The sequence below is a fragment of the Lactuca sativa genome, chromosome 3 (genome assembly GCF_002870075.4).
Source record: "Lactuca sativa cultivar Salinas chromosome 3, Lsat_Salinas_v11, whole genome shotgun sequence".
NCBI classification, from domain to species: Eukaryota; Viridiplantae; Streptophyta; class Magnoliopsida; order Asterales; family Asteraceae; genus Lactuca; species Lactuca sativa.
In genome coordinates this window covers 198,331,330-198,475,508 of record NC_056625.2, presented here as the reverse complement: position 1 = coordinate 198,475,508, position 144,179 = coordinate 198,331,330, and positions in this window count along the sequence as shown.

Sequence of the window (144,179 nt, the reverse complement as noted above, 5' to 3'; positions counted from 1 at the left end):
CACCTTTCCTATTCTTTCTTCTCTTTACTCTCTCTCTCTCTCTAGAACCTCTCTCTAGCCCCGAAATCCCCCGAAAAGCCTAGGGAACCTCCCTAGCACGAGGCGGAAGCCCCAGAGTGCTCGAAGGCTCTGAGAAGAAGAGCTTTTCGGCTTGGGAACGCTGCTCCAAGCAAAGCCCGGTTTTCTATAAAACCCGTTGTAAGTGAGCTACGCCTACGCTATTTTTAATATAACTTTTATTTAATTATAGTAACGTTATTAGGAACTTATAATAAATACTTGGGCTATTATTATGGGTTATATAAGTATTTTTTTGACGCTTATATAATAATAATAATAATAGCTAGACTATTAATTAGTCTCGACGAATAATAAACTAAACTCTAGTGGTAATAATACTAGGTTTCGTCGAAGAAAAAAAATTCTTTTTAAGAAGCGAAGCGCTGTCTGAGTTCGGAATCACCACCTTTTCCGATGAGTGCATAGTTACTTTCAGCTTACACATAGATATGAAGTATTTTATATAAATTACGTGCTATGTGTGCATATTATCTGAATACTTGCTATCTACGTTAGATGAACGTTGTTATACATGTTTTTAATGATTTAAACTGTATATGTATTTTATATCTACGAAAATGTTGGGGTAAAACATGGGTAGATGTAATAGGTGATGTGTGATAAAATGATGAGAGGCCTCGATGTTGTTGTTGTTGATCCAGTCATCTAGCAGAGTATAGATGACGACCACGGACTCTTCTAGACAGTCCAGTGGAACACTAGCAGGCTCGCAACCTGTAGGTGTTGTGAATGATGTGTTCACCGGTGTACTCCATCCCCCACATGGTTGCCTATTAGGACATTTATTGCTGAGGAATCCCCTTAGCAGTAGTGTTCGTCCCGATGATGATCCTTAGGCTAGGTCCCTTATGATAGGTGTTTAGGGACGTAAAGTGAGGATAACGGGAACGGGTAATCGGGTTATTGTTGATTGATGAAATTAATAAACTTATTTATTGTGGGTTGAAAACCCTATGTGCTCACCAGGCTCCCAAACCTGACCCACTCAGTTTTATGCATTACAGGTAGTGGCGCATGAGCATAGGTGTGATGTTTTGGACGAGGGATTACGGATACAGGCCTGTAGATATGAAATAATGTAGTAAGGCTTATATTGTACTGTCTATACTTTTGATTTGTACGAACATGACATCCCGAGTCTTTTAATGAAATACATTTCTATGGAAATGCTTTTGATAAATCTTTATCATATTATTGTTTTGGGACAAATTCCGCAACCCTTTTATTAAAAGATAACTCTGATTTTGAAATAAAGTATAAACAAAACCGGTCTTTTTTGGCCGTGATTTTGGGGATGTCACGTACAATCACACATGATTGATCAAAAGGGAGTGTGCGGCCAGAATAATGGGTGTACAGCCACACCTTGAGTGTATGGCCAGGAGTGTACGGCCCACAAAGAGTGTACGGACGTACACACTCCAAAATGGTGCATAAGTGGGTCTTGGTGCATGGGGATTGAAGGTTTCTAGGGCCCTAATGGATAGCAAGCATCTAAGAGTGTTTGAGGCTAAAAATTAGGAGTTTGACAAGGGTGTACGGCCACACATAGAGTGTACGGTTTTACACTCTCCAAGTTCATAAGTTTGATGGTGAATAAGGTGAACCATGGCTAGAGTCAAAAGTTTAACATGCCCAAGAATGAAAATAGGGAAGAAACTCTCACTTTGGAGGGTTTTTAAGGTGTGTACATCCAACCTATGAAGGTGTACGTCCGTACTCCTTCAAAATATGAAGAACGTGATGAATCAAGGATTAGATTAAGGGGTCTTTCAAGTGAAACAAGTTAAAGGATGAAATACATACATTTTTGAAGCCTTTGGAGGGTTCATGGGTGAAGAACTCTAGAGAGAGAAAGTAGTGTGCAGCCAAGTGAAGAAAAGAAGTGAATAAATGAGGTCTACCTATATATAGGGGTGGGTGACCGAACACTTGGAGTGTACAACTGTACACCCATGTGTGCGGCCGTACACACCACTTGATGGCGTGTTTGGCTGGAATGTAATGCTATATGCGGAAATTAACTCACCCCTAGACCCATTCCTTAGAACACTCAAACAGACTTTAAATAACTAAAAGATAGTAAAGATGAGTCTGACATTGATTTAATCGAATGGTTGAACAAGATAGAAATTTCAGGTTGTCACGGTAACAACCCGATATTTCAAGTAATTATAATATATCTCCAGTCAAATTTAGTTCAAAATTTAACTTTTTAAAAATCTTATTTGGAATGAAGAAAGTACTAGAAATCATGCCAAGTTTTTTGAAAAAATAAAGAACACTAAAATCCCAATTATAATGAAGAAGTTATGACCAATCTATGATTCGCGGCAAACCCGGTAAAACATTGTTAAACGAAAAATGCGAAGTTTCAATAAAATACTTTTTACCCTTAGGTATCTAAATGAAAATCGTAGATTACTTTGAACTGTGAACATGTATAAAAAAACGTCCAAATAGAATTCGTTTGAGGAAGTTATAATTTTTCTAAGTTTCAGAATAGCAGTAGACAACTAAAAACTCGAAATAAAGATCGATAGCTTTTTGCCGATGAAACCTAAATGAGAGTTGAAGGTCTCGACAATAGTAGTACAATAGTGAAAAATCAAACGAAAAAGGGCGTCTGATGGAGAAGTTATGAATTTTTAACAGACTTTCCGTCTCCCAGCCTATTAAAAATATATAATTAAAAATAAAGTCAAAATTGGCCAAGGAAGTTTAAACGATAGTTGTAGAATATATTCTCACCTATGTGTGAATATAAAGAACATCAAAAAACGGAGCTCGTATGCAAAAGTTATGCATTTTAGAAGTTTGTGGCACACCAACTGAGGGCTCGTATACCCGACGTAACCTCGTACGCCCAACGTAAGCGATACAAGGCCTCAGATTAGCCACGTCTCCCCTAATCCTCTACCCCCTGTCGCATCCGAATACCGGAGTCTGATGAATGTTTCATGCATGACATACGCCCAGTGTATGTGAGTACGCCCAACGTATGAGTTGCAGAGGAGGTACGCCTAGCGTACGAAGCCTGGCAACCCTCCTATAAATAGCATGTGAGGCTTCCAATTTTAGGTTCCTAATTCAAATTCTTATCTCTTGTTTTCTCACTTTTGAGCCTCTCGAGACTACCCCAACATCCTGGTTACGTATCTAAGCTCCGAAGAAGATTCGATGCCCCGAGATTTTTGAGAAATCGACTTCTTCCCGGTCGAAGTGCTGCCCGAGAAAAGCCTCATTTTCATCAAATCGTCACTTCTACCATGAGTTCATACCCCTATCACTCTAATTTTAAATGCTTTTTAAACTCTTTTAAGGGGGGATACAAGTAAACAAAAGACTAAAATCGAGTGAAAACATCAATCTTTTGTTTTACTTTTCATGTTGTTGTTGTAACTTTCATACGAAAATGGTAGCATGCGAAACATCTACGATACCAATTTACCCCCTCGGGATAAAATATGTTTATATATATCAAAATATGTTTTATTTATATGTTTGTATAACATATCATATAAGGGTAACCATTTTACTGTAACGTTGTTCATTTCAAAAATACGTGACTTAGTTCAGAATATGTGAGACATTCGTCTTCCCATACCTATCAAGGTATACATGAAAGCTCTGTTTTATAACCAGAATCTCCTACCGGAGAACGTGATAAGCGTGTATAGATCTATATGGGACTGATGATCCCGCACCTTGATTCTTAGCTACAGTCCAAGAGGTGACAATTATCATATCATTTCGACGCCTGAAGAACGTCGCGACAGGCAAATTTATCTTAGTATGGTTATGAAAACTCACAGGATAGACAATTATTACGGTATTATGTTTTTATGAGAAAAGTAATATTTCAGTTACTTTTACGTACAATTTCAAGGTTTCTATAGTTTTATTTTCTAATAAAACTATGCATTCTCAGTTTAAGTATGACATATTTACTTACATTTTCAGTCTTGGTTCCTTTAAGACTACTTCTCACTTTTAGGAAAATATAGGATTTTCCTTGTTCAAATACATCCATTTTATACAAACAACGATTCGTAACATCTTTCATAATAAAATACTATAATTGAATTTTTGAAACATGTAATACTACAATCATGTAAACTTTTCAATTATGTATATGATGGTTGTGTGCACTTTCTTTACTATTCAATTGTTACGATACCGTACATGACATCCTCCGCCCCCGAATGTTTCTGCGGTTCTGGTTTAGGGGTGTGACAGATTTGTATCAAAGCATTGCTTATATTGAACTAAGTATCACAAACCATTTATGACATACAACTATAAATACAAATGGGCAGAAACACTCTGATTTAGAGTTATACTTTTTCAATAAATTTTTATAAAAGTATTCAAGCATACAATATAGAGCAGTGTCATAATAAAACAATATAGAAGTATTGTAAATGAGTTGTGCATTGAAAGTATGCCTTGGGAAATGTAATCGGGGCTGGGACGAATATAGTCTGATCAATTTGTTAGATATAGTGTCTAAGTCCATAATTGTATTTGGTATGTACTTGACCCGACCCGGCATGGTCCATTTGGGTTGCATGGCATCATGCACTTGGATAGACTAATTGAGAGAAATAAGATACTTATGGTTTATTAATATATTATAAGCTCTAACATATTAATAATAATATTTAGTTAGTATTGATCAGGAATTAATTTAGAATTAATTATGTGATCAAAAGAAGACTAATTAAATGTATGGGTTAATTGTGTAAATCATCCATAACTTATATAGTGGGCCAAAGCTCCATGGATTATCAAGTTGGGATGAACCCATAGGCTGCTCCATGGATGCTCCATGGAGGTTACATAACCCATGGGTCTGTGAAATGAAAGGTCATGACAATTAGGGTTTACATGTTGTAACCCTAATTGTAACACACTATATAAAGAGGCTATTATTCACCAAATCAGCCAACTAGTGAAACAAGAGGGCATAACCAATTTTGCAAGTGTTCTAAATTCTCTCTAAGTCATTCCAAGTGTACTTGGTGTTGTGTGAAGCATTTGAGGCATCACACTTGAGGAGCTAGGTTCACAAGGTTTCAAAGTAATCCATGCAACCAAAAGGTATGTATTTCTTACTCACTTTTAGGATTAAAAGTTCCCCATGTATGCTAGATAGGTTTATGAACCTTGGAAAATCAATTTTGAATGTATCTTATGTTGGGTTTTAGTATAATACAACATCCTATGGTGCACATACAACCCTAAATACCTTGGATCTATGTTTTCTCTATTATACATGCAAATACGAAGTTTCCAAGATATTACCCTATACTAGCATACAAATATCATATACTTGGGTAATAAAATAAACAAGATACATTCCTTGTTGTTGTTTCTTGACTCCATGAAGCTTGAAAGCCTAGTGCCCCAAGTGTGACACCTCAAATGGTTCACACAACATCATGAACACTTGTAATAACCATGAGAAGAAGACACTCCAAGCTCAAATTGACTAGCCCTCATATGTGTATTAATTGTGTCAATTTCTTTAGCTAAATGGGTCCTTATATGGTGTGCACATTAGGGTTACACCATGTAACCCATGACTTTACCCATTCCTTTTGCTTCATGGGTTTTAACCTCCATGGAGTATCCATGGACCACCACATGGGTTAAACCCAACATAAGGAATCTTGGATCATAAGCCCACATATATAAGAATGAATGATTTCCACAATCAATCCCCATATATTTAATTAGTCTCTTTTGATCAATAAATTAAGTCTAAATTTATTGTTGATCAATACTAATTAAATAACATAATTTTATATTAATATATTAGAACTTATAATATATTAATATGTCACAAATGTCTTCTTCTCACAAACGGTCTATCCAAATGTCCCGATGCCATGCAACCCAAATGGACCATGCCAAGTCGGGTCAAGTCTTACCAATTATAGTTATGGACTTAGACACTAATCCAACAGTCTCCCACTTGGATAAGTGTAAAACTATTATTGCGTATGACTTCAAACCTAACTGGCAATGGTAGCTCTCAAAAGCTGTTGTCGAACTCTGACGTTGTCGATGAACTCTGACCTTTGTTAATGACTTGTCCATTAGATAAGGGATCATATATTCCTCCATTCTAGATATCATATGGACTAAGACATGGATTATTAATCATTCGCTCTGTCCATTTGTTGTTTCCCGATTTCCGATTTATGACGACTGACAGATTGAACAGATCAAATTAGTCCTGGCTTGGCCAAGCACTCACATGTGTCATCATTAAATCATCGAGGGGCCCATAGATATCACTTTCATCCTGAAGGTAAAAGGAATGGATTAACTTCGACTCAGATGGCTTGTTCTACTACTTGTTGAATCATACACAAAGACACGTTTTATAACATCGAGTTACCGAATGTGTTTTCGTGCAATCAATGTACAACTAACTCATAGTAACAACTCATATCTCTAAGTTTGAAGAATACAAGAGATTATCATCTCATGATCACTCATGATAAAATCCATGAAGTGATTCCAGTGAGCGCAGATTGAATCCAATACTCAGAACTTATGAGCACTCATGAGTGTTGTAGCACAACTTTGCCCAATATCTTAGACCTCTACAAGCCCAACCCATGACAGTCTTGATTCATATCTACTTCCAACATATGATCGACTGTGGATGGTTTGAATAATTTAGTCATTCAGGAAGAACAACCTAGTTATTCTGGAAGTTAAAACATGCAAAATGAAACACAAGAATAATTGAATCCAATATGGTCTCAGAACTTGTGATTATAAATAAAACACCTTTTATTTATCACCATATGATTACAAATTATTCATAGCATACTGCTTCAGCTATCAAATTTATTCTTGAATTAAAACAATAGTTGTCCCATGCTCCAAGCATGTACACCTTGTTTTCTAAACACTATTTATGCCTTACACCAAGTATGCACACTATGTTTGTCTATGATCTTTACATTGTGAAATAAACCAATTGAACCATGATTCTAATTTCACACTCCCAAATTCTTATGGCAAATGTAGGAATTCCAAATTCATGCCATTTTACCGAAATCTATTAGATTCTAAACTTATATCTAATGGTTCTCTTGTAATGATTATGCACAAAGTGACAAAGACTTGACAACAAACACTACAGAGCATTCCAAAGGATATCAACTCCTTGGAAACATCCTTCTTGCATTAAGTTTCCTAATCTTACACATATTTATTGAATAACTTCCACCAATGGGATCATTTCCACAATCCCCTTTTGACTATCACTTCTGAACAAGAGTTTCCACTTTTCAGAATATGTCAATATGGTCCTTCCAATAATTAACACTATACTTCAAACTGTCCCTGAGCAACCAATCTTTGGTAAACCTTAGATTGTCGTCGACAATTGCTTAATCCTTTTAGTCATACCCAGTTCTAGATTTTTTCCCTTCTTAACGCCCTGAGCATTTGGAAGAATTTAGAAAGGATAAATATTATAGCACATGCAATCAATCCTGTACCGAAAGCAAATGGGACACGATTCATGATGTTTCACATAAAGACTTGATTCTAGATCAGTCTTTTGGTACAATATTTTTTATTTGCCATGTTCTCAAAATTTTGACTATGAAGAGGGATGCCGTAATCATAATTGAATTTTGAGAATGCAATATATATGAATTTTCTTAAGTTGAACCAAACCAACATAAAATTCATACATATTTTTGATTAAAGATGATTAAAATCTCAATCTAATCCTTTTAGAATTGAAAATGAAGTATAATTTCCTCTCCCTTAATTATAGCAAAACAACTTTTTCAACCCCTGCAACCTCAAGAATTGAAATTTTTGTTTTCTATAATTAACATTGCTGTCTTGAAATACTTATCATAATTATCATGATCCCACTAACATGAAGATTATTAGCATAAAACTTATGCTCCCACTAGCCTTGACATATATCTAGAAATTACTGGACTTCCAGAAATCAATACTTTATTGACTTTCTTACCAAAGTTCAGATTTCTGATACTAGATTGCTTTGATAATACTTTATCAAAATCATACACCTCCCGTTAGATAGCTCACAAGTGTGTCTAAACAATTTCAAAACTATGAAAAGGGATGTCGTAATCATAGTCTCAATTGTTTAGACCTTTGCTTCATAAGTCCATGTTAGTGTGCTGGTTAACCACACAGGCTCCACTAACGACTTTGAGAATGCAAAGATTGCTATCTACTTAAAATCTACTTGGTGGAAGTGTTTCCTCACCATCATTTTCATGAATCGGAGAGAAACCTTATGACCCTTAGATTTGATGGCATATGGGTTCTTATCCACGTGAATTTTTCAAAACCATAATCACAAGACTAGGTTAGTGACAAATCCAAACTCATATGGATTGAACTTGTGCAATCTAAACTTCTTGCCACCTGGCAGCACAAGGGTCTGCCACTGTCTCCTTGAAATACAGGTTTTTCTTCTTGATTACTTCTTGAAACCCTTTCATGATCCTTTTAGACTCCAACTGTCTCCTAGACCTATAAGACTTTCTTTCCAAATATTCAAGAGATAGTGTGGATTCTAATCAAGACAAACACTTAACACAATTGGCCTTAGTTGGTCTTTGTTTTATCCAAAACAACACAACTTACCAATTTCAAATGTACAAGAGCAGAAAACTTTTACTATTACATTTGACAAGTGTTTTAAACCTTCTTTAAGACTTGTCAGTCAAGTTACAATCTTGAATTGTTGTTTTTTTTTTTGGAACGAAGTATGAATCATCTTCTTGATTTAATCACTTCAACAATTCATAACTCCTCTTCTTAACTATCAGAATGCACTTAGAGGATGAATTGTGATAAGGTCTCAAAATCATTAAGATAGTCATAAAACATGATACTAAAGTACTCTCCCATCTTTTCAGATTTGAGAAACTTTTATCCTTCTGCCTAATTTGATTCTTCTTATTCGCCATGCCATACATTGGAACCTTTTCTAATGTCTCAGAATTACACTTAAGCTTGTAAGTATAACCATATTTACTGAGCTTTAGTAAATTATGACGAATAGTCTTATCGATCCTTTGTGGTGGACTTGACCAGTGAACAAGAATGTGTACTCGATCCCCTAGTCCTTCACTTGACTCACATATACATGTGAAAAAGGAACTAGTCTTAATTTTCCAAAGATGAAAATTCTCATTCATCATGCTATACAATCTTGCATGATTCCAAGTTTCAATCCAATTGAAACTTGGGTGATGAGGATATTTCCTTATTTGGTAAATTTAGACATTACCACAAATGAAAGAATCAATTTCATATTTCCACCCATGCTATTAATGGAATCATATAAGCAACAATTTTTTCCTCAAATGCCATTGTAAGGATATTTTAAAATAAATAAAATCATCATTTTCCCTTTTATTTTAAAAACTTTGCGGATAAACTATCCTTACAATGCAAAAGAGCATGAAAATTTTGTTGTTATCTATTCCTAAGCAATATATCATAACTCCTAAGAAGTAGCTCAAGAATCCGATCTTCAACCAAGCGATAGAAATCGATCTTCGCAATCAGATTCAACATACTCTTATTTTAAGTTTCTCCACATTTCTTTGATTCTTAAAACATCAACATGTGACCCAGTCACATCATGTAACAAGAATCTCAGAATAGAAACTTAACAGAGTCAGATAGTGGACTTTACCTGAAGTAGAGTCAAACTTATTGACTTTAACATCCTCAGGTAAATAGGCTGCTTCGCAATCAATGTCCTTTACTTTGGCAATATAACCATATGGACCCTTTGGTAATGATACATGGGACTATCTCAGACTTAGCCTTTCTCTTTACCATTTGGTCAACTGAATTGACTATGGTCGATCCCTTTCCATTGTGAAGAGAATGCTTTGTTTTTGGATTTCCAGTGTCATCATTGTCAATGTCCATAAAGTTTTAGGAAGTTGATCTTAGCAAATAGATAAGATCATTAACGTTCTTGTCATAGTTTGTTTCATAGGAGTCCCAAAAGAACTCACTATGTGACTTAGAAAGTGATTGGACATCCAACCTTCTCAAGAATTTGACACCCAACTCTCCCGGCTTGTCAATATGTGACATTATCTCCAGGATGAAATCACACATAGAATTTGCTTTCCAATAGGGCTAGAGTGACCTTGAACTTGTGGGATGGGGATAATCATTAAAGGAAGTGGAGGAAGTGAAGTTCCAAGACATTTGGGAGGATCATAGGTGTCTGAACTAGACATCTTTTGGGAGATATTCAAGATAGTTGATCTAAAGTCCTTAATATGACACCCAATATGAAATATTAAGGTTAGGACCCTACAAACTATTTTATAACTTGGAAGAGGGATGTCGTAATCCAAGCTATAAAATATTTGAAGGTAGGTGAATGACGATTCACCAATTTCCACCAAGATAAACGAAATGTATTATTAGGTTTTAATTGGTTTTGAAACTCCTAGGTTCTTTTGAGATTCATTGAAGTTTTCAACGGCATGTTTTAATCTCGAGTGTGCCCTTCAGGTTTTGTGATTGGGATGCCGAGAATCACAAAACAAGGTGTGAATAACCATGCAAATATACTTGTTACCCTTAATATTTACCCCTCAATCGATGTGCCGGTTAACCACACACGCTCCACCAATGCTATGATAAACATTAAGTTACCCTTTACCTACCTTGTTAAATCAAGCTAGTGTGCCGGTTAACCACACACGCTCCACTAACTGACTTAAGAAAGTGCAAAGTGTAATTTCATGGGTTAGCACCAAATTCACATTTTCCTAAGTAACTACGATTGGGAATTTATAAATGTTTAGTTACTTAGTATTTATCATTAATACTTTTAATGAAGGGAGAATTATAATTCGTGTCCTACCCGTTTGGCTAACGACCCTCCACCGGTCAAGGAAGCGGTGGGTGAGAGTGGACACCCATTAAATTGCCATTTTATTGGCAGTAACCTTATACCTCCCTTATAGACCGGCTTCGTGAATGAGGCCTACTAATGACAAGACGACTTGCTCTTATACATATATATAAATATTATTAACTTATAATATTATACAGTATAAGGGTTGAATTTTCTCTTTTAAAATTCTAAGTGCTTAACTTGGAATTAAAGTATTCATTAGAGAAAACTTTTTAAATTCCAAAACTTGAGGGAAAGTTTTGAAACTATTCAAAACTCTTGGATTTTCATAACTTATGAGTTTTAATTAAAGCTTTAAAACTTTTAATGAAGAGACTCTTGGACATCCATAACTTGAGGACAAGTTATGGAGCCATAAAAACTATTTATAAGGAAAGAATCTTCATCATTTTTCATTTTTTTTTGTAACCTAAGGCATTCTTATGAGTTTTTAAGATTCATAAATGTAACTTTTTATATAACTTGAGGACAAGTTACAAAAACACATTTTATGAACAACTTTTAGATTAATTTGGATTGAAAACTACTAACACATATTTTTCATTAATCTAAAAAATAACTCATAAAACAAGGTAACACAAAAAAACTTTTGGATTCCATAACTTATGGAGTTTGATGTTTCTTTTATGATGAAACTTTTCATGTTCCATAACTTAAGAACAAGTTATGGAATTCTTTAAAACATTAAGACCAAGTTTTGTAACTCAACAAAAAACTTTGAATCAACTTTTTTTTAAAACCTTTTCATATCCATAACTTATGGAGGTTTCAAAAAACTCTTTATATCAAACTTTTAAAAAACTAATAAAATAATCATATCATTTTATCTTTTACTAAATTTGACCTAATTCAACTCATATAGCAAATTATTCAAATTTTACAAATAATTAGTTTTTCACAAAAACAAGTAATTATCTTAAAATTTGACAAACATCATGTTTTTTTTTCTTTTTTTTTCCAACTTTGAAAATAAAACATTTGCATCAATATAACAGAAAACAACTCATGGCTCTGATACCAATGTTGGGTTTTAGTATACTACAACATCCTATGGTGCACATACAACCTTAAATACCTTGGATCTATGTTTTCTCTATTATACATGCAAATATGAAGTTTCCAAGATATTACCCTATACTAGCATACAAATATCATATACTTGGGTACTAAAATAAATAGAATACATACCTTGTTGTTGTTGCTTGACTCCATGAAGCTTAAGAGCCTAGTGCCCCAAGTGTGACACCTCAAATGGTTCACACAACATCATGAACACTTGTAATAACCATGAGAAGAAGACGCTCCAAGCTCAGATTGACTAGCCCTCATATGTGTATTACGTGTGTCAATTTCTTGAGCTAAATGGGTCCTTATATGGTGTGCACATTAGGGTTACACCATGTAACCCATGACTTTACCCATTTCTTATGCTCCATGGGTTTTAACCTCCATGGAGTATCCATGGACCACCACATGGGTTAAACCCAACATAAGGAATCTTGGATCATAAGCCCACATATATAAGAATGAATGATTTACACAATCAATCCCCGTATATTTAATTAGTCTCTTTTGATCAATAAATTAAGTCCAAATTTATTCTTGATCAATACTAATTAAATAACATAATTTTATTTTAATATATTAGAACTTATAATATATTAATATGTCACAAATGTCTTCTTCTCACAAACGGTCTATCCAAATGTCCCGATGCCATACAACCCAAATGGACCATGCCGAGTCGGGTCAAGTCTTACCAATTATAGTTATGGAATTAGACACTAATCCAACATCTTAGTCAAACATAGATCCAAGATTTCTAGGGTTGCATGTACACCATAGGAGTGTTAGAATGCACAAAACCCATCACAACTATATTTATCCGAGAGCCGACTAACGTATGCCGGGGAATAGTTGTTGTGGACAACAAGTCTAAAACTTACCAAACTTATAAACTTTAGAATCAAACATAACATCTAGAATACTAGATGACTATTTTGTAAATGCAATAGTTTAACCTACATGTTTAGATTTACATGTTTTAAGTTTTAGACAATTCTCATATCCCTATTCTTGCATAGACGCAATGGCCGGATACCATCTACTAGGGGAACCCTACTACCCGAACCAAGGAAATGGAGGATGGATAGAAGGTGATCCGGAAGAGGATCCCAAGGAAATTGTGGAACGATTCGAGGAAGAAATACAAGAAGACTTCGACACCGACCGCGAAGCCAATAACCTATCCTTAATGGCTTCGATCCTAAATCCTAATACTTGATCTGTATTTCAGTGCCCAACACCTCTGTGGGTAGTGAACCTGAATAAGTGGAGCCATGAACAAGTTAAAATCCCTCCACACAATGGAGACCGGAGCTTCTACAATCTGAGCAATGGAGGGTCAGCAGACAGAGTCCTTCCTATATTGATTCGCCGAATTTCTCTCAATGATGAGGAAGGAAGGGCAACTATCCAACAAACTGAGTAGAATGATGTGAGCACTGCGGTCAATACAATTTGCATCCGGCAGTTAGGATTAGCTCATGGAAGAACCGTAAATCAAAATGAAGCTTGTCAGAGAAAGATAACTGCAACTCAAACTGGAGTTAGGGAACTTAGAGCACGCCAGGCAAGGTATGAAGTGCGTATGCTCGAGATGGAGCGCCAGTTGACAGAACCAAAGGCTCAACTGAATAGTTCCCGTCGCAAGTAGAGGACACTCTACTCTCCCTTTCTTTTGGTTTGTGGAATAAACTTTGTACGTACTCTAAGTAGTACTCTTTTCATGTAAACCTCCCCATCTAGCAATTTATGTTTCACTAGATCTCTATGCTGTCAAGTTTACCATGTGTGGTATGTTGTAGACCTACTCCAAGGTCAAATAGTCCGAATTCTATGTAACTTCTATACCAACTATTATGACAGACTTCTTGTTTCATTTAAAGATCATCATTATCAATCCATACTTTGGGCTATGTAAACAGTTCGTGTCATAAACTGTTTTAGCAACTCACTACACTATCATTGTTGACCTAATCTATGAAAGTTCAATTTTATTCAACTTGGAAACATTGTCGAAGTTTTACCACTTTTTCATTCTTTAACCCTATAGCTGAAAAATGCTGCCTCACGAATCAGACAGACTTAATTCCCTAATAAATCCAACACCTCTATCACCTACACCCTTTAGAGAAAGAGAAAGTTACCATAGGATAACAAATCTATACAACTTCACCTAGGGAAATCAAAACAATAATGGAGATTCAACATACCTGAGAAAAATCAAGGACACGCTATATAGATACCAAGAGATAACAAATTCATTACCCCCAAAAATAGGACAGAGAATAGAGGAAGCCACTCGTGAAGCATGCGAGGTGGTAGAGAACCTAATGCGTCAAACGAATAATTAATAATTAATTTTACCTAGCGATTTGGTAATTATATTACTCATGCTATGATATAGGTATATCACATCCTCCTTCATAACTAGAAATATTAAGAGAGATACCCTCTTCCAAAACCCATGAAACTAGATCGACCTAAGATTTCAACATCTATACCCTAATTTGCTAAAACTTAATTTAAATACGATACCTATTTCAACCCTTATTCATTAATACATCATGAGGATGTAAGTCGAAACATTAGAAACCGAATGACAGGATGGGGATGTTATACCTATAGAATCAAACTAATAACGATCATAGTTACCTAACCAACTCGTTTCACATCATGTAACAGAATCATGTCATCACATGGAAATAACCGACCAACCAATGAAACACCACTCCTTCTTATAGACTCAACTACTTTTCAAGTTGCGATCACAGCCGCCGTGACAATCATCATGGCACATCTTCACGCAAGTAACACTAGTAAAAATGGGAACGATGTCGACAATTCAAATTTTTGTGACAATCAAGGAAACCAATGAGTGCCTACGTGGAAGGATACTCTAAACCACATACCTAGTAACACGAAACGAAAGTTCTAGAATGAAAAAGGGGGCAGTTCGAATCAAGGGTCTACCAAAAGACAACAAGATGCAACGATCCTTACCCCCACTCCTAAGCCAGCAAAATGGGACAACTATAAGTGAAAGTCTTGGAGTAAGAAAGAGAGACATACGACACAAGAGACCTCGAAAGAGCAACATAAATTTGTTGTTCATACTGCCATAACACCTACCACTCCAGCACATACTAGTTGGTACACTGGAAACCTTATGAAATGTATTAAGTGTAACTTTCATCAGACGGGAGCTTATCGGAAGATGCGTTGCAGGAACTGCAATAGGAAAGGACATACTACTCGTTTTCGTAGAGCACCAGCACAAACAACCTCTCAGATCCCTGGCTGTGACAAATGTGGTGAAACTGGACATTTCCAGAGGGATTGCCCAATAACAAGAAACTCTGGCGAAGATGGAAGAATACTGATGATCACCGCAGGAGAGACTATTCTGGAACCCCTGTGAATAATGGTAGGTTATACGAAGGTTAACGTTTTACTGTAGGGATTTTCATCATTTTCAATTATCAAAAGAACCTTTTGCTAGTAATTGCTAAACAAAGTACAAGGTCCGCAGTAGTAATAGCAAGGATAAACTAAAAGCACTGAAAACATACACATAGAATGCACCATCGCGCTATCGAACACTTTTTTTTCTAATCAACTTAACACAAACTATGATGGGAAGTTCTAACATCGTCATTCGACATGGATTGGCTTGGTCCTTACTATACCAACTCCATGTGCTACAGAAAGACCCTTCGCGCTAACCGCTAACTAATGAAACCTTTCCAATCTATAATTATAAACCCGATACAAACTTCCAAATCGTATATTTTTTCAAATTTCGAAGTACTCATTTGAGGAGTACTATATCTTTTACAACCTACCAGAAGTATTCCCGACAGACCACTTAGGAATAAGAACGCATACAATGAGTCAAGTTCAAACGTAGAGGCTAGGAATGAATACGGTTAACCTATCACTATAAAGTTTGTATGCGACTGGTATAAACAAAGCGATGATAGATGAACCAGGTATGAATTCCACCATGAAGTTCAAGACAAAGCTGACCTATATTACGAGTGATCAATACTAACATTTAGATGAACATACACAAATAAACCCAAATCCACACGACCTCTACCAATCAAAACAACCGACGGAATAATAAAGGCCTGCTGGAACAGTCACGCTAGAATCTAGATTCACTAGAGAACAAGAAGATCAAATGGAACAGAGGTACACACATCTTTCCTCAACCACATGTGTCCCAGTCAAAATATAAATTTTGGGACGAAATTCCCTCTAACGGGGGGATGATATAACAACCCGATACTTCAAGTCAATATAATGTAACACCAGTCAAATTTAGGTCAAAATTTAACTTTTCAAAAATCTTATTTGGAATGAATAAAGTAGTAGAATTTGTGCCAATGTTTTTGAAAACATAAAGAACACTAAAATCTGAGTTATAACGAAGAAGTTATGACCAATCTAGGATTCGCGACAAACCCGGTAAAACACTGTTAAACGAAAAACATGAAGTTTCAATAAAATACTTTTTTAGCCTTAGGTATCTAAATGAAAGTAGTAGATTATGTTGAACCGTGAACGCGTATAAAAAGAACGTCCAAATCTGACTTCGTAAAAGGAAGTTATGATTTTTCTAAGTTTCGGAATAACAACAAACAACAAAAAACTCGAAATAAAGATCGAGAGGTTTTTAGCTGGCGTAACCTAAACGAGAATCAAAGGTCTCGAAAATAGTAGTACAACGGTGAAAATTATGACGAAAACAGGCGTCTGATTGATAAGTTATGGATTTTTAACAGACTTTCCGTGTCCCGGCCTATTAAAAATATATAATTAAAATAAAACAAAAATTGGCCAACGAAGTCTAAACGATAGTTGTAGATTATATTCTCACCTACGAGTGGATATAAAGAACGTGAAAAACTGAGCTCGTATGCGAATGTTACACATTTTAGAACTTTGAGGCACACCAACTGAGGGCTCGTACGCCCAGCGTACCCTCTTCCGCGATACAAGGCCTCAGATCGGCCATGTCTCCCCTACGCGTCTACCCCATCTCCCGTCCGAAGACCGGTGTCTGATGAATGCATCATGCATGACGCACGCCCCGCATACGCGGGTACTCCTAGTGTACGAGCTGCGGACGAGATACGCCCACCGTACGAGCCTGACAGCCCTCCTATAAATAGCATGCGAGGCTTCCGATTTTAGGTTGCTAATTCACCTCTTTCTCTCCCTTTTTCTCATTTTTGAGTCTCTCGAGACTACCCCGACATCCCGGTTACGTATCCAAGCTCCGACGATGGTTCGAAGCCCTGAGATTTCTGAGAAATCGTCTTCTTCCCGACCGAAGTGCTGCCCGAGAAAAGCCTTGTTTTCATCAAATTGTCACTTCTACCAATTGAGTTCATACACCTATAACTCTACTTTTAAATGCTTTTTTAAACACTTTTAGGGGGAATACAAGTAAACACATGACTAAAATTAGGTGAAAACATCAATCTTTTGTTTTACTGTTCATGTTGTTATTGTAACTTTCATACGAAAATGGTAGCATGCAAAACATCTACGATATCACCTTACCCTCTCGGGATAAAATATGTTTATATATATGAAAATATGTTTTATTTATATGTTTTTATAACGTATCATAATAAGGCTAACCATTTTACTGTAACCTTGTTCGTTTCAAAAATACGTGACTTAGTTGAGCATATATGAGACATTCGTCTTCCCGTACCTATCAAGGTATACATGAAAGCCCTGTTTTATAACCAAAGTCTCCTCCCAAAGAACGTGATAAGCGTGTATAGATCTATACGGGACTGATGATCCTGCGCCTTGATTGTTAGCTACAGTCCAAGAGGTGACAATTATCATATCATTTCGACGCCTGAAGAACATCGCGACAGGCAAATTTATCTTAGTATGGTTATGAAAACTCACAGGATAGACAACTATTATGGTATTTTGTTTTTATGGGAAAATTAATATTTCAGTTACTTTTACGTATAATTTCAAGCTTTCTATAGTTTTATTTGCTAATAAAACTATGCATTTTTAGTTTAAGTATGACATATTTACTTCCATTTTCGGTCTTGGTTCCTTTAAGACTACTTCTCACTTTTAGGAAAATATAGGATTTTCCTGGTTCAAATACATCCATTTTATACAAACAACGATTCGTAACATCTTTCATAAGAAAATATCAGATTTTCTGAAAATAAAGCGGACTTCCAAATGGCATTGATTTACTTAAATAACAACTTATGAACTCACCAACTTAAATGTTGACACTTTTTCTTTGAAATAACTTGTATTCTCATGGAATCGCTAAACAAGGTTAGCAACTGCTTTTGAAGACTTACGCTCAGGCGTTAGTTTAATCTTTTGAACATCATACTGTAATTGACTTTTGCAAACATGTAATACTACAATCATGTAAACTTTTAAATTATGTATATGATGGTTGTGTGCACTTTCTTTACCATTCAATTATTACAATATTGTACATGACGTCCTCCGCCCTTGAATGTTTTTGTCGTTTTGGTTTTGGGGGTGTGAGAAACACTCCATGGACTATCCATGAACGCTTAGCCCAACTTAAGTGAACTTGGCTCACCATATATATAAAAGAGTCCATTCCTAATTAGTTCCTTTCGATTACCAAATTAATTCTAAATTAATTCTGGATCAATACTAATTAAATAATATGATTTCATATTAATATATTAGAACTTATAATATATTAATATAAATCGTAAATAACCTTTTTCTCACAAAAAGTCTGTCACACCCCCAAACCAGAATGGCGGAAACGTTCGGGGGCGGAGGACGTCATATTCAGTATCATAACAATTATATAGTAAGGAAAATACACACCACCATATATAAGTATTTGAAACTGTTTACATAATTGTAGTTGTTACATATTTAAAAAGAATAATACATAAACATGATTCAAAAGAAGTTGTTAATGCCAAAGCTTTAATCCCTAAAAGTTGGCTTCCAACCTGCTTATCGGTTCCCTGAGAATACAAGTTATTTCAAAAGAGAAAGTCTCAACACTTAAGTTGGTGAGTTCATAAGCTGTTTTTTAGAAAATTTATGCCATTCGAAAGTTCGTGTGTGTTTTCCAAGAAAATCCCTTATTTTCTTATAAAAGTATGCAATGCATATGAATGCTCGTTTTGTGAATTGTAAATAGTTGTGCCAGGAAAATCCCTTATTTCCCTATTAGTTGTTTGTTTTGAATATAGGAAAATCCCTTATTTTCCTAATGCTAAAATGCATTCTCAATGTCCAAGACCAAAATATCGTAAGCAACTAAAACATGCACAAAAGATTGATGTATAGTTTTATATAATAAAGCTATAGGAAGATCGTTTTTGTTAGAGAATACCATAATAATTGTCTATCCGGTGAGTTTTATAACCATACTAAACATAATATGCGTGTACCGGTGGTCTTCAGGCGTCGAAACGTTATGACAAAGTGTCACCCAAAGGACTGTAGCTAACAATCAGGGCGCGGAATCATGACTTCCCGTATAGATCTATACAAATTTGACACGCTCTCCAGATGGGAGACTCTGGTTATAATAGACATGACTTTGGTAGTACCTTTAAAAAAAGGTTGATTTGAAGATGTAATCATCTCATAGATTCTCAACTAAGTCTCGTATTAAAACGTTGGTTTTGTATGCAATGTTTATTCTTTTTAATGTTTTGACAAAGCATAAATCATAAGTTCTTGAATGCATAAAAATGGTTTAACAAGAATAACTACACTTGATATGATGCATTTTGTATAAACAAGGTCATAATAATATAGTTTTGTTTCATTTCATAAGATCAAGACCAAGTAAGAAGGGTTCTGCACGTTTAACAATTCCATTTCATAAATAAGGTGATCACATGCAAGTGTAGCAAAATAGTTGATGTTTTACTCGGAATAAACCGAGTTTTACTTGTACTCTCCCCTAATATGTTTTAAAAGTAGTAATAAAGAATTTAAAAGTGTTTAAAAGTGGGTATGAACTCACTTAATTGAAGTGGCGGTTCAACAACGAAAAGACGATAATCGAGCAGAACTTCCGCAGGAGAGAGCGGAAATTTCGGGATTCTCGGGAATCTCGGGAGTGTAAAACTTTCTTCTGATCTCGAGTATAACAACCAGGGCTTCCGGAAGGTTTCTAGAGGTGTTAACACAGAGTAACGGCACTTAGTACGGAAGAATGGAGCAAATAATCTGGAGCCTTGGCATCCCTTTTATAGGGGATGGGAACTGCCTACGAACACGGTGTGACAACTGTCAATTTCCAATCAAGTCAAAGTCAACTAAAGTCAACAAGTCAAACCGGTCAACTCATCTAACCCTTGTATACTAGGGTATTCATTTTGTTTCTTATCAAACAACTCGCACTCTTAATGCAAAGTATCACTTAGAGTTTTCATGTGTTCGGAAACTCTAAACCCTAATCAGGGCAAGTGATGAAACTACTCGATAAAACATTATTCCTTAACCCTCGGGGGCATATGACAGTCATAAGAAGACTTAACGAGGTTTACGAACCTTGAATTACAGAGCCAAACACACAAAAAGGTCTCAAAAGAAGTCTCTCTCAACCTCTTTCACTCAATCTCTCCCAAAATCTCTCTCCGTATGTGAAATCTCTCCAAGAATGTGGAATCTCTCCCAAATCCCTCTCCATATGAGAAATCTCTCCATGTATGTCAAATCTCTCCTAAATCTCTCCAAGAATGTGAAATCTCTCCCAAATCTCTCCAATAATGTGAAATCTCTCCCAAATCTCTCTTTGTATGAGAAATCTCTCCAAGAATGTGAAATCTCTCTCAAAACCTCTTTTGATTTATTTTAATCATTTGGGGCATCCTGACACTTGTCTTGGCGAAAAACCACTCGAAAAGGGGTGAAAGCTCGGAAAATAGCCCCATAGGGCCGAAGCCACTCTATAGGAGCCAAGTCCTACTAGAGCCGAGGCCACAAGATCCGAGGTCCCTTGAGTAGCCGCAGCCATCCGACCGCAGCCACCGAGCCGAAGCCTCAGAGCCGCAGTCGTCAAGCCCGCAGCCACCAAGCATGGAGCCACCGAACACGGAACCAAGCCCCTGCATCGGATCTCGCCTTTGAACCGCAGTCCTCTTCTCCCCGGACCGCATTCATGCGACCAATGCCACTCCGGATTTAGGCTGCTAATGAACCAACCCTCGCCAGACTTCAGAATGTCCTCTTTTCTACCCGGTTTTCGACCCCGACTCTGTTTTAAGCCCATTTTTAATTATTTTAACCAGGGATTTTCACCCAAACTTATATTTTTACATATAAGGTCCCAAATATTCATAAATTCAGCATATGTTTAAGGAAATCCGTATTCAAGAATAAAATCACTAAATAAGATTTTGTGGTGAAGTGTTGACTTTGCCATAGTGTTAGACACAAGCAACCACCCCCATACCCACTCCATGACCAACCATTGTCCTCCCCACCATCCCTAGTCACTTCATAGTCCTTTCCCACTCATTTTTCAGCCATAATCATGTTCAAAGAGCTGAAATACTCTCTCTCTATATATATCTATCTTCATTTCACTCACTTCACTCATTTCCACCAAAAATCAAACACCACTTTCTCTCAAATTCTCTCACACAAATTTAAGATTTCCAAGGCATTTTCCCAGCTTTCCTCCTTCATTTGGTAAGTATCATCACCCTCCCTATGGTTATTACATTACCTTTTACTCAAATCATTGATTCCTTACACAAACTCCATCATTATTGTGTTAGATTCTCGAATCTTCAAGTAATCCTTCATGTGTTCTTGAGTTAAACACTTCTCTCCTTCAACATCCATCCACTGAAATCACACAAGGTGAGTTCATACCCCTATATTTTCATGTTTTCTTAAGTTTTAAGGGGGCAGGGGAATACAAGTTAAAATACCAAGAACACAACTAAACATTTCCAACAGCTTTCATCAAGAAAGTTTAACTCCATTCACGAACTGTTTTGGTCAACTTTAACATTTTAGTTTTCAAAACTGTATTAGATGCAAATAGTTCAGGTTTATACGTTTAAAATGACTACTTGAACATCTCCATACGATGTTTCTACGATTTATGGTGATTTTTACCAAACATCCTATCATTTCAAGAACAAATCCGGACCAGTCTGTGAATATTGACATTTTAACCCATGTTAAAGACTTCCAAAAATCATAATAAAGGTTAAAAACAGTGCAGAAAGGTTAAAAAAAACTAATTAACAACTTATAACTTTCATAACACTTTGTATTATGTTGAGCAAAGTGTATAACAATAAGTACTAAACATTGAATGTATTTACTTGTTAGTTTATCGTTATAAACTGAAATTTAGTCATTCATGATAGGGATTCTTCATTCATTTAAAACACATTAATAAGATATAATCAACATAGTATATAGATTTTTACTACATGAGAAAGGTTTTACTCTCAAAACGAATGCGTTTTTCGTATACTACCTAATAGTAATAGTTTATGGACTCGTAGCATTAATGTATTTTCATAAAAGGGGTTCTTTACATTACAAACGTTTTGGATAAACTATAATAGGTATAGTTTATGTATCATTATTTTTAAACTTATTTACCAAAGGTTTTCGGCTTAGTTCACGTAAATTTTGTTAATGAATAAATTTGTGAGACATTTCCTTCGTGTTACCTTCATGGTAAAGAAGTCAAAAGTCCTGTAAATTATAACCAGAGTCTCTTGTAGGGAGAGCGTGATAGTTGTGTATAGACCTATATTGGGTCTGACAAACCCGCACCTGAGCTGCTTACAACAGCTAGACTGGCAGGTCTGAGGTGACAAGTGTCATTTAACGTGCGACGCCTGAAGAACGTCGTATTACGAGGCCATCTGAGTCTAGCATGGTTATAATACCTCACATGTGGTATTAACAAATCATAAGATTTACGGGTTCTACTTTTATATTAGTGAGTTATGTCGATTTAACTCATAGGAATTACCTTAAGTATGGAAAAATACTTGTACACTTTCATATCAAAAAGGGTTTTATGCCGATTTAAAATCACTTTCATATCTTTAAGTATGGGAAATAATTGTTTACTTTCGGTCCTGGTATTTAGGACTACCTAACTCTTGTAAGGAAAATATTGGATTTTCTTTGGAAACATATTTCTGTTAAAACTACATTCATCTAGAATTGTTAGGCTTCGGCTATAATTGCTAAGTATATATGCTAGAGTTATATAAGAATCTATTCATAATCGACTTAGAATTGGTGGGCCCGCCTTTTTTCCTGTTCCTTGTTTGGTTGTGGATCTAGGACAGACCCATTATATTCGATGTTTTATTTAATTTAAATCTTATATAACTTATATACACAGAGTGATTGTAGAAGGAATCTACGGGTCTTTCTAGGGTTCATTATCGCATAACATAGACGCATTTATTTAACACTTGATAAAGAAAATATTGGATTTTCTGGAAACATACTTTGTCGTTTTTACAAAGGAAACAGTTTCTTCCTCAAACAAAACTCTTATGAACTCACCAACTTAACTGTTGACAGTTTTTCAAAACTACTTGTATTCTCAGGAAATCAGTGAAACAGGAAAACCAACAGCGTTTTGAGGATGGGATGTTAAATCGTCAAACAGTTCATTTTTTCATCATATTGTCATTGATTTGAAACATGTAAACATATACTTTGGTGTAACTTTTTCAATTATATTCATGATGGTTGTATTAACTTTAAGTACTATTATACTTGTTGTTGTGATACTATACATGAAGTCCTCCGCCCCCGAACGTTTCCGCCATCCTTGGTTTGGGGGTGTGACACACGGGGTGTTCCCTGTGAGGTCAGCGCTTACGTAATCTTGACTTGATGGATGGATGGGACGGGCTCTGGTCGAAGAACTCAGGGCGTTCCTCTAGGGAACGCAGGGCGTTCCCTACTTAACAACCTCGAGAGTTGAGCCCCGAACTTGTACAATCCATAACTTCTGCGTACGAGCTCCGATTCCGACATTCTTTATATGCACGCGTAACTAGAAAAAGGCTCTACAACTCTCGTTTAGACTTCGTCGGTTAATTCTGAATTTATTTTTAATAATATATTTTTAACAGGCCGGGACTGGAAAAGTCCATTTAAAATCAATATATTCTTCATCCAATGTCTGTTTTCGCCCATCTTTTTACCGTTGCGCTAGTATTGATGAGACCTTTGATTCTCGTTTAGGTTGTGTTGACTAAAAAATCGTTCGATCTCTATTTCGAGTTTTTAGTTGTCTACTGCTATTCCGAAACTTCTAAAAAAATTGAAACCTCCTCATACGAAGTCAGATTTGGGCGTTCTTTTTATTAATGTTCACGGTTTAATAATATCTACGACTTTCATTTAGATGCCTAAGGCTAAAAAGTAATTTATGGAAGTTTCTCGTTTTAAGCTTAACAGTGTTTTACCAGTATAGTTACGTATCTTCGATTGGTCATAACCTCCTCGTTATAACTCGGATTTTAGTGTTCTTTATATTTTTGGAAACCTTGTTATGATATGTACCACATAGAATACTCAAAATGAGCTTTTTGAACATTTCATTTTTTATGATATTTTTATTACTTTACAAGGAGGTTACAAGATTCGAATTTCAGTCATTACAATGAACTAAAATAACGGGTTGTTACAAAGTCTAACCAAATGTTTCGCTGCGATGCAACCCAAATGGACCATGCCAAGTCGGGTCAAGTACATACCAGTTACAGTTATGGACTTAGACACTAATCCAACAGTCTCCCACTTGGATAAGTCTAAAACTATTATTGTGTATGACTTCAAAACCTGACTGGCAATCGTAGCTCTTGAAAGTTGTTGTCGAACTATGAACAAATCAATGACGCGTCCATTAGATAAGGGATCATATATTCCTCCATTCTAGATATCATATGGACTGAGACATGGATAATAATCATTCTCTCTGTCCATCTGTTTTTTCCTGATTTTCGATTTATGACGACTGACTAATTAAACAAATCAAATCAGTCCAGGCCTGGCCCAACACTTAGGGTTGTCATCACTAAATCATCATGAGTCCCACAGATATCGCTTTTATCCCATCAAGGGTAAAAGGAATGGATAAACTTCGAATCATATGCTTGTTTCTACTACTTTTTGAATCATACAAAAAGGCACGTTTATAACATCGAGTTACCAATGCGTTTTCATACAATCAATGTATGACCAGCTCATAGGCAAAAAATCATATCTCTAGGTTTGAAGAATATAAGATATTATCATCTCATGATCACTCATGATAAAATCCATGAAGTGATTCAAATGAGCGTAGGTTGAATCCAATACTCAGAACTTATGACAATCTTGCCTTAATACCTACTTCCAATGTATTATCGACTATGGATGGTTTGAATAACTTAGTCATTCAGAAAGAACGACCTAGTTATTCTGGAAGTCAAAACATGCAAAGTGAAACACAATAATAATCGAATCCAATATGGTCTCCGAACTTATGAATATAAATAGAACACCTTTTATTTATCACCATATTGATTACACATTCTTCATTGCATATTGTTTCAAATTATCAACTTTATTCTTGAAATAAAACAATGGTCGTCCCATACTCCAAGCATGTAAACTATGTTTTCTAAACACTAGTCATGCCATACACCAAGTATGCATAATAAGTTTGTCTATGATCTTTACTTTGTAAAATATATCGATTGAACATAATTCCAATGATTCTCATTTCACAGTCCCAAAACGTTATCGTAAATGTAAGAATTCCAAATTCCTACCATTTACTGGAATCCGTTAGATTCTAAACTTATATGCATTAATCCTCTTCTAATGATTATGCACAAAGTCACAAAGACTTGTCAACAGTCATTATAGAGTATTCCAATGGAGATCAAATCTATGGAAACGAAGTCTCATATTCAAAGTACATTGGTTTCAACATCATTCTTGCATTAAGTTTTTCTAATCATACACAGATTGAATAACTTCCACCGATGAAACATTTCCATATTCCATTTTGACTATTACTTCTGAACAAGATTTACCTCTTTTCAGAATATATATATATATATATATATATATATATATATATATATATATATATATATATATATATATATATATATTAATCAAGTTGGTCCTTCCAAAATTAAACACTATACTTCCAAGTATCCCTGAGCAACCAATCTTTGGTAAACCTTAGATTGTCCTTGATAATTGCTTTATCATTTTAGACATATCCAATTTTAGACTTATCCCCTCTTAATGCCCTGAGCATTTGGAAACTTTAGAAAGGATGAATATTATAGCACATGTAATCAATCCTATATCCGAAGCGTATGGGACACGATTCTTGATGTTTCACATAAATACATGATACTAGACCCGTCTTTTTCTACAATATTTTTATTTCTATTTGCTAAGTTGTTATAATTCAAATTATGAAAAAGGGATGTCATAATCATAATCGAATTTTAGAACGCAAATAATGGACCCATATATAGAATTTCCTTACGTGAAGCCATTCCAACATAAAATTCATATATATATATATATATATATATATATATATATATATATATATATATATATATATATATATATCCATGACTAAAGATGTTTAAAACCTCGATATAAGCTTTTAGAATTGAAATGAAGTCTAATTTCCTCTCCCTTAATTATAGCAAAAACAACTTTTCAACCCCTGCTACTTCACGAATTGAAACTTTTGTTTTCTATAATTAACATTGCTAACTTGCAATCCTTATCATAATTATCATGCTCCCACTAACATGATGATTATTAGCATAACATGTACGCTCCCACTAGCTTTTACATGTACTCAGAAATTACTGGACTTCTAGAAATCAATACTTTATTGACTTTCTTACCAAAGTTTAGATTTCTGATACTAGATTGCTTTGATAATACTTTATCAAAATCATACACCTCCCCTTAGATAGCTCACAAGTGTGTCTAAACAATTTCAAAACTATGAAAAGGGATGTCGTAATCATAGTCTCAATTGTTTATACCTTTGCTTCATAAGTCCATGTTAGTGTGTCGGTTAACCACACACACTCCACTAACGACTTTGAGAATGCAAATATCACAATTGCTATCTACATCAAATCTACTTAGTGAAAGCATTTCCTAACCATCATTTTCATGAATCGGAGAGAAACCTTATGACATTCACATTTTATGGTGTATGTGTACCTATCTAGATGAATTTGTCAACATGATAACAACAAGAAAAGGTTAGTGACAAATCCAGACTCATATGGATTGAACTTGTGCACTCTTAACTTCCTGCCACCTGGTAGCACAAGGGTCTGTCATTGCTTCCAAGTTGTTATGCAAAGCCAATTGAGAATTGTGGCAACCCGAAAATTTCTAGCTTACATTCTTCATTTCTTATCAAAGTTAAACTCATTTTTGCTATTTTCTAGCACTGTTTGGAGTCAAATAGAGTGTTTAAAGCATAGTATAAGCAAGGTAGGAGTCGTGGGATAAGTATCATGGGTGTATCGCCTTGCATTTGAGCCAATCACACCAACACAAGGTGTGTGCAGCCGCACACAAGAGTGGGCGGCCACACACCCATCCCAACCGCACACTCCCTCATATATATTCAACACTTAGCCATTTGGTACACTTTCTACACTTCCAAAAAGCTAGGACCCGAAATCATCTCAAGTATCATCCAAATCTCCTTGAGGATCTTCATAAAAGGTAGCATCTTTATCCAAGAAAACGAAGAACATCAAGAACACTAGGTGTACGGCCGCACACACCATGTATGGCCGCACACGCCATGTAGGGCCGCACACCCACATATAGTGTGTATTTTGGCCATACACTCCTTTGTGAAGCCAATTCAATAATTAGTTGTTTTAAACACTAATGATGTTCATATATGTATTATGGTTGTAACACTTCAATATAAGTGTTTAATAGTCCCTAAGGTGGTCCCAATTCAATAATTAGTTGTTTTAAACACTAATGATGTTCATATATGTATTATTATATGTTAAATAGGATCCGCGTGTGTGTTCAAGTCTCAACTTGACACTTAGCAGCCTATCCGACACTTTCATCCAAACCACTCACTACAGGTGAGTTCATACCCCTTAATCAATGGTTTAAATGTTTTTAAATGCTTTTATGGGGGGCATACAAGTTAAATACTTATAGTTATTTCATCAATCGCATGTGATTAATAACTACAACACCAGTGGTTTTTCTTACTGTCCAAACTGTTTACCAAACTACTATACTTCAAACTATTTTACTGTGACAACCCGATATTTCCACTCTTTGTAATGGCCTAATAGGTCAAGTATTGTAAACATTTTTGAGTTAATCAAAATTGACTTTCATAATAAAATGTCCAAAAAGTTTCTATTTAAATTCTTCTATGTTTAAATGTCATTAAACCATGATCGTACGTAAAAAGAACGCCCAAATCCGACTTCGTATATTGAAGTTATGATTTTTCCAAGTTCGGCTTAGCAACAGACAACTAAAAACTCGAATCGGAGATCGAGCGACTTTTGGCCGGAATGACCTAAACGAGAATCGAAGGTCTCGACAATGGTATTTCAGCGGTAAAAAGTCTGGCAAAAACCGACGTCAGATAAAGAAGTTATGAATTTTTAAAGAAATTCCTTAATCATGTCATTTTAATAAATAAATAATAAAAATAATTTCGGAATTTGCCAACGGAATCTAAATGAAAGTTGTAGATCGTAGTCTCACCTTCGCGGGGATATAAAGAACGTCGAAAATGGAGTTTGTATGAAGGAGATATGAATATTTGAAGTTTGATAATTAGTTTATATATCATTTTTATTAAAAATGCTTGGTAATATCCGAAGAGGGAGTCAGCCTAGGGCCGAAGTACGCGCCGCGTACCCTCGTACGCCCCGCGTACTCAAGGCCAAGGCCTCGGATCATCCACGTCGCCCCATCCGACCCGCCATCCCATCCGACCCGCCCCGTCCGAAATACATAAGCGATGACGTACGGGTACGCGCTGCGTACGCCCGTACGCCCCGCGTACTGTGACAACCCCAAATTTAATTCCGTTAAAAATCCCATTTTCACTAACGGAAAGCGTCACTATACGTTATTTTACGCAATATTTGGAATCGTCAATATCCGAATAACTCGTATGTGTTAACCCCAAATTTAATTCCGTTAAGCATGGTCTGATATTATTATAAGAAATATAACTCGTATGTGTTAACCCCGTTTAACCTAATAGAGTTGTATTACCTTTTCAACCACTTCACCCGGGTAAAAAGTTTTAACCCAGTTAACTTTAAACATCGGGTAGCCGTGTATCGGGTACGTTTCCTAAGGCATATGCAATGGGTGTGCACAACATTTGAACACTCATTTACTACACACCCACTCTCTCTCTCTACTTTCTCTCTCTAGACTCAAAAACGACCCCGATTCCGCTAATTTCCGACTTCCAAACGTAAGTATTCACCCTCTATCTTATTCTAGTCATACTTCATTGAATTTTAAGGCCAAAATCATGGGAATCAAGGTCCAAAGAGGAGTTTACGGCCTAAGAAGCTCCTTAGGCCGTAAACCCCCAAATTCATGCCCAAGACCATGTTTTTCCTTCCTTTAAGCTAGTACACTAATTAAGGCTTATGACTATAAGGGTTTGGACATTAAAACACAAGAAAATGGTGCTTAAAAAGGAGTTTACGGCCCAAGCATGTGCTTAGGCCGTAAACACCACAAACACCCCGCAAATCCATGTTTAAGGCTTCAAAAACTCTTCTAGGGTGTTTAGTAAATTAGACTTGACTCCAAGGAAGGCTTGAGTGCATTAAACATCATCATTTGAGGCCAAAAAGAGGAGTTTACGGCCTAGCTTAAGCTTGGGCCGTAAACACCCAAGAAATTGTGTCAAACAAGTCCCTAAACTACCCTAGTGCATGAAAGGAATTTATCTAAGGCCTATGGAAGTGTGTTGTACAATTAAACTTCACATTTGGATACCAAATGAAGAGTTTACGGCCAAGGATCTCCTTGGGCCGTAAACTCCCCAAAAATGTATGCCAAATTGTTCCAAACTCACTATAGGGCCTTCTAGGATTTTTCTAAGCCATTTGGGACCATGTTGTACAAGTAAAACCTTCATCTTGAAGGGTCTATAGGAGTTTACGGCCCAAGAACAAGTCTTGGCCGTAAACTCCCTAAAAATGACACAAATTAGGATGTTTAATCCTTCCCTCTTGGTCCATAACACACACCACTAAATCAAGGAAGTGAGATAAGGCCCTAAACACACATTTTGGAGTGTCACAAGAGTTTACGGCCAAGCCTAGGGGGCTTACGGCCGTAACCTCCCAATGGATGGCTTTTAGGCCATAAACTCTAAGAGAGTGAACTCAAGGACCCTCCCGTAAATCATTCATGGCCTTATACCACTCCCGGGAACCCTTTCTAGGCCTTAAAACCCCGAAAACGACACTAGAATGTCCAAATACTATAATGAGAAGCATAAGATGATTAACCTCTTGTAAAATACATATTTCATATGACATTAGGGTCCTAAAAGGTGCTCAAGTGGTTATTTGGTACCAAACGCTCAATCGACACTATTACCCGATTTACCCGATTCACCCGATTTCCGCAATTTCAGGTGAGTTCATACCCCTTTAATGAACCTTTCAAGTGTTTTACATGTTTTAGGGGGGAGATACAAGTTGCTTATAAATGTTTATACAAAGTTTTACAGAACGATTTCCGAGTTTCAAGGATTAATCACATGTGATTCACTACTCTTAGTTCAAATCACATGTGATTTGTCCCTATGCCTTAAAAATGGGTTTCACCCTTTTCAAACTATTTTTAAACAGCGAGTCAGATAATAAATGATCTTTTGGAAAAATAATTTTATTAAACCAATTTACTTATAAAATGTAACCACACTGATATATTTATATAAATAAGACTTGGAGGACTTAGGACCGGTATCTCGCCTTATTTCCTGTTCTTGTTTGATTGTGGGCCTAGGGTAGTAGTTATCCGTCCGACTGTCGTTGATTTCTTACTTATATAATCTGTATATCAGTGTGGGATACGAATATTACTGCTTTCACTTAATGCTAAAGTCACTAACGTGCTAAGAAACATCCCCACTAAGATAACCATAATAGGTATGGTTAGGGTCGCTACCGCTACTACTCGCTAAAGTTATTACTAACTACACTATAATACTCACTATCACTAGACGATACACTAGTAAGAGAATACACTATGATCAATACTAAAAGATTACTACACTATAACAACAGAGAAAACACTAAACAAACAATAATACACTAACCACTACGAGATACTCTACCCGCTATCCACTACGCCCGGAGTTTTCCAGTAGGGAGACGACTCTACATGTATAGATCTATACGGGGCAGACGCTATTACATCCTGACTGTTAACTCAGTCCGCGCCGTACAGGCCCAGGGATGCCACTACTTCACTATACTGTGCATGACCGGGAAGGTCATGGGATTCTCTATTATCCTCACTATTGGTAATGTACAAAGAATACCCTACAACTACTCTAAAATACTACACTAAATGTTAAACCTCATCCCGAAGTAAGTAAGTATCTATCACTAAAGGAAGCTCGCACCTCTATCATTGATCACGGGCTTAACTTATCTTATCACATTTGTTATTTGGAGATTTGCCAAAGTATTTTTTTACAATAAATTGTTTTCAAAGAGACAACAAATGCATACTTTTCACAGATTGCCACTTACAATGTATTTCCTGGAAAATATGGGGTTTTCTAAGTTTTCTACTACTTATGAACATAAACGATACATTTTTAAACACTAATGCTTTGTATACAAAAACTCACACTAAACTCTTATGAACTCACCAGCTTTATGCTGATAATTGTTTTCAAAATAACTTGTATCTTCAGGTCAATGATAGACAGGTTCTGACGCAGCATTTTTGGAGAAGGTGGAGCACACAAGACCCATCTCTTATTTTTGAATTACTTTTGAGTGATTGTTAAACATTACAAAACACGCATGTAATTAAATTTCAATATGTAATGCTATGGTTGTTTAATTCTTGTTTCTACTATTATGCAATTGTGATGATACTGTTCACTACGTCATCCACCCCGAAACGTATTCCGCCGTTATTGGTTTTGGGGTGTGACACGTACGGAGGCGGTTCAGCACCCCTATAAAAGGGATGCGAGGGCTTCCAAAAAATTTGCTCATTTTCTCTCTTTCTCTCACGATCTTGCTTCGATTTTCGTGCTCGTTTAAACTCGAAGCTCTGGTCTTTTTCTCAAGTCCCTAGGGTCGATTTTACTCCCGAGATTCCTGAGAATCCTGAGAAAATTCCGTTTCCCGAGACGAAACTCTGCCCGGTTTTCCATCTCGCTATCTTCAAACTTCCAAGTGAGTTCATACCCCCTTAAATCAACCTTTGAAATAATTTTAAATGTTTAAATACTTTATGGGGGGGGGGGGGAATTCAAGTTAAATACTTATAGTTATTGCGTCAATCACATGTGATTGCATATTAATTATATATCAAATATACATATATAGACATAAAAGTACTTCCATATTCATACGTACTAGATCCACCATTAGTAAGTTACCATCGGGGTAACACAAAATCATACTATTACAACTACTAGATCAATGAGTCAGTTCATTCATGAGTCTATACTAGAAAGAGAACTTATACAACTATACTAGAGAAAGAACATATACAACTATACGAGAACGAGAAACATTTCATTACATATACAAGAAAACGATAACGATTGTGATCCACTGTATCGGAGCATGCCTTAAATGTCATGACCCGAGTTGTAGCCAGAATTCTCTTGGAGGGAGAGCGTTGAGTTTGCGTATAGATCTATACTGGATTGACTATCCTACACCTTGCTGCTAGCTACAGCCGGACCTGCAGGTCTGCAGGTGCCAAACGTCATTCCGTTATTACGACCGTTCTTTATGTCGTTGTCGTCAGTCGATAGTATGGTGCAATTATTACATTATGCCTTAATATAAATCTGGTTTAAGGTAGTTAGTACAGCAGTAGTTCCTATAAAACAAAACTACAGTACTACAATGATTTACCCATTACATTTTTAGTGATAACCTCACTTAAACTTTAATGTACAAACTATATTTTGTTAAAAGATAGTTACACTTGGGAAATTACACACTTTTACATCAAACGAGCATGCAAAACAGTTAAGCCTTGGTAGAAGGCTACTTTAATAGAAAATATAGGTTTTTCTGAGAGATTCAAACTTTTACAAACACTTACATACATGTTACAACTCATACTTGCGACAGGTTCAAACGTTTTAATAACAAACACCGACACTAAAACACTTATGAATTCACCAGCTTAATGCTGATAAACTCTTTCAAAATAACTTGTATTCTCAGGTCATCAGTAGACAGGTACCGATGCCAACTTTTGAGAAGATGGAGCGCATTCAAGACTCATCATATTATTTTCATTCACATTATATGTTTGGTGTCTAAAACTGTATAGAACCCGCTTGTATTAAAATTTTATATTTAATGCAATGGATGATGTTGTTTGCTTATTTACATTTACTGTGTTGTGATACTTTACATGACGTCCTCCGCCCCAGAACGTTTCCGCCATTCTTGGTTTTGGGGTGTGACAGATTGGTATCAGAGCATTGTTTATAGTGAAGCAAGTATATCAACCCATAAAAGATATACTAAACTATAAACCAATTTGGGATTAAAACACTCTGAACAAGAGTCTATACTTTAAATACTAAAATAGTTAATTAAGTATACTAGTCTGCATTCATACTAAAACCAGTGTCACGACAACAAGAACAAAAGTATTACGATTGTTAAATATCACAGGTAAGCTAGGGGATGTATAGTCAGTCCTGGGAATGGCATAGCCTGATCAACTATGCTGGTCCGAGGAGTGATTAGCATATGCCCTAGAATGGTTGTGATGTGCTAACAAATCTAAAAACTTACCAACAATGCCACAAAAAGATCAGTAGAACATAAAATTTAAAATACTATAGGTGTATTTTGTACTACTAGTTACACGTATACTATATTCTTATACCTCTCTTCTCACGTAGATCTAAATGGCTGGAGTCCATCACGACGACCCGTACTTTCCAAATAAAGGCAACGCAGGATAGCTCGAAGCAGAGTCTGATGATGAGCACCAAATTCCGTTGGATGATCTTCAAGCTGAAGGCTTCTCGGATGGATCAGACTCTGAGCCCGAAGTCAACAACCTACCTCCAGTAGGTCAAGCCCCGAACAACAACCCTCGGCCAGCTTTTCCAAGTCCTACTCCCTTATGGGCAACCAACTTGAATCGTTGGAGTGAGGAACAGGGTCAACCCTTACCATACTTTGGGGACCGAAGCTTTTACAAAGTCAGCGATGGTGGCCCTGCTGACCGAGCTCTGCCTGTCATTATCCGCAGAATAGCTCGTAATGTCGAGCAAGGTCGAGCAGCCATCGACCGGGTCATGGAGATTGACGCCAACTCAGGTGTCAACACAGTCCGCATCCGCCGTCTTGAAGAAGACATGGAACGGACCCGGAGAACCAATGAAACCCTACAGCAACATCTGGTTGCCTCTCAAGCAGAAGTCATTGAACTCCGAGCTCGTCAAAGGGCTCATGAGCGACACCTTCAAGAGGTGGTTCGTCAAATGAGAGACCTTAGGGTTCTCCCGAGGAATACTCATCGCCGTTAGATTATGTCTAGTACATCATTATCTTTTGGGTTAAGGATTAGCCTTTAACATCTGTGCTCTAAGTAGCACTTATCTGTAAAATATTCCTAACTTTCAGTACTCTAATTAGGAATCAAAGAACTGCCAAGCTTTCCGTATGGTATGATATAAGACCTACTGTTAGGTCAATTTTCCCTGAACTTATTACATCAGTAATACCAGTATTATTGAAATATATCTACTCTGTGGGAAAAATCTATACACTTGTGCTTTCCTACTAATATTTCTTATTGTGATTTCAAACACTCATTCAATTGTTGGGCTATGGTTAGTTAGTCCATGTGTCACTCTCATGTTGCTTACAAATTGATTGTTACCATTTTTCTTATCTTTATAAACTTATAGCTGAAAGATGCCTCCTCGCAAATCTCCCAGGAATAATCCTGCACCACCACCTCCTCCACCTCCGGTCATCGATTTTGTAGCCCTGAATGCTGCCGTAGCTGCAGCAGTGGCAACTGCCATGGCTCAGTATCACTATTCTGATGCCAGCAGAGGTGGAACCCCTGCGGAATCAACCCCGGTTGAAACCCCTGTGCGCTCGAGAGAGTGCTCATACAAGGATTTCACAAATTGCAAAACGAAGCCTTTTTACGGCACCGGCGGAGTCATTGCCCTCTCGCAATGGCTCGAAAAGACTGAATCAGTCTTCAAAATCTATTCATGCCCTGCGGCGAGTAAAGTCAAGTACGCCGCATGCACCTTTGAAGGAAAGGCCCTGACATGGTGGAACGGCCATGTTAAGGCACTAACTCTCGTTGTAGCCAACAACATAGGCTGGGAAACAATGAAAGACCTCATGACTGAGGAATACTGCCCGAGGGGCGAGATCCAGAAACTAGATTAGGAACTTTGGAACCTGACGATGAAGGGCACCAACGTGGTTGCTTATACTGCCCGATTCAGCGAGCTGGTGGCCCTCTGCCCCAATATGGTTCCCACCGAGGGGAAGAAGATCGAGAGGTACATATGGGGGCTAGTGCCTCCGTATCAGGGGACTGTTCTAGCATCAAACCCTGCTATCTTCGACAGTGCCAAACGATTGGCACAATGACTCATTGACCATGGAGTCAAAACCCCTGCAACCACAACCACCCTAGCCATCCCGGAACCCTCCAAACCCACTGATACTAAGCGGAAATTCTGGGATGAAAAGAAGAAGCAACAGGCTGCCAAAAAGCAGCAAATTGTGGCAACACATGCTGCAATAACCCCTACTGCTGCTACTACTACTCTGCTAGGTGGGTATGCTGGAAGTTCGCCCAAGTGCAACAAATGCAACTACCACCACAACGGCCCCTTCCGTGAAATTCAGTGCTCTAACTGCAACAGGAAAGGACACACCGTCTATTTCTGTAAGTCCCCGGCACGACCTATCAACCAAGTCCCTGGCTCTGGCGCGAGCCCGACCTGCTATGGATGTGGCGAAGCAGGCCACTATAAGAGGGACTGCCCCAAAGCAAAGAATGCTGGTGGAGCGGGAAGGGTACTAGCTATAGACCACGGGGAAGCAGTTGTTGACCTGACAGTGGTGACTGGTACGTTCCTCCTCGATAATTCCTATGCATGCATTCTATTCGATAGTGGAGCGAAGCGAAGCTTTGTAAACCATAAATTTGCTCCCATGCTTAATCAACCATCGCACGCACTCAAAGAACTATCCACAGTAGAAATGGCTAATGGAAAAACTGAAAGTACGAGTAGCATATACTTAGGTTGTACCCTAACTCTAGATAACCATTCATTCGCAATCGACCTCATGTCAGTCTCAATAAAAAGTTTCGACGTTATCATTGGCATGGATTGTTTAAGCCTTCATCGCGCCGACATCATGTGCTACGAGAAAGCAGTCTGTCTAAACCTTCCGTCTAACGAAACTCTTATAGTCTACGGCAACAAACCCGGTGCAAGTCTTCGCATCATATCAAGTATTCAAGCACAGAAGTATCTGCGTAAGGAATACCATGCATTCCTTGCTCACATCGTCGACACGAGCCTCGAAACGAAAGAACTAAAGAACATCCCTGTAGTGAGCGACTTCCCCGACATTTTCCTAGAAGAATTACCCGGGTTACCTCCGCAACAACAGGTCGAGTTTAGAATCGACTTAGTCCCAGGAGCTACCCCAGTAGCCAAGTCGCCCTACCGCTTAGCACCAGCTGAGTTGCAGGAACTCTCTGGTCAACTTAACGAACTGCTCAGCAAGGGCTTCATAAGACCAAGCTTCCCACCTTGGGGAGCACCGGTCTTGTTCGTTAAGAAGAAAGACGGATCATTCCATATGTGTATTGACTACAGAGAACTCAACAAACTGACAGTCAAGAATCGTTACCCTCTGCCGCGCATAGATGATTTATTCGACCAACTGCAAGGGGCGAACTATTTTTCCAAAATTGATCTAAGATCTGGATATCACCAGTTACGGGTAGTAGAGGAGGATGTTCCAAAGATAGCCTTCCGAACTCGTTACGGAAACTACTAGTTCGTGGTGATGCCATTCGAATTGACCAATGCGCCAACGGTTTTCATGGACCTAATGAACAAAGTATGCCGACCTTACTTGGATCATTTCGTCATCGTTTTCATTGACGACATCCTGATCTACTCCCGAAGTAACGAAGAGCATGGTGATCACCTACGACAAGTTTTAGGAACTTTACGAACGGAGAAACTTTATGCGAAGTTCTCGAAATGTGAATTTTAGATCCGAAGAGTCGAGTTCTTAGGACACATGGTAAGCGAAGAGGGAATCCACGTGGACCCATCCAAAATTAAAGCAATTGAGAACTGGTCAGCACCCAAGATGCCGACAGAAATTCGTCAATTTCTAGGTCTTGCTGGCTAGTACCGCAGATTCATTCAGAACTTCTCCCGAATAGCGAAACCTCTTACAACCCTGACCCAGAAAGGCGTGGCCTTTGACTGGGAAGAGAAACAAGAGAGAGCATTCCAAACGCTCAAGCGAGCCATGTGCACCGCACCAATACTATCTCTCCCCGAAGGAATAGAAGACTTCGTAGTCTATTGCGATGCATCGAACCAAGGGCTCGGGTGTGTTCTGATGCAGCGAGGTAAGGTCATCGCCTACGCCTCCAGACAGTTGAAGACACACGAAGTTAACTACACGACCCACGATCTTGAACTAGGAGCAGTGGTGTTTGTTCTGAAGATCTGGAGACATTACTTGTATGGAACGAAGAGCACTATCTTTACCGACCACAAGAGTTTACAACACATTTTCGATCAAAAGGAGCTCAACATGAGACAACGACGGTGGGTCGAGCTACTCAGTGATTACGAATGCGATATTCGTTATCATCCGGGTAAAGCCAACGTAGTAGCTGATGCCCTAAGTCAGAAGGAATATTTTGGTGGCAAAATCAAGTCATTTTCAATAACCATCCATTCACACTTGTCTAAGCAAATTCAGGAGGCTCAACTTGAAGCCATGAAACCTGAAAATGTGACGAATGAATCCCTTAGAGGAATGGACAAGAATTTAGAAGCCAAGGGTGAAGGAGCCTTATATTTCATGAGCCGGATCTGGACACTAAAACACGGTGGTTTTCGAGACTTGGTCATGACCGAGGCGCACAACAGTCGGTATTCCGTCCACCCAGGTTAAGATAAGATGTATCTGGATCTTAAAAAGCTATAATGGTGGTCTAATATGAAAGCAGAGATTGCTACCTTCGTAAGTAAATGCCTTACTTACGCAAAGGTTAAGGTCGAGTACCAGAAGCCCTCTGGTTTATTGCAACAACCAGAGATCCCGGAATGGAAGTGGGAGCGGATCACCAGGGATTTCATAACCAAGTTGCCCAAGACAACGGGTGGACTTGACACCATATGGGTCATCGTTGATAGATTGACCAAGTCTGCACACTTCGTGCCTATCAAAGAAACCAACAAGATGGAGAAACTTACGAGAACATACATTAGGGAAATCGTACGGCTATATGGTGTACCTATGTCCATTATCTCCAATAGAGATAGTAGGTTCACCTCAAGATTTTGGCAATCACTACAACATTCCCTAGGAACAAGGTTGGACATGAGCACAGCCTACCATCCTCAGAACGACGGATAGAGTGAGAGGACCATCCAAACTCTAGAAGATATGTTGCGAGCCTGCGTGATTGATTTTGGGAAGGCATGGGATACTCATTTACCCCTTGTCGAGTTTTCCTATAATAACAGTTATCACACGAGCATCAAGGCTGCTCCATTTGAAGCTCTCTACGGCCGGAAGTGCAGATCCCCTCTGTGTTGAGCTGAGGTGGGTGATACCCAATTAGCCAGGCGGCAAGCTTCCGACAGTACTCTCACCGGTCCGGAGATCATTCGGGAAACGACAGAGAAAATCGTTCAGATCCGTGAATGATTGAAAGCCTCTAGAGACCGACAGAAGAGCTACGCTGATAAACGAAGGAAACCTTTGGAATTTCAGGTGGGAGACCGAGTCCTTCTTAAAGTCTCACCCTAGAAGGCCTTGATACGCTTCGGCAAGCGTGGTAAGCTTAATCCGAGGTACATAGGGCCTTTCGAGATTCTTGCGAGAATCGGTCCTGTAGCTTACAAACTCAATCTACCGCAAGAACTCAGTAACGTACATTCTACATTCCACGTATCTAACTTGAAAAAGTGTCTATCCGACGAGACTCTTGTAATCCCACTCGACGAGATCGAGATCAACGAGAGCCTCAACTTTGTGGAGGAACCAGTAGAAATCATGGACCGAGAGGTCAAGCAAACCAAGCAAAGTCGCATCCCTATCGTGAAGGTCCGCTGCAATGCAAAGCGAGGACCTGAATTCACCTGCGAACGCGAAGATCAGATGCAACGCAAGTACCCACATCTGTTTCCCTAATCAACAAGTGTTTTCTTACTTTAAATATCGGGAGGAAATTCCCTCTAACGGGGGGATGATGTGACAACCCGATATTTCCACTCTTTGTAATGTCCTAATAGGTCAAGTATTGTAAACATTTTTGAGTTAACCAAAATTGACTTTGATAATAAAATGTCCAAAAAGTTTCTATTTAAATTCTTCTATGTTTAAATGTCATTAAACCATGATCGTACGTAAAAAGAACGCCCAAATCCGACTTCGTATATTGAAGTTATGATTTTTCCAAGTTCGGCTTAGCAACAGACAACTAAAAACTCGAATCGGAGATCGAGCGACTTTTGGCCGGAATGACCTAAACGAGAATCGAAGGTCTCGACAATGGTATGTCAGCGGTAAAAAGTCTGGCAAAAACCGACGTCAGATAAAGAAGTTATGAATTTTTAAAGAAATTCCTTAATCACGTCATTTTAATAAATAAATAATAAAAATAATTTCGGAATTTGCCAACGGAATCTAAATGAAAGTTGTAGATCGTAGTCTCACCTTCGTGGGGATATAAAGAACGTCGAAAACGGAGTTCGTATGAAGGAGATATGAATTTTTGAAGTTTGATAATTAGTTTATATATAATTTTTGTTAAAAATGCTTGGTAATATCCGAAGGGGGAGTCAGCCTAGGGCCGAAGTACGCACCGCGTACCCTCGTACGCCCCGCGTACTCAAGGCCAAGGCCTCGGATCGTCCACGTCGCCCCATCCGACCCGCCGTCCCATCCGACCCGCCCCATCCGAAATACGTAAGCGATGACGTACGGGTACGCGCTGCGTACGCCCGTACGCCCCGCGTACGGAGGCGGTTCAGCACCCCTATAAAAGGGATGCGAGGGCTTCCGAAAAATTTGCTCATTTTCTCTCTTTCTCTCATGATCTTGCCTCGATTTCTGTGCTTGTTTAAACTCGAAGCTCTGGTCTTTTTGCTCAAGTCCCGAGGGTCGATTTTACTCCCGAGATTCCCGAGAATCCCGAGAAAAATCCGTTTCCCGAGACGAAACTCTGCCCGGTTTTCCATCTCGCTATCTTCAAACTTCCAAGTGAGTTCATACCCCCTTAAATCAACCTTTGAAATAATTTTAAATGTTTAAATACTTTATGGGGGGGGGGGGGAATACAAGTTAAATACTTATAGTTATTGCTTCAATCACATGTGATTGCATTAATCACATGTGGTTAATAACTAGGAAACTAATTATTTTATCGCTGTTCAAACTGTTTTACTTCAAAAAAATTTACAAACTCTTTTACTTACCAAATGATTTTATCTAAACTTTGTTTTACTACCTATAAATTGCATGCCCATATATGTATAGATGCATAAATAATGTTTAAAGGGCTTAGGAAAGCCACCTGTCCTATTTCCTTTTCCTCGATTTGGATGTGGTCTGGTGGAATTCCGGGTGACTATCCGAAGGTCGTTTCCATATTAATTATATAACAAATATACATATATAGACATAAAAGTACTTCCATATTCATACGTACTAGATCCACCATTAGTAAGTTACCATCGGGGTAACACAGAATCACACTATTACAACTACTAGATCAATGAGTCAGTTCATTCATGAGTCTATACTAGAAAGAGAACTTATACAACTATACTAGAGAAAGAACATATACAACTATACTAGAACGAGAAACATTTCATTACATATACAAGAAAACGATAACGATTGTGATCCACTGTATCGAAGCATGCCTTAAATGTCATGACCCGAGTTGTAGCCAGAATTCTCTTGGAGGGAGAGCGTTGAGTTTGCGTATAGATCTATATTGGATTGACTATCCTACACCTTGCTGCTAGCTACAGCCGGACCTGCAGGTCTGCAGGTGCCAAACGTCATTCCGTTATTACGACCGTTCTTTATGTCGTTGTCGTCAGTCGATAGTATGGTGCAATTATTACATTATGCCTTAATATAAATCTGGTTTAAGGTAGTTAGTACAGCAGTAGTTCCTATAAAACAAAACTACAGTACTACAATGATTTACCCATTACATTTTTAGTGATAACCTCACTTAAACTTTAATGTACAAACTATATTTTGTTAAAAGATAGTTACACTTGGGAAATTACACACTTTTACATCAAACGAGCATGCAAAACAGTTAAGCCTTGGTAGAAGGCTACTTTAATAGAAAATATAGGTTTTTCTGAGAGATTCAAACTTTTACAAACACTTACATACATGTTACAACTCATACTTGCGACAGGTTCAAACGTTTTAATAACAAACACCGACACTAAAACACTTATGAATTAACCAGCTTAATGTTGATAAACTCTTTCAAAATAACTTGTATTCTCAGGTCATCAGTAGACAGGTACCGATGCCAACTTTTGAGAAGATGAAGCGCATTCAAGACTCTTCATATTATTTTGATTCACATTATATTTTTGGTGTCTAAAACTGTACAGAACACGCTTGTATTAAAATTTTATATTTAATGCAATGGATGATGTTGTTTGCTTATTTACATTTACTGTGTTGTGATACTTTACATGACGTCCTCCGCCCCAGAACGTGTCCGCCATTCTTGGTTTTGGGGTGTGACATTTACGAAGTCTTTTACTTATCAAATACTTTTACTTAAACTCTTTCATACTTATATATTGTCAAATGCATGTCTATGTATGTATAGTTATATAACCAATGTTTAAAAGACTTAGGAAGGCCAGCTCGCTTTAATTCCTTTTTCTTGTTTGGATATGGCTTTAGGGCATCAGTTATCCGTCTGAAGGTTGTTTAAATATTAGTTCTATATCATGTATACATATATAGTCATAAAATTTCCTTCAATCAGTGCAATACCTTTGGGTAGCAAGGGTACACAAACATGATCATACATTGCTAGTAAACTACTATAGGAGTAGTTTAGGAAGATACTAATACTATTACTAGAACAATGAAACCTTCAATGAGTCAGTTCATACATGAGTCAAAGGATACAATGCCCTTGGGTAGCAAGGGTATACAAATATGTTAAAACTATGATGAGAAACAAACAACAGACACTATGTAGAGAAACAAAAAATAGACACTATGACGAGAAACAAACATACAGGCTAGACAGAGAAAGAACTCAAAATACAGCTAGCACACATATACATTACATATACATTAACACAGTTATGCGAGCGATTAAACAGGGCATGGCACTACCTGCCATAAATGTTTTTGTATCAGAATATCCTTAATTGGGGAGCGTATGAGTTTGTGTATAGATCTATACTAGATTGACTATCCTACACCTTGCTGCTCGCTACATTGGGACTTGCAAGTCTACGGGTGCCAAACGTCATTTCTACAGCATCTTACATTGTCGTTTTACTATTGAGTCAGTAGCAAGATACAGGACGATCACTTGTTACCTTAAAATTTACAATTGCTTAAGGTAGTTAGTACAGCAGTAGTTACTTAATACAACAATATAGTACTATGATATTTTCCCACGATAGTCACTTCGTGAACATGCACACGATGCACAGTAACGTAAAAACTATATTTTTGGTTAATGATAGTCGGATTGGGAAAATACACACTCTTACATGAGACACACACACAGATACTAGATGCCTTGGTAGAAGGCTTCTTTTAGTAGAACATGTAGGGTTTTCTAGGAGAGATCAAACAAATTCAAACTTCACAAAACTTATACATCACACCTTACAAACATCTTACAAATGCTTTCATACAAACACAGACACTAATATACTTATGATCTCGCCAGCCTTAAAGCTGATACTCGCTTTCAAAATAACTTGTATTCTCAGGTTGCCAGTAGACAGGTACAAGTGCCAGGTTTTGATAAAAAGGAGCTAGTTCAAGACTCCCCTTTCATTTTGATGTATATTATTTTTGGTGTCTATATAACTTGACAGAACACTCTTGTTATGAAATTATATTATTAATCCAATGGATATTGTTGTTGCTTATTTACTACTTTGGATTGTTGTGATACTATACATGACATCCTCCACCCCAAAACGTTTCCGCCGTTCATCGGTTTTGAGGGTGTGACAAGAACTATCAAAACTCATATGCAAAGCCAACTTTAACTGAAATGGGAACAGAAATAGGAATATGTCAACATGAGAGGTTCTAAACATCAAGTCGTAAGCTACAGGTTTTATTCTTGATTAGTTCTTGAGACTTTCAAGACCTTTAAGACTCCCATTGTCCTCTTGACATATTAGAATCTATTGTCACATATTCAAGAGATGGTTCGGATTCTTTATCAAGACAAACACTTCTCACAATCGGCCTTAGTCGGTCTCTGTTTTATCTCAAACATCACAACTTACCAATTTCAAACGTACAAGAGTTAAACACATCTTACTCTTACATTTGACAAGTGTTATAAACCTTCTTTAACATATGTCACTCAAGTTACAATCTTGGAGTATGACTCTAAGAATTGTTTTGTAACGAAGTATGATTCATCTTCTTGATTTAACCACTTCAACAATTCATGTATCCTCTTCTTAGCCATATGAATGCACTAAGATGTCCTTAGAGGATGAATTGTGATATGGTTTCTTCATCATTAAGATGATCACAAAACATGATACTAAAGTACTCTCCCATCTTTTCAGATTTGAGAAACTTTTATCTTTCTGCCTAATTTGATTCTTCTCATTCGTTTTGCCATACATTGTATCTTTTCCAATGTTTTAGAATTATACTTAAACTTGTAAGTATAACCATATTTACTAGGCTTTAGTAAATCATGACGAATAGTCTTATTGATCTTTTGTGGTGCACTTGACCAGTGCACAAGAATGTTTACTTGATCCCTTTAGTCCTTTCCTTATTCACATAAGGAATTAGTCTTAATTTTCTAAAGCTGAAAGTACTCATTCATCATACTATACAACTTGCATGATTCCAAGTTTTGGTCCAATTGAGAACTTGGGTGATGAGAATCTTTGCTTATTTGGGAAATTTTGACACTACCAGAGATGAAAGAATCAAATTCACATTTCCATTATTGCTATCAATGGAATCATATAAACAACAATTTTCACACATTCCATTGTAAGGATATTTAAAATAAATAAAATCAAAAAGTTTTCCTTTTTATTTTAAAATTTTGTGGAAAAGCTTATCCTTACAATGCAAATACAAATTAAAAATTATATTATTATGCACTCCTAAGAATTCTATCATAACTCTTAAGCAACAACTCAGAATTCTGATCACCGAACCATGCGATTGAAAACCATCTTTGTGATCAGAATTAGCATATATTTCCTTTAAGTTCCCTCTCTTTTCTTTGATTCTAAAAACATCAACATGTGACCTAGTCATATCATGTAATAAGAATCTTCAAATAGAAACTTAATAGAGTTAGATAATGGACTTTACATGAAGTAGAGTCAAAGTTATTGACTTTACCATCCTTATGATCTTTCAAGTAAATTTGGCAACTTCGCAACCAATGGCCCTTCCTTTGGCAATAGAAACATATGGACTCTTTGGTAATGATACATAGGACTATCTCAGACTTAGTGTAACAACGCAAGTTTTCAAACAAATTTTTCATTTCAAATAATAGAGTATTTTTATTCCAACTAAATATAATTATTCCAGGTTTTAAGTCGAAATACAAATCATAAAATTCCCAAGATCTCAAACATCAATCAGTGTGTACGCATCATGCCGGCGCCTTCCCACGGTCCTCGCTAGTACCTGAAACACATACATAACAACTGTAAGCATAAATGCTTAGTGAGTTCCCCAATATACAACTTACACATATACGCCTTTCCAGGCCCTGACCTTCCGGTCCACAACACAACGCCTTCCGGCCCATAACATAATCGCCTTCCGGCCCATAACATATTGCCTTCCGGCCCATAACATATTGCCTTCCGGCCCATATAAACATACACAGCACGCATAACAATTAACTTACCACATATAGCACATATATCACATATCATATCCGACCTTCCGGTCACACAGTCAAACCCTTCCGGGTACAGTATAGTGAGAAGACTCACCTCGTGGATACTGAAACCTAGCAACTCCTGAAATCACTCGTACTCGATCCGCCAAGCTACAAACTCCCTATAATATCATATATCCCTTATTAACACTTTTATCTTCCAAGTTAACTGACCCTAAGGAATCACACATAGGTCAACTCTGGTCAACGGTCCACGGTCAACTCGACCGGACTCGGCGAGTACTCTGGCGACTCGGCGAGTCAAGTCGTCCTCCAATCCTCTAAGATTCCCTTTCTACTTCTCGAGTATCCTCCTTGACCCGACGAGTTACTCCTGGAAGAATCGCGGGGCCACCCCGACTCCACTCGCCGAGTCTGAAGAACAACTCGACGAGTCCCAGTTATTCTCCAAGCTACTCGCCGAGTCTGTTCATCGGACTCGGCGAGTCCATGCCATGCAGTCGATCAAACTGTTTCCTAAGGTCAGAATTGCTCCGACCATTCATAGGTCTGGCCTTCCTAGACTGGTCCATCACGTAAGGTCCTCATTTCGGTGCTCATGCTACACCCCAAGACTTATAATTTACATATTGACCTAAGGCATAAGGATTTCAATCCAAAACCTTCATCACTTCCTGAAATGCACAGGCATGGGACATTCTGGACCTCCAAAGGTCCCAACATGGGGTTACAATCGTTTGGGGGACTAGGGTAACATTCAATCTATCCACAAAAAGGGTTCCATAAACCCTAATCCTCTAAACACATCACCATAGCAGAGCATACTCGAATTCTTACCTGGATGATGTACTCTCTGTGTCCCCAATCCTCAGAACGTGACTCCCTTGTTGTTCCTTTAGCCAAGCCCTTCTCTTCCTTGCACAACAACTCCTTCAAGATCACCAATGGCCTTTAACCTTGCTCTAGATGCACACAATCGATTTAGGGTTCCTCTCAGAAGGCTAAAACGAACAATGACGGCCAATAAGTCCCTTTTATACGTCCCAAATCTGAACGGCTAGGGTTTTCGCTAAACAGCGCAGACTCGCCGAGTCCATATCTGGACTCGTCGAGTCCAGTCGCGAACCCGCGACCAGGTCTGCGATCCTACTCGGCGAGTCTGGCTCCAACTCGCCGAGTCCCCTCTTATAACACCCCAAAACACAATTTAAACAATACCTGAGATTCCGGGCTGTTACACTTAGCCTTTCTCTTTACCATTTGGTCAACCGAGTTGACTATGGCCGATCCCTTTCCATTGGGAAGAGAAAGCTTTTTCTAGATATTCAATGTTACCATTGTCAATATCCATTGAATGTTTGGGAAGTTGATCTTCTAATCATATTTTCTTTACTAGTCCTCAAATCATTGCTGATTCAGCAGCACCAAGCAAATAGATAAGATCACTAAGGGTCATGTCATAGTCTATTTCATAGTAGTTCCAAAGGAACTCATTATGTGACTTAGAAAGTGATTAAACATCCAACTAACTCAAGACTTTGACACCCAATTCTCCCGGTTTGTCAATATGTGACTTCATCTCCAAGATGTGATCACGCATAGACCTTGGTTGCCAATAGGGCTTGAGTGACCTTAAACTTTTCAAGAACTTGTGGGTTAGGGAGAGTAATTAGAGGAGGTGAAATAAAAGAAATATGATTTCAATGAGCCAACCATGGGACATCATCTTTATTAGGAAAGCTCGTTCCAAGGGATTTGATATGATCATAGATGTCTAAACCAAACATCTAATATGGGAGATATTCAAGTAAGTTCATTTAAGTCCTTAGTATAACACCCAATATGAAATATTAAGGCTAGGACCCAACACAATATTTTATAACTTGGAAGAGGGATGTCGTAATCCAAACTATAGAATATTTGAAGGTAGGCGAATGACGATTCACCAATTTCCACCATGAAAAACGAAATAATTTATTAGGTTTTAATTTGATTTGAAACACCTAAATCTTTTGAGATTGATTGAACTTTTCAATGGCATGTTTCAATCTCGAGTGTGCCCTCTCAAATTTTGTGACTGGGATGCCGAGGATCACAAAACAAGGTGTGAATAACCATGCAAATATACTTGTTACCCTTAATATTTATCACTCAATCGATGTGTCTATTAACCACACGCGCTCCACCGATACTATAATAAATATTAAGTTACCCTTTGCCTACCTTGTTAAATCAAGCTAGTGTGCCGGTTAACCATACGCGCTCCACTAACTGACTTAAGCAAAGTGCAAAATGTAATTTCATGGATTTGCACCAAATTCACATTTTCCTAAGTAACTAAGATTGGGAATTCATAATAGTTTAGTTACTTAGTATTTATCATTAATACTTTTAATAAAAGTAGAATTCTAGTCCTTGTCCTACCCATTTGGCTAACGACCCTCCACCAGTCAAGGAAGCGGTGGGTGAGAGTGGACACCCATTAAACTGCATTTTATAGGAAGTAACCTTATACCCCCCCCCCCCCTTATAGACCGACTTCGTGAATGAGGCCTACTAATGGTAGGAGTGACTTTCTCTTATACATACATATATATATATATATACATATATATATATATATATATATATATATATATATATATATATATATATATATATATATATATAACTTATAATACTATAAAGTATAAGGGTTGAATTTAGCTTATAAAATTCTAAGGGCTTAACTTGGAATTAAAGTATTCATGGGGAGACTTTACAAATTCCAAAACTTGAGGGAAAGTTTTGAACAATTCAAAAACTATTCAATTCCATAACTTATGAGTTTAAAGTAGTTTTAGTTAAAAACTCTTCAAGTTCCATAACTTGAGGACAAGTTATGGAAGACTTTAAACCATTAAAAGAATGTGACAATTCCTTATTCATAACTTATAACTTAAGGACAAGTTACAAAAACACATTGTAAGACAACTTTTAAATCAATATGGATTGAAAACACATTATCACATAATTTTTCTATTAATCTAAATCAACTCATAAGAACTAGATAATTCAAATCATCAATCTTTAAGAAATTAGCATGAAAATTAAACTAATACAAATCTTGAAATTATGACAATTATCTTTGAAATTGGATTAGCATGAATATTACCACATCAAAAACAGGTTCAGAAATCCAAAAACAGCTAAGGGTAATGTTCCTAGTCCAATTCCAGCCAAAACAGTCGAATATATGATGTCTGGGGGTCCAACTCGTAGAGTGCATGAAACAACTCGACGAGTTGGATGATTTTACCCTTGGACTCGGCGAGTCCCTTCATGGACTCGGCGAGTCTGCTATCCAGACAACAAAAAACTTTGATTTTTCAGCAATTTTAGCAAGTATAACAATAAAATAAGCCTGGGATGTGATACCACTATTGGGTTTTGAGCATTCTAACACTCCTAAGGTGTACATGCAACCCTAAATACCTTGGATCTTTGTTTTCTCTATTATACATGCAAATATGAATATTCCCATGTATTCCTCTAACTAGCATACAAAACATTGATACATGGGAATAAAACAAGTTAGAAGACGTAACTTCTGATGTAGCTTGATTCCATGGAGCTTAAGAGCCTAGTTCCTTAAGTGTGACACCTCAAATGGTTCACACAACATCACCAACATTTGGAATAACTTGAGAGAGAAAGCTTCTTGGCTCAAATCGGCTAGCCCTCATGAAATACATACTTAGTGCCAATTTAATGAACCAAAGAGATCTTTATATACTATGGAGGATTAGGGTTACATCCATGTAAACCCTAATACCCATGGCCTTTCATTTCATATGATCCATGGGTTAAACACTCCATGGACTATCCGTGAAAGCTTATCCCAACTTAAATGAACTTGGCCCACCATATATATAAAAGAGTCCATATCTAATTAGTTCCTTTTGACCACTAAATTATTTCCAAATTAATTCTTCATCAATACTAGTTAAATAATATGATTTGATATTAATATATTAGAACTTATAATATATTAATATAAATCGTAAATAACCTTTTTCTCACATAAAGTCTACCCAAATGTTCCGATGTCATGTAACCTAAGTCAGGGACACCCGAGGGAATGTTCCTACAAAGACTTCACAAAATGCAACCTAAGTCCTTCGATGGCACCGGAGGTGTCATTGCTCAAACACGCTGGTTCGAAAAGAACGAGTCAGTGTTCGAGATTTGTGTATGCATAGAGGGAAGCAAAGTCAAATTCGCAACCTGCACATTCATGGATAGAGCCCTCTCCTGGTCGAATGGCTATGTCTAATCGCTGACTCTCCCAATGGCCAATGCCATGAGCTTGGAAGATTTAAAAATTCTAATGCTAGCAGAATACTGCCCTAGGTTTAACAACCCAATTTTTCAAAAGAAGTTTTTTCATTTTTAAGTAGTCAAAACACTTTTCCATAAACCATGAAATCTCAATACATTTTTTTTCAAATCAAAAGCCATAATAAAATTATTTCAAACATCAGAGTGTCCCATCAAAATGCTTGAGAGAGTGCACGCCACACCATCAAGCCTTGCCCTTGCCCTTGGGCTCTAATGTACCTGAAACAATTCCACAAACATTAAACTAATGCTTATTGAGTCCCGCAGAGCATACCCAACACACAATCCACATAATAAATATCACTTTAGCTATAAAAGTTATCTCTACCAAATAAGTCATGCATACAACATATAAAGAGGCCATAGAAACCCTCCAGGGTCTTACAATTAGTGCCACTGGAACCCCCACGTAGTCTTATTACATGTCATGGGAACCCCCACATGGTCTTCCTGCCATTGGAACCCCCACATGGTATTCCAGGTAATGTCACACTAACATAACAGATATAGTCAATCAACAATCCCCAAATATCAAATAATGGGTCGGCCTTGGTGCCTTAGACCCATTAGTATGGTGAGAAACTCACCTCTCGAAAATGCTGAACTGACAAGCTAAGATTCGATGAACCCCGTGTGCTACTCCAACTCAACTGCCTATAATCATCATGTGATTAAGTTGACAAAACCCCATCAATTCCCTCAATGTCAACCCTGGTTATAGTCATGGTCAGCAGTCAAGGTCAACAGTCAATGTTGACCTTTACTCGTTGAATGCATCAACAACTCGCCGAGTTCCCTGAGTAACTCGTCAACTCGCCGAGTTACCTGTGCAACTCGCTGAGTTCCTTTATGTTTACAGCCAAAAACTCCGAACCGAAAACCATTGACCGAAAACTATTATTTGCTCCACCGAAAACACTCGGGATCCCAAAAACGGAAAAACCCTTCCTGACTCGTCGAGTTGGCTAAGCAACTTGTCGGGCCCCTTCAGTCCTTCTTGCTTTTGGTCCTTTCCAATGGGATCCAGGTTCCCAAACTCCATATCCAAGCTCTCCTAGTGCAGATACCATGTAAAGTTGCAAACGTTTACGTGCATGCAAGGTCCTTCAAGGCTATAACTTCAAGACTAGGCTTCTTACAAGGTTTTTGTACATGGGAAGTGAGTAAACTACATAAAGGAAGCAACTTGATGACATTGGGGACCTAAGGAGGTTCAGATCTTGAAGCATATCCTTGTGATAAGTCCAGATCCAAGTTTGCCTCCATTTTGCACCTAGAATGGCCATTTACTTCCAAGAAAAGAGATCTAAGCAACTAGAGATCAAGATCACGACCTTATACCTAAGGATGCTGGCCAATATGATGTAGATGTTGGATCTACTATTTCTCTCCTATCTCCTTCTAGTTCAAGCTCGATGATCCTTCACCAGAAACACCAAAATTGCTCACAAAGGCTTTTTCTCTCACTTAAGAGGGTACAAGGTCATTCTAAGGTTTTCTCTGACTAATAGAGTGCTAAGGGAGGCCACAAGAGATGGGTTAAGACCTTTAAATAAGGTGCAAACCCTAAAAATTAGGGTTTCTCTTTACAGCTCCTACTCGCTGAGTCAGGTCCTTCCGACTCGTCGAGTAGGTCCCGATCCAGTGTATACCAAAATGACTCTAGTCGACGAGTTGGCCTCTCAACTCGCCAAGTCCACGCACAAAACCATAAAACTTAAATAAATTAAGTAATACCTGGAACAGGTGTTACAAATATCCCCCACTTGATCTAGACTTCGTCCTCGAAGTCTACTGATCCAAACAAATCCAGGTAGTGGTCTTGCATCTCATCCTCCGGTTCCCATGTCCACTCGGAGCCCATGATGTGCTGCCATTGCACCTTTACCAACTTCACCTCCTTGTTCCGAAGAACCTTAGTCCTCTTATCTAAGATGGCCACCGGCCTCTCTGTGTAGTTCAGGCCCTCATCAACCTGAAACCTTAATGTCGTCCAACGAAACGACCATGGCCTCATCAGTGACACACTTCCGAAGCTACGACACAAGAAAGGTGTTGTGAATCCGACTAAGATCATCTGGTAGATCCAAGCGATAGGTCACCTTGCCTACCCAGACCGCAATCATGAATGGTCCTATATATCAGGGCCCTAGGTTTCCCCTCTTGCGAAACCTGATAATCCCTTTCCATGGCGATACCTAGAGCAATACGAAGTCCCCTACTTGGAACTCAAGATCCGATCATTGCCGTTCAGCATAACTCTTCTGACGACTCTGTCCGATCTTGTATTAATGCATGTGTGTTAATGTTTGTGAGTGAATGAAGTAAATAATCCTAGACAACCCGATGTTATCTGTTTATAAAACATTGTGATCTCAACACCCTAAGACTGAGTACTAGTGCGTGTAGGTTACCGTGTTATCAACAAATGTTGTATTCCGTAAATTTTTATAATGGAATCAATTCCTCTATGTGAGTCACTATAACCATACTTAATCATGACTAATCCGCCTGTCATGGCATCTTTCGGACGCTAACGTGTTTAAGGTAAGGTTTGTCATTATAGACTGGCCTAGTCTAATTGTAGCAAACAACTCAGGTGTAGGGTATCACCCCCGTATACATCTATACACAAACTCTCGCTCTCCCTCCAGTGGTCTCTGGTTATAACTATAGGCTACGGTTGTACACTTGATAGGTGCCAAATGAAGTATCTCATAAGATCCTTAACTAAATTTACGCAAATATAAAATTGCACAATGTATATTGTTTCCGTGTAAGTGCTTAGTATTCAAAACCCGACAAGTACATAAGTGAATGTGGGAAGTCAACAAGAATGTGGATGGATCACGAAGGCCCAATAAACATGTAAAAGGACAACTAAGGCCCACTAAACATGTAAACTATATTCCAAGACCAATCAACATGTAAAAGGACAACTAAGGCCCATTAAGCATGTAAGGTATATTCTAGGCCCAAATAAACATGTAAAAGGACAATAAAGGCACACTAAACATGTAAATTATATTCCATGCCCAAAAAGCATGTAACGTAGATTTCAGGCCCAAATAATCATGTAAAATGACGACTAAGGCCCACTAAACATGTAAATTATATTCCATGACCAATAAGTATGTGAATGACGTAATTGATCCATTGTTGTTAAGTTGGTTGTTAAATTTAGTTGTTTACCAAAATGACATAAATGGCCCACTTTTTGTAAAAGACATTTTCGGTCCTTAAAAATGAAAGTTTACAATTAAGGCGCCTTTTTAGTAAAAATGACGCTTTAGGTCTTTTAAAACAAAAAGTTTACATTTAAGGGCATGATTTGTGTGAAATAACATTTTTAACCCTGCTATTGTCAAAAATAACACTTTTGGACCTCCATTTTATGAAAATTTCCATTTTCAGCCCAATTATGAATAGTTTAACTTTTTTACCAAAGATTTAATAAAATTACATTTTCAGCCCTTTTTAACCAAAAAATTACATTTTTGGCTCAACTTTGTTTAAAATGACACTTAAGTCCACAAAAGTCCAAAAGTTTATAAATTTAGACCAAACCCGTGAGAGCCCAAAATGAGGCCCATTTGTGAAGGTTTACACTTTTAACCCTTACAAAATCATAAATACTTTAAGGATCCATTTTGATTCAAATAAATCCTTTCAAAAGCATGGGTTTTGCATACTAACTTTACTTTTTGATTATTTTGTCATTTTTGGCCCTCTTATGTTATTTGCTTAGTTTTAAACAACTTTGTAATGTTTTAAACCTTTTCTTTACATAATATGTTGTATCAAGTGTTATGTACACATATATCAACATATTCTTGTATATTTTCGAGTTCATGAACTTTATAACACATAATCATACTTATATCATGAAAAACACAAAATCATGCATATACACATAGATCTAAACAAAAAAACTTGTATTCTCCCCCAAAACATAGTAAAAACTTAAAATAAGGGGTATGAACTCACATTGGGTTGATGGATCGGTTTTGGAAGAAGTTTGGAGGAGTTTTCAACTCTAACAAGCTTCCTTGAAGAGATTTTCGAGTTCTAAGAAGATCTAAGAGCATGGATCATGAAATAGAGTGTTAAGAGGAGTAAGTTTAACATAAACATGAAGTTAAACCTTTTCGATGGAAGTAGCTTACCAAAGGAGTATATTTTTTGTGAAGTATCCTTGGATTTACACACAAACACCCGCGATTTTTCTTGGATGAGAAAGGAGAAGTTTCTTGAGAGTTAGAGAGGATTTTTGTGCTTAGAAATTAAGTGAAGTGAGGTTGGTTGGGGTGCTCTTGGCCTAAGGTAAGAAGAATAGGGAGATGAGACAAGATGTTGCATTGAAACATGAGATCAGCCTAGATACATGTTGTGTTTAGTGCATGGAAGTCCATTATACAAAAGTTAGGTGGCACTTAGTTTGTGAATTAATTTATTTTTTTTATATGGATGAGAATGTGGGGGAAAGAAAAGGGAAAGAAGAATTTGGGCCATTTTTTATTATATTCGAAATTAAGTGGCCCACTATGAAAGTTTTCAACCCATTGGGCCCATGAGAATGAAGTGGGTTATTTGAGGTCCAATAAGGCCCATAAAAGTGAAATGAGATATTTTACGCCCAACATGGTCCAAAAGGTTATAGTTTCATTAAATTGGGTCCAGTTAGAGCCCAAATAACCAAGTTGTGAGTTTATTAGCCCATTAGGCCCAATAAATGTTTTCTAGCCCAATAGGGGTTTGAGCTGGAAAATTAGGGTTTCAAACTCACAGATGAGTATGTGAGATGTATTGAATTAAGTTTTGAACATCACGAGTGAGTTTTGATTCTAATGATTGAATTTGAATGAGCATAGCACATGACATCAATTACAAGTTATACAAGAGTCGATTACAGGTAGAAAGAATTTCCTAGCCAAAAATGCTAATTGTGATAGGCTCTACGTGACCCGCAACCGGTCGCACACCTGCAGAATAAGACAGGTAGTCTTGAGCACTACCTCAGTGCTCCCCATGACCTGGTGCCCAACCTCAACCCAACAAACCGGGGTCCTATACCTCTTACCATACAACATCTCAAACGGAGGGCGATCGATACTGGCATGGTAACTGTTGTTGTATGAAAACTCTGCTAATGGAAGGTATGTATCCCAACTCCCTCCGAAATCCAACACGCATGCCCGAAGAATATCCTCTAATGCTTGGACCATTCTTTCACTCTATTCATCTGTCTGGGGGTGATATATCATGCTAAATTGCAACTGAGTGCCCAACTCCTCGTGGAACTTCTTCCAGAATCTAGAAGTAAACCGAATGTCACTGTCAGATACTACTGACACTGGCACCCTGTGTCTTGCTACCACCTCTCGCACATAAGTATCCGCCAACTTCTCAGCGGATATGGTTTTAGAGATCGGAATAAAGTGGGGACTCTTCGTCAATCTGTTCACAATCACCCCATATAGCGTCCACACCCCTCCCTGTCCTTGGTAACTTCGTGATGAAGTCCATAGCGATCTCTTTCCTACTTCTACATGGGAATAGGTAGCGACTGGACTTTACCATGAGGTCACTGATGCTCGGCCATGACCTTCCTGCAGGTCAACCACCGTTCTACAAACCAGACAATTTCCAGCTTCATGCAGGGCCACCAATAACTCAATCTCAAGTCCTTATACATTTCATAGCCCCTGGATGTATAGAGAACTTGGACTTGTGTGACTCCTCTAATATCCTCCGCCTCACTCCTCCAGTCACCTGTACCCATACCCAGCCACACTGTGTCAGAAGACCTCGGCTATCCTTAACAAACAAAGGATATTGTCCCCAAATCCGCTCAATCTTCCAATTTTCCTTCTTCACACCCTCGACCTGGGCCTCCTTGATCATATCCAACAATGGAGAAATCACCATCATCCTCAAAACAAGCATTCCCGATCGGGGAAACTACTGCCTTTCGGCTCAAGGCATCGGCCACCACGTTGGCCTTCCCTAGGTGGTATAGGATCTCACAATCATAGTCCTTCATCACGTCTAACCACCTCCTTGGTCCCAAGTTGAGGTTCTGCTGATCCATCAAATACTTCAAGCTCTAGTGATCGGTATAGATGGTGTACCATACTCCATAAAAGTAGTGCCTCCAAATCTTGAGAGCAAACACCACTGCCCCCAATTCCAGGTCGTGAGTGGGGTAATTTGCCTCATGAGGCTTCAACTGCCTCGAGGTGTAAGCTATCACATGCCCCCTCTGCATCAGTACCGCACCTAACCCTGAAATCGATGCATCAGAGTACACCACTAAATCGTCTAACCCCTCAGGTAGTATGTGACATCCGCATTTTCACGGCCAGAAAAGACTGATTTTGTTTATGCTTTGTAAAAATCAGAGTACTTCTTTTCATAAAATGTTGTGGAATTTGTTCCCAGAAAAATACGATAAATACGTTATTAAAAACATTTTTGAAGGAACGTTTATTCATTTCAAAACCTTTGGGATGTCATTGTCAATACAGGAACATAAGCATAAACATAACTTACTTTTATTTACACAAGTGATCTACATCTCTTTAATCTCTCAGTGTAATGTGACTTCATAACAACACCTGTGACATAAATGAACTGAGTGGGTCAGGTTGGGAAACCTAGTGAGTACATAGGTTTTTCAACCCACAATAATATAATTATTATGTTTAAACATTCAAACAATTAAACCCCATTACCCCATCCCCATTATCTTCTCTATTCTTAAGGATCTACCCTAAGAATCAGGTATTTCTCGTTCATTCATTCTTAAGGAATAGGTACGAATTCCATCCTTGTCAATAACACATCTGTCAAGCATAGCTGCTAGTTATGTCACTTAGGCGCAACTGCCAAAATTGTGACATTCTCTACGAGGCGCATCTGCCGGTATAGTCCTTTAGGCGCAGCTGCCAGGGTTATCTCGTTTATTGAGAGTATCATTTCCGAGAATCCACTCGCAATACATGTCAATGGGTTTTTAGAGTACACCGGTGAACAGATCGTTCACAACACCTACAAGTTGCGAGCCTGCTAGTGTTCCACTGGACTCTCTAGAATAGTCCGTGGTTGTCATCCATATTCTGCTGAATGACAGGCCCATCATTTGGGAAAAGGCTTCTCACATCGTCCACCTCTCACCCTCACCTCATGGTCTATAACACCTCTCAACTCATCATCCAACTCATACTCCATCTATTACATCTACCCATGTTTTACCCCAACATTATTGTAGATATAAAATACATATACAGTTTAAATCATTTAAAACGTGTATAAAATTGTTCATCTAGCATAGATAGCAAGTATACCGATAATATGCACACATAGCACGTAGTTTTATAAAATACTTCCTATCTATGTGTAAGCTGAAAGTAACTATGCACTCACTTGAAAGGTGGGGACTCAGCACTCGAACATCGCTTCGATACCCTCAAAACAATTTTCCTTCGATAAAACCTAGTATCGATACCACTAGGGTTTAGTCTAACGATAACCGCGACAAATTAATAGTCTGGCTATTATCGTTATTATATAAGGGTTAAATAACACTCAATATAACTCATAATCATAGCCCAAGTAATTATTTTAAGGACCTAATAATATTCCTATAATTATTTGAAAGCTATATTAAAAATTGCGTAAGCGTAGCTCACTTACAGCGAATTTTATCGAAAACCGGAACTTATTTGGAGCAGCGTTTAGAAACCGAAAGACTCCTTTTCTCGGGACTCCAGGAGCCTCAGGGCTTCCCTCGGGAGCTAAGGGGTTTAACTAGGGCTTAGGGGGGTTTATAGCACGTAGAGAGAGAAAGTTTGTAGAGAGAGAAGTGAAAAATGGTGTGAGAAATCTGCTAGCCTCGCAGGGTTTTTATTGGCGCGAGCCTCCTCGGAACGCTGGGCATACCCTCTGTGGTACGCTGCGCGTAGGGGCAAGTGTCTCGCTTCGGGTGGGGCGACGTGGACATACTTCGGACCGCACAAGGGAGAAGAACGCTGGGCATTCCGAGCTATGTACGCAGGGCGTATGCGAGGGCTACGTGTCCGAATCCGAAGACCAGACCGTGATCACAAGGCTACGGCCCTGATCGAGCCACGTCATCACTCATTGCACCAGCTTCGCAAATTCGAGTTACAAATTCAAAAATTCGTAACTTTCACGTACGACCTCCATTTTCGACGTTCTTTATATCCACGCGAAGGTGGGAACGTACTCTACAACTTTCGTTTAGACTTCGTCGGCTAATTTTGAATCGATTTTAAATTTTATATTATTAACAGGCCGGGCCAGGATTGGTCCGTTAAATCCTCATAACTTCTTCATCCGATGTTCGTTTCGCCCATCTTTTTCTCGTTACGCTAATTATAGTGAGATCTTCGATTCTCGATTAGGTCATGTCGGCTAAAATCGCTCGATCTAATATTCGAATTTCGAGTTGTAAGCTACTAATCCGAAACTTCGAAAAATCATAACTTCTTCATACGAAGTCAGATTTGGGTGTTCTTTTTATCGATGTTCTTAGTTTAACATATTCTACGACTTTTGTTTAGAGCGCTTAGGCTAAATCTCGCTCTATCGTAAATTCATTATTTACGCTTCCCGGTGTCGTGCCGCTTCCGTCGCGAAACTTCGATGGGTCATAACTTCTTCGTATAACTCGGATTTCGGCGTTCTTGATATGTACGGAAACCTTGTGACATATTCTACAACTTGGTTAACATTATTTATTCTAAATAATCTTTTGTCAAAAAGTCGTTTTCGACCCCTATTGCCTGTAAATTGACTAGCCCGGATCTACGGGCGTTACAATTATCTCCCCGTTAGGATGATTACGTCCCTGAATCATCAACGAAACAGGGCTCGTATAATGACTCCATACGTCATCTCTTCATCCTAGGTAATAATTATAGCTTCTATATTCCTTCAAGTCTATCTCTTAGACTCATTGACTGCAAGCAGTACTCGATTGTGCACCTGCTCTCTACCTCAGGTTAGACTCCAAATAATGACTTATCATCATGTGATGCACGTTTAGACTCAGTTCTCTTAGAGTTAAATTCTAAAATAGACTATGCCTTCCTTCATGTTTTAATGTGATATAATCACACTTTAACATGTAGCATTTCTAGCTACCAACTTCTTTAACAACGAGCGCGATACTTCTATTGATCGCTTTTGATTTCGATTGTTTGGTTTAAGTTGGACGCTACATCAAACTTGGTTCTCTGAACCATGTAACCTACTCATCGTAGTCCGACTCAATGTGATATGACTACTAGGGTCGGGATAACAACAATTTTCTTAGTCATTACCAAAACAATGGTAACGACATACTTGAATAAAACGACATCAATTACTAGCTTCTTGGTAACCTTGTGACTTTCCCTGATCCAAGTGTGAGTCATGTGCTTCCGGTAGTATAGGCCTCTACTACCATTCACACCTACTCATACTCATCCCATGTATTTTCCCGTAGTTTTTCCAAGTCACCATACAAGAAAAATCACATAACAACTTAGCACATCAAATATCAAAACGAGGGTTTTTTTTATTACTCCTTGAAACTATTACATAGGTGTTCAAGTTCACCCTAGACTATGCCTCTAACAGGCTACATCATATGATTCTATGGCTACTTCATAACTTGACCTTCGGATGTCAAGCCTTCACTCCTGAATCCTCGCATTGTCCTCTGCTTCGTCGAGGATCATTTGAAATGCTCTCGCCTTTGGCTTTGGCGGCACAATTGGCTTTGTAGCGCCCTCTCTCTTTGGGCAATCTTGCTTGAAGTGCCCTTCCTCATTACATTCGTAACACACCCTTTTATTGAATTTACACTCGCTGGCATAATGCCCATGCTTCCCACACTTGAAGCAAGTCACTTCTTCACCGCATTTTCTAGAGTGTTTCTTTTTGCACTTCTCGCACCATCTTTCTTCACTTTCTCCTCCTCTTTCGAACTTCTTCGAGAATTTTCTCTCCTCGTTGGACCTTGAAGATCCTTCAAACTTCCTTTTCATTCCCACCTCCACTCTCTCCAGACCCTTCTCTCGTATCTGGGTCTCTACATTTTTAGCAGCCCAGATGGCGGCTTTCAGAGTGGTATTTTGCTTAACCATTGGACAAAAGTCCGCTGGTAATCCAAGGGCAAACTTGTTAACCTTGGAGAGTTCAATTGGGACGAGGTGAGGAACAAGCTTCATTTTCTCAGTGAAGCTTGTAGCGTATTCAGTAACGCTCATTCTTTCCTTCTTCGTATTCTGGAATTCGTTGTTGATCTCCAGAAGACCCTGCTCAGAGCAGTACTGCATCTTTAACTGCACCATAAAATCTTCCCATGACATCTTGCTCGCTTCTCCTTTGGGCATCGAATCGGCTAGTAGCTTTCACCATCTTAGTACTCCAGATTTCAATAGAGGAACCGCGAGAGCGGTCTTCTGCCTATTGCTACACTTGCAACTCTCAAACATCGTCTCCATCTCGGAGATCCAGTTCATGACATCCATCGGCGTTGGGCTTCCAGATAGACTCGGTGGTTTGGACGCCATGAAATCCTTGTACTTGCATCCACGTCCGTCATTTCCTTCCTCCTGGTGGTTCTGCCTAACTATTGGTGGGTTGGCTTGACCAACAGTCCCATTGTAGTCTCCTCCTTCTGACTGCCCATCATTCAGCTCGTGCTGTTCAATTGGTACCGTAAATTCTTCTCGGTTCTGTTGAAGCAAATGCATTGTTTCCTCCATTTGGCGATCCAACATCATCTGGATCATCGCTTGCACTCCGGCCATCGTTATTGGCTCAGGTGCCACTTCTTCGACAACAGGTATTTTTTGTATCACTGGAGGTTGAGGGGTGGGTTCCTATTTCCATTTGCGTTAACGTTTCTGCTACAGGTCCTTGCCATCTTGATATATACACCGAGTAAGGTGAATCTAGATCTTAATTTAGGATTGAAGTCTTAAATCATCCTTGTCACTCTGAAACGTTTATATGCTAGTTCTAATATCATAGTCGTACGTTTAGAATCCTAAACACATACAGTTTCCAGATCCGGTCGGCAACAGACCATAGATCCAAACGAATAACAACATATCAGGCACAAAGCATTTAGCACATAAAAGCATTTTAGGCATAATTTCTAAAATAAACTAGTGCTCACACCTCACAATCATCGCTTAGCATTCTAAGTTTAAGTCTAGAAATAAATCCATATTCCTAGTTCGCTTAAACTAATGCTCTGATACCAACTGTGACATCCCCATTTTCACGGCCAGAAAAGACCGATTTTGTTTATGCTTTGTAAAAATCAGAGTACTTTTCATAAAATGTTGCGGAATTGGTTCCTAGAAAAATACGATAAATACGTTATTAAAAACATTTTCGAAGGAAAGTATTTTATTCATTTCAAAACCTTTGGGATGTCATTGTCAATACAGGAACATAAGCATAAACAGAACTTACTTTTATTTACACTAGTGATCTACATCTCTTTAATCTCTCAGTGTAATGTGACTTCATAACAACACCTGTGACATAAATGAACTGAGTGGGTCAGGTTGGGAAACCTGGTGAGTACATAGGGTTTTCAACCCACAATAATATAATTATTATGTTTAAACAATCAAACAATTAAACCCCATTACCCATCCCCATTATCTTCTTTATTCTTAAGGATCTACCCTAAGAATCAACTATTTCTTGTTCATTCATTCCTAAGGATTATCCTAAGGAATAGGTACGAATTCCATCCTTGTCAATGACACATCTGTCAAGCACAGTTGCTAGTTATGTCACTTAGGCGCAACTGCCAAAATTGTGACATTCTCTACGCTGCGCATCTGTCGGTATAGTCCTTTAGGCGCAACTGCCAAGGTTATCTCGTTTATTGACAGTATCATTTCCGAGAATCCACTCGCAATACATGTCAATGGGTTTTTAGAGTACACTGGTGAACAGATCGTTCACAACACCTACAGGTTGCGAGCCTGCTAGTGTTCCACTGTTCTCTCTAGAATAGTCTGTAGTTGTCATCCATACTCTGCTGAATGACGGGGCCATCATTTGGGAAAAGGCTTCTCACATCGTCCACCTCTCACCCTCACCTCATGGTCTATAACACCTCTCAACTCATCATCCAACTCATACTCCATCTATTACATCTACCCATGTTTTACCCCAACATTATTGTAGATATAAAATACATATACAGTTTAAATCATTTAAAACGTGTATAAAATTGTTCATCTAGCATAGATAGCAAGTATATAGATAATATGCACACATAGCACGTAGTTTATATAAAATACTTCCTATCTATGTGTAAGCTGAAAGTAACTATGCACTCACTTGAAAGGTGGTGACTCAGCACTTGAACAGCGCTTCGATACCCTCAAAACACTTTTCCTTCGATAAAACCTAGTATCGATACCACTAGGGTTTGGTCTAACGATAACCGTGAAAAATTAATAGTATGGCTATTATTGTTATTATATAAGCGTTAACTAACACTCAATATAACTCATAATAATAGCCCAAATAATTATTTTAAGGACCTAATAATATTCCTATAATTATTTGAAAGCTATATTAAAAATTGCGTAAGCGTAGCTCACTTACAGCGAATTTTATCGAAAACCGGAACTTAATTGGAGCAGCGTTTTGAAACCGAAAGACTCCTTTTCTCGGGACTCTGTGAGCCTCGAGGCTTCCCTCGGGAGCTAAGGGGTTTAACTAGGGCTTAGGGGGGTTTATAGCACTTAGAGAGAGAAAGTTTGTAGAGAGAGAAGTGAAAAATGGTGTGAGAAATCGGCTGGCCTCGCAGGGTTTTTATAGGCGCGAGCCTCCTCGGAACGTTGGGTGTACCCTCGGTGGTACGCTGCGCGTAGGGGCAGGTGTCTCGCTCCGGGTGGGGCGACGTGGACATACTTCGGACCGCACAAGGGAGAAGAATGCTGGGCGTTCCGAGCTGCATACGCGGGGCGTATGCGAGTGCTACGTGTCCGAATCCGAAGACCAGACTGTGATCAGCAAGCTACGGCCCTGATCGAGCCACATCATCACTCATTGCGCCAGCTTCGCAAATTCGAGTTACAACTTCAAAAATTAGTAACTTTCACGTACGACCTCCGTTTTCGACATTCTTTATATCCACGTGAAGGTGGGAACGTACTCTACAACTTTTGTTTAGACTCCGTTTGCTAATTTTCACTCGATTTTAAATTTTATATTATTAACAGGCCGGGACAAGATTGGTCCGTTAAATTCTCATAACTTCTTCGTTCGACGTTCGTTTTCGCCCATCTTTTTCTCGTTACGCTACTTTTAACGAGATCTTCGATTCTCGTTTAGGTCGTGTCGGCTAAAATCGCTCGATCTAATATTCGAATTTGGGGCTGTACACTGCTAATCCGAAACTTCGAAAAATCATAACTTCTTCATACGAAGTCAGATTTGGGCATTCTTTTTATCGATGTTCATAGTTTAACATATTCTACGAATTTCGTTTAGAGTGCTAAGGCTAATTCTCGCTCTATCGTAAATGCATAATTTACGCTTCCCGGTGTCGTGTCGGTTCCGTCGCGAAACTTCGACGGGTCATAACTTCTTTGTTATAACTCGGATTTCGGCGTTCTTTATATGTACGGAAACCTTGTGACATATTCTAAAACTTGGTTAAGATTATTTATTCTAAATAATCTTTTGTCGAAAAGTCATTTTCGACCCCTATTGCCTCTAAATTGACTAGCCCGGATCTACGGGCGTTACATAGTACTAGACTCGGAGCCTCGCATAGCCTCCGTCTCAGGGTCTCAAAAGCCAATTGTTGATCTGTGCCCCACTGAAATGTCACATTCTTCTTGGTCAAGCGAGTCAAAGGTACAACAATCTTGGAGAAATCCCGAATAAATCTCCGATAATAGCCCGCTAGACCCAAAAAGCTACGGATCTCGGAAGCATTCTTCGGTACTTCCCACCGCATCACTGCCTCAGCCTTGGCTGGATCAACCGAAATACCCTCCTGGTTGATGATGTGCCCCAAAAACTCTACTTCCTGCAACCAGAAATTACCCTTGGAGAACTTGGCATATAGCCTCTCCACCCTCAGTGTCACCAATACCTCCCTCAAATGCTGCTCATGCTACTCGCTGGTCTTAGAATAAACCACGATATCATCAATAAAGACAATCACTAACCAATCCAGCATTGGTCTGCACACTCTGTTCATGAGATCCATAAACGCTACTGGGGCGTTGGTGGGCCTAAATGGAATCACCACAAAGTTATAATGCCCAGACCGAATCCTGGAAGTTGTCTTCGTTATATCCTCATCCCGAATAATCATCTGATGGTATCCCGACCGAAGATCAATTTTGGAAAACCAAGACACGCCATGCAGCTGATCGAACAAATCATTGATCCTTGGTAACGAATAATGGTTCTTCACTGCTAGTTTGTTCAATTCTCTATAACTGTGACAACCGTCAAAATTCGAGTCAGTTCTAGATTTGACTAAACTTGGTTGCACGTATAGGCACGACACATACTAGACTTACTAACTAGAAGCTAAGTTATAACCTACTAGAAACTTGGAAACAATTAGAAACAATGGATAATGTACTTAGATTTCAGACTGATATGTGAATTCTACAACTACTTAACTGTAGTGACTATCCATATCCGGGTCATTCCTTGACTTGAAATCCATTTTATGAATCATATACACACATCATACACTTGACCTAGTAGTGGAAATTAGGTCCTAGTCTCGTAGGAACTTAAGTCAAAGTTAGAGACCAGGACTAGTATACTAGATTCCTCAACTTCGCTTGAATCTCGGAATCACTACATAGAATGCCAATAATCCAGTAAAAATAGATTACAAACCTTATTTCTAATTTGAATAAGATTTATGAAACTCAAAAAAAAAAATTAAAAAGTCTCAAAATTTCATTAGTTTTGATATCCAAAAATTTATTAAATCTCAAGACCCTAAAAACCCTAAAATCTCAAATTTATAAACTTTAGCACCTAAAAATACATAAAATTTGATATGGATTTATTATATCAATTGAAAATAACTCAATTTAGTAAATATAACCAAGGGAGAAAAATTAAGTTATTAGTATTTAACCTTATTTTCGAAGCCAAAAATCAAGGTTTTGTGAATGAAAATTAGGAGAAGGTGCATAGTTAATAAAAACTTGATATTTTTACAAAATAAATTTATATTTTATAAAATTTAAAAGAGGGAGACCCTCTCTCCATTCAAAATTCGGATCTCTCTCTCTCCCTCTCTCTCCTCTCTCCCTTCTTCCCAACACACTCAATCAATTCCTCTCCATTTGTCCATACTTCACTTTCTCTCTCGTACTCCCTCACTTCATCTTCTCTCTATTCTTCCTCTCTCTCAAACTCACAAACTTTATTCCAGAACATGACTCCAAGAACACACCTTAAACTCTAAGTCTTCACCTTTTGAAGTAATCTTGAAGGTAATCACGAATTTTCTTTCCTTCTACTTCACTTTTCCTTCAAGTTTTTCTATTTTTCTTGCACTTTCTCCTTCTTCTACTCCATTCTATTTTAAAATCATGAACACTTGCTCACACTCACGGTTTTCATGATGGTGGTGGTAGGAATTCACCCAAAAACAGCATGCATGTTGTAAATGGTGAAATCCAAGGACCAAAACCTACGTTAAAATCAACATAATGCACTTTTCTACAACTTTTGGGGGAAAATAACCACATGCACCCTAAGTTTTCTTTCAAAAACAATTTTTAACCATTTCAAACTCATGAATGGTTTTCAAACAAACATGCATCTGAAGATCTTCAAGATTAGATGCTAGATGATCAATGTTTGTTGTTAAAAGCTTTCAAATATGTTCGTGAAAGATTTATTCCCAAATAAATATCCAAAACTCCTTTTCTGACCAAATCTGATTTTTCTCAGATTACCACCAACACAATAAGATGATCTATAAATTTCTAAAAAATAATTCATTTTTCTCGAATTATTATAATTATTGCAAGAATATAGAGCAATAATTCATATAAAATACTTTCTGAGGTCTATAAATCCTAGATAAATTCGTGGATGACTCTTAAGATAAATAATGACCTCTCATTAAGTTTCACGATTTTTGTTACTATTTAGTATGGCTTTGAATTTTCTTTTTGTTTAGTTCCAATAAATCATACAACCACTTTAGGAATATGAAAAGAGTATCTAATAACTTTTGCAGTACCTACCCTATGCGGAAGACTCAGAAAAATATTTTGGGATTTTTTGAAAATGTATGTCTATTTTTCATGATTTGTTTGTGTTTATAATGGACTAAAAATAGGAAAAATAGTTTTACTCATGAAAAATTCATGAAATTTTACCAGAACACCTTATAATATTATGATGCTACATAAAAGTATGCTATTTTTCTTCTATTTTCCCAAGATTAAATACACTTAAATCCATTTTTATTAGAATAAATGCACAAAAATCTTAAAATTGGGTTGAACGGTTTAGAAATCCATTTTTATATTTTTCCCAGCTTAAAAATGTTTAAAATTGGGTAATTTTGGAATCTGTTTTCTATTTATCTCAATTTTTATTAGAATAAATGCACAAAAATCATAAATCTGGGTTAAATAGTTGAGAATCAATTTTTATATTTTTCCCAGCATAAGTATGTGTAATGGCAGTATTATAAAAAGTTTGGTGACTTTTCTTAACTGATTGCTATTTTTGATGAATTTTTATCTGTTTAGAGAATTAAATATAAGCAAAATGGTTATACGTATCTATAATCCATGAAAATTTATATGGACGTCTTTTAATGTAGTTAGAACCAAAATCTGAAGCTTGGTAAATTTTATTAACTGTTTAGTATTTTTCATGATTTTATGGTTATTCAAGAAACTAAAATGGTGAAAACTAGTTAGACAAATCAAAATTTCAAGAAAATTTATCTTAAGGTCTTTGACATCAATGAAAAATAAAATGCAAAAGTTTGGGAAATTTTAGAACTAAATTGATTTAGTTTTTGAATATTTAATCATTGGAACACTTCTTAAATTGTTAAATATTAACATTTCAATAATGAGAATTTTCCACTTAAATTGTTATATAATAATTGATTCATTGAAATTTAATTTTCACATAAAAATGTTTGTAACTTGTCAATATTAAATTTTCACACAATATTGGCATAATTGTATTGTAGTAGTAAGTATATTACTGTTAGATTTCGATTATAGACTCACTAGCGAATACCATTATTGTAGGAATCGGTAGTGGTACAAGTGGAACGTAGTTTAAGGCGTCATTTGCATCATCTCAATGCATTGTGAGTATTCACGAATCCCCCTATTTTTGGTTTTTATGTTTTGGGGTGAAAAGGCATGTCCAAAATACTATTTATTGTTCGTTGTATTTAAATTGATTTTTATCAAACTTGATTGTTATATTTTGCTATATTTCGCTATGTATGTTTATGCAACTTGAAACATGAGGCCTTATCGTCTTAAGTCCCTTCCCCTTACAATTTACTCCAACCATTAACTCTTTGAGCCAATGGTCATTATGGATAGCGCTATTAGGAATTGACAACTCCTCACTCACCTGATTGCTTAAGTGCATGATACCATATTAATCTATGGAACGATAAGCATAGATCTTGATAGGGCATCAGTCATAGTCTTGGTTGTGAACTCATTTTTTTCTTGTATACATACAAACTCGTTTAATAATTATAGCAATCAATTTTGATTCTCATTGTAGCAATAAACTTTGTATCTCATTATAACAACGAACTTTTGTTACTAGATACTTATTTACTTGTTTAGCAACGAATATGGTTGCTCATTATAGTAACAATCTTGTTTACTCCTTGTAGCAACGAACTTGATTGCTCATTATATCAATGAAACTTGTTTACTCATTTTGGTAACAAACTTTATTTCCAGTGAGAATATGAACGTTGCATCTTATTTGGGTACCATATTTTATCTCTCATGATGACAACGAACTTTGTTTATGCAAACTTATTACTCATTTTTGCAATATATTTTTATTTATGTAAACTTTATTATTAGATTTGGAAACGAACTTCTATTCATGAAAACTTATTTACTTATTTTAGCAATGAACATTTGTTTATGGAAACTGTTATCAATATTCTGATTATCATGATGTCAAGCTATATTATGTAATAAACTTGTGAGTACTCACCAACTATTTTTATAGTTGACACTCGATTTACATGCTTTTTTAGGAATCAATGAGTAAGTGCTTAGGGACAATTCACTTTTAGTAGAATTCGCATGTGTTATATTTAAGTTTACATTGTAATTTCATTTAGTTATACCAGTAGCATGTTCAGTATTTTAAAAACGTTTTGAAATTTTTTGGTTATAGTTGTGGTTCTCCAAAGGAAAACTGGTATTCTCTATAACCTTCGGGTTTGATACCATTTGTGTCACACCCCGCTAAAGCGGAAATATGAAGCGTGGCAGTACAAAGGGTTTCACAGTAAAAGTTAAAATACAACACCAACCATAGTATTAAAAATCATTACAAATTCATTGTAAATTTGCAATGATTTTTAATACTATGGTTGGTGTTGTATTTTAACTTTTACTATGAAACCCTTTGTACTGCCACGCCTCATATTTCCGCTTTAGCGAGGTGTGACACAAATGGTATCAGACCCGAAGGTTATAGAGAATACCAGTTTTCCTTTGGAGAACCACAACTATAGCCAAAAAATTTCAAAACGTTTTTAAAATACTAAACATGCTACTGGTATAACTAATTTGAGTACGCATTAATTATTGGACTTTAATTAAGTATAGCCTGGCCAACTATGCTTAATTAAGGAATGTTAATGCGAGGTTGGAAACGGTTATAGTAGAATTATGTTCAAAATGATTTTCAGCTTAAGCTTTTGAAAAACAAAATTTTTCGGTGTGAGTACGTGCATTGCATATTATAGGCATTCATCTAGGTACACTTAGAAACTAACTGCAGATTTACTATAATGTCTTATTTAGAAATATTTTTATCCCTTATGAAGTGCTAGGTTAACCAGTTAGGTTATATCACTTCCCACTTTAGGAGCGATCTACTTAGTATTGAGAATGAGTATTCATCGGTAGCTATTGACTTTAGACATAAGGTTAGTAGCTAGATAGACACTAGTAATAATATTAAGTCGAAACTTATACCAATTATCCCTCAATACCTCTTCATCGTCTTTGTCCTAGAGTTACAAATAAGAAAAGCGTTCCGATACTGACACGGATGAAAATTAGAGCATCATGTAAGGAGGTAGATGATTCGCCACTAAATAATCACTTGGATACCTTTGGTGGGCATTGCAGATTCGACTCACGAGGAGACATTGTCAGACCCCCCAACCTGAACGGCGAAAACATTCGGGGGGTGGAGGACGTCATATTCAGTATCATAACAATTGAATAGTAAAGAAAGTACATATATATATATATATATATATATATATATATATATATATATATATATTTGATAAGTTTACATGATTGTATTTGTTACATGTTTGAAAGTCAAATACAATATGGTGTCCCAAATTATGTTACTAACGCCAGGGCGTTAGTTTTCAAAAGTAGTTGCTACCTGGCTTAGCGATTTCCTGAGAATACAAGTTATTTCAAATAAAAAGTGTCAACAATTAAGTTGGTGAGTTCATCAGTAGTGATTTTGAGTAAAGGAATGCCATTCGAAAGTTCACGTTAGTTTTCCAGAAAATCCGATATTTTCTTTATAAAGTGTGTTATGAATTGTTGTTGTATAAAGCGAATGCATTGGACCAGGAAAATCCTATATTTTCCTAATAGTGACAAGCATTCTTAAATGTCCAAGACTGTAACTTGTAAGCAAATATGCCATGCTTAGAGTGAAGGTGTATAGTTCTATTATTAAAATAATAAAACCACTAAAAGATATGTTTCAATTAGATCCTGAACGTGGTAATAATATCCTACTATGATTACTTAATACAAATGAGTTATATAAAAGCAATCATAAAGATACTGCTCCATGGGTGTGTTCAACAAGTGTATTACTACATGCACGAATCATTGTTTCCGAGTTGCGAGTCTCTCATAACCATACTAGACGTAGTACCAATGTTGACATTTGTCACCCTGGGTCGACTGTAGCTAACAGTCAGGGTGTGGAGTCGTCAGCCCCGTATAAATCTATACACAAATTCACGCTCTCCCTCGAAGAGACTGTGGCTATAGAAGTGACTTTCATTTGATACTAAACAAATCCTTTTTCCCCACATAATTGCTAACAACGAGTTCACAAGTAATATATGAGAAATCTTTTGACAATTCAAGATAACAATTAAGTCATGTATTCAAAAGTGTGTATGTTTTTATCCAAAATGATTACCCTTTCTACAGTGTTAACAAATGCATAATAAAGAGTTGTGTTTTCTTAAGTACACATAAGATTATAGTTGAAAAAGGTTACCCTTGGTATGATGTAGTATGCAAACATATATATAAAACATATTTCTATTTATAAAACATATTGTATCTCATGAGGTAAAGTTGTGATGTGTCATGTTTTGCATGTTTACAACTGCATTTGATAGTTCTAATAACAACATGTAAAGTATAGCAAAAGATTGATGTTTTCACAAGAGTTTAACCCTGTGTTTATATGTATTCCACCCACCCTGTTAAATTTGTTTAAAAGCATTTAAAAACATTTGAGAGTGTAGTGATAGGGGTATGAACTCACTTGATAGAAGTGGTGAGTTAAAGAAAGCGAGACTAAACTCGGGCAGTGCTTCGACTAGAAAGAAGCAACTTTCTCGGGAATCTCGGGGGCGTCGGGACTTCCGATAGAACTTGGATATGAAAACCGGGGCTTCGGGTGTACTTCTTTGCAAATAAATTGAGGTAATATGGATGAGAGAAGGGTGAATTAGTAATCTTGGTCGGCTGCCCCTTCAAATCTATTTATAGGGTTGATTTCTTGATTTTCACGTCATGAACAGTATTTTCATGTTGTGGGCTTGATCGTCATTGTATGCGTCATCGGAAGTTGGGCCTGGCAGAGTCCAGGAGGCGTCAGTAGACATTTCATGTCGTAAACACTGATTTCACATCGTGGTCTCTGACAGTTTTCGGGTTTCATGCCCCGAACTTCATAAATTCATAACTTTTGGATACGAACTCCGTTTTCGACGTTTTTTATATCCACACGTAGGTGAGATTATTCTCTATAACTCTTGTTTAGACTCCGTCGGTTAATTTTGATTTTAATTTTTATTATATTTATTTTTAGTAGGCTGGGACAGGAAAACTTCATTATAAACTCATAACTTCTTCATCCGATGTCCGTTTTCGTCTGTCTTTTTACCGTTGCACTACTATCGACAAGATATTTCATTCTCTTTTAGATTGTTTCGGCTAAAAATCATTTCTTCTTAAATTCACTATTCACGTCGCGTTGTGTGGTGCCGGTTCTATCGTGAAACTTCGACACGTCATAACTTCTTCGTTATAACTCGCATTTCACCGTTCTTTATATTTTTGGAAACGTAGTTATGATCTCTACCACTTAATCTAACCCAATTATGGTTACTGAAAAAAAAATTACCTAATTTTTGCTGGTGTTACGTCATCCCCCCGTTAGAGAGAACTTCGTCCCGAAATTTGCTTTTTAACTGGGACTTCAATTGTTGAGGAAAGATGTGTGTACTTTTGTTCCATTTGATCTTCTTGTTCTTTAATGAATCCAAATCCTAGCATGTGTGTTCTAGTGGACCTTCCTTATCCCATCTATTGTTTTGATTTGTAGAGGTTGTGTGGATTTGGGTTTATTTGTCTATGTTCATCTAAAGGTTAGCATGTTCACCCGTAGTATAAGGAAGATTTGTCTTGAAGTTCATAGTTGAATTCATACCTGGTTCATCTATCATTGCCTTGTGTATACAAGTCGTATATACACTTTGTAGTGATAGGTAAACCGTATTCATTCCTAGCCTTTGTGATTGATCTTGACTCGTTGTACATGTTCTATTCCTAAGTGGTCTATCAGTATTACTTCAGGAAGGTTTCAAAAGATATAGTACTCCTCATATGGGTGCTACGGGATTTTGGAATGAGAGATGATTTGGATGTTGTGTTGGGTTTGTCGTTATAGGTTAGAAGAGTTTCATTAGTCAGCGGTTAACGCAAAGGGTCTTTTCATGGCACATGCAATTGGTATGGTGAATACTAAGTCAATCCATTTCTAGTAGCTATTTGGGAACTTCTTATCGTAACAAGTGTGAAGCCGATTGGGAAGAGTGTTCATTAGTGTGATAGTGCATTCTACTTATGTGTTTTCAGTGCTTTTAATCTATCTTTTTTATTACTACTATGAAGGTTTTGCTTAATGACTGCGGTGTTTCTTTGAATAGATTTTTAAATTTGTGACTCACGGAACTCTACTCCGCTCCATTATCAAATGGAATGCATGTAAATGAGTTATCGAGGAGAAACGTACCCGTAATAACCGTGGTACCTACAATGGATTCCACATGGCCCATTGCGAATTCTCGGCCTCCTCCACCAGCATTCCTGTTGTTTGCTTTCGGGCAGTCCCGTTGGAAGTGCCCCGTTGCTCCGCACTCATAACAAGTATGGCCACCGTCATTTGGAGCTTGAGCGGTCGCTTGGGTTGGTTCCCTGCAGTAGCGGACAGTATGTCCCTTCCGGTTGCACCTTGTGCACTGCATCTCATGGCAGGGCCCGTGGTGATGAATGTTGCATCTGTTACACCTCGGTAGGATTCCATTGTACGACCTTGTGGGTGTGGGGGTGGTAGGAATAGTAATAGCGTGAGCTGTCACTATCTGTTGTCTTTTGGGGTTCTCTTGTAGGGTTTGCCCCTTCCTCTTGTTCCACGGTTTCCTTTGATCCTCTACTTCCTTTGGCGATTCGGAAGCAGCTGCAACGATACTCTGTTTGACCCCATGATCAATCAACCGTTGAGCCAAGTGCTTCGCGCTGTCAAATGTGATTGGGTTAGAAGCCAGGACATGCCCTTGGATCTGGGGTGCCAATCCTCATACGTATCTCTCCACTTTCTTCGGTTTCGGGTTAACCATGCCGAGGCACAAGTCTGACAAATCACTGAATCTGGCCGTGTAAGCAACTAGGTGAAACCCAATCATTTTCAGTTTCCATAGTTCCTGCTCCAGTTTTTGGATTTCGCCCCTCGGGCAGTACTCTTCTAAGATGAGGACGTTTAGATCTTCCCAACTCATGGCGTTGGTGACTGGAAGAGATAAGGATTTCACATGTCCCTTCAACCAAGTGAGGGCTCAGTTTGTAAAAGTATAAGTAGCAAACTTGACTTTGCTTGTTTCCTGGCATGAACAGATCTCGAAGACCGTCTCGGTCTTTTTGAGCCTTTGCATAAGTGCAATGACTCCCCTAATCCCATTAAACATGGCTTTGCGTTAGAGAATTCTTTGTAGGTGCATTCCCTGACATGACCATGACCAGTTCCATGGTTCAGATGATTTTTACTACTTTCAGCCTCTCCAGCATCGCTAGAGTTTATTTGAGACAGTGCAGCTGCTACTGCTGTGGTGATAGTAGCCTGCACCATATTGGGGAGGTGGTGGCGGTGTTGCAACGGTACCGTGTCTTCCAGATCTGCGAGGAGGCATCATGATGTCAAAGAATTAACAATGAAGACAATAAGTCTTTGATGATTGAGAGTCGGGTGTCAATAACTTAGTTATTTTGGATCTTTTATGTATTAAGATTCAACTTAGACATCGATTTGTGTTTGATTCATAAAGATATTTTATCTAATAGTCAATAAACTTATGAATTTTGATTGATATCCAAGGAAGTAAAATGCAAAGCAAATACTTCATTGAATATATATACAGAGTTCCTTGATTTTTCTCAGGCTTGTTTCATCTCCATCTTTGTTTTGATTTCCCTAATTGAAGTTGTAAAGATTTGTTATCCTATGAAAACTGTCTCTTTCTCTAAATGGTGTAGGTGATAGAAAAGTTGGATTTATCGAAGGATTGAGTCTGTTTGACTAGCGAGAAGGTACTTTCTAGTTATAGGGTTACAGACGAAATGGTGGCAAGACTTCGCCAATATTATCAAGTTCAATTACATTGAACTACAACATATTAGATCGACAGGGATAGTATAGTGAGTTGCTATAACAGGTTATGACATGAACTGTTTACATAGCCAAAGTATGAATTGATAGCGATGATCTTTAAAGGAAACAAGAGGTCTATTATAATAGTGCGTATAAAAGTTAGATAGAATTCGGAAAACTCGACCTTGGAGTAGGTCTAAAATATACCACACAGGGAAAACTTGATAGCACAGAGATATAATGAAATAGTACTTGCTAGACAGGGATATTTACATGAAAAAGGCATTACTCGAAGTATATACAAAGGTTAATTCACAATACAAAAGGAGGAGTAAGTGGTGTATCCTCTACTTGTGATAGGAACTGGTTAGAGAAGCCTTGGTTTCTACCAATTGACGCTCCATCTCTAGCATACGCAATTCATTCCTTGCCTGGCATGCTCGAAGTTCCCTAACTTTAGTTTAAGTTGTAGTTAGCTCTCTCTACAAAGCTTCATTTTGATTTATGGTTCTTCCACAAGCTGATTCTAACTGTCGGATGCGAATTGTATTGATTGCATTATTCACATCATTCTCCTCGGTTCGTTGGATAATTGCCCTTCCTTGTTCATCAATACGAGCTATTCTGCGAACCAGTATAGGAAGCACTCTATCTGCCGAGCCTCCTTCACTCAGATTGTAAAAGCTTCGGTCTCCATTGAATGGAGGGGGTTGACCCTGTTTGTGACTCCACCTATTCAGCTTCATTGCCCACAGAGGTGTCGGGCCATGAAATCCCGGTCGAGGATTAGGATTTTGGATTGAAGCCACTAAGGGTAGGTTATTATTTTCGGGATCGGAGCTGGAGTCTTCTTGCATTTCTTCCTTGAGTTCTTCCTTTGGATCATTCCTTATCCATCCCCCACCATCTTGGTTCGGGAAGTAGGGGTCCCTGGGTAGATGGAATCCGGCCATTGTTAATTTGAGTTCTTCCTTTGATCATTCTCTATCCATCCCCCACCGTCTTGGTTCGGGTAGTAGGGGTCCCTTGGTAGATGGAATCCGACCATTGTTTATGTATGAGAATAGAGATATAAGAATTGTCTAAAAGCTAATGCATATAAGTTGCAAATCGAAGTTAAACTATTTCATTTACAAAATACTCCTATAGTATTCTAAATGTTATGTTTGATTCTAAGGTTTATAAGTATGGTAAGTTTTAAACTTGTTGTCCGCCGCAGCTATCCCCTGGCATATGCTGGTGGGCTCTCGGATAAATATAGTTGATCAGGCTATATTCCTCCCAGTCCCGATTACATATTCCAAGGCATACCTGCTTTGCACAACTCATCTATAATACTTCTATATTGTTTTCATTACGATATTGATCTTGTTATGTAATGAATGCATGTATACATTTATAAAGATTTCATTTTAAAGGTATAACTCTCCATCAGAGTGCTTTTGCCCAGTTGTGTTTATTGTTGTATATCAAAAATGGTTTTGAAATACATAGTTCACTATAAACAATGCTCTGATACAAATCTGTCACACCCCCAAACCTAAACGGCAGAAACGTTCGGGGGTGGAGGACGTCGTATTCAGTATCATTACAATTGAATAGTGAAGATAGTACACACCACCATAATATATATATATATATATATATATATATATTTGAAAAGCTTACAAGATTGTATGTATTACATGTTTGAAATTCAAATACAATATGGTGTCCCAAATTATGATACTAATGCCAAAGCGTTAGTCTTCAAAAGTAGTTGCTACCTGGCTTAGCGATTTCCTGAGAATACAAGTTATTTCAAAGAAAAAGTGTCAACAATTAAGTTGGTGAGTTCATAATTAGTGATTTTGAGTAAATGAATGCCATTCGAAAGTTCATGTTAGTTTTATAGAAAATCCGATATTTTATTTATAAAGTGTGTTATGAATCGTTGTTGTATAAAGCGAATGCATTGGACCAGGAAAATCCTATATTTTCCTAATAGTGAAAAGCATTCTTAAATGTCCAAGACTGTAACTTGTAAGCAAATATGCCAAGCTTAGAGTGAAGGTGTATAGTTCTATTATTAAACAAATAAAACCACTAAAAGATATGTTTAAATTAGATCCTGAATGTGGTAATAATATCCTACTATGAATACTTAATACAAATGAGTTATATAAAAGCAATCATAAAGATACTACTCCATTGGTATTTTCAATAAGTGTATTACTACGTGCATGAGTCATTGTTTCCACATTGCGAGTCTCTGATAACCATACTAGACATAGTACCGATGTTGACATTTGTCACCCTGGGTCGACTGTAGCTAACAGTCAGGGTGTGGAGTCGTCAGCCCTGTATAGATCTATACAGGAGTTCATGCTCTTCCTCCAGGAGACTCTGTCTATAGAAGTGACTTTCATTTGATACTAAAAAAAGCCTTTTGCCTCACATAATTGCTAACAACGAGTTCACAAGTAATATGATGAGAAATCTTTTGACAATTCAATATATCAATTAAGTCACATATTCAAAAGTGTCTATGTTTACATCCAAAATGAATACCCTTTCTACAGTGTTAACAAAGGCATAATAAAGAGTTGTGTTTTCTTAACTAAACGTAAGGTTATAGTTGAAAAAGGTTACCCTTGGTATGATGTAGCATGCAAACATATAAATAAAACATATTTCTATTTATAAAAAATTATTGTATCCCATGAGGGTAAAGTTGTGATGTGTCATGTTTTGCAAGTTAACAACTGCATTTGATAGTTATGATAACTGCATGTAAAGTATAGCAAGAGATTGATGTGTTCACACGAGTTTAACCCTGTGTTTACTTGTATTCCCCCCCCCCCCTTAAAAGTGTTTAAAAGCATTTAAAAACATTTGAGAGTGTAGTGATAGGGGTATGAACTCACTTGATAGAAGTGGTGAGTTGAAGAAAGCGAGACTAAACTCGGGCAGTACTTCGACTAGAAAGAAACAAGTTTCTCGAGAATCTTGGGGGCATCGGGACTTCCGATAGAGCTTGGATATGAAAATCGGGTCTTTGGGAGTACTTCTTTGCACGTAAATCAAGGCAATATGGGTGAGAGAAGGGTGAATTAGTAACCTTGGCCGGCTGCCCCTTCAAATCTATTTATAGGGCTGATTTCTTGATTTTCACGTCGTGAACAGTATTTTCACGTCGTGGGCTTGTTCGTCACTGCATGCGTCATCGCAAGTTGGGTCTGGTAGAGTCCAGGAGGCGTCAGAAGACATTTCATGTCGTGAACACTGATTTCACATCGTGGTCTCTAACAGTTTTGGGGTTTCGTGCCATGAACTTCAGAAATTCATAACTTTCGCATACGGACTCCATTTTCGATGTTATTTATATTCACACATAGGTGAGATTGTGCTATACAACTCTCGTTTAGACTCCGTCGGCTAATTTTGACTTTATTTTTTTTATTATATATATTTTTAGTAGGCCGGGATAGGAAAACTCTGTTATAAACTCATAACTTCTTCATCCGACGTCCGTTTTCGTCTGTCATTTTACCGTTGCACTACTATCGACGAGATCTTCGATTCTCGTTTAGATTGTTTTGGCTAAAAATCACTTCATCGTAAATTAACTATTTATGTCGCGTTGTGTCATGCCGGTTCTATCGCGAAACTTCGACAGGTCATAACTTCTTCGTTATAACACGAATTTCAGCGTTCGTTATATTTTTGGAAACTTAGTTACGGTCTCTACGACTTTATCTAACCCAATTATGGTTACTGAAAAATGTATTTTTGACATCATTTTTGCTGGTGTTACAGACATGGAGGTTTAACTCATATGTGAGACCTCATTTCTGCTCTACGATTTAGCTTTAGGTTGTTTCCACCTTGAACTTAAAACCTAACATAGGATATCCCTTTGACCCAAAAGCTTTTCTTTATGTAGTTCTTACCCTACCATCTTTACTTTGAATATCCTAATTCAAGCAAAAACAATTACCCTTATGAAAAAAAACTTACAAATCTTAGTTAAAGACCCCTTATATGCACTAGTGATTATATCGAGTATACAACCATCTTACACATTACAATTTACTAGCATGTTTCATGCCCAACCTTTAACTTTAAATTTTCATGCCCAATCAAACATCGCACTACTTCGTTGTACGAATCCTTCCTGTAAATTTTAAATATTCCTTCGAACCTTATTACTTTCATACATTCTTTTAAGCCTTATCGACATTACTGATGTTCCTATCATTATAAAGGATTACATCCTCTTACGCCACGAGCCAGACGCCTAACCTATAACTTAACTTTTGACCTCTATAAAAGGTCGTAAAATGCATTAACACCATAAAATGGTTTATAAATAATTTTTTTATTGTCCTTTATCTTGGGCAAAAAGACATCGGTACTCGCCTTATACTTGCCTTATACTCACCTTGTACTCGCCTTAGTATTTAGGTATGATCAACTACACTAATATACTTATTCCTCACTTCTTAATCTTCCATCGAAAAGTAATTTCACTTCATTGGTTTTATTTATCATCGATAAAATACATTATAACCACTTTATACAACTTAGTAGACCTTTCTTAATAATGTGAGCCATATCCTCGCTAAAATATTTTGATAACTTGCTTTAACTTAACACTTTTCTTCAAAACTCAATTTAACCAATATTGGTTTTAACCTTGCTATTTTAATTTCATTTCAAATGCATTTCAATGGATATATGTTCTTTTAAGGGTATATACACCATTTTAAACCTTGCTTAAAATTTTGGCACGTTTTCAAAAAAAAAAAAAAAACTTAGAAACATTTTCTTTTATAAAAGTGTTTAAAAAAAACTTAACCAATACTGGTTTTAACCTTCAAATCCCGGAACGAGGAAGTTCGGGCCCCGCCCTGGCCGACAGTAATATCGACTCTGAACACCTTGAGCCTCTCTTCCAAAATTTCCATCATACCATCCTTGACCATCCCATAGATAATTGGGGTAGCGTCAAGGATGCCCCTCGTAACCTCGGTTTCTATAAGCACGTGAAGCCTCTCATCAATGGGTTTGGTAGTGCCACCCGACCCAGATCCAGACCCTGATCCCGATCCAGATCCCTCTGCTTCAAATCATGTCACCACCATGCTGGACTAAAATGTCATAAATCATAATGATCAGGATCCCCATATAGGGTATCTTCCCACACCGGTACTCCTTGGAGTTGTCGGATCTAACATTGGTTCGGGTATAGGTCCTATGCTTTCAGAAGTACGGGCCTAATTTTACCTTCCACACCTACCTGTACCTTCCCCAAGGCTCTACCTAATGACTCCAATTCGTTCCATAACCAATCATGTCCCACAAACTACTGTATACCTCAAATCCCAGGCTATCCTAAGATTTGCTCTACCCACATCAATCAGACCAATCATAACAGGTTGCCCTAATGCATGCAAGTTATACACAAAATAGTACCACATAGACTTTCAAATAAGTTTCTACCCTAGACCATAATCCAGACAAGGAACAATAATAAGGCAGAGTTCATCATTCTAGGGCTATGCAATCCTAAACGTATACAACTTTTAAGGCATACATGTAGCAGGATTCACACGATCATCATAACTCACATATCAGTATAACATGGCTAACATATATTGGGGAAACTACTTCCTTGGCTCGGCCAATCACACACGTTGCACTCTCCTCTTTTCCATTTTTTAAAAGTTTTTTACGTTTACTCTATCTTTTGAAATTTTTTTTACCATTTCCTCAGTTTGAGTCCCGACGCCCCCGAGAGTGTGCTCAAATCCCTCAAACCAAGGCTCTGATACCAACTTGTAACAAACCAATTTTTCAAAAGAATTTTTTTCATTTTTAAGTAGTCAAAACACTTTTCCATAAACCATGAAATCTCAATACAATCTTTTTAAATTAAAATCCATAATAAAATTATTTCAAACATTAGAGTGTCACATCAAAATGCTGGAGAGAGTGCACGTCGCGTCCTCAAGCCTTGCCCTTGCCCTTGGGCTTAGATGTACCTTAAACAAATCTATAAACTGTAAGCTAATGCGTAGTGAGTCCCCCAGAGCATACCCAACACACAATCCACATAATACATATCACATTAGCTATAAAAGCTATCTCTACCAAATAAGTCATGCATACATCATATTAGGAGGCCATGGAAACCCTCCAAGGTCTTACACCTAGTGCCACTAGAACCCCCACGTGGTCTTATTACATGCCATGGGAACCCCCACATCGTCTTCCTGCCATGCGAAACCCCCACATGGTCTTTCAAGTAATGTCACACTAACATAACACATATAGTCAATCGACAATCCACAAATATCATAAAATGGGCCGGCCTTGGTGCCTTAGACCCATTGGTATTGTGAGAAGACTCACCTCTCGAAAATGCTGAACTGACAAGCTAAGATTAGATTAACCCCATGTGATGCTCTAACTCAACTGCCTATAAGCATCATGTGATTCACTTGTAAAAACCCCATCATTACCCTCAAAGTCAACCCTGGTCATAGTCATGGTCAGCAGTCAAGGTCAACAGTCAATGCTGACCTCTAATCATCGAGTACATCAGCAACTCGTCGAGTTCCCTGAGTAACTCGTCAACTCGTCAAGTTACATGTGTAACTCGCCGCGTTCCTCTATGTTTACAGCCGAAAACTCCACATCAAAAACCTTGACTGAAAACTCTTATTTGCTCCACCGAACACAATCAGGATCCCGAAAATGAGAAAACCCTTCCTGACTCGTCGAGTTGGCTAAGCAACTCGTCGATTCCCTTCAGTCCTTCTTGTGTTTAGTCCTTTCCAATGGGATCCAGGGTCCCAAACTCCATATCCAAGCTCTCCTAGTGCATATACTACGTAAAGTTGCAAACTTTACGTGCATGCAAGGTCCTTCAAGGCTATAACTTCAAGACTAGGCTTCTTACAATGTTTTTATGCATGGGAAGTGACTAAACTTTATAAAGGAAGAAAATTTAGGACATTGGGGACCTAAAGAGGTCCAGATCTAGAACCATATGCTTGTGATAAGTCCAGATCCAAGTTTGCCTTCATTTTGAACCGAGAATGGTTATTTACTTCCAAGAAAAGAGATCTAAGCAACTAGAGATCAAGATCACGACTTTATACCTTAGGATGCTAGCCAATATGATGTAGATGTTGGATCTACTATTTCTCTCCTATCTCCTTCTTCTTCAAGCTTAAGATCTTTCACTAAAAACCCTAAAATTGCTCATTAAGGCTTTTTCTCTCACTCAAGAGGGTAAAAGGTTATTCTATGGTTTTCTCTGAATGATAGAGTGTTAAGGGGGAGCACAAGAGGCGGGATAAGACCTTTAAATAGTGTGAAAACCCTAAAAATTAAGTTTTCTCTTTACAGCTCCTACTCGTCGAGTCAGGGCCTTCCGACTCGTTGAGTAGGTCCCGATCCCGTGTCCACCAAAATGACTCTACTTGACGAGTTGGTGTAACACCACATTTTTCAAAACAAATTTTTCATTTTTAATTAATAAAATATCTCATCCATATTACTCAAAAACATAATATAAGTGTTTTCACAAAAACATAAGTAATAATATAAATCCCCAGAATCACAAAACATAGTCTCTGTAAGTATGTACGAATCATGTCGGCGCCTTCCAGCGATCATCACTAGTACCTGAAACACATGCAAAAAACACTGTAAGCATAAATGCTTAGTGAGTTCCCCAAAATACAACATACAACATATAAACCACTCGAGGCTAGAACTCTGGTTGCCTTCCGGCCATATAACTCTGTGGGACCCTCCAGTCCCATAACTCTGTGGACCCTCTGATCCTAACTCTATGAACCTTCCGGTCCTAACTCTGAATCATGCACAGTCAAACACATAGTAATCATATCACATATATAACACATAAAATACTCTGTCACGTAGCTCTAATTACCACTCTAGGTAAGTATAGTGAGAAGACTCACCTCGAGAATCTTGGTAGTAAAGAGAATTGTCATCGAGAATCAAGAAGAAATCATGATTAAACAAGTTCAGATTGAAAGTATGCACACGAAATGTAAATAAGATCTATTTGTAAGCTTTATTACTCTCTGGAACTTGGATACAAAATTAGATTAAGAAATGGGAAAAGTCATTAGACTACTCCTAAGCCCTGTCTCTATTTATAGGAAACATGAGAGTACAAAAAATACTAAGTCTATTAGAATAGGCTTCGAACTGAAGAATGACATAGTAAATAAACATTACATACGAAAATAGACAAGACACCCTTCAACATTTTACAACAAATTTGACTCTACAGGTAGAATCTTGAACTTAGAAATACTGGCATAGCGTCTGGCTAGTCACAATAATAAATTACACTAAGTAAATGTCTCTTCACAAAACTGGATATACTCTCCTTAAAACCCCTAGAAGGGTAAAAGACCATTCTACCCCTCTTAAAGACCCACAGGCCCAGTAGTTGACAAACCCTAAAAGTCAACAAAAAGTCAACTGTCCAACTTGACCAGACTCGCCGAGTGCAGACGACAACTCGGCGAGTCCCAACGTCCCCACAGACTTTTCCCTCATCCAGGCTTCCCTCGACTCACTAAGACACCCCTCCAATCACCACGTCACCACTGGAGTCAGATCTCGGGGCAACCCGATCCGACTCGTCGAGTCTCCACATGGACTCGGGGAGTTTCCTCCATGAACTTGCTCAAACAACCTCTTGAGGTCATATCTGCTTCACCAACTCATAGATCTATCCCTCAAATACTCAAAAGTCACGTAAAGGTGCAACCTTTACGTGCATGCAACCCATATCAAGCTTCAAATGGATAAATAACACTAGAAATGGCAACCTAGTCTCCAATTTTATATTTGCTTGCAAAAAGCGGGAAAATAATGACTCTAGGGACCTCTCATGGTCCAGATCCGATGCTATCCATACCAAAGGGACCACATACTTCACTAGATCTCACAATTTCATAAGGGAAAAACCCTAAAACTATGAAATCTACCATATAAACGTGAAATGAGAAGAATTATACCTCCAAAGACAAAATCTTAGGAACATTAGCTCCAATCCAAGCTCCCTTCACGTTCTAGATGGATCCTCTCTTCTCCCTCTAGCAAAATCACCCCACAAATGAAGATTATAAGCTCTCTTTAGCACTCAAGCCTTTCTCTCTGCTCTTAGGGTTTCTCGGGAACAAGGTGGCCACAAATGGAGGCCATAAGGTTCCTTAAATAGGCTCCAAACCCGGAGATTAGGGTTTTCTTAAACAGCATGGACTCGGCGAGTCAGATACCCGACTCGTCGAGTCCGGTCGCGAAACCACGTCCATAGATAAGGCCCGACTCTGGCTATTACAATTATCCCCCACTAGAATCAGACTTCGCCCTCGAAGTCTCGCTCTGCAAATAACTCTGGGTACTGCTCACGCATCTCAATCTCCAGTTCCCATGTCAGCTCGGACCTCTTCTGATGTTGCCAGTGAACCTGCACCAAGGATACCTCCTTGTTTCTCAAAACCTTGATTCCCCGATCTCGAATCGCAATCGGCCTTTAAACATAATTCAGGCTCGCATCCACCTGAATATCCTCCAACTGAACCACTGCCGACTCATCAGCAATACACTTCCTCACTTGAGACACATGGAAGGTATCGTGAATCTGGCTCAACTCTGTAGGCAGCTCCAACCGATATGTTACCTTGCCCACTCTTGCAACCACTCTGAAAGGACTAATCTACCGGGGCCCCAACTTGCCCCTCTTCCTGAATCGGATCACTCCTTTCCAAGGAGATACCTTTAGGAGAACAAAATCACCCACCTGAAACTCAAGCTCTGACCATCGCCTATCCGCATAACTCTTCTGACGGCTCTTGGCTATCAACAACCTCTTCCTGACCTGCTGAATCTGCTCAGTGTTCTGAAGTACTATTTACGTGCTACCCATCACACGCTGCCCTACCTATCCCCAGCAAATAGGAGTCCGACACCTCCTCTCATATAACAACTCAAAAGGAGGCATACCAATACTCGAATGGTGGCTGTTATTATACGAAAACTCAACCAATGGAAAATATGTGTCCTAACTCCCTCCAGAATCTAACACGCATGCCTGAAGCATATCCTCGAGCGTCTGAATCGTCCGCTCACTCTGCCCATCGGTCTGAGGATGGTAAGCAGTGCTGAAATGCAATCTCGTACCCAACTCCTCATGAAACTTCTTCCAAAACCTGGAAGTGAAACGTACATCTCGGTCAGACACAATCGAGATCGGCACCCCATGTTGTGACACCACCTCTCTCACGTATATATCTGCCAACTTCTCTGCAAAAGAACTCTCACTAATAGCAAGGAAGTGAGCACTGTTCGTGAACCGATCCACAATCACCCAGATTGCATCGACACCCCTTGGGGTTCTTGGCAACTTAGTGATAAAATCCATAGTAATTTGTTCCCACTTCCACTGGGGTACCTCAAGTGGCTGCAACTTGCCATGCGGACGCTGGTGCGTGGCCATAACCCGACGATAGGTCAAGCACCTCTCTACAACCGATGCAACATCTCTCTTCAAACAAGGCCACCAATAATCCTTTTTCAGGTCCAAATACATCTTAGTGGCCGCGGGATGGATCGAAAATCTCGATCTATGTGCCTCCTCCATCAAAACAACACGTTCCCCACCTATAAACGGCACCCAAATCCGGCCAGGAAAAGTCATAAGCCCTCGACTATCGGTCACAAACTCAAACATCTTCCCAATCACACACTCCATCTTGCGGTTCTCTGGCCTCCTGGCCTCTGCCTGGGCCTCTTGGATGGTATCTAACACTGGGGTAATCACTGTCATCCACATACACATATATCGAATAGGGGTGCCTTCTGCCCTACGACTCAGGGCATCGGTCACAACATTCGCCTTGCCCGGGTGGTACAGGATCTCACAATCATAATCCTTCACCACATCTAACCATCTCCTCTTGCGCATATTCAGGTTGGGCTGATCCATCAAGTACTTCAAACTCTTGTGGTTCGTGTAAATGGTACACCGAACCCCATATAAGTAGTGACGCCATATCTTAAGAGCGAACACCACTGCCCCCAGCTCCAGATCATGAGTGGGATACCTTGTCTCATGAGGCTTCAGCTGCCTTGATGCATATGCTATCACATGCCCCCTTTGCATAAGCACTACGCCTAACCTTGATATCAATGCATCACAATATAATACAAAATCCTCCACTCCCTTCGGAAGGGATAACACTGGGGCTTCGCACAATGTATGGAAAAGAGTCTCGATTGAGGTCTGCTGCTCTGGACCCCATGAGAAAACAACTCCCTTCCGTGTCAACCTGGTAAGCAGCACTACTATCTTGGAGAAATCCTTGATAAATCTCTGATAATAACCAGCCAATCCCAGAAAACTCCTAATCTCGGAGGCAGACTTCGGCCCCTCCCAGCTCATCACCGACTCAATCTTGTCCAGATCGACCAATATCCCATTCTAGTTAACGAGATGTCCCAAGAACTGGACCTCCCGTAACCAGAAATCACACTTGGAGAATTTGGCCTAAAGCCTCTCCGATCTCAACACGTCAAGGACCTCTCTCAAATGCTCCTCATGCTGCTCCTTGGATCTAGAATACACTTGAATATCATCAATAAACACAATCACCGATCGATCCAGCATCGCCCTGCATACCCTGTTCATGAGATCCATGAATGCTGCTGGTGCATTGGTGAGCCCGAAAGGCATCACCACAAACTCATAGTGCCCATAACGCGTCCTGAACGCCGTCTTCTGGATATCCTCATCACGCACCTCATCTGATGATATCCAGACCTCAAGTCTATCTTGGAAAACCAAGATGCCCCCTGCAACTGATCAAATAGATCATCGATCCTCGGCAACGGATAACGATTCTTGACCGTCAACTTGTTCAGCTCTCGATAATCAATGCACATCCGATGTGACCCATCCTTTTTCTTGACAAAAAGGATCGGAGCTCCCCAAGGTGAGCTACTCGGTAGAATAAACCCCTTCCCCAATAACTCCTGAAGCTGCGAGGATAACTCCTGCATCTCTGGCGGCGCAAGAAGATAAGGCGCCTTGGCGATAGGCACTGCTCCCAGAACCAAATTAATACGAAACTCTACCTGCCTCTCGGGAGGCACACCCAACAACTCCTTAGGAAAAACATTCAGAAAATCGCGCACTACCGGAACACTATCGACTGAACTCGGCCTATTCGCGGCCTCTTGGGTGTCCATCACATATGCTACAAACCCCTTGAAGCCCTGCTGCAAACTCTGCCTTGCTCTGGCAGCCAAACAAAACGCTGACCCACATCGGGTACCATCACCATACATAGTCAACACTCCCCCACTAGGGTCTCGTATCATCACCAACTGTCGCTCGCAGTCAATAACAGCCCCGAAGCGGCTCAACCAATCCATGCCTACTATAACACATACGTCCCCCATCGCAATCGGGACCAGATCTATCGGGATCCCCACACCAAAGATCTCGAGTACACATCCTCGAATCACATCCATAGCAACACCGCTCGCTCATCGGCTATAGAAACCCGCAGAGGTCGACTCATCACCTCCCGCTGAATACTGATGTGCTAACTGAACGCTAAAGATACAAACGACTGACTCACACCTGAGTCAAATAACACCAAAGCAGGTATAGAATTCAGAAGGAAAGTACCTACACATATCATAATATAAACACAATATCTCATATAAAGCATAAGCAAATGCAAGAATACATACCAGCCACGACATCTGGTGCAGCGCGGACCTCCTCCGCTGTCAACTGGAAAGCTCTCCCGCGAGCCTTCGGCGCCTCGGCCATCACCGGCCGACCCTCTATCGCTCGCAACGCAGCAGGGGCAGATCCCTGAGGTGCTCCTTGTGCCGACCCATGTAGCTGTGGGCACTCGGCTTTCTGATGGTCAGTCTGATTGCACTGGAAACACAATGAAAATCCCTTGGGGCAGTCCTTCACCATATGCCCCTCCTTGACACACTTATAACAAGACCCAGATCTACATACCCCCTCATGACCGTTGCCGCACTTACCACAAGTGCGGCCCTTCTGGCTCCCTGATCTCACATCAGCGGGCTTTGCCCACTTGGCTGTCGGCTGAAACTGAGCCGACCGCCTCTCCATCTTCTGAGACTCGGCCTCCTCCCTAGCCTGCATCTCAAGCTCGATCTCCCTCTTCCGGTCATTTTCCTGAACCTCAGCAAATGTCCGGTACATTGAGTTTGCAACGAACTCCTGAATATCCCTCCTCAATATGCTCAGATATCGGCTCATACATGCCTGCTCAGTCGACACGTGCTCAGGGCAGAACATTTCCCTCTGATGAAACTTCCTGGTGATCACAGTAACTGATTCGGTACCCTGCTTGAGGGTCAAGAACTCCTGAGCCAACCATTCCTTTTCCACCGGGGGAACGTACTCGTCTCTGAACATAGTGGTGAACCTCTCCCAGGTCACCGCTGAAATCTACACAGAAGTAAGATATGCTGTCACAAACTTCCACTAGTCCTTCGCTCCCAAGCGAAGCTGGTTCAGTGCAAACCAAACCCTCAGATGCTCTGGACATGAACATTTGTAGAAGCACCCCTCAATGTCAGAGATCTATCTCATCACAGCTATCGAATCCTGAGTCCCGTCAAACTCTGGTGGCATCGTGTTGCTGAACTCCCAGTACGACAACAAGTCACCCCCCTGTGGCCTAGCAGCAGCAACGACTACAGTGGCCGCAGCAACAGCAGCATCAGAAAGAGCAGCGTACCGCTCATCAAAAGTCTCAATCAGGGTGGTCTTGATAGACCCGGACATCTCTGGAATCTTAGCCCGAATGGCAGCAGCCACCTCATCATGAATCATCTGGTGGAGCTCCTCATCGCTCACACCTCCCTCACTAGTCCCTAGCTTGTGGCGTGTCCCAACCATGATGTCTTTGAAATACAACATAAAAATATTAGAGACTCGCTCGAGTGTACTCGCACTCGATAACTCAACCCTACCTGCTTCCTAGTGCCCTATAGATTCCTACTTGCACTGCACACTGATCCGGTGTTTCCAGTAGTACGGGCCCTATACTACCTTCCATACTGCATCAGTATTCATTCCAAGTCACCCTCCAAGGATCCCAGGTCACAAGTACTTTATCTCTAGCCACATATAAGCTACCCTATGGCAGACTCTCACAAACTCCCCTCTTCTACCTACTCACTCTCAAGCATCGCATGGCAGCAGAAATCCTCCTAGGCTAAGGCATCACAAATGAGCCACTCTAGTCCTAATATAAATACCTAGCCTACTCTAGCATGCATATCATATTATAACATATCTCATATCACATAACGGAAGGGTACTTTGGGAAATAACCGTTCGGGTACTGGCTGATCGTACACACTGCTTCCTCCTGCTTTTCTCAAATCCTTTTACTCTTAGGAAAATTGTTTATTTTCGTGAAACTTTCTCAAGTCCTCAGTTTGAGTTCAAACACACCCGAAGGTGAATCCGAATCCCTCAAACCAAGGCTCTGATACCAAATTGTAACACCACATTTTTCAAAACAAATTTTTCATTTTTAATTAATTAAATATCTCATCCATATTACTCAAAAACAAAAAATAAGTGTTCTCACAAAAACATACGTAATAATATCAATTCCTAGAATCAAAAAACATAGTCTCTACTGGTGTGTACGAATCATGTCGGCGCTTTCACGCGATTATCACTGGTACCTGAAACACATGCACAAAACACTATAAGCATAAATGCTTAGTGAGTTCCCCAAAATACCACATACAACATATAAGCCACACGAGGCTAGAACTCTGGTTGCCTTCCGGCCATATAACTCTGTGGGACCCTCCAGTCCCATAACTCCGTGGACCCTATGGTCCTAACTCTATGGACCTTTCGGTCCTAACTCTGAATCATGCACAGTCAAACACATAGTAATCATATCACATAGATAACACATAAAATACTCTGTCACATAGATCTAGTTACCACTCTAGGAAAGTATAGTGAGAAGACTCACCTCGGGAATCTCGGTAGAATCTCGAACTCAGAAATACTGGCCTAGCCTCTGCCTAGTCACAATAATAAATTACACTAAGTAAATGTCTATTCACAAAACTGATATACTCTCATTAAAATCCCTAGAAGGGTAAAAGACCATTCTACCCCTCTCACAGGCCCATAGGCCCAATAATTGACAAACCCTAAAAGTCAACTATCCAACTTGACCAGACTCGCAGAGTGCATACAACGACTCGGCGAGCCCCAACATCCCCATAAACTCTTTCCTCATCCAGGCCTCCCTCGACTCACCGAGTCACCCCTCCACTCACCAAGTCACCACTAGAGTCAGATCTCGGGGCAGCCCGATCCGACTCATCGAGTCTCCACATTGACTCGACGAGTTTCCTCCATGAACTTGCTTAAACAACCTCCTGAGGTCATATCTGCTTCACAAAGTCGTATATCTATCCCTCAAATACTCAAAAGTCATGTAAAGGTGCAACCTTTACGTGCATGTAACCCATATCAAGCTTCAAATGGAGAAATAACACTAGAAATGGCAACCTAATATCCAATTCTCTATTTGCTTGCAAAAATCAGGAAGATAATGACTCTAGGGACCTCTCATGGTCCAGATCCGACGCTATCCATACCAAAGGGACCTTATACTTCACTAGATCTCACAATTTAATAAGGGAAAAACCCTAAAACTATGAAATCTACCATATAAACGTGAAATGAGAAGAATTATACCTCCAAAGACAATATCCCAGGAAGATTAGCTCCAAACCAAGCTCCCTTCACCTTCTATATGGATCCTCTCTTCTTCCTCTAGCAATATCACCCCACAAATGAAGATTATAAGCTCTCTTTAGCACTCAAGCCTTTCTCTCTGCTCTTAGGGTTTCTCAGGAACAAGGTGGCCACAAATAGAGGCCATAAGGTTCCTTAAATAGGCTCCCAAACCGGGGGATTAGGGTTTTCTTAAACAGCACGGACTCGGCGAGTCAGATACCCGACTCGTCGAGTCCGGTCGCGAAACCGTGTCAATCGATAAGGCCCGACTCGACGAGTTGAGGCACTAACTCGCCGAGTTCCCAAATAAAAATTAAAATTCAATTAATAATATTACATACCCGAACTCCAGCTGTTACAGTAGGACTCCCAACTCGCCGAATCCATGCACAAAACCATAAAACTTAAATAAAGTAAGTAGTACCTGGAATAGGTATTACAAAAGGGGCAAGGTACAAAAGCTAGAGCAAGAGCTCTGGAATCTTACGATTAAAGACTCTGACATCGCCACCTACACTACTAGATTTAGTGATCTAGCAGTATTATGTCCCAGGATGGTCACCCCGGAATGTAAAAAGGTGGATCGATACATCGGGGGACTATCCCCCTAGATTCAAGGAAATGTGATATCTTCAAATCCGTCCACTTTTGACAGTGCTAAGCGCCTGACACAAACACTTGTGGATATTGGAATCCACCAGGGCCTTATGATGACCACCCTCGAACAAGCAAAAGGAGGAGACAACAAAAAGAAATTTTGGAACAAGAGGAAGTGTCAGTCGACACAAGAGCCTGCAAAGAAGTAACAAACTGTGGTAGTCCATGCTGCTACTGTTCCTACCACTCCAGCATCAGCCACGCCATATGTCGACACTCTCCTAAAATGCAATAAGTGCAACTTTCACCATTATGGAGCCTGTCGAGAGATGCACTGCATTAATTTCAATAAGAAGGGGCACACTGCCCACTTCTATAAGGCACCGACACAACAAACCACTCAAACCACTAATGTCGGAGTGAGCTAGGCTTGCTACAAATGTGGTGAAACGGGACATTTCAAGAGGAATTTTTTTAAAGCGTGGAATGCCGGAGGAGTGGGAAGAGTGTCACAATGGGACCAGAGGAGGCCGTGAATGAACCTACTGTGGTGACCAGTACATTTCTACTCAATAACTCATATGCATGCATACTATTCGATATTGGTGCAGAGAAAAGTTTCATGAGCCACAAATTTAAACACTTTCTTAAACAGAATCCCTAATCACTAAAAGACACATTCATCGTAGAAATGGCAAACGGAAAGGCAGAGAGCACTAACGATATATATATATATATATATATATATATATATATATATATATATATATATATATGATGTACCCTTACTCTAAACAACTACTCTTTCCAAATCGACCTGATGCCAGTCACAATAAAAAGTTTCGAAATCATCATTGGCATGGATTGGTTAAGTCCTCACCATGCTGATATCCCGTGTTATGAAAAATCCATTCGCTTAAATCTGCCAAGTAGCAAAACCCTCGTCATTTATGGCGACAAACCCGACACGAACCATCACATCATTTCTTGCGTCAAGGCTCAAAAGTATCTTTGTAAAGAATACTATGCCTTCTTAGCTCACGTGGTTGATATGAAACAAAAGGTAAAATACATCAAGGATATTCCCGAAGTTTGTAACTTCCCTGACATATTTCCCGAAGATCTCTCAGGAGTACCACCCGAACGCCAAGTCGAGTTCAGAATCGACATGATTCCTGGAGCTATCCCCGTAGCCAAATCCCCATACCGCTTAGCACAGGCAGAAATGCAGGAACTACCCAATCAACTGAACGAACTGCTAAGCAAAGGATTCATCAGACCGAGCTTCTCGCCTTGGGGAGCACCGGTCTTGTTAGTGAAGAAGAATGATGGATCGTTTCGCATGTGCATAGACTATCGGAAACTAAATAAAGTCACCATCAAAAATCGATACCCTTTACCTCGAATCGAAGTCCTGTTCGACCAATTACAAGGAGCAAGTTTCTTCTCAAAGATCGACCTAAGATCCAGATACCACCAGTTGCGAGTCCAGGAGGAAGATATTCCCAATACCACATTCAGAACTCTCTACGGTCAGTACGAATTCATAGTAATGCCCTTCGGATTAAGAAATGCACCTGCAGTGTTCATAGACTTAATGAACCATGTGTGTCGACCTTACTTACACAAACTCGTAATAGTTTTTATCGATGACATACTATTCTACTCCCGAAGTAAGGAAGAACACAGTTAACACCTACGACAAGTTTTGGAAACATTAACGGCGGAGAAATTGTATGCGAAGTTCTCAAAATGTGAATTTTGTATTCGAAGGGTGGATTTCTTAGGTCACGTTGTTAGCGAGGAAGGGATACATGTGGATCCCACCAAAATCAAAGCAATCGTAAATTGGGCGACACCAAGAACTCCAACTGAGTTTCGTTAATTCTTAGGCCTCGCTGGCAACTACAGGAGGTTTATACAAAACTTGTCTAAGATTGCAAATCCACTCACCACCCTGACTCGGAAGGGTGTAACCTTCAAATGGGAGGAGAAACAAGAAACCGTTTTTAAAACACTAAAATGAGCTCTATGTAGCACTCCGATCTTGTCCCTCCCAGAAGGGACAGAAGATTTTGTAGATTACTATGATGCATACAAGCAAGGGATAGGTTGCGTTCCTATGCAACGAGGAAAGGTCATTTCCTATGCCTCAAGACATCTTAAGAATCAGGAGGTCAAATATACCACACATGACATCAAGCTGGGAGCAGTACTATTTGCTCTAAAGATCTGGAGGCACTACCTTTATGGTACGAAGTGTATAATCTTCACGGATCATAAGAACCTCCAGCATATCTTCGATCAAAATAAACTCAACATGAGGCAGCGACGATGGGTAGAACTCGGGGCGCCGGGTAAAGTCATTAACAATGACTATCCATTCACACCTGTCCACACAGATCAAAGAGGCTCAGCTAGAAGCCTTGAAACCCGAGAATGTGGCAGGTGAAATATTAAGAGGAAACGATACCTTGAAGTCAAGGATAACGGAGCTCGCTACCTCATGGATCGAATCTGGATACCGAGATTTGGCGGATACAGAGACCATGTTATGAACGAAGCCTACAAGACCAGATACTCCGTTCATCCTGGTTCAGATAAGATGTACCTGGACCTCAAGAAACCTTATTGGTGGCCAAACATGAAGGTAGAAATTGCTACCTATGTGGGCAAGTGCCTGACTTGCGGCAAGGTCAAGGCATAATACCAGAAGCTTTCGGGTTTACTAGAACAACCAGACATACCCGAATGGAAGTGGCAGCGGATAACCATGGATTTCATAACCATGTTACCCAAGACGATGAGTGGTCTTGACACCAATTGGGTGAGATTTGACAGCTTGACCAAATCAGCGCACTTCTTACCAATAAAGGAGAGTGACAAGATGGAGAAGTTAACTAAGACGTATATTAAAGAGATCGTACGATTACATGGCATGCTAATATCCATTATTTCTGATACAGATAGCAGATTTACCTCTGGGTTTTTGTGACAACCTGAAATTTCTATCTTGCACGTTTTTAATTATTATCCAAGTTAGCCCTTGTTTTTGCTATCTTCTAATGCGTTTTCGGGTTTATATGAGTGCTCTAGACTTAGTAAAACCTAGATACGAGTCTAAGGATGGATTATGATGTGTGTAGCATCAATAAGTCGGGCCAAATACACCAAAGGAGGTGTGTGCGGCCGCACACCCGCGTCTGCGGCCAGCCAGCCACACACCCAGCCGCACACACCCTCCAGCCTCACACTTGACCCTATATATTGAACACATAGCCAACCTTACACCAATTTATCTCACTCTTTCAAAGTTGTAACTTTCTCTCTCTAGAATCTTCACCCAAGAACACTCCAAAGGCATCAAGAACGTGAATTACTCCATCATTCAACTTGTTATAGTGGTAAGACACCTGAATCTAAGCCTAAAAATCATAGTGTTCTTCATGTTCTTCATCCTTTGAAGGTGTATGGCCGCACACCTTCATAAGGTAGCCGTACACACCTCAAAGACTCTCCAAGGTGAAGATTTTGTCCTTCATTTGCTAGTTGGATTTAGTTTTGGCCTTGAAACACCCAAAAATCGACATTTTAAGCTTGAATGAAGAGTGTACAGCCGCACACCCCTATGTACGGCCGCACACTCTCCTGTACGGCTGCACACTCATGTATGCAACCGTACACACACAATGGCCGCACACCTGGTTGCATACTCACGAAGGTTGAGTTTGTTGGCCTTATACTCAAATCTAATGCCCTACACTCATTTAGGGACTTCAATGGGTGTTTGTAACACTCATTTCTAAGTGTTCTCATGTCCCTAATGTGTATCCATGTGTCTATTAGTGGTTATATACCCTAAATATATTCCTATATGTGTTATTACATGTTAAACTAGGATCCGTTTGTGCTCACAACTTCATTCGACACCCGACGATCCTATATCGATCTTTCATCCGAGTCATTCACGTCAGGTGAGTTCATACCCCTAAATTAACCTTTTAAATGATTTTAAATTCTTTTATGGGGGGAATACAAGTTGAACTATAGAGTTATTACATCAATCACATGTGACTAATAACTGTATAGCAAAATAGATTTTTGCTTGTCAAACTGCTTTATCCAGCAGAAGATTTTCAAATCTCGTTTTAAAGTATGAATTTTTCTTTTAGATTATCAAAAGTTTTCCAAATGTTTTCCAATGGTTTTTCAAAGGTTTTCCAAGATTGTTTTATAAATTGACATCAAGTCATAAATTCTTATTCGTAAAGTTTTCCAAGGGTTTTACCAAAACTTCTTTAATGCTTTTATATTGATAAATGCATGCCTGTATATGTATAGTTATATAAGTAATGTTTAAAGGACTAAGGAAGGCTAACTCGCTCTACCTCCTTTTCCTTGTTTGGATGTGGTTCTAGGGTATCGGTTATCCGTCCGAAGGCCGTTTAAATATTAGTTATATATCATGTATATATATATATATATATATATATATATATATATATATATATATATTCATAAAGGTTTTCATCAGCCAGTTCATTTCCTTTGGGTAGCAAAGGCATCCTACCATGATTCATATTCCTAATAAATTAATAACTATTATAAGAATAGTTAGGGGATTATATTTTACTCTCTCTAGTACCAAGAATTACTCAGGAGTCAGTTCATTTGTGAGTCTATACTATTACAATATTACTTTAAATAGAATTTGACGTACTATTTCCCGATACGATGCTTCCAAGCGCCATCACCGTGTAACCAGAGTCTCCTGGAGGGAGAACGGACATCATGTGTATAGATCTATACGGGACAGACACTCGCGCATCCTGCCTGCTAGCTACAGTCCGAGCCGGTAGGCCCATCGGTGACATAATGTCACTATACATCGCATGACCTGGAGGGTCATCAAGGATTCAATCGTCAATCAACATGGTTAAATACGAGTTCACATTCAACCCTTTTATTATCCATTCCTTCGTTTTAGACATTGCTAGTTGTATCGTTCATTCAATACTGTCTGGAGTCTGGATTCCCTTGTTTTAGACTTTGCTAGCTGTATCGTTCATTCGATACTGTCTGGAGTCTGTACTTCCTTGTTCTAGACTTTGCTAGCTGTATCGTTCATTCAATACTGTCTGGAGTATGTACTTCCTTTTTTTAGACTTTGCTAGTTGTATCATTCATTCGATACCGTCTGGAGTCTGTGTTTCCTTGTTTTAGACTGAGCCAGGCGTATTGTTCATTCGATACCCTCCTAGAGTCTGTGTTTTACTTATTTTCAGACTTGTAAGGCGTCCTGCCTGAATTCTATGATTTATTTACCTTTAAACTTTACGAGGCGTCCCGCCTGGAGTCTAGGTTTTATTTACTTTTAGCCAGCAGTGTTTCTGCTGAGGAAAAATATGATTCTCCCTTATTATTTTTACTTGAGGTTTTTCTATCAACTCCTTTAAAGTAAAAACTATATTTTGATAATGATAGTAGTTTTGGGGAAATTACTCCTTAAACATAAAACAATTGGGTCTTGCTAGAAGACTGCTTCTATTTAGAAAATATAGGATTTTCTGGAAAGGATTCTAATACTCTGTAGATTCTAAAACCACCATCTTTCATGAGGTTATTTTGAATAAAAATGTGTATTTATATTAATGTCATTAAATACTTATGAATTCACCAGCATTATAAAAATGTTGATACTCGCTTTCAAAATAACTTGTATTCTCAGGTCATCGGTAAACAGGTACATCCCGGAAGCTTTTGTGAAGTCAGCCTAGTACCAAGCTGTATCTATGTTATTCTCTGTATTTACTTTGATGTTGCTATGAAATGTAACCTATGTAAAATTATTACTATTAATGCAATGGTTGTTGTACTTTGATTACTATACTACATATGTTGTGATACTTGACATGACGTCCTCCACCCCGAAACGTATTTTGCCGTTCTCGGTTTTGGGATGTGACAGTTTTGGCAATCACTACAGAAGTTCTTGGGAACCAAACAAGACGTGAGTACAGCGTACCATCCCCAGATTGACGGGCAAAGCGAGAGAACAATTTAGATGCTGGAACACATGCTGAGAGCTTGTGTTATAGACTTTGGTAAAGCTTTGGATACCCATTTACCATTCATCAAATTCTCATACAACGATAGTTATCACACTAGCATCAAAGTAGCTCCATTTGAAGCCCTCTATGGCCCTAGTGTAGATCCCTTTTGTGCTGGGTTGAAGTGGGTGACACACAACTAGCCAAGAGGCAAGTTCTTGACAACACTCTCACCGGCCCCGAGGTCATATGAGAAACTACAGAGAAGATCGTCCAAATCCGGAAACGACTGAAAGCATCTAGGGACCGACAAAAGAGTTATACGGATAAACGATGAAAGCCGTTGGACTTCCAGGTTGGTGACCACATCCTGATAAATGTCTCACCGTGGAAAGGAATGATGCATTTCTGGAAACATGGAAAGTTAAATCCAAGGTACATCGAACAATTCGAGATCCTTGCTAGAATCGGGCCTGTGGCTTACAAACTTCAATTACCGTAGGAGCTCAGTAACATACACCCCACTTTCCACATGTCCAATCTAAAGAAGTTTTTGTCTGACGAAACTTTTGTAATCCCACTCAATGAAATCGAGAAAAACGAGAGTCTACACTTCGTAGAGGAACCTGTGGAAATCATGGACAGGGAAATCAAGAGAATGAAACAAAGTCGTATACCAATAGTGAAGGTCCGCTGGAATCCCAAGCAAGGACCAGGGTTCACTTAGGAACGAGAAGACCAGATGAAACAAAAATACCCGCATCTCTTCCCTAGTTCATGAAGTAACCACTTTAGAAATAATTTTGTGACGAAATTCCCTCTAACGGGGGGATAATGTAACAACCGGTTATTTCAGCTCAATAAAAGTCAAAGAAAGTCAAACCAAGGTCAAAGCAATTAAACAAAAGACAAATAGTTAAATAGTTTAAATTAAATAAGGAAAATTAATACTTCTTTTAATGTTTTCGGTTTTTTAAATCAAAAACCCAACAAAACCGAACTCAACCCTCGACCGAGAACACCATCTTTTGTCCAAGAACCACTCCACCAAGATCCTTATTTGGACCAAAATCTTGCGAGGCCGAGGTCCCACCTAGACCGAAAACCCTTTGGTCCGAGAACCATTAGACCGAAATCACCTTGGTTCTTGGTTGGAGCCTTTAGTCGAAATCTCTCATTTTAATCGGTGGCACACCTTCCAATTAGATAAATTACACATCCCAATGCATGTGTCACATCAATTTTATCCTTATATATATATATATATATATATATATATATATATATATATATATATATTCTAAACCGAAATCACCATTTATAATATCATATTCACCTTGAAAGTTACGTTATTTTGCTCTCAAAATTCGTAAGACTTCTTCCAATCTTCAAACCATAATACCATCTTCAAATCTTCAACAGTTACCCAAAAAGTTGTTCTTCAAGATTGAATCCTTAAGAACTTATTGTAAGTTCTTTTATTAAATCTAAGGGTTATACAACACTTTAAATTATTAGTTTATAAAATTTAAATATATTATGTGTTAAGAACTATTAGTATCACAACTATTTTCACGTGCTCAAGTTTAACGAACATCCTGAACACTTTGTTAACCAGCCAAGAACACACCCGAAATGAGTTCATACCCCTACATTTTCCAAAAATTTCCCATGTTTTAGGGGAAAATACAAGTAAAACACAAGAAAACTTGTGTTAAAATACAAACCATTGCATTGTTATTTTCACTATATATATATATATATATATATATATATATATATATGTATATATATATATATATATGTATATATATATATGTATATATATATATATATATGTATGTATATATATATATATATATGTATGTACATGGATATTAATTTGATTATAACAAAACATTACCCTTTTATAACAACTTGAGCTAAAAGGGTATAAATATATAAATGTACTTATGTAATCATTTCATTTAATTTTATTATTAGGGTAAATTGATAACAGAATACAAAGGATTTACTCTTTCATACGAAACATTATGGAACATTCACACTACTATATCCTGTTGGGGATATAGCAGTAATTATTTAAAAGAATAATTATTTTCACTTTATGTAAACACCATGAAAGGGTAATACACAATTGCAAGAGAAAGGGATTTTCACTACACTATACGTAAACCGGTTAATACAAGGTTGTGAGACACTATCTTCACATACTTTCAAGAGTACACGCTAAAGTATTGTATTATAACAACAGTCTCTTGTACGGAGAGTGTGACACTTGTGTATAGATCTATATGGGACTGACAATCTCACACCTAAACTGTTAGCTATAGTTAGACCGGTAGGTCTGGGGTGACAAATGACGTACCATTCTGACGCCTGAAGAACATCGTACAGGCCACTAGTCGCTAACATGGTTATAATAACTCACATAGGGTATTAACTAATACATTCTATTTACGGGGCTAACTTACATTCAATTAGTTTTATTAAATAATAAAACTATGCTACACTATATTCCAGTACAATACAGTTTACCATTTCTGGAAACATGCATTCAAAGGATTCGGTTCAGATAACACTACATTACACTATTTTACAGTACAAATGGTAGTTCAAGATACATACATTCAAAGAATTTTACACAGATACAATTGCAGTATACTATATTTCAATATACTTGTGACAACCCCATATTTCGAGACAATGTAATGTAAAACCAATCAAATTTAGGTCAAAATCTAACTTTCCTAAAATCTTATTTAGGTTATATAAAGTAGTAGGAATCGTATCAAGGTTTTCGTACATATAAAGAACCCTAAAATCCGAGTTATAACGAAGAAGTTATGACCAACCGAAGATTCTCGGCAAAACCGGCATCACCGATTAAACGAAAAACGCGAAGTTTCAATAAAATAGTTTTTAGCCTTAAGTATCTAAATGAAAGTTATAGATAACCTCAAACTGTGAGCATACATAAAAAGAACGTCGAAATCTGACTTCGTATGAGGAAGTTATGATTTTTCCAAGATTCAGGTATAGCAGTAGACAGCTAAAAACTCGAAATAGAGCTCGAGATACTTTTGACCAAAACAACCTAAATGAGAATCTAAGGTCTCAACATTAGTACCGCAACGATGAAAAGTCTGACGAAAACGGACATCGGATGAAGAAGTTATGGATTTTTAACGGAATTATCGCGTCCCGGCCCGTTAAAAATAAATAATTAAAAATAAAGTCAGAGTTTGCCAATGAAGTCTAAACGAGAGTTGTAGATCATGTTTTTAGCTACGCGTGCATATAAAGAACGTCGAAAACGGAGCTCATATGCGAAAGTTACGGATTTTACAAGTTCGAGGTCCGAAATCCGTGGCACTAGCTTGCCGCGACCCGGTAAGTGACTGAGGGTGTCCAATCAATGGAAGAGGATAAGTTTGACTCCCCACGACGTGACCATCACTTGTCACGACGTGGCACACCCCAAAAACGCCCCTATAAGTAGATTTCAAGGGTTCCGAGCTCCATTGCTCAGTTCCTTTCTTTCTCGCGCCGAAACTCTACGTTTAAGCCCCCGAGACCCTCCCAAAGCCCCGGTTTTTCACCTTCAAGTCCCGAAGGGAGGTTTTGTGTTCCCAAGATTCCCAAGAATCCCGAGATTTTCCCGCGTTTTCAACCCTTCCTGTCGAAGTCTGCTCGATTCTTCTCTCGACTACTTCAAATCGACCACTTCAATCAAGTGAGTTCATACCCCTTAATTAATGTTTTAAACTACTTTTAAATGTTTCATGGGGGGAATACAAGTAGAATTATGCTAGGATTATATCAATCGCATGCGATTAATAAGTAGAATTATGCTAGTTATTACATCAATTACATGTGATTAATATACAACATTCAAAAGATTTGGCTACTCATTAGCCGTCTTACCGAACAGTTTCCATCAAATGACTTTTTACAAACATTTTATATGTTTTAAACTCCTTTTTTTTCACTGTACAGCTTACTCCATACATTACCTTTCAAACTTGTTTACAACTGTGTTTCAAACAAATGTTTCCTTATACTTAAATTGTTTTATTAAACTTATACCTTCAAATTGTTTTATAGAGACATCAAGTCGATCTTTCCTTAAAATAATACTTATATTTCAAATGTCTTACAAAAATTATTTATGCTTTTATATTATTGCATGCCTCTATATGTATAGTTATATAAGAAATGTTTAAAAGACTTAGGAAGGCTATCCACCCTATTTCCTTTTCGCGCCTTGAGATGTGGTCTGGTGGGATATTGGGTATTCGTCCGAAAGTCGTTTAAATATTAGTTATATATCATGTGTACATATATAGTCATAACAGGTCTTTCCAGTTCATCCCATGCCGTTAGTTAGTAAGGGTATACATCCATGACCATACGTACCAGTTAGACTGCTAGTAAACTACCATATGGGTAGTTTAGGAAGATACTAGAACCGTTACTAGAACGCGATATCATACAATGAGTCAGTTCATTCATGAGTCAATAATTTCTAGAACATTACATATACAACTATACTAGAACGAGAAACATTATCCTTACATTAATACGTTAACAATTGTGATCCACTGTATCGAAGCATGCCTTAAATGTCATGGCCCGAGTTGTAGCCAGAATTCTCTTGGAGGGAGAGCATTGAGTTTGCGTATAGATCTATACTGGATTGACTATCCTACACCTCGCTGCTAGCTACAGTGGGACCGACAGGTCTGCGGGTGCCAAACGTCATAACTTATTTTTCGACTATACGTTGTCGTTGTTACCAGTCAATAGTATGGTGCAATTTATCACATGATACCTTAATATAAATCCGGTTTAAGGTAGTTAGTACAGCAGTAGTTCCTATAAAACAAAACTACGGTACTACCATGATTTACCCATTACATTTTAGTGATAACCTCACTTAAACATTAATCTACAAACTATATTTTGCTAAAAGATAGTTACACTTGGGTAAATTACACACTTTTACGACAAACGAGTATGCAAAACAGTTAAGCCTTGGTAGAAGGCTACTTTAATAGAAAATATAGGTTTTTCTGAGAGATTCAAACTTCTACAAACACTTACAAACCTTTACATACCTTTTACAATCTTATGCTTGATACATGTTCAAACATTTTTGGATGAAAAATACCGACACTAAAATACTTATGAACTCACCAGCTTAATGCTGATAAACTCTTTCAAAATAACTTGTATTCTCAGGTCATCAGTAGACAGGTACCGAGGCCAGCTTTTGAGAAGATGGAGCATATCCAAGACTCATCTTATTATTTTGATTTACGTTATTTTTGGTGTCTATAATGTACAGAACACGCTTGTATTAAAATTATATATTTAATGCAATGGATGATGTTGTTTGCTTATTTACATTTACTGTGTTGTGATACGTTACATGACGTCCTCCGCCGCAGAACGTTTCCGCCGTTCTCGGTTTTGGGGTGTGACAATACTTAACTCATATTTCAGGAAACATACATACGAATAGTTTTATAATTATTAAAATTACATAATACTACTTTGAAGTGCAACAATATTCATACATTTTGGGTCTTAGGGTACCCAAGAGTACAACTCATTTTACAATAAAATATTGAATTTTTTGGCATCACACTCATTTATTTTACAAGGAAAAACAACAGATTTCTCATGCAAATTCTTATGAACTCGCCAACTTAATTGTTGACACTTTTTCAAAACTACTTTTACTCTCAGGGAATCACTAACACATGTAACAACAAGCTTTTGAAGATGAGATGCTAAGATATCAGTCAAGTCTAATATCATCATATTATAATTGATTTATGAAACATGTAGCACCCACAAACCATGTAACTTCATCAATTATATTTATGATGGTTGTGTTTGCTTTGATCTCTATTATTCAATTGTTATGATACTATACATGAAGTCATCCACCATCGGACGTTTCCGCCGTTTCATCAGTTCAGGGGAGTGACAAGGCATCATCATCCTCCACTTCCTTCTTCTCATTTATCTGTCTTAACATGCACTCCTTTGCTAGATGATTTTTTCCATGACAATAATTATAGTGATAGCCGGAGTCGCCAACAAGCATCTTTTCCTTCTTCGCTTCTTCCTTTTAAGAGTTGTTCACACTCTCATCCTTTACATTCTAAGAACTTTAACTCCCCTACCATTTTCAGTTTTTGTTGCGACTGGAATTTTTCTTTGCGAACCACCTTGGGTTGGACAACATTAAAGCATAATCTTCCTTGGAGAGTTTACAATCTTAGAGATCTGACTTCGAACCATCATCATCAACTTTCATTCCTTTTGCCACAAGCACTAAAGAACCCATTCCATAAACAACCTTTCCTTCACTTGTCACCTCTTCTTCATGTGACCTCAGAATACCAACAAGCTTTGACAAGGAGTAATTTTTGAACTACTCGTGTGGTTTAATTGTCGACACCATGGCTTTCCACTCAGACCTTAACCCGTTCATGAACGTTACCTTCTTCTCAATCAGTTCACGTTTGATCCTGTGCTTCACCATCCTGATCAATAGATGGTTTTAGCGGTTGAACGTTTGGTCCAACTTCTCCTCAGGCTTCCGTACAAAAGCTCCAAACTCCGAAAGTGATAAGGTCTGGATGGAATATTCAAGATCAGCGTTGCTTGAATATAGTTCCCTAAGCATGTCCCATATCTCTTTCGCTGTTTCGCAAGAGCGTACTAAGGGAAACGTGTCGGCTGGCAGGGAAAAACGGATGATCCTCATGGATTTAGCATGGATGATTAACTTGTCCTTTCCATCTTTAGGTACATCATCAACTTTAAGAAGAAGATCATTGTACTCTGCTTGAGTCTTGATGACTTTTTTTGTACCCGTGTAAGCAAACGACTCCTTGGTTATTGCGTCCCATATCAATGAACCATTATCTTCCAGACCCAGCACGTAATCTTCAAAGTGAAGTGCCCACACTTCATAATCGTTAGGAAATAGAATACGCATCCTTGTTTTAGGGCCAATGCCACTTGAGTGATTGATTGATTTTGCATTAGAATCGTCAGACTTCATGTTGTTGATTTAATGAAAACCTGTATAAACCAGATGTACAAACCTAGAATCGAATTTAAGGTAAAATAGAGATCAAGATTCAACGTCTATAATCGATGAAATCGAAAAAGACGGCAAAATCAAATCCTATTAAAGCGGAAACCCTAATAGCTCTTTTAACAAAAGTGATGCATATGGATTACACAGTCTCCTGCTCTGATACCAATTGTTGAGAATTAATATACAGCGATCAAATAGATTCAATTGGTAAAAGAATCAAGAACACAGAATGAATATTAAACATGTCATATGATTAAATATCACAGCCTTAGAAGAGCTCGATAAAGAACTGCTACTGTAAAGGCTTGTACAGTTTACAACAGACGATTTCAAGACACACTGCATGCATGCAACTTTAATAGATAAGCCCTAAAAATAAATAACGGCTTGACAGGCTTAACCCGGATACAAAACGACTAAACTATAACCACAATGACGCAACACATAAGGCCCAACAATCTCCCTATTTGCATCAATTGAGGTAGGAGGCCTTCACTGTGGATTTCACTTCTATACTTCGAAAAGTTTTGAAATGACGCTGAGCAGAGCTTTGCGAACTTGGATGTACCACAGGATCATATCCGAGAAGCACTTCTTATCTCCTTTGCTATTCCCTCTTCATTTACTGATAAAGTCCAAGATGTATTGCAGGAAAGAAGTGGTTTATAAATGCTTATCATCAAGATAAAAGCAAACTTTATGGAAGTCAACATCACTTCTCTCTTTCATTTGAAATGCTAAGCACTAGCCATCCTTTCGTAGCTTCCCCGACTACATTCTATCAAAGTCTTCAGGAGCATATTTGGGGAGCGCAGATGGCTTCTTGCGCAGAACAGATGCTATCTGAATGTCCATTTTGCCAACCTCTTGAATGTATGAGATTAACATTCGTTTGAGATGAGCAACATGTTGAACAACATAATCCAGTCGTATGGGTTCAGGCAAGGTAGATCAGCAAGTGTAAGTTCGCATACCAGACTCATAGAACCTCTAGCAACCTTAAATCGAGCATTCGGGAAGCTATCAGTTTCGATTGCACATGTAACTTCACAAAGGTTATCATCTTTTCACTCCAGGTTTCATAATGTGGCTTCATCGTGTTTCAAATAGAACGAGAAGAGAAAATGGTCTGCACTGCTGTCTGTCAAAGGGACGTTCACAACTTTGATGAAGCTACAAAACTTGAAAGCCTTCGGTGTTATTGGTAGATGAAGCTGTGAATCTTATGTGTTCTACAAGTCAAAGGAAACAATAGCCTCTATCCAATATTGGCTTGGAATATCCACAACCTCGCTCATTATTCGCTCCAAAGTCCACAATGGAAGTAAAAGCTTTAGGCTTTCCAATATTGCCTTCTCTTATGCTTCTACTTCTCTGACAATCCTATTGTATTCATCCATTTGAGCTTCACGAGCGTTCCTTGTTTTTAACTCATGCTCCTCAGGCTCTTCTTCTTCTCTATCATCAACGATTCTTTCATCATTGAGCTTCTCTTTGCCTTTCGAATCCGACGTTACATTATCCTTCGGTTCGTTTTCTGACTTTGGCTTAACTATTGGCTTCATGGTTGTAACTGTTGGTTTCGAGGTGTCTTTCTTTGATGTCTTCACAGTTTCTCCCCCTTGATTTGGAATTGAGCTCGTCTCCGAAACACCTTCAAGCCGGTTCAGCATTGCAAATACTGGCCTGAGCTTTTCACCTAAATGCTTATTGACAGTAATCGTGATCATAGAGTCACGATTCTTAATTATGTTAGAGAGTAAGGTGTTCACATCTGCAACTCAACTCTTCATTACAGCCTTTTCAGATAAGATTTCGTTGATCTTCTTCTCAGCATGCCCAGCTTAACAGTTAGAACCTTCACTTTTTCCGTTTTCACTGCAAGCTGATCCATAATCTTATTCTCCATAGCCAAGTCTTCATAAAGCTTGTCTATTTTGGAACAAATGGAGGAGTTGAACTCAGAGTTGTCGGATTGGAGGCCAGTGCGAACTTCTTCAAGCTTTGCCTTCTCAATGCAAAGTGTTGATCCAAGACTGGAAATGACTTCATTTGCCCTTGAGGTATTTGATTCAATTAAGCTCTGAAAAGTGCCCATGAAAGATCTAGCATCCGTAATTAGTTTATCGACTTTTTCGGTTGTTTCTTTTCAAATAGATGTTGAATCACCAACAACTTTATTCGTATTTTTGAGATTTGCAATGTGTTCCTTGGTGAGGATCTCAAGAAAAGATTTGATTATGGCCTGAGAATAATCATCACTGTTTGAGGTTTTGAAGGATTGAATCAGCGAATCCAACTTCTTGTTAATGGCCTTGAGTTGCCCTTTGGTGACTGGAGCTTCATCATTACTTTTTGTCCTGATGTTGAATGGAGTGTAAGTGAAGCCTCCAAAGTCTTCTTCTTCTTCACCAAAAAATGGTATCAGGATCGTCTTGTTGAAGAGGTGAGATGGGTGGAGTAAAATGACCAATTATGAAATATGAAGCACCTTCCCCTGCATCAGATGCATTGATAGATACTGGAGGTTCAACAGTGGTAGTGGTTGTAGTGGTTGTTGAATCTGTGAATAGTAGGGTTGACTGTGCAAGAGAGGTTTGGGTCTGTGAAACACCCATATATACATGTGGGCAAAGAGAAATAGAAATTGGAGTGGTGATCGTAGAGGTGGGTGAAGGAACAGAGAAATCTTGGAATAAATCATCTCTGATAGGAACTGAGGTAGGAATTTCAAAAGATACATCGGGATTAGAAGAGACTGGCTACGAGACCTGGGGTTGAGATGTTGTAGCAGTATCATCATGTTCATTGTGAACGTCTTCTTGAATAGGAATCTTTGAAACCGTGTTTGATTGCGATTCTTCGTGGTCACTCGGTGTTGGAGTTCGTGGTCTGCGAGCCACTCGGTTAACCTTCTTCTTTTTCGGAGCTTGAGGAGGTTTAGATGGACCAGGTTTCACACCTCTTTTCTTTCCTCCTTTCTTTGGTTTTTCCACCTCGTCAAGTACCTTTCACATTTCATCGGTCATTGGGCGAAAACCAGAGATTGGTAGACAACGATAGGTTCGTAGCACTTCGCTTGCAGTTGGGACATCACGAAGCATTGCTTCAAGGATGGATCCAATGAATGAAAATTTTGAAGTGTCCGCCAATATTATGTTGGTAGTGTGGAAGATCTGAATAGCGGCCATACAGGAATCTTCAAGGACGGGGATGATAGCTTATTAATTTCCCGTTGAACCATAATTATCCAAAAACAACCACAGGAAATTTCACTGTGTCGTGTAGTGGAGAGAGTACTTTGGACCAATTGATCCTAGAGCATTGAGCCATAGTCCAGATTGATGCCGGAAAAAATATCGTACATAATTTTCATGAAATGCTTGTTGGCACGGTTAGAGTCGGTAACCCTCTCATAAAACTCTTGAAGATGAGGGTGAACAGTCTATTCCACATCAGAGGTAGGTTTGGCTTCTTAAACTTTGAGATGGAGGTCATAGTTTCCTTGTCCCCCATCTGGTAAAACATATCCAAGATGGCAGAGTTGGAGACAGTCTCAGGTTCAACCACGTCACGACCTTGAGGAAGCCCTAGCAGGCTACAAAATCGAGATTTGGTGATGTTGGTTTTCTTGTTGAAAATTTTGAACGTAATCATCTCCTCACCTTTTTGGTAACTTGCTGTAGAGTACGCCTTCGACAGATGAACCAAGGGAACTATCTCCGATTTCGTCACAGCAATGACCAGTGGAGAGTATCTCAAGCACTCGACGATTGGCTGAAGAAAACGGTTATATTTGGTCGGATCAAGGTCCAGAATGAAGTTCTGGTTTTCCTTGAGGTTAAGAATGGAAGATTTAGCCATTTGTTCTTCAACGGAGGGGGTTTCTGATGAATCTGCCATCGATGCTTGACGAAGGAGATGATGAATAGTAGAGGAATAATCTCCGGGAGAATTTTGATTGGTTTTGAAAGTGGTAAGTAATTATCGAATCATCAAAATCCTTTTATGCCATATAGTAGGTGAGAGAAATTTGGTGGTTGGTTATTTCAATCACTGAAACGTCACCTAGAATATCGTGAGTGACAACTGTGGCGTGATAAAGTGTGTCAGGCGGCGTGTCAGTTTCAAATTTTTCACGTGCCCAAATCTTATCCTTTTAAAGTGTCGTTTCAGTAACACCCTTTCATATCCAATTCAGATATGAACTTTCGCAATTAATCACCATCAACTGTTCTGCGAAACTAAAAATAATCATGAGTACCATGAACCAGACTATGGAAAATCGCAAGGATCTTTGTGCGAGAGTGTGCCAACGATAAATAAATAAATAAAAATTATTCTATGGGATTCTAATGGTGTTTATTAATACATGAAGCAGATGGATATCGGGCAATGATCTCTTCATTCGGAGTCAAGAGAGACTCTAAAATGTCTGTATGGTTTTCCATTGAATTATGATCATCTGTTTGTTGAGAAACAATGAAAGGATTCTTTTCATTAAGCTTAAAGGGTGGCTTTATCTTCAACCAAACTATGAAAATTGACATAAGTCTGAACGTTTGGATGAAGTACTTGTCTGACCAGTGTAGCCATAAGAACAATTATGCTTTGGAATTAATTTAAGTTACTAGGATAGCATAGAAATATCAAGAAAATTAAAAATTGGATCTATTGGGAAGAAACGCCTTAGGACTAGAACGTCTCATTAAGATCACACAAAAAGAAAAGAGATTTCATCGTACTGACCACGAAGGTGGACATTCGTTAATTGCTTGGTGAATAAGCTAGAACATGTAAATTGTTCACTGTCAATTCGTATATATGTGTTGGATTTTGGGTTTCACTCAATTCGTGTTGATAACGAATTTAAGATCATAACATAGAATTTGTTGTAACCATAAACCACGTGGTAATATCCGAGAGTCTCAAGGGTTACATTTATGAATGCGAAAGTGATGGAGAAATGGTAGGAGTTGTTCCAAAGAAATAGTGTACCTCTGCTATACGAAAGTGACCAAGCACTTAACTCTTAACTCAATGTGAGAAGTGTAACGTAGCTCATGACTTATGTGAGTAAAGAGCCTAATTGGGAAGAAATGATTGGTGCTATTTATTCATTAAGGCTTCAACATAGAGTCTTTATGGCTTTGGACTACATGCAGCAGCATGCTTCTAGAGACACTTAACTAGTTCATAGATTAGAAAATTTATACATGCACCATCATTCGTAATTGAGATTACCAAGATATTTGCTTTCAAACTTGCTCAATTATCTAATATTTTTGGTATTTTTTATTATTTTACAAAAAGAATAAAATGATGAAAATAAAGGAAATATTTTTGTATTTTTTTTCTCTGAAAAAGAAATAAAAACAGAAAGATATAAAATATTTTTGGATTTTCAATATTCTAAAAAAGAAATAAAAACAGATTAAAATATTTTTAGATTTTCGATTTTCTGAAAAAGTAATAAAAACTAAAATTAGTGAAAAGAAATAAAGAAAATGTACAAAGGATACATGAAGTTCCAAACCACGAATGAACAGTCGACAGTGAGTCACTACGAACACTCGCATACGAGCGTTTGCACCAATTCTCAGTGTGAACAGTTGATTGCGAGTCACTGCGAGCATTCGCACCAGTTCGAAGTGCAACCAAAACTTTATGAATGCGAAGGTGGTCTCAGAAAAGATTCAGCCTCTATCATTCCTAAGCCATGAAGAATACGATTAAAGGTTTGCTCAAGCAAGGCTTTTGTGAAGATGTCAACCAGTTGATCAGTAGATCTAACAAAGTGTATCTCGACATTTCTATCTTCCACATGATCTTTGATGAAGTGAGACCTCAGTGCGATGTGTTTGGTCTTTGAATGTTTCATTGGGTTGTGACAAATGTGAATGGCGCTCTCAGAGTTGCAATACACGGGGATTCGCTACTTATCTATGCCATAGTCACAAAGCTGACTTTGAATCCAGATTACTTGTGAAGTATAAGATGCAGCGGTTATGTACTTTGCTTTAGCAGTTGATAGGGAGACACAAGTTTTCTTTTTAGATTTCCAACATACGACTTTTCCATCAATAAATTGACATCCTCCCATTGTGCTCTTTCGATCTAAACCGCAACCTCCTAGATCAGCATCCGAAAATGCTTGCACAAAGAAACCTGAACTTTGTCACACCCCAAAACTGAGAACGGCAGACTCGTTCTGGGGCGGAGGACGTCATGTATAATATCAACAACAATGTAAAGTAGTAAACAAGCAACAACATCATCCATTGCATTAATAAAATAATTATTATACAATTGTATTCTGTCAAATTTTGATAAACACTAAAGCATAAATCAAAATGAAAGATAAATCTTGAACAAGCTCCATCTTCCTTTCTCCTTGCATCGGTACCTGTCTATGATGACCTGAGGATACAAGTAATTTTGAAAGCGAGTATCAGCTTTGAAGCTGGTGAGATCATAAGTATTTAGTGTCTTAATTTGTATGTAAGAATTTGTAAGTCTATGTATTGTAAGAATTTGAAAGTGTATATGAATTGTAAGTGTTTGAAGAAGTTTGAATCTCTCAGAAAAACCTATATTTTCTATTAAAGTAGCCTTCTACCAAGGCTTAACTGTTTGGGATGCTCGTTTGATGTAAAAGTGTGTAATTTCCCACGTGTAACTATCTTTTAACAAAATATAGTTTGTACATTAAAGTTTAAGTGAGGTTATCACTAAAAATGTAATGGGTAAATCATTGTAATACTGTAGTTTTGTATTATAGAAACTACTGCTGTACTAACTACCTTAAACCGGATTTATATTAAGGGATAATGTGATAATTGTACCATAGTATCGACTGATAACAACGACATAAAGAACGGTCCTAATAACAGAATGACGTTTGGCACCCGTAGACCTGCAGATCCGGCTGTAGCTAGCAGCAAGGTGTAGGATAGTCAATCCAGTATAGATCTATACACAAAATCAACGCTCTCCCTCCAAGAGAATTCTGGCTACAACTTGGGCCATGATATTTAAGGCATGCTCCGATACAGTGGATCACAATTGTTAACGTATTAATGTAAGGGTAATGTTTCTCGTTCTAGTATAGTTGTATATGTAATGTTCTAGAAGGTATTGACTCATGAATGAACTGACTCATTGTATGATATCGCGTTCTAGTAACGGTTCTAGTATCTTCCTAAACTACCCATATGGTAGTTTACTAGCAGTTTAACTGGTACGTATGGTCATGGATGTATACCCTTACTAACTAAGGGCATGGGATGAACTGGAAAGACCTTTTATGACTATATATGTACACATGATATATAACTAATATTTAAATGACTTTCGGACGAATACCCAATATCCCACCAGACCACATCTCAAGGCGCGAAAAGGAAATAGGGTGGATAGCCTTCCTAAGTCTTTTAAACATTTCTTATATAACTATACATATAGAGGCATGCAATTTATAATATAAAAGTATAAATGAATTTTGTAAAACATTTGAAACATAAATATTATTTTAAGAAAAGATCGACTTGATGTCGATCTATAAAACTATTTGAAGGCATAAGTATGATAAAAACAGTTTTGAGTATAAGGAAACATTTGATTGAAACACAGTTGTAAATAAGTTTGAAAGGTAATGCACCGGGTAAGATGTACAGTGTAATAAGTAGTTTAAAACATATAAAATGTTTATAAAAATCATTTAAAGGAAACTGTTTTGTAAGACGGCTAATGAGTAGCCAATTCTTTTGAATGCTGTATATTAATCACATGTGATTGATGTAATAACTAACGTAATTCTACTTATTAATCGCATGCGATTGATATAATCCTAGCATGATTCTACTTGTATTCCCCCCATGAAACATTTAAAAGTAGTTTAAAACATTAGTTAAGGGGGTATGAACTCACTTGGAAGTTTGAAGATAGCAAGATGGAAAACCGGGCAGAGTTTCGTCTCGGGAAACGGATTTTTCTCGGGATTCTCGGGCATCTCGGGAGTAAAATCGACCTTCGGGACTTGCACAAAATGACAAGGGCTTCGGGGTAGTGCGAGCACGGAAAACGAGGCAAAACGCAAGAAAAAAGAGAGTGAATGAGCAATTTTTCCGGAATCCCTCGCACCCCTTTTATAGGGGGCTGGAAGGCCCACGTACGCGGGGCGTACTCCTGTACGCGTGGCGTATGGGACGTCACTGCTGACCGCATCCTCGGCTGCAACGCGCTTCGGACGGGACGGGGGGGGGGGGGGGGGGGGGTAGGCTTGCATAGGGGCGACGTGGACGATCCGAGGCCGTAGCCTCGAGTACGCGGGGCGTACGAGGGTACGCGGCGCGTACTTCGGCCCTAGGCTGACTCCTTCGGATAATACCAACTTTTTAATAAAAATTATATATAAATTAATTATCAAACTTCAAAAATTCATATCTCCTTCATACGAACTCCGTTTTCGATGTTCTTTATATCCCCGCGAAGGTGAGGCTACGATCTACAACTTTCATTTACATTCCGTTGGCAAATTCCGAAATTATTTTTATTATTTATTTATTAAAATGACGTGATTAAGGAATTTCTTTAAAAATTCATAACTTCTTTATCTGACGTCGGTTTTTGCTAGAATTTTTACCGCTGAAATACCATTGACAAGACCTTCAATTCTCATTTAGGTCATTTCGGCCAAAAGTCGCTCGATCTCTGATTCGAGTTTTTAGCTGTCTACTGTTATATCTGTAATTTAGAAAAATCTCAACTTCCTCATACGAAGTCAGATTTGGACGTTCTTTTTATGTACGTTTACGGTTTGATGATATCTAAAAAGTTCATTTAGATATCTAAGGCCAAAAACTATTGTATTGAAACTTCACGCTTTACGTCTATCAGTGTTGCCGGTTTTTGCCGAGAATCTTCGGTTGGTCATAACTTCTTCGTTATAACTCGGATTTTAGTGTTCTTTATATGCTTGGAAACCTTGATACGATTCCTACTACTTCATTTAACCCAAATAAGATTTCAGGAAAGTTATATTTTGACCTAAATTTGATTGGTTTTACATTACATTGTCTCGAAATATCGGGTTGTCACATCATCCCCCCGTTAGAAGGAATTTCGTCCCGAAATTAGAATTTAAGCAAGGAAGCATGCACGAATGATCGAGTCGTGAGGAGGAAACTTCCTAGTCGATTGGTTCTAGCACATCTAAGTGATAACGGGTTCTCGGTTGGCGTTCCAACGCACCTTCACTAACTGGCGATGGCGTTTCTTCGTCCGCTTGAACTCTCGGTCGAGGGTCACTACGGTTCTAATACGAAGGCGAGGATCTCGACGAGTGGACTTGCAAGAGTCCTGACGAAAAGGTATGGTTTCACGATCGAGATGCGAAGAGTAGAAAGTACGTTACTGAGTTCGCGGAGTAGGTCTAGTTTGTGTGAGGCATAAGACCGATTCGGATAAGAAGCTCGGAGGTCCTGTCTAACTTGGATTTAGGTTTCCACGCTTTACGAAGCGTATTAAGCCATTCCCAGAGTGAGTTATCCTAAAGAACTTGGTCACTCACTTGGAATCTCAAAGGTTCCTTTTCTTGCGTAACTTCCCAGTCAAAGGCCACCCCTTGCTGGGTCAAAGTCGTATGAGTTTTTGTAGCTTGCGAGGAGTTCTGAATGAACTAAGGCAGTAGGTCGGTAAGACCTAGAATCTAGCAAAAAACTGTCGGCATCTCTGGTGTCGATAAATGCTCAACGGTTTTGAGAAATTGAAAGAGTACTCATAATTTCTCACATTACTAACAGTGTGTCCTAGAAATTTGACTCTTCAATTTCAAAACTCTTTCCTAGAGAACTTTGCTAAAAGTTCCTCTGTAGGAATGTTACCACGGGCTTTCTTCTTACTACGAGGGTAGATAAGTATGTCATTACATGGAGAAATGATGACTGATCCCAGTAAGAAAGACGTAACTCTATTTATTTAGCTCATGAAAACTATGGGCGTATTGGTCTTATCCGAAAGGTATCACTACGAACTCGAAGTGTCCGCATCGAGTTTAGGAGATAGTCTTCCGGACATCCTCCCCTAACACTCGAACTGGTGATATTCGGATTCCAGATCCATTCCTGGAAGTAGTTTCTTTCCTTGCGTTTGCTCAACCATTTTGTCTATGCGAGCCAGAGATAACGATTTCTATGAAAATCTTGACGAAGTCCTCGATATCCGAGGCACATACGTTGCAATCTGTCGATCTCCGCGAGAATATGACCGGGGTCCTCTAGGGTGAGAAGCCTAGTCTACTAATTCTCTTTCTGTGTAGTTCGTCAAGTGGTTTGTATTGTTCTGGTATCTCCGAGGGTGTTTAAACTATAGGGCGACCTGTTTTCGGGAGTTGTACTGCGTTCTAAGTTTGTTCACATGATGATGTGATTACTCGTATACTTAGGCAGCTCTCCATCCTGAAGTCCATTTTAGAATTTATACAGGGCTTCACGATCACAATCTCGTGTATACGAGGCGTATATAATTAAGATTGAAAAGGTAGTCGAATAACTGATTCTTCCTTACCCTCACATCCCATCCGGGAAAAGAAGTTAAAGTGGAATCATCAATTCTAAACCTGTAGAACCTTGATTATATATCACTCTTATGCATACGTTTCTCAGTGATAGATCAATCGTATAAATCCTTGGATTGAACTTGACGTACTGCACGAGTGGTACTTCAGGGATTTCTTCGGAAACAAAATAACTAAGTGGTACTCCTGGTATGAGTACTACGGTGTTCTGATATGTCAGAATCATACAAAAACTTTAAAGACATTAAAATTAAACATAGACGATTATAGACAAAACACAACTGCGCAACCATGAACAGAGTTACAGTACTTTAGATTTACCACAAGACTATTGCTGCGAACAAGATATACTACAAAAGACAAGTATACGCAACACCAGAATTCCTATACAAACAGGATCTCACAAAAGGTAAGACTCTAGTTGCACTAGTTCTAGATAGTTTATAAGTCTGTTACAACGAAACGCCCAAATTACATTTAACGTGGTTTCGGAGTAGGCTCTCCTGCAGCTGTGATCCTGAGAATTTTCCCATCTGCGCCAGAGTTCTTTGTTATCGGGCAATCTTTCATGAAGTGCCCTACCTCACCGCATTGGTGGCATGACTGGCTAGTACTAGCCTTGGAGAAGGGATTGCGGTGTTTAGCTAATATTATGTGGACACGAGTGCCTTCCTCGTTACTCCACTTTGAAAACTGCTTCTTAAATCGTTCGGTGCTATAACAAATCTTGTGTGCAGGTTTAGTCCCGATGAAAGGGACTTGAGTGATGGGTCGCGCCGATGCTCCACAGTTATGAGCATGGTACCCTATGTTTAGGCAATTGCAACACTGCATCTCATGGCAAGCCCCATGTGTTGGATAAGGTGTCTAAGTCCATAACTATTTCTGGTATGTACTTGACCCGATCCGGCATGGTCCATTTGGGTTGCATGGCACCATGCAATTGGATAGACTAAATGAGAGAAATAACACTTGGAGATTATTAATATATTATAAGTTCTAATATATTAATAATATTATTTGATTAGTTTGATCAAGAATTAATTTAGAATTAATTATGTGATCAAAAGATAACTAATTAAATATATGGGTTGATTATGTAAATCATCCATATCTTGTATAGTGGGCTAAGAGGCTCCGTGGATTATCAAGTTGGGTTCCACCCATAGGATGCTCCATGGATGCTCCATGGGAGTTACAAACCCATGGGTCATGGAAATGAAGAGTCATGACACATTAGGGTTTAACCCTAGATGTGTCAACACTATATAAGAAACATGTTCTCCACCAAAAATCGTCTACACAAAGAAAACAAGAAGGCTTGGCCGATTTTAAGAAGTGTGTGTTCTCTCATAAGTTCTTCCAAGAGCATTTGGTGTTGTGTGAAGCATTTGAGGCATCACACTTGGGGTGCTAGGCTCACAAGGTTTCAAGGAACACAACAACAACAAGGTAAGTTATTCTATCTATTATTCAAGTTAAAATTGTTCCCCATGTATGCTAGATAGGAATATAACCTTGGAATTCAACTTTGCATGATAATTAGACAAACATAGATCCAAGGTTATTAGGGATGCATGTACACTTAGGAAGTGTTAGAATGCTCAAAACCCATCACCATGATGATGGAAACTACACTTATCACACTTCGGGAGTTTTCCCTCGTATGGCCTGCTCGGTACTGGGATGGCAGGGGTTTCCACTTGCTGCTGTTGTATAGCCAGCTTTTGGGATCTCTTGCATTCCTTCCAGGCTTGACGCTTTCGTTTCTTGTTTTCTGTTTTTCGGCTTTGCGAGCCTGTGACTGTTACTGTTTGACGACTTCCTGGATGACTACCACGATTGGAAACTTCGTTCCCATCAGTTGCATTGATTGTGCTGTTAGCGCTACAGTGTGCAAGGACCGCGGTCACGGCAGCCACCATGGCAGCTGTAACTGTTGTTTGAAAGGTAGCGGCGTCCATAGGAAAAGTGGGGGTTTCGCTGCTCGACTGATTGCTTCTGGATGACGACATGATTCTGTAACACGAAAAGTTAGGATTTTGTGAGCGATTCTGGTTGACCCCGATGTACTTAGATTGTTCATGTAAAGAGTACGACGATGTTCTCGAAAGTTTGACCTATATCCCTATGATGCAGTCCTAGCACAGAATGAAAGTATGATCGCGAAGGATTGACCTACATCCCTATGATGCAGTCCTTGTAATGAGTAGCGGTAAGTTCGTAGAATGGTCTCAAGACGTTTGTTGTACCAGTTGAGGTATTGTGGGTTGGTGAATAACAAAATCCAACCACTGAAAGAGACTTGGAAATGTCTCCGTATCTAACTTGCTATGGTCCAATGACTTAACTAAAGCAGGTTTCAGATAGACTCCAATGAGAGTACGATAAGGCACTTGAATGAAGGAAATGACACAAAAGTTAGCTGGCTGTCAATATCTTGGATATTTACAACGTAAAGGTTCAGGAAAATGACTTTGTAAAGGTCTTACATCATATCCACAGGAGATAGTTCCTAACAGCATAAAGACCTAACTAAAGTACTTACGGTACAAGATAATTTCATAGAAAATGCCACATCAGGCATAGATAGAAAAATATGATTCCTCCTTATAAGGAAATAAAGTAGAGCGTCTACTTCTGGCGACGGTTCTCCCTATGGTGAACGCTTAGTTCAGCCAATTGACGTTCCACGTCACGTAGGTGTCCTTCGCACACCATCTAGCGTACTTGGAGCCCTATGACTTCGGCTCGTGATTCAGTCAGTGCTTGCAGTAGGGTTTCATGGTTTCTCTCTGATCTCTCGTGAGCATATTCTAGATGAATGGTGTGGAGGGTATGCATTCTAGCATAGGCGACTATTTATGAAATCTGATGTAGGGCTGTCCTGCCTTGAATCTCATCTCGGGTCTCTCTACGGACCAAGATTTGCAAGACTATATCTGCTAAGCCCTCATTGCTCAAGTCGTAAAAGCTTCGGTCGCCATCAAATAGTGTAACAGCCTGGAATTTCAGGTATTGTCATAATGTTGTTTTTGGGGTGTTTTAGGAGGGGACTCGGCGAGTTGGAGCCAGACTCGCCGAGTAGGACCACAGACTTGGTCACGGGTTCGCGACTGGACTCGACGAGTGCATTATGGACTCGGCGAGTCTGCGCTGTTCAGCGAAAACCCTAGCCGTTCGGTTTTGGAACGTATATAACGGACTTATAGGCCGTCATTGTCCGTCTTTAGCGACTGAGAAGAACCCTAAATCGGTTGTGGGCATCTAGAGCAAGGATTGAAGGCCATTGGTGATCTTGAAGAAGTTATTGTGCAAGGAAGAGAAGAGTTTGGCTAAAGGAACAGCAAGGGAATCAAGTTCTGAGGATTGGGGACACAGAGAGTGCATTATTCAGGTAATATTTCGGATCATATTCTGCTATGTTGATGTGTGCATGGATTTAGGGTTTATGGAACCCTTTTGTGACTAGATTGATTATTACCCTTGTTCCCCAAACGATTATAACCCTGTATTAGGACCTTTAGAGGTCCAGAATGTCCCATGCCTGTGTATTTCGGGAATTAAGAGAGGTTTTGGATTGGAATCCTTATGCCTTAAGTCAAAAGGTAAATTACAAGTCTTGGGGTGTAGCATGAGCACCTAAATGAAGGTCTTACGTGTTGTACCAGCTTAGGAGGACCAGACCTATGAATGGTCGGGACAATACTGATCTCAGGAAGCAGTTTGATCGACTGCATGGCATGGACTCGCCGAGTCCGATGAACAGACTCGGCGAGTAGCTTGGAGATTAACTGAAACTCGTCGATCTGATCTTCAGACTCGGCGAGTGGAGTCGGGGTGGCCCCGCGATTCTTCCACGAGGAACTCGTCGAGTCAAGAGGGATAGTCGACGAGTAGAACGGGAACATTAGGATTTGGTGAGGACATCTAGACTCGCCGAGTCGCCTTAGCACTCGCCGAGTCCGGTCAAGTTGACCGTTGACCAGAGTTGACCTACATGTGATTTCTTAGGGTCAGTTGTCTTGAAAGATAAAATTATTAATAAGGGATATATAATATTATAGGGAGTCTGTAGCTCGGCGGATCGAGTGCGAGTGATTTCAGGAGTCGCTAGCTTTCATTACCCACAAGGTGAGTCTTCTCACTATACTGTACCCGGAAGGGTTTGACTGTGTGACCGGAAGGTCGGATATGATATGTGATATAAGTGTTATAAATGGAAAGGTAATTGCTATGCGTGCTATATATGTTTATATAGGCCGGAAGGCAATATGTTATGTGACCGAAAGGTCGGATATGATATATGATATATGTGCTATATGTGTTAGGATAAATGTATTATGTGTTGTGTATGTTTATGGGCTGGAAGGCAATATGTTTTGGGCCGGAAGGCAATATGTTATGGGCCGGAAGGCGATTATGTTACGGGCCGGAAGGCGTTGTGTTGTAGACCGGAAGGTCAGGGCCTGGAAAGGCGTATATGTGTAAGTAGTATACTGGGGAACTCACTAAGCATTTATGCTTCCAGTTGTTATGTATGTATTTCAGGTACTAGCGAGGACCGTGGGAAGGCGCCGGTGTGATGTGTACACACTGTTGTCATTTTGAGATCTTGGGGATTTTATGATTGTATTTTGATATGAAACTTGGAATAATTATATTTAGTTGAATAAAATCACTCTATTTTAAATGAAAATTTTGTTTGAAAATTTGCGCTGTTACAATTGGTATCAGAGCCTTGGTTTGAGGGATTCGGGTGTACCTTCGGGTGTAACTGAACTCAAACCGAGGATTTGAGGAAAATCTTTTAAAAATAATAAAGGCATAAACTTTTATAAATGGTAAAGTGGTAAACAAGAAAGAAGCAGTGTGTACGATCAGCCAGCGCCCGAACGGTAAAGATCCCCAGAATACCTTACAATGTTATGTTATGCAATTAATTATGAATTGTTATGCATGCTAGAAGGCTAGGTATTCATAATAGGACTAGAGTGGCCTGATTTGTGATGCCTTAGTCTAGGGAGTTTGCCGATATGAGATATTTGATAGCGTGCAGGTAGATAGTGCATATCAAAAGTAGAGTACTCACTTTTCGGGGTCTGGGGAGGAAGATTTGGGACGAATGCTGATACAGTGTGGTCGGTAGTATTGGGCCCGTACTACCGAAGACCCAAGTAAGAATCCATGGATATCGGAGACTGAGTAGGGTTGCGTATCAAGTGCAATTGTACTTGATGGAGTCTCTGATAATTTTATGTTGTATTTCAGAGACATCATGGTTACCACACGCCACGGGGCAAGTTCGAGCGGTGTGAGCGACGAGGATATTCATCAGATGATTCAGGAGGAGGTAGCTGCAGCGATCCGGGCTGAGATCCCGGAGATGTTTGGGTCTATTAAGACCACTCTGATGGAGACGTTCGAAGAGCGGTACGCCACACTGACTGAGACTGCAGCCACTGCCGCTACCGCAGCCGTGGCCGCTGCCAGGCTGCAAGGGGGCGATTCGTTGCTATTCTGGGAATTCAGCAACACGAAACCCCCTGAGTTCGATGGGACGCAGGATCCGATTGCTGCGATGAGGTGGATCGCCGACATTGAAGGGTGCTTCTACACTTGCTCATGCCCGGAGCACCTGAGGGTACGGTTCGCTTTGAACCAGCTCCGTCTGGGAGCGAAGGATTGGTGGAAGTTCGTGACGGCGAACTTCACTCTGGCGGAGATTACAGCAGTGACATGGGAGAGGTTTACTGACATGTTCAGGGACGAGTACGTTCCCCTAGTGGAGAGGGAACGATTGATTCAGGAGTTCTTGACCCTTAAGCAGGGTACTGATTCGGTTGCGGTGGTCACACGGAAGTTTCATGAGAGGGCGATGTTCTGCCCCGAGCTGGTGTCTACAGAGCAGTCACAGATCAGCCGATACTTAGGCGTTTTGAGGAGGGATATCCGGGAGTTTGTGTCAAACTCAACCTATCGTACTTTTACTGAGCTTCAAGCGAATGCCAGGAAGCGCGAGATCGAGTTGGAGACCCAGGCCAGGGAGGAGGCCGAGTCTCGGCAGGTGGACCGGCGGCCGGCTCAGTCTCAGCCGGCAGCCAAGCGGATCAAGTCCGCTGATTTGAGGACGGGAGGTCAGAAGGGCCGCACTTGCAGGAAGTGCGGCAAGGGTCATGAGGGGGCGTGTCGAGCTGGTGGTTGCTACAAGTGTGGCAAGGAAGGACACATTGCCAGGGATTGTCCTAAGGGGTTTATGGTTTGTTTTCATTGCAACCAGACAGGCCATCGGAAGGCCGAGTGCCCACAGCTTCGTCAGGGATCTACACCTACTACCAGGACTACTGAGACTCGACCGGTGAAGGTCGAGGCCCCGAGGGATCGCGGGAGAGCCTTTCAGCTGACTGCGGAGGAGGTCCGCGCTGCGCCCGATGTTGTGGCAGGTATGCTGTAATTCACGTATTTATTTAAAGTCGAGATGTTATGCTTATGTTAATATATGTGTAGGTACTTTTCTTGTGAACTCTATGCCTACTCTAGTGTTATTTGATTCGGGTGCGAGTAGGTCCTTTGTATCTGTAGCTTTTAGTCAGCATATCAGCATTAGTCGTGAGCCGTTAAGTCGGCCCCTGAGCGTTTCTATAGCGGCCGAGAGGGTGGTTTGTGCCATGGAGGTTCTTCGGGGATGCGTACTAGAGATTTTCGGGGTTGAGTTTCCGATTGACCTAATTCCTATTGCGATGGGTGATGTCTGTGTCATCGTGGGCATGGACTGGCTGAGCCGCTTCAGCGCTGTCATCGACTGTGAGCGCCAGCGGGTGACTATACGAGACCCTAGTGGAGGAGTTCTTACGGTGTACGGCGAGGGTACCAGTTCGGGATCAGCTTTTTGTTCGGCCGCTAGGGCGAGGCAATGTCTACAGCAGGGATGTAAGGGTTTTGTGGCGTATGTGATGGATACGCGGGAGGCTTCCGAGAGACCAAGGTCAGTGGAGGAGGTCCCAGTGGTGCGTGAGTTTCCAGATGTTTTTCCCGAGGAACTGCCGGGAGTACCTCCTGCGAGGCAAGTAGAGTTTGGTATTGATCTGATTTCGGGGGCTGCGCCTATTGCGAAGCTGCCTTATCGTCTCGCACCTCCAGAGATGCAAGAGTTGTCCTCGCAACTCCAGGAGTTGCTGGGGAAGGGATTTATTCGGCCGAGCAGCTCGCCGTGGGGAGCACCGATCCTGTTCGTCAAGAAGAAGAATGGTTCACACCGGATGTGCATTGATTACCGGGAGTTGAACACAGTGACGGTCAAGAACCGCTATCCGTTACCGAGGATCGATGATTTATTCGATTAGTTGCAAGGGGCATCTTGGTTCTCCAAGATCGATCTGAGATCAGGGTACCATCAGGTAAGAGTGCGGGATGAGGACGTCCAGAAGACAGCATTTAGGACGCGATATGGGCATTACGAGTTTGTGGTGATGCCTTTCGGGCTCACCAATGCCCCGGCGGTGTTCATGGACCTCATGAACAGGGTATGCAGGCCGATGTTGGATCGGTCAGTGATTGTATTTATCGACGACATCTTAGTGTATTCGCAATCTAGAGAGCAGCATGAGGGACATTTGAGGGAGGTCCTTGAGGTACTGAGGTCGGAGAAGCTATATGCAAAATTCTCCAAATGTGACTTCTGGTTGCGGGAGGTCCAATTCCTTGGACATGTTGTTAATCAGGCAGGGATTTTGGTCGATCCGGCCAAGGTTGAGGCAGTGATGAGTTGGGAGGTACCGAGGTCACCTTCCGAGATCAGGAGTTTCCTGGGGTTGGCAGGGTACTATCGGAGGTTTATTAGGGACTTCTCCAAGATCTCAGTACCGCTTACCAGATTGACCCGGAAGGGTGTTGCATTCTCTTGGGGACCCGAGCAACAAACTTCTTTCGAGACACTTCGCCAGAGATTGTGCGAAGCCCCGGTATTAGCTCTCCCGGAAGGGATGGAAGATTTTGTCGTATATTGCGACGCATCGATTTCGGGACTGGGTGCAGTGTTGATGCAGAGAGGTCATGTGATAGCTTATGCATCGAGGCAGCTAAAGCCTCACGAGGCGAGATATCCCACGCATGACCTAGAGTTGGGGGCAGTAGTGTTCGCTCTCAAGATTTGGCGTCACTACCTGTATGGGGTTCGATGTACGATATACACGGACCATAAGAGCTTGAAGTATTTGATGGATCAACCCAACCTAAATATGCGTCAGAGGAGATGGTTGGATGTGGTCAAGGATTATGACTGTGAAATTCTATACCACCCGGGCAAGGCTAATGTAGTAGCCGATGCATTGAGCCGCAGGGCGGAGAGCACTCCATTGCGAAATGTATGTATGAGACTGACGGTGATGACTCCGGTATTGGATGCTATTCGTGGGGCGCAGGCCGAGGCTGTGAGATCCGAGATGCAGAAGAAAGAGCGGGTCATTGGGTTAATCTCAAAGTTCGTTAAGGATGGACGAGGACTTCTGATGTTTCAGGGTCGGATTTGGGTACCGTTCGTGGGCGGTACGCGTGCTACATTGATGGAAGAGGCTCACAGATCGAAATTTGCGATTCATCTCGGTGCTACAAAGATGTATTTGGACTTGAGGAAGGAATACTGGTGGCCTTGTATGAAGAGAGACGTCGCCTGGTTCGTTGAGAGGCGCACCAGAGACCGCATGGCAAGTTGCAGCCTTTGGAGATTCCTGAGTGGAAGTGGGAACAGATTACTATGGATTTCATCACCAAATTGCCGAGAACTGCTAGGGGAGTCGATGCAATTTGGGTGATTGTGGATAGGTTGACGAAGAGTGCACATTTGCTTGCCATCAGCGAGAGTTCATCAGCGGAGAAGTTGGCGGAGATATACGTGAGGGAAGTAGTATCTCGGCATGGAGTGCCGATCTCGATTGTTTCGAACCGTGATGTACGCTTCACTTCTAGGTTCTGGAAGAAATTCCATGAGGAGCTGGGTACTAAACTGCATTTTAGTACCGCATACCTGATGGGTTTTGAGCATTCTAACACTTCCTAAGTGTACATGCAACCCTAATAACCTTGGATCTATGTTTGTCTAATTATCATGCAAAGTTGAATTCCAAGGTTATATTCCTATCTAGCATACATGGGGAACAATTTTAACTTGAATCATAGATAGAATAACTTACCTTGTTGTTGCTTGTGTTCCTTGAAACCTTGTGAGCCTAGCACCCCAAGTGTGATGCCTCAAATGCTTCACACAACACCAAATGCTCTTGGAAAGACTCTTGAGATAACACACTTCTCAAAATCGGCCAAGCCCTCTTGTTTCCTTAGTAGTGCCGATTTTGGTGGAGAATATGATCCTTATATAGTGTTGACACCTCTAGGGTTACACCATGTAAACCCTAATGTGTCATGACTCTTCATTTCCATGACCCATGGGTTTGTAACTCCCATGGAGCATCCATGGAGCATCCTATGGGTAGAACCCAACTTGATAATCCATGGAGCCTCTTAGCCCACTATACAAGATATGGATGATTTACACAATCAACCCATATATTTAATTAGTTATCCTTTGATCACTTAATTAATTCCAAATTAATTCTTTGATCAACTAATCAAATAATATTATTAATATATTAGAACTTATAATATATTAATAATCTCCAAGTGTTATTTCTCTCATTTAGTCTATCCAATTGCATGGTGCCATGCAACCCAAATGGACCATGCCGGGTCGGGTCAAGTACAAGCCCGAAATAGTTATGGACTTAGACACCTTATCCAACAGTCTCCCACTTGGATAAGTCTAATAACTATATCTCTAGTACTTCAGGAACCGACCGGCAATCGTAGCTCTTTACAAGGTTTCTCGAAACTTGAGAAGATGATGGTACGCCATTTAAGATAAGTGATCATATAATCCTCCGTTCTAGATATCAGCCGGACAAATACATGGAACATAGTCTTGCTTATTGTCCAGCATTTGTTTCCCGATTTCCGATTTGTTTGACATAGAACTTAATTGAACACATCAACTTAGTTCTGACCGGGCCCGGTACATGGGTCAAAACAAAATCATCGAGGGGCCCAGATATCAGCTTCTAATCCAAGAAGGAACAGATAAACTTCGACTCATATGTTTGTTCTACCACTCATTGAATTACACACAAAAGTACGTTTTATAACATCGAGTTACCAATGCGGTTTCGTACAGTCAATGCATAACCAACTTGTAAGTAACAAATCATATCTCTAGGTTTGAAGACTTATATGATATTACCGTCTCACGATCACTCGAGATAGAATTCCATGAAGTGATTCCAGTGAGCGTGGGTTGAGTCCAATGCTCAGAACTTATGAGCACTCATGATTGTTGTAGCCTTGTCCAACACCTTGGACCTCTACAACCCATCATGACAGTCTTGATTCATACCTACTTCCGACATATGACCGACTGTGGAGGTTTGAATAATATGTTACACCAAACAAAATTATTCTGGAAGTCAAAACATGCAAAAGAAATATAGTAAACGATTGACAAGAGATAGCAACACTTTACTCATAAATAAAACACCTTTTATTCATCATCAAATGTCAATTACACTTTACAAATTTCTGAGTTATCTAACTACTAAAACTTATATCATCCTTCAGCCCTATGCTCCGAGCATGCTGGAGATGCTTAACCCTACTCAGTCCCTTCGTGAGGGGATCTGCTGGGTTCTCATCCGATGATACCCTCTTTGCCACGAGGAGTCCTTCTTCGATCCGATGTCTAATGAAATGGTATTTTCTGTCGATGTGTCTGGATCTCCCATGATCCCTTGGTTCCTTGGCTAAGGCAACAGCACTTTCACTATCACAGAAAATTTCCATTGGCTCTTTAATAGCTGGTACAACTCCAAGGTCTCCAATGAAGATCTTCAGCCATATCGCTTCCTTTGCTGCTTCACTAGCTGCAATATACTCTGATTCACAAGTAGAATCAGCCACTGTCTCTTGCTTGGAACTCTTCCAAGAAATTGCTCCTCCGTTTAGGGTAAAGACCCAGCCCGACTGAGAGCGGAAATTATCCCTATCAGTCTGGAAGCTAGCATCACTATACCCTACAACTCTCAAGTTATCACTCCCACCGAGGGTAAGGACCCAGTCCTTAGTCCTCCGTAGGTACTTGAGGATATTCTTTACCGCAGTCCAGTGTGCCTTGCCAGGGTTCGCCTGATACCTGCTAACCATGCTCAAGGCAAAAGCTACATCGGGTCGAGTACACGTCATAGCATACATGATCGATCCTACAGCCGAAGCATAAGGTGTTCGACTCATTTCTGCTATCTCAGCCTCAGTGCTAGGGCTTTGTGTCTTACTCAACCTGGTATTACTCTGGATGGGTAACTCTCCTTTCTTGGAGTCCTGCATACTGAATCTCTTCAGCACCTTATCCAAGTAGGTACTCTGACTAAGTCCAATTAGTCTTTTACTCCGATCTCTCAAGATTCTTATCCCTAGAATATAGGCAGCTTCACCAAGGTCCTTCATAGCGAAACACTTCCCAAGCCAGGACTTTACTTCCTGCAGGGTTGGAATGTCGTTTCCTATGAGCAGTATGTCATCCACATACAATACCAAGAAGCTCACTATACTCCCACTAGCCTTGACATACACACAAGATTCATCTTCACTCCTAGAAAAGCCAAATTCCTTGACCTTTTCATCAAAGCAAAGATTCCATCTGCGAGGTGCTTGCTTCAATCCATAAATGGATTTCTCAAGCTTACACACTCTATTAGGGTACTCGTTGCTGACAAAACCCTCTGGCTGACTCATGTAAACATCTTCAGCCAACTTCCCATTAAGGAAAGCGGTTTTGACATCCATCTGCCATATTTCATAATCATGAAACGCAGCTATGGCTAACAGAACCCGAATAGACTTAATCTTGGCTACCGGAGAAAAGGTCTCATCATAGTCCACTCCAGGAATTTGAGAGAAGCCCTTTGCAACCAGTCTAGCCTTATAAGTGTGTACTTTACCATCCATGTCGGTCTTCTTCTTGAAGACCCATTTGCACCCTACTGTCTTACGACTTGGTACATTTTCAACCAAGTTCCAAACTTGATTGTCATACATGGATTGTATCTCGCTATCCATAGCCTCTTTCCATTTAGCAGACTCGGGGCCTGCCATGGCTTCCTCGTAGCTGTTAGGGTCATCTTGACTTACTAGTGTTTCATCACTAATAAGTGTCTCACCTTCTACAGTAATATGGAATCCATAGTAATGCTCAGGTGCACTCCTAACTCTCGTGGAACGTCTCAGAGGTACAGATTTGTCAATTTGCTCAACAGGAGTTTCCTCCTCAAGTTGAGGGCTAGAGTTTGAAGTTCCTTCACCGCTTGATTCTTGAATTTCTTCAAGATCAATTTGCCTCCCACTGTCTCCTTGGCTTATAAACTCTCTTTCTCGAAAGACTCCTCTTCTTGCTACAAAGACCACATTGTCACTAGGTCTGTAGAAGAGGTAACCAAAGGAATGCTGTGGGTAGCCGATGAAAATACACCTCTCGCTTCGAGGTTCGAGCTTATCATGAGTCTCGCGTCTCACGAAAGCCTCGCAACCCCAAATCTTGATGTGGTCTAGTTTAGGTACTTTACCAGTCCACATCTCGTGAGGAGTTTTGGCAACTTTCTTTGTAGGGACTAGATTGAGGATATGGGCGGCAGTCTCTAAGGCATACCCCCAGAATGAGATTGGTAGCGTAGCTCGACTCATCATGGAACGAACCATATCCAACAAGGTTCGATTACGCCTCTCAGCCACACCATTCAACTGTGGTGTCCTGGGAGGTGTCAATTGTGAGACTATCCCACATTCCCTTAGATAGTCGAGGAACTCTGAACTAAGATACTCACCACCACGATCGGATCGAAGCATCTTAATGTTCCTGCCCAATTGATTCTCGACTTCCTGTTTAAATTCCTTAAACCTCTCGAAAGTCTCTGACTTATGCTTGATCAAGTAGACATATCCATATCTACTATAATCATCAGTAAAAGTCAAATAATAACGATTAGCATCCCTTGTGGCATGTTTGAATGGTCCACACACATCCGTGTGTATAAGGTCCAACAAACCTTCACCCCTCTCACATGAACCTGTGAAGGGTGACTTTGTCATTTTTCCAAGTAAGCATGATTCGCAACTATCATCTGACTTTAGGTCAAACGACTCCAAGACTCCATCTTTTTGGAGTTGGCCTATGCGTTTCTTGCTTATATGTCCAAGACGAGAATGCCATAATGATGCTTTATCCAAGTTATTATTAGTAGAATCAATACACAAAACATTATTTCCCAAGTTATCTACAACAGATACAGCTTCATACACACCATCACAAGGTAATGCTTTAAAATAAAAGACATTATTATAGAAAACTTCTATAGAACCAACTTCATTATTAAATGAAAAGGTAAACCCTTGTTTGTACAAAGCATGAAAGGAAATAATATTTCTTGCCATTCCTGGCGAATAACAACACTTATTCAAATCTAAACTAAACCCACTACTTAGCGATAAAGTATAAACTCCAATCTTGGTAACAGGTATAACTTTCCTATTCCCCATGATCAAGTTTATCCTTCCTTGCTCCACATCCTCACTTCTTCTTAGTCCCTGCAAGTCACAACAAATGTGAATACCACACCCGGTATCAAGGACCCAAGAATTAGAATGGGGTGAGTTATTAGAAATGATAGTGTAAATACCTGCATGGTTGGGTTTAACTTTCCCATCCTTCACATCTTGCTGGTATTTTGGGCAGTTCCGCTTCCAATGAGCTTTTTCATGGCAATAGAAGCATTCAGCCTCTTTTGGGTCAGAAGAAGGAGTAACGAAACCTTTCTTGGTTCTACTTGAAGAAGAGCCATCAAGGGTCCGAACCTTGGTACCCTTAGAAGAGCTCTTTCTCTTCCTCCCTCGATTCTTCCCGATTGCCAAAACCGGAGTAGAGTTTTGAGTAGGAGTGATAGCAACCGACTTCCCCTTAAGACCTGTTTCTGCGGTCTTGAGAAGTCCCTGAAGTTTGCTGAGGGTGACTTCTTCCTTGTTCATGTGATATGTCATGCGGAATTGATCATAGCACGATGGTAAGGAATGCAAAATAATATCTATTGCAAGATCCTCCGGGAAGTTCACGTTAAGCTTCAGCAAACGATCCACATACCTTTGCATTTTCTGCATGTGGCTCGTGACGGATTCCCCGTCCTTCATCATGGTTGTTATCATGGAGCAGATGATTTCATACCTCTCTTGTCTTGCACTTTGATGGTATCTTTCCATCAAATCTTGGTGCATGTCATAAGGGTAGAAATCTTCATAAGACTTTTGGAGTTCCGCTGTCATCGTGGCCGTCATGATGCAAGCCACTTTCGTAGCATCCCTTTCATGCGCCCGAAATTCAGCGATCTCCTGAGGAGTTGCAGTGGACTCATTAATCTCCTTAAGCTCCTTGTCAAGGACATATTCTTTGTCCTCGTAGCGGGTAATCATCCTGATGTTTCTGATCCACTCATTAAAGTTGGATCCATCAAAGGTGACTTTCCCACACAAGTTCATAAGGGAAAAGGAGCCATTAGGATTAGAGCCAGAAGCATTGTTGAAAGACATCTGAAGGAGAGAGGACAAGATTAGTTTAGATATAAGAGAGTCCTTAATAAAACACCCAAATGTAATATTAAGGCTAGGATCCAATCACAATATAATATAACTTAGAAGAGGTATGCCGTAATCTAAGCTATATCATATTTGAAAGGTAGGTGAATGACGATTCACCAATTTCCACCACGAAAACCGCAATATTTTACTATTAGGTTTTTTTGAATGGTTCTTAGAAATTCCTAGATTCTTTGAGATTCAATGAACTTTTCAAAGGCATGTTTCAATCTCGAGTGTGCCCTCCAAGTTTTGTGACGGGGATACCGAGGATCACAAAACGAGGTGTGAAGTAACCATGCAAATCACTTGGTACCCTTAAAGCTTATCACTCAATCGATGTGCCGGTTAACCACACACGCTCCATCGATACTATAATAAACCCTAAGTCACCCTTTACCTACCTTGTTAAGTCCAAGTTAGTGTGCCGGTTAACCACACACGCTCCACCAACGACTTAATCAAAGTGTAAAGTGTAATTTCATGGAATAGCACCTTATTCACATTTTTCCTAAAGTAACTAAGATTGGGAATTTAATAAAGCATTTAGTTACTTTATAATATTCATCATACTTTGAATGAGAATTAATAAGTCCTTGTCTTACCCGTTCGGCTAACGACCCTCCACCGATCAAGCAAGCGGTGGGTGAGAGTGGACACCCATTAAGTCACCATTTTATAGGCAACAACCTTATACCCACCTTATAGACCGGCTTCGTGAATGAGGCGTACTAGTGGTAAGACGACTTTGTTCTTATACATATATATATATATATATATATAATTATTAAATCATAATAATATAAGTATAAGGGTTGAATTTTAACTTTTAAAATTCTAGGGGTTGGAACTAAAGTTTTAACTTAACTTTACTTGTTCCAAAACTTGAGGGCAAGTTTTGTAAACTTTCAAAACTTTTCATTTCTTGTAACTTATGAGTTTAATAGAGTAATAAAATGAGAACTTTTCATTTTTCTAACTCTTGTGTTCTTTTAATGGTTTTTTTTAATCCAAGAGACTTTTGGTTTTCCATAACTTGAGGACAAGTTATGGACTCCATTAAAACACATTATGATCATGAATTAATCTACCACATAGGTTACAAATAATTCCTATGATCATCTAAACATCATAAGAACAAGAACATGAATATGAACACTTTCAAGAATCAAAATCACATTTAATCTTTGTAATTTTGATAACTAGTTGTTGTAAATGAGTTAGAAAAGACATTACACCTTCTAAAATAAGTTTTCAAGTACCAAAACATTTTAGGGTAATGATTCTAATCCATTTCCAGCAACACAAGTCGAAATTCTGCACTCTGTCGACCCTACTCGCCGAGTGCATAAACCTACTCGCCGAGTAGGTTGAAGATACACATGAACTCGTCGAGTCCTCCCCATGGACTCGCCGAGTCCATCAGTCAGACAGCAAGATTTTCGACTTTCTTCAACTTTTAAGCACAAATAACAAACAAACAAGCCTAGGCTCTGATACCACTGATGGGTTTTGAGCATTCTAACACTTCCTAAGTGTACATGCAACCCTAATAACCTTGGATCTATGTTTGTCTAATTATCATGCAAAGTTGAATTCCAAGGTTATATTCTTATCTAGCATACATGGGGAACAATTTTAACTTGAATCATAGATAGAATAACTTACCTTGTTGTTGCTTGTGTTCCTTGAAACCTTGTGAGCCTAGCACCCCAAGTGTGATGCCTCAAATGCTTCACACAACACCAAATGCTCTTGGAAAGACTCTTGAGATAACACACTTCTCAAAATCGGCCAAGCCCTCTTGTTTCCTTAGTAGTGCCGATTTTGGTGGAGAATATGATCCTTATATAGTGTTGACACATCTAGGGTTACACCATGTAAACCCTAATGTGTCATGACTCTTCATTTCCATGACCCATGGGTTTGTAACTCCCATGGAGCATCCATGGAGCATCCTATGGGTAGAACCCAACTTGATAATCCATGGAGCCTCTTAGCCCACTATACAAGATATGGATGATTTACACAATCAACCCATATATTTAATTAGTTATCCTTTGATCACTTAATTAATTCCAAATTAATTCTTTGATCAACTAATCAAATAATATTATTAATATATTAGAACTTATAATATATTAATAATCTCCAAGTGTTATTTCTCTCATTTAGTCTATCCAATTGCATGGTGCCATGCAACCCAAATGGACCATGCCGGGTCGGGTCAAGTACAAGCCCGAAATAGTTATGGACTTAGACACCTTATCCAACAATACCATCCTCAGACAGACGGTCAGAGCGAGCGGACGATTCAGACATTGGAGGACATGCTTCGAGCGTGTGTGTTAGACTTCGGGGGTAGCTGGGATGCGCATCTACCCTTGGCAGAGTTTTCCTACAACAACAGCCATCATTCGAGCATTGGTATGCCACCTTTTGAGTTGTTGTATGGTAGGAGGTGTCGGACCCCCATTTGCTGGGGAGAGGTGGGACAGAGAGTGATGGGCAGTACGGAGATCGTACTTCAGATGACAGAGCAGATTCAGCAGGTTAAACAGAGGTTATTGACCGCCCAAAGCCGACAGAAGAGTTATGCGGACAGACGTCGGTCCGAGCTTGAATTTCAGGTTGGCGACTTCGTTCTCCTGAAGGTTTCTCCTTGGAAAGGAGTGATCCGGTTCAGGAAGAGGGGCAAGTTGGGGCCCCGGTTTATAGGACCATTTCGTGTGATTGCAAGGGTAGGCCGGGTAGCTTATCTGTTGGAGTTGCCAGCAGAGTTGGGACAGATCCACAATACTTTTCACGTATCACAGTTGAGGAAGTGTATAGCCGATGAATCGGCAGTGGTTCCATTAGAGGATATTCAGGTGGATGCGAGCCTGAAATACGCCGAGAGACCAGTAGCCATCAGGGATCGGAAGATCAAGGTTCTGAGGAACAAGGAGGTACCTCTGGTGTTGGTTCAGTGGCAACACCGGAAAGGATCGGAGATGACTTGGGAGCCGGAGCGTGAGATGCGGGAGCAACATCCGAAGTTATTTGCAGAGTGAGACTTCGAGGGCGAAGTCTAGTCCTAGTGGGGGAGAGTTGTAACAGCCTGGAATTTCAGGTATTGTCATAATGTTGTTTTTGGGGTGTTTTAGGAGGGGACTCGGCGAGTTGGAGCCAGACTCGCCGAGTAGGACCACAGACTTGGTCGCGGGTTCGCGACTGGACTCGACGAGTCCATTATGGACTCAGCGAGTCTGCGCTGTTCAGCGGAAACCCTAGCCGTTCGGTTTTGGAACGTATATAACGGACTTATAGGCCGTCATTGTCCGTCTTTAGCGACTGAGAAGAACCCTAAATCGGTTGTGGGCATCTAGAGCAAGGATTGAAGGCCATTGGTGATCTTGAAGAAGTTATTGTGCAAGGAAGAGAAGAGTTTGGCTAAAGGAACAGCATGGGAATCAAGTTCTGAGGATTGGGGACACAGAGAGTGCATTATTCAGGTAATATTTCGGATCATATTCTGCTATGTTGATGTGTGCATGGATTTAGGGTTTATGGAACCCTTTTGTGACTAGATTGATTATTACCCTTGTTCCCCAAACGATTATAACCCTGTATTAGGACCTTTAGAGGTCCAGAATATCCCATGCCTGTGTATTTCGGGAATTAAGAGAGGTTTTGGATTGGAATCCTTATGCCTTAAGTCAAAAGGTAAATTACAAGTCTTGGGGTGTAGCATGAGCACCTAAATGAAGGTCTTACGTGTTGTACCAGCTTAGGAGGACCAGACCTATGAATGGTCGGGACAATACTGATCTCAGGAAGCAGTTTGATCAACTGCATGGCATGGACTCGCCGAGTCCGATGAACAGACTCGGCGAGTAGCTTGGAGATTAACTGAAACTCGTCGAGCTGTTCTTCAGACTCGGCGAGTGGAGTCGGGGTGGCCCCGCGATTCTTCCACGAGGAACTCGTCGAGTCAAGAGGGATACTCGACGAGTAGAAAGGGAACATCAGGATATGGTGAGGACGTCTAGACTCGCCGAGTCGCCTTAGCACTCGCCGAGTCTGGTCAAGTTGACCGTTGACCAGAGTTGACCTACATGTGATTTCTTAGGGTCAGTTGTCTTGAAAGATAAAATTATTAATAAGGGATATATGATATTATAGGGAGTCTGTAGCTCGGTGGATCGAGTGCGACTGATTTCAGGAGTCGCTAGCTTTCATTACCCACGAGGTGAGTCTTCTCACTATACTGTACCCGGAAGGGTTTGACTGTGTGACCGGAAGGTCGGATATGATATGTGATATAAGTGCTATAAATGGAAAGGTAATTGCTATGCGTGCCATGTATGTTTATATAGGCCGGAAGGCAATATGTTATGTGACCGAAAGGTCGGATATGATATATGATATATGTGTTATATGTGTTAGGATAAATGTATTATGTGCTGTGTATGTTTATGGGCCGGAAGGCAATATGTTTTGGGCCGGAAGGCAATATGTTATGGGCCGGAAGGCGATTATGTTACGGGCCGGAAGGCGTTGTGTTGTAGACCGGAAGGTCAGGGCCTGGAAAGGCGTATATGTGTAAGTAGTATACTGGGGAACTCACTAAGCATTTATGCTTACAGTTGTTATGTATGTATTTCAGGTACTAGCGAGGATCGTGGGAAGGCGCCGTCGTGATATGTACACACTGTTGTCATTTTGAGATCTTGGGGATTTTATGATTGTATTTTGATATGAAACTTTGAATTATTATATTTAGTTGAATAAAATCACTTTATTTTAAATGAAAAATTTGTTTGAAAATTTGTGCTGTTACAAATAGTATAGAGTGATCTTGTCCTTGGCTCCATATTTCCAAGCATTCCACTCACTCATGGTCGGGTCATGAAAAACCGGACGAGGTTTAAGAGTTGGAACGGGAGTTGCTCGGGGTAGGTTCTCAACTTCTGGTTCAGAGTTAGCATCATACGAAAAGTCTTCATCATGGTGATCATCCAAGGGGATAGGATGATCATTCACTGGTTCTACTTCAAGCCAACCAGCTATGACTTCATTTGGAAGATACTGGTTGTTGAGGGGATGGAGTCCAGCTATGATTTCTAAGCGAGAATTTAGGGTAAGAGGATAATTATTTGACGAACTATCTAGATAATTATTTAGAAAACCTTCATTATTTACATCGCTATTTGTGAAGTGCATACCAGTTATGTGTAATCTAAACAGGATAGACCTTCGAATAAGTGACCTTAATTCCAAATTCACACAGAATAGGGGCAAGGCAAAATTATCACAGATTCTAAGTTTATAACATCCTAATTACATATAGCCTCAGTGTATCCACTTAGCAACTATCAACTTAATAATGAAGATCCCGTTTTAGTTCTCAAGTATAAAGTACTTATAGTAACACCAAATACTCCTATAGTATTTTAGATTTTTAATGTTATGTTCTATTGTTCTCATTATGGTAGGGTTCGTAAGATTTTAGCATTGTTGCAACCACACAATTAAACTTAGGCACATGCTAGTCAACCCTCGGATATTATAGGTGATCAGGCTATACCTTCCCAGTTTTGACCATATGTCTCTAAGCCCACTTGTGTTGCCCAACAATCGTAATTCTTTTGTATTGCCCTAGTGACACTAATTTTTGTATGAATGCAGGCACGTATACTTACTTAAATATTTTATTATTTAAAGTATAAACTCTAAATCAGAGTATTTTTAATCCCATTGTATTTATAGTTAGTATATCTTTTATGGGATGATATACTCAATTCACTATAAACAAGGCTCTGATACCAATCTGTCACACCCCAATACCGAGAACGGCGGAAACGTTCTGGGGCGGAGGACGTCATGTATAATATCAACAACAATGTAGAGTAGTAAACAAGCAACAACATCATCCATTGCATTAATAAAATAATTATTATACAATTGTATTCTGCAAATTTTGATAAACACTAAAGCATAAATCAAAATGAAAGATAAGTCTTGAACAAGCTCCATCTTCCTTTCTCCTTGCATCGGTACCTGTCTATGATGACCTGAGGATACAAGTAATTTTGAAAGCGAGTATCAGCTTTGAAGCTGGTGACATCATAAGTATTTAGTGTCTTAATTTGTATGTAAGAATTTGTAAGTCTATGTATTGTAACGATTTGAAAGTGTATATGAATTGTAAGTGTTTGAAGAAGTTTGAATCTCTCATAAAAACCTATATTTTCTATTCAAGTAGCCTTCTACCAAGGCTTAACTGTTTGGTATGCTCGTTTGATGTAAAAGTGTGTAATTTCCCACGTGTAACTATCTTTTAACAAAATATAGTTTGTACATTAAAGTTTAAGTGAGGTTATCACTAAAAATGTAATGGGTAAATCATTGTAGCACTGTAGTTTTGTATTATAGGAACTACTGCTGTACTAACTACCTTAAACCGGATTTATATTAACGTATAATGTGATAATTGCACCATACTATCGACTGATAACAACGACATAAAGAACGGTCGTAATAACGGAATGACGTTTGGCACCCGCAGACCTGCAGGTCCGGTTGTAGCTAGCAGCAAGGTGTAGGATAGTCAATCCAGTATAGATCTATACACAAACTCAACGCTCTCCTTCCAAGAGTAAGACAAGGACTTATAAATTCTCATTCAAAGTATGATGAATATTATAAATTAACTAAATGTTTTATTAAATTCCCAATCTTAGTTACTTTAGGAAAATGTGAATAAGGTGCTAATCCATGAAATTACACTTTACACCTTGTCTAAGTCGTTGGTGGAGCGTGTGTGGTTAACCGGCACACTAACTTGGACTTAACAAGGTAGGTAAAGGGTGACTTAAGGTTTATTATAGTATCGGTGGAGCGTGTGTGGTTTACCGCCACATCGATTGAGTGATAAACTTTAAGGGTACCAAGTGATTTTCATGGTTACTTCACACCTCGTTTTGTGATCCTCGGTATCCCAGTCACAAAACTTGGAGGGCACTCTCGAGATTGAAACATGCCTTTGAAAAGTTCATTGAATCTCAAAGAATCTAGGAATTTCTAAGAACCAATAAAAACCTAATATCTAATATTTCATTTTCATGGTGGAAATTGGTGAATCATCATTCACCTACCTTTCAAATATGGTATAGCTTAGATTACGACATACCTCTTCTAAGTTATATTATATTGTGATTGGATCCTAGCCTTAATATTACATTTGGGTGTTTTATTAAGGACTCTCTTATATTTATACTAAACTTGTTCTCCTCTTTCAGATGTCTTCAAATAATGCTTCTGGCTCAAATCCGAATGGCTCCTTTACTCTTATGAGTTTGTGTGGGAAAGTCACCTTTGATGGATCCAACTTCAATGAATGGATCAGAAACATCAGGATGATTACCCGCTACGAGGACAAAGAATATGTCCTTGACAAGGAGCTTAAGGAAATTGATGAGTCCACTGCAACTCCCCAGGAGATCGCTGACTTTCATACTCATGAAAGAGATGCTACCAAAGTGGCTTGCATCATGATGGCCACAATGACAGCTGAACTCCAAAAGTCTTATGAAGACTTCTACCCTTATGAAATGCATTAAGATTTGATGGAAAGATACCATCAAAGTGCACAACAAGAAAGGTATGAAATCATTTTCTCCATGATAACAACCATGATGAAGGACGGGGAATCCGTCATGACCCACATGCAGAGAATGCAAAGTTATGTGGATCGGTTGCTGAAGCTTAATGTGAACTTCCCTGAGGAGCTTGCAATAGATATCATTTTGCACTCCTTACCATCGTGCTATGATTAATTCCGCATGACATATCACATGAATAAGGAAGAGGTCACTCTCAGCAAACTTCAGGGACTTCTCAAGACTGCAGAATCAGGTCTTAAGGGGAAGTCGGTTGCCATCACTCCTACTCCAAACTCAACTCCGGTTTTGGCAATCGGGAAAAGTCGAGGGAGGAAGAGAAAGAGATCTTCGAAGGGTACCAAGGCTCGGACCCTTGATGGCTCTTCTTCAAGTGGAACCAAGAAAGGTTTCATTACTCCTTCTTCTGACCCAAAAGAGGCTGAATGCTTCTATTTTCATGAAAAAGCTCATTGGAAGCGGAACTGCCCAAAGTACCAGCATGATGTGAAGGATGGGAAAGTCAAACCCAACCATGCAGGTATTTACACTATCATTTCTAATAACTCACCCCATTCTAATTCTTGGGTCCTTGATACCGGTTGTGGTATTCATATCTGTTGTGACTTGTAGGGACTAAGAAGAAGTGAGGATGTGGAGCAAGGAAGAATAAACTTGATCATGGGGAACAGGAAAGCTTCACCTGTCACCAAGATTGGAGTTTATACTTTATCGCTAAGTAGTGGGTTTAGCTTAGATTTGAATAAATGTTGTTACTCTCCAGAAATGGCAAGAAACATTATTTCCTTTCATGCATTGTACAAACAAGGTTTCACCTTTTCATTTGATAATGAAGTTGGCTCGATTAATGCTTTCTTTAATAATGTTCTTTATTTTAAAGCATTACCTTGTGATGGTGTGTATGAAGTTGTGTCTGTTGTAGATAACTTAGGAAATAATGTTTTGTGTATTGATTCTACTAATAATAATAACTTGGATAAAGCATCATTATGGTATTGTCGTCTTGGACATATAAGCAAGAAACGCATAGGCCAACTCCAAAAGGATGTAGTCTTGGAGTCGTTTGACCTAAAGTCAGATGATAGTTGCGAATCATGCTTACTTGGAAAAATGACAAAGTCACCCTTCACAGGCTCGTGTGAAAGAGGTGAAGGTTTGTTGGACCTTATACACACGGATGTGTGTGGACCATTCAAACATGCCACAAGGGATGGTAATCGTTATTATTTGACTTTTACTGATGATTACAATAGATATGGATATGTCTACTTAATCAAGCATAAGTCAGAGACTTTCGAGAAGTTTAAGGAATTTAAACAGTAAGTCGAGAATCAATTGGGCAGGAACATTAAGATGCTTCGATCCGATCGAGGTGGTGACTATCTTAGTTCAGAGTTCCTCGACTATCTAAGGGAATGTGGGATTGTCTCACAATTGACACCTCCCAGGACACCGCAGTTGAATGGTGTGGCTAAGAGGCGTAATCGAAACTTGTTGGACATGGTTCGTTCCATGATGAGTCGAGCTTCGCTACCAATCTCATTCTGGGGGTATGCCTTAGAGACTGCCGCCCATATCCTTAATCTAGTCCCTACAAAGAAAGTTGCCAAAACTCCTCACGAGATGTGGACTGGTAAAGTACCTAAACTAGACCACATCAAGATTTGGGGTTGCGAGGCTTTCGTGAGACGCGAGACTCATGATAAGCTCGAACCTCGAAGCGACATGTGTATTTTCATCGGCTACCCACAACAATCCTTTGGTTACCTCTTCTACAGACCTAGTGACAATGTGGTCTTTGTAGCAAGAAGAGGAGTCTTTCGAGAAAGAGAGTTTATAAGCCAAGGAGACAGTGGGAGTCAAATTGATCTTGAAGAAATTCAAGAGTCAAGTGGTGAAGGAACTTCAAACTCTAGCCCTCAACTTGAGGAGGAAACTCCTGTTGAGCCAATTGACGAATATGTACCTCTGAGGTGTTCCACAAGAGTTAGGAGTGCACCTGAGCATTACTATGGATTCCATATTACTGCAGAAAGTGAGACACTTATTAGTGATGGGACACTAGTAAGTCAAGATGACCCTAACAGCTACGAGGAAGCCATGGCAGGCCCTGAGTCTGCTAAATGGAAAGAGGCTATGGATAGCGAGATACAATCCATGTATGACAATCAAGTTTGGAATTTGGTTGAGAATGTACCAGGTCGTAAGACTGTAGGGTGCAAATGCGTCTTCAAGAAGAAGACCGACATGGATGGTAAAGTACACACTTATAAGGCTAGACTGGTTGCAAAGGGCTTCTCTCAAATTCCTGGAGTGGATTATGATGAGACTTTTTCTACGGTAGCCAAGATTAAGTCTATTCGGGTTTTGTTAGCCATAGCCGTATTTCATGACTATAAAACTTGGCAAATGGATGTCAAAACCGCTTTCCTTAATGGAAATTTGGCTGAAGATGTTTACATGAGTCAGCCAGAGGGTTTTGTCAGCAACGAGTACCCCAATAGAGTGTGTAAGCTTGAGAAATCCATTTATGGATTAAAGCAAGCACCTCGCAGATGGAATCTTTGCTTTGATGAAAAGGTAAAGGAATTTGGCTTTTTAGGAGTGAAGATGAATCTTGTGTGTATGTCAAGGCTAGTGGGAGTATAGTTAGATTCTTGGTATTGTATGTGGATGACATACTACTCATGGGAAACGACATTCCAACCCTGCAGGAAGTAAAGTCCTGGCTTGGAAAGTGTTTCGCTATGAAGGACCTTGGTGAAGCTGCCTATATTTTAGGGATAAGGATCTTGAGAGATCGGAGTAAAAGCCTAATTGGACTTAGTCAAAGTACCTACTTGGATAAGTTGTTGAAGAGATTCAGCATGCAGGACACCAAGAAAGGAGAGTTGCCCATCCAGAGTAACGTCAAACTGAGTAAGACACAAAGCCCTAGTACTGAGGCTGAGATAGCACAAATGAGTCGAATACCTTATGCTTCGGCCGTAGGATCGATCATGTATGCTATGAAGTGTACTCGACCTGATGTAGCTTTTGCCCTGAGCATGGTTAGCAGGTTTCAGGGGAACCCTGGCAAGGCACACTGGACTGCGGTAAAGAATATTCTCAAGTACCTACGAAGGACTAAGGACTGGGTCCTTACCCTCGGTGGGAGTGATGACTTGAGAGTTGTAGGGTATAGTGATGCTAGCTTCCAGACTGATAGGGATAATTTCCGCTCTCAGTCGGGCTGGGTCTTTACCCTAAATGGAGGAGCAATTTCTTGGAAGAGTTCCAAGCAAGAGACAGTGGCAGATTCTACTTGTGAATCAGAGTATATTGCAGCTAGCGAGGCGGCAAAGGAGGCGTTATGGCTGAGGAACTTCATTGGAGACCTTGGAGTTGTACCAGCTATTAAAGAGCCAATGGAAATTTTTTGTGATAGTGAAAGTGCTGTTGCCTTAGCCAAGGAACCAAGGGATCACGGGAGATCCAGACACATCGACAGAAAATACCATTTCATCAGACATCGGATCGAAGAAGGACTCATCGTGGCAAAGAGGGTATCATCAGATGAGAATCCGGCAGATCCCCTCACGAAGGGAATGACTCGGGTTAAGCATCTCCAGCATGCTCGGAGCATAGGGTTGAAGGATGATATTAGATTTAGTAGTTAGATAACCTCGAAATTTGTAAAGTGTAGTTGACATCTGATGATGAATAAAAGTGTTTTATTTATGAGTAAAGTGTTGCTATCTCTTGTCGATCGTTTACTATATTTCTTTTTTTGCATGTTTTGACTTCCAGAATAATTTTTGTTTGGTATAACATATTATTCAAACCTCCACAGTCGGTCATATGTCGGAAGTAGGTACGAATCAAGACTGTCATGTTTGGTTGTAGAGGTCTTCGACAAGGCTACAGCAATCATGAGTGCTCATAAGTTCTGAGCATTGGACTCAACCCACGCTCACTGGAATCACTTCATGGAATTCTATCTCGAGTGATCGTGAGACGGTAATATCGTATAAGTCTTCAAACCTAGAGATATGATTTGTTACTTACAAGTTGGTTATGCATTGATTGTACGAAAAACGCATTAGTAACTCGATGTTATAAATCGTGCTCTTGTGTGTAATTCAATGAGTGGGAGATCAAACATATGAGTCGAAGTTTATCTGTTCCTTCTTGGATTAGAAGCTGATATTTGGGCCCCTCGATGATTTTGTTTTGACCTATGTGCCAGGCCCAGTCAGAACTAAGTTGATGCGTTCAATGAAGTTCTTTGTCAAACAAATCGGAAATCGGGAAACAAACTGTTGGACAATAAGTAAGATATTGTTCCGTGTATTTGTCCGACTGATATCAAAGAACAGAGGATTATATGATCACTTATCTTAAATGGCGTACCATCATCTTCTCAGTTCTGAGAAACCTTGAAAAGAGCTACGATTGCCGATCGGTTCCTGAAGTCATACTTGCAGTAATAGTTGTTAGACTTATCCAAGTGGGAGACTGTTGGATAAGGTGTCTAAGTCCATAACTATTTCTGGTATGTACTTGACCCGACCCGGCATGGTCCATTTGGGTTGCATGGCACCATGCAATTGGATAGACTAAATGAGAGAAATAACACTTGGAGATTATTAATATATTATAAGTTCTAATATATTAATAATATTATTTGATTAGTTTGATCAAGAATTAATTTAGAATTAATTATGTGATCAAAAGATAACTAATTAAATATATGGGTTGATTATGTAAATCATCCAAATCTTGTATAGTGGGCTAAGAGGCTCCATGGATTATCAAGTTGGGTTCCACCCATAGGATGCTCCATGGATGCTCCATGGGAGTTACAAACCCATGGGTCATGGAAATGAAGAGTCATGACACATTAGGGTTTAACCCTAGATGTGTCAACACTATATAAGAAACATGTTCTCCACCAAAAATCGTCTACACAAAGAAAACAAGAGGGCTTGGCCGATTTTAAGAAGTGTGTGTTCTCTCATAAGTTCTTCCAAGAGCATTTGGTGTTGTGTGAAGCATTTGAGGCATCACACTTGGGGTGCTAGGCTCACAAGGTTTCAAGGAACACAACAACAACAAGGTAAGTTATCCTATCTATTATTCAAGTTAAAATTGCTCCCCATGTATGCTAGATAGGAATATAACCTTGGAATTCAACTTTGCATGATAATTAGACAAACATAGATCCAAGGTTATTAGGGTTGCATGTACACTTAGGAAGTGTTAGAATGCTCAAAACCCATCACCATGATGATGGAAACTACACTTATCACACTTCGGGAGTTTTCCCTCGTATGGCCTGCTCGGTACTGGGATGGCAGGGGTTTCCACTTGCTGCTGTTGTATAGCCAGCTTTTGGGATCTCTTGCGTTCCTTCCGGGCTTGACGCTTTCGTTTCTTGTTTTCTGTTTTTCGGCTTTGCGAGCCTGTGACTGTTACTGTTTGACAACTTCCTGGATGGATACCACGATTGGAAACTTCGTTCCCATCAGTTGCATTGATTGTGCTGTTAGCGCTACGGTGTGCAAGGACCGCGGTCACGGCAGCCACCACGGCAGCTGTAACTGTTGTTTGAAAGGTAGCGGCGTCCATAGGAAAAGTGGGGGTTTCGCTGATCGACTGATTGCTTCTGGATGACGACATGATTCTGTAACACGAAAAGTAAGGATTTTGTGAGCGATTCTGGTTGACCCTGATGTACTTACATTGTTCATGTAAAGAGTACGACGATGTTCTCGAAAGTTTGACCTACATCCCTATGATGCAGTCCTAGCACAGAATGAAAGTATGTTCGTGAAGGTTTGACCTACATCCCTATGATGGAGTCCTTGTAATGAGTAGCGGTAAGTTCGTAGAATGGTCTCAAGACGTTTGTTGTACAAGTTGAGGTATTGTGGGTTGGTGAATAACAAATTCCAACCACTGAAAGAGACTTGGAAATGTCTCCGTATCTAACTTGCTATGGTCCAATGACTTAACTAAAGCAGGTTTCAGATAGACTCCAATGAGAGTACGATAAGGCACTTGAATGAAGGAAATGACACAAAAGTTAGCTGGCTGTCAATATCTTGGATATTTACGACGTAAAGGTTCAGGAAAATGACTTTGTAAAGGTCTTACATCATATCCACAGGAGATAGTTCCTGACAGCATAAAGACCTAACTAAAGTACTTACGGTACAAGATAATTTCATAGAAAGTGCCACATTAGGCATAGATAGAAAAATATGATTCCTCTTTATAAGGAAATAAAGTAGAGCGTCAACTTCTGGTGATGGTTCTCCCTCTAGTGAACGCTTAGTTCAGCCAATTGACGTTCCACGTCACGTAGGTGTCCTTCGCACACCATCTTGCGTACTTGGAGCCCTATGACTTCGGCTCGTGATTCAGTCAATGCTTGCAGTAGGGTTTCATGGTTTCTCTCTGATCTCTCGTGAGCATATTCTAGATGAATGGTGTGGAGGGTAAGCATTCTAGCATAGGCGACTATTTCTGAAATTTGATGTAAGGTTGTCCTGCCTTGAATCTCATCTCGGGTCTCTCTACGGACCAAGATTGGCAAGACTACATCTGCTAAGCCCTCATTGCTCAAGTCGTAAAAGCTTCGGTCGCCATCAAATAGTATAGAGTGATCTTGTCCTTGGCTCCATATTTCCAAGCATTCCACTCACTCATGGTCGGGTCATGAAAAACCGGAGGAGGTTTAAGAGTTGGAACGGGAGTTGCTCGGGGTAGGTTCTCAACTTCTGGTTCAGAGTTAGCATCGTACGAAAAGTCTTCATCATGGTGATCATCCAAGGGGATAGGATGATCATTCACTGGTTCTACTTCAAGCCAACCAGCTATGACTTCATTTGGAAGATACTGGTTGTTGAGGGGATGGAGTCCAGCTATGATTTCTAAGCGAGAATTTAGGGTAAGAGGATAATTATTTGACGAACTATCTAGATAATTATTTAGAAAACCTTCATTAGTTACATCGCTATTTGTGAAGTGCATACCAGCTATGTGTAATCTAAACAGGATAGACCTTCGAATAAGTGACCTTAATTCCAAATTCACACAGAATAGGGGCAAGGAAAAATTATCACAGATTCTAAGTCTATAACATCCTAATTACATATAGTCTCAGTGTATCCACTTAGCAACTATCAACTT